This window comes from Pelobates fuscus, chromosome 5 (assembly GCF_036172605.1).
Source record: "Pelobates fuscus isolate aPelFus1 chromosome 5, aPelFus1.pri, whole genome shotgun sequence".
NCBI lineage: Eukaryota > Metazoa > Chordata > Amphibia > Anura > Pelobatidae > Pelobates > Pelobates fuscus.
The window spans coordinates 171,694,947-171,839,125 of NC_086321.1; the positions used below are offsets into that span (position 1 = coordinate 171,694,947).

A 144,179-nucleotide genomic window follows, 5' to 3' on the forward strand; every position below is an offset into this window, starting at 1 on the left:
AAAGTTGTTAGAATAAATAAGAAGGACTCTTGCTCAAACAAGCTTGCAATCTATGAAAATGTGTAGATAACTAAAACATAACATACAGGGATATAATTTTTTTTTTTGTAAATATATTTTTATTATCATTTTATGTTCACAGTGAGACTCGCAGGTCTCTCCAAGCGTATCGTAACTGAAACATATTTTACATTCACAGTGAGACTCACAGGTCTCTTTGAGAGCATTGTAAGTGAAGCACAACGTGTGCTAGAACATGTACGTAAAAACAAGTAGGTATTCGGGCACGCAGGCCCACATCAGTGATGGACTCGCAGGTCCCTGTCCAGTAATACAGTGGTTAGGCTTCCATTGTTGTTTTTGCGTGTCCCCCCCGGTTTGACTGTACCATATAGTTCCCATATAGTGTCCCATATAGTTCCTGTCAGGGCGTCTAGGGCTAGTGTGTGCGTGGCCTTGTTTTGTTGAGTGAGGGGGGTGACCGATCAGTATTGCGTCAGTGACTCCCAAGTCACCGCTGGCTTCGTGTGATGTATGCCTATTGGACTCATGATTCCACTGTCAAGTGGTCAGATGTGTCCCAGTGTCTTTGGAGTATAGGTCTGCTGCCCAAATGAGGTTAGCAGGAGAAAATAGGGGGGTGGGGGAAGGGGGAGAGAGAAGATCGGGGAGGGGGGGATACGGGCTGTGTGGGAAAATAGGTGGGTAGGATGGCGGGGTCAGTTGTGGGCGTCTAGGCGGGCGGTGAAGTCTGCCTGTGTGGTGGATACGATCCAGTGTGTCCAGATCTCCATGTATTTTGCGGTGGTGTTAGTCGCCCCCGAGTGTAGTTCTTCTATCGCCCTGAGTTCTTCCATTTGGTTGAACCATGTCCTAAGAGGAGGGGACCTATCTTGTCTTCAGTATTGTGGTATTACCTGTTTGGCCACATTAAGGATCCTAATAGTCATGGACTTCTTGTATCGGGATCTGGGTATGGTTGTGTGGTGTAGTAGCATCGCCGCTGGCTCCAGTGGCGGAGGTGCGTCTGAGAATTTCTCCAGGATGGTGTGTATGCCCTTCCAGAATGGTTTAATTATGTGGCATTCCCACCATAGGTGCAGTGTAGTGCCCTTTGCCTCTCCACACCGCCAACATAGGTTGGAGTGTGAGGGGTCTATTGCATGGAGTTTATACGGGGTACGGTACCAGTAGCTCAGCAGTTTAAATGTCGTCTCTTGTGTCTTGGTGAAAGTAGAACAGTGGTGTGTGAGCATATTTTTTTCCCACTCTGTCTCGGTAAATTTCTTCCCCAGTGTAGTTTCCCATTTGCCCTTGAAGGCAGGTATAATTTCTAATTAGTGGGGCAATAGCTGCTTGATCCAAGGAGACATCTAACTGCTATTTTGGGGTCAAGAAGGATTTTTTCCCTAGTTTGTTGCAAAATTGGAAACGCTTCAGACTGGGTTTTTTGCCTTCTTTTGGATCAACAGGAAAAACATATGTGAGGAAGGTTGAACTTGATGGACGCAAGTCTCTTTTCAGCTATGTAACTATATGTAACGTAAAAATAAAGTGTTAGGACCCTTATTGAAAAAAAGACAAACAATAGCTCCCACTCTGGAAGTCACAAAAATGTTTTTGATCACACGTGCCATTACAGAGTAAAAAATCAGTATACCAGGTACCACCAAATGACATTCAAGTTTTCTTTGCACTAGAGATTCAGCAAACCTAGACCAGAGAAAGACAACATTTTGGTAACTCTGTGCCAAGATAATACAGAAAAGTCCATTTGAGTGTATAGTCACCAGAACAACAACGGATTAATGTAGTTGTTCTGGTAGACTATTGCCTGTCCCTGCAGTCTTTTTAATGTAAACGCTGTCTTTTTAGAGAAACATTACATTACTACCTAGTGACACCTCTAGTGACAGTCACTCAGATGGCCTCTAGAGGTGCTGCAAAATGTGCAGCACTGACGTTCAGCATCTCCACGCTCTCCATGGAAGCACTGAAGTTTTCTTAGAGATGCATTGATTCAATGCATCTCTATGAGAAGATGCTGATTGGCGCAGCGTTTTACCGCACATGCACAATAGCCTCCCAATGCTTTCCTATATTCAATTTTGATGATCTCAGTTAGGAGGTGGAGCGAGGGTGGGGCCTGCCATAACATACCCGCATGTTTTTCGAAGAAAGGTAAACTCACCTTTTACTTTCCTGGCGGGGGCCTAAATAAAGCTTACTCACCTCCTTTCCAGCGCTGGGTCTCCCTCCTCTGGCAATGTCAGCTTCCAAGCTAACATTACTTGCAATCTCTTCCAATCCAATGATTTTCATAGAGAAGCATCGAATTGCAACTAGGCATGCACGGCCAAACGCCACGCTCCTCCAATCAAATGCTGATATCTGCAGACTTTGTTTCCAAGAACAATTTTCACACAGTCTGGAGGAGGATGTGTTTTTACTGCTTCTAGACATTGCGGTTTCTAAAGAAAAACTGTAAAGAATGCAGGTTCTAAAAACTGCGGTATTTGACATTGCAGGGGTAAAGGGACACATATAGGCACCCAGACCACTTCAGCTCATTGAAGTGGTCTGGATGCAGTGTCCCAGCCCCATTAACCCTGAAAAGGTAATTATTGCAGTTTTAACAAGCTATTTGCAATAACTACCTTTGAGGGTTAACTCCACCTCTAATGGCTGTCTACCAGACTCTGCTTAAGCAAGCAATAAAACTTTTATTAGACACGGAGCTCCTATTATGCATATCTCTTTCTTTATTACTCTCAGCAGCAAAGATAGAGAAATATAAATATATCAAAATGAAAGAAAAAACTGTATAGGCACACAGGCAACCAATCACACAACAGAGGAAGTGACTATAAAAGGCCTGTGTCTCCCACAATCCCCCTCTTTCTTTGCTGCTCTCAGACCAGATAAGTACTCACTTGCTCTGCTATGCTGGCTATTGTATATTTATTATATATTTTATTGCATATATTTTACTGTGCTGTTTGGGGCTTTTACTTAACTTATTGCCCTATCCTATACCTGTGTGGTGTGCCCCGCTGGGATTCTCCCCTTCCGACCGGTCAAGCCTTTTCCCTGCCATTTTTCCCCTCCCCTGCCCCTCTCCTCGGGTCGTGGGTGGCATCCTGTGGGTGGCCATGTGGGTTTGCGGTCGGGCAGGCACTTGCGAGCCTCCGCTCATTTCAGCGGTGGCTCCCTGATGCAGATGGGTCGGCCGCATGGAAAGTGTGCACGCGACCTTCCCTGCTGTTTGCTCTCCATGAGGTGCTCCTCCATACCTCGTGCGGTGGCCATCTTGGACCGGAGTTTTTTGCCGCGATTTTACCGCGAGCTTGCAGGGTTGCCTCTCCCCTTACCCGGCCCTCCTCCTCCTCACCCTGCCAGCCTCTGAGTCTTTTCCTGGGCACACCACCGTTCAGGTATTCTGTGTTGCTATTATTTGTATGCCTATTAACCTTTTTCTCTCCTGTGGGTTACTCAACCCTGTCCTGCTTGGTACGTACTTATTTATTTTTTCTTATTTATTTTTTCTTGTTGTGCATAGAATGCATTTCATATTTTTTCTCATGCTCCTATCACCCTCTTTGTGAGTTTATGCTTTGCCATCTATAAGTAATATATAGTAAAATGTATATGTGTGTCTAGATCACATGGGGTTTTATTTTGCAAAGTTAACTTTACTTGCAAGAGAGATCTGATCTTACAATGTATTTCTGACTGTTTATTTTATTTGTTTCAAATTTCTTAAAATATTCTCCTTTAGACCTATATGGGTTATTACAGGCTTACAAGTCTGCTTTGTCAAATAGACATTACTTTTTATCTTTTATATGTTAACCCATCTTGCTCTGCAGGCTGAGGGTGATGGGCCTGAGGGCCATTCTGATGATTTTCGTCTGGTGCAACCGGGGAGACTGTGACCTCAGGCCTTACTAGTCTCCAATATAGCATATTCCATGCCAAGGAGCTTTTTTACCTCAGCCCTGGGAACGGAGTCGTCTTCGCTTTCCCAGTTTTTTTGACGCAAGCTCCCTTAGTGCCTCCTGTGGCTAGCCCTGCTCTCCTGGGTATGGGCACCTCCCCCCCCCCTTCTGCCCTGCCTCGCCCAGGGCTCGTAAGGCTATGGCGGAGGCTTATCTCCTCGTCTCCCACTCCTTGATGCAGGTCCTGCCTGTTATGACGGACTCGCAAATGAGCCCCTGGTCGGGCATAAAAGACCAGACTATGATAACGGGCTAGTCCCCGTGATAAGAGGTCGGTCGCCGACCGTAGTGAGGAGAAGGATTCTGAGGTTATGGTAGGATGGTTCCCCCACCATGGCGACCCTTACTGGTGCTACTGCCTCCGTTCGGGTACTCCCGCTCGGGCGGGTGTTAGGGGTCCGACCCCTTTTGGGTCCTTGGGGTAATCCCCAGTTCTTAAATGAATCAGGTTGGTAACCGCAATAGATCTGACTTCTCCCCGGAGAATTTCAGTTTTACTTATGGACACGCTGGGGCCCCCACCCCTTTTCTTGTACAAGGTGTATGTACTACTTGATTCTGCTACGGCGGGGACTCTGAACGGCCAGGTGCATCAACTATTGGCACTAGTGCCATTATTTCTATGGACGTAATGGGCGAACGCCAGAAGGCGATTCTTTTGAAGGTTGGCCCCAATTGGTGAATATGGCCATCTCCGAACCGGTCCCTCAGCTGAAGGGCTGCTGTTCGGGAGCAGAATTTTGTTAAGGAACTGGGGTCCTACTGGGAGACATTCACAGCTATTGATAAACCCCAGGAAAATTGGATTGGATTTTTTATCCAAAGTTTGGTGAGGCCGGGCGTGACAGGAGCCGCACGTCTGGCTGTGATTTCAGGGACTCGTTCCGAACATGTCAAGGCTCCTTCTCCTCCCTTTACGGGATTTCCATGAACCCTAGCCCCACACTCCTCCACATCAAGGGGGAAAACATTAAATCCCTACCACCCTCGTGGAAACACGTCGGGCGGATGCCCTTCTGGTGGATACCCATTGTTCCCCTCATCCTCGAGGATGGGTGGTGGGCAGGTTTGGCCCAGATTTTTATTACGGATGGGCTGCCTTGACTATAGGCTCATGGTCTCTCAGAGCGGTGCGGGGCTACCATCTAGAGTTTTTTCTATCCTAACCTGTTCAGCATTTTTGTCCCCATAGCACTTGCCTGTCAGGGGGATAGGAATTGTTGCTCTCCACGGAGACCTGCGATCTGCTCGCGTTAGGGGTGATCCAAGAGTTGCCGTGCGATTACCGAGCTTCAGGTCAGCATAATCTTGGTACCTTAGCAGGGAGAAGGGTTTCACCCCGCGCTTCTTCCCTTGGTACCAACGCGCTTTTCCCTTGGTACCAACACTTCCATATGATGGGTATCCACTGCCTCCGGGATCATCTCCGGGCGTCATATTGGTTGGCCAATCTGGAACTGAAGGACCATCGCGTCACGGTTCCTATAAACAAGGAATCCAAGGATTTTTTCTCTGTGCTTTGCCTGGAGAAGGAAACGTTCAAAGTTTTCAATGGCTACTGTTCAGTCTCTCATCGGTTTCTGGGGGTCCCACCAAGGGATACTAGGGGTATCCGTCTGAATATCTACCTAGACTACATCCTGGTCATGTCCCTGTCAGGGTACCACTTACGGTTGCATGTCAACTAGCCGATTACGGTGCTTCAGATTTGGGGGTTTTGTTTTTTCTAAGCACTTGGGAAGTCAGTTTCTGTATCCCTCACAGGCGGTGAAGTTTCTTGGGTTTCACAGTGTAATTATATCAGGCAGTGCCTGTTCCTCCCTAGCTCCAGGATGAAAGCCATGACGAAAGTAGTGATATGGACTCTTAGAGCAGTGGACCTGCCGATCAGGCGTTTAGTGAGGGTACCCGACCTGCCTACGACTTCCATACAGGCTACATCTCTAGGACTGCCTTACTTTCGACCCCTTCAAGTCAGAAGGATTCCTCTCTCTGTCCAGGTCACTCTTATGTGGCAAGGCGGAAGTTGGACGATGGCTCCAGAAAGAGATTGATCCGATGTCTTGGCTCATAGGGAGGCCTGGATCAGCAAGACCATCTGCGAGCCGTGAACCTTTTCTTCCAGAGACAAGTGGTCCGAGTTTGAGAAGATGTTGCACATCGACTGCATGTAACTCTTGGCGGGAGCCTTTTGCTTTTCGCCATGTTGCCCCGGTCACGCGAACAGCTGCGTTATCCTCTGGGTGGACTATATGTCAGCGATGAGTTCCATCAACCATCTAGGGGGCATGAAGCCGCGCACGTGGCAAATCGTGGCATAGGACCTCTGGCAATTTTGTCTTCACAACGTCTCGGTGACAGCAGAACACATTCCAGGCCTGGACACTTCTAGGGCCAATTGGAATTCACGATTATTCAAGAGATTCTGGAGACTGACACTTACATGCTTCAGCGTTTTTCCAGGTTTGGAACGGTTGTGGAAGCTGTTCGAGGTGGATCTGTTGGCATCTTGCCTTAACACCTAGTTGCCGAAGTTTTACGGCTGGAGGATGGTACCTATCGACTGTGGCGATTGACTCATTCATTCAGGATTGACCGGATACTTGTATGCCTTCCCTCCGTTCGATTTGGTTGCTCGCAGGCTCTTGCAATTGGCCCAGCACTAGGTTGCGTTGGTGTTGATTGCTACTCTGCGGAGGTTGCGCCCATGGTTCCCTCGATTACTGAGAATGGCGATAGTTTGCCCAGGTTTGATCACAAGCGTTCAGAGCCCTTCTACACTGAATGGGAACACTCTTAGTGGACCAAGGCCTTCTACACCGGATGACGTGACTCCTTTCGGGGTGCTTGGATTATCTTGGATGTTCCGCGATCAACTCCCCATCTCCTCTGTATCACATGGACGCCGGGTAATCGATCGGCCTTCGGTCATCATGACAAGTGTGGTCCAGTGGATGCGTGAGACTAACACTGGTTTCCGTATCTAACCCTCGACATTGGATTTTGGGAATTTTGGTCGACATCCTTCGTAGGTCATCTATGTAGAGGATTCACCTTGCTAGGCCACCTGGAGCTGGAATTTTTACACTACGTTCAGGACGTTTTTGACACTATGGCCGGTGGAGTGTCTGAAGACTTACCTGGAGGTTATGCAGCCACTACGTGCTCCGGACCGTGCACTCCTACATTGGCGCGATGGGTTTTATGACTGCCTTGTTGGCCGGTATCGACATGTTGTTTGTTACATCCCACTTGGTACATGGAGGTATGATGTCCAAGGCCTCAGAGGGCAGTTGTCGTTTGGAGGATACCTTATGGGCTGTTGTCCGGTGGCAAGAATCCAGTTTAGTGATTTTCTACTTCAGGCCGATTGATCACATTGCATCTCATATGGTGGCTCGGCTTTGAACTTGCATAATAGGAGCCTCCGTGTCTTTAATAAAATTCCCAGATTTTACTATTAACATGACGTAGAGTCATGATTTTATTAAAGACACGGAGGCGAGTATTATTCTCACCCACCCTCCCGGTGTTGGGTTTTGGGATGAGATGCTGTTGGACTTTCAGGTATGCTGCAATCCAGTCTGTTTATTATATATATTTATTGTGTATATTTACTGATGAGGTTTCAAGTTTCTATGGTTTGCTACTAATGGTAATTTTCTATATTCTAGGTTTGAGTTCCTAGACTGCTCCTGACAAATTTTATTTGGTGAGTTTCAGTTTGGAGTTTGGATTTTACCATATTTCTCTCTCTTTTGTAGCTTGAAGTTCAGTTTGTTGCTGTTTCCTGTTCTTACCGGTGTGTGATGACGTTCATGTTTCCTGGTCAGAGGGGGATTGTGGGAGACACAGGCCTTTTATAGTCACTTCCTCTGTTATGTGATTGGTTGCCTGTGTGCCTATACAGTTTTTTCTTTCATTTTGATATATTTATATTTCTCTATCTTTGCTGCTGAGAGTAATAAAGAAAGAGATATGCATAATACTCGCCTCCGTGTCTTTAACCCCTTAAGGACCAAACTTCTGGAATAAAAGGGAATCATGACATGTCACACATGGCATGTGTCCTTAAGGGGTTAATAAAATCATGACTTTACGTCATGTTAATAGTAAAATCTGGGAATTATTATTATAAACCTCTAGTCAGCCTCCTTACAGCTGATTCCCATTACTCCCAGGTTGTCCATATTTAGGAGGGACAATCCCTATTTTGAGCCTAAATCTCTCTGTCCCCCTTTCCATCCGAATGTTCCTCTTTACTAGGAGTTCCATATTATTGGCGTGTCTGAGTGTATAACAGAGCTCCACAGCATTTCTCACTGTAATAAGTCTTTAAACTATAATAAAAATGTATTTAGAAATCTGTGTGTAAATAATATACATTGTTCGTGTTCTAAATTACATTTTGGTTGCATTAAATATTATTACAAAGTCACCTAAAATGTCTGAAAACAGTCCTGCCTATGGTCACAACTCCAACTAACACCCTTCAAATTTAAAATGTTTGAGAGGTAAGGATTCGCCTTTAAGCAAAGTGTGAAATAGGTCCTTGGCCATCTTTTCAAATATGTAAACAAACAAAAAACAAAGTACCAAGAACAGACAAAAAGCTTAATGGCTTGGCCTATATAGGTTCAAAGTTAGGAGAGGAGGTGCAATTACAAAGCAATAACAATCAAAGTACAAGAGCAATCCGCATATAATTTAAAACCATAAAATAGAAATTTTCAGAGAACTTAAATATAGAGTATAAGAGACAACAATTAAGAACTTAAAAGTATAAAATACACTAACAGAGTACCTACAAAGTATAAAGATAATCCGAGAGAACCTAAGACATTTTCAAAATCTCTTTCAGTTTCAGTGAGTGTTACCTATTGTTGGTTTATTGATTATTTTCACAGTGTGACTTTCCTTCTATGTTTAAAGATTAGCACTGTTTTCCTTGCAATTTATCACACCCACCTCACAAAATGAAGCTAATTTTAGACTGAAATGTTCTAGAATCTAGACTGTAGACCAATAATGGGCACAGTGTTAAACACTAATATTTTGCATTGACTTCGAAATAGCACACAGGGTTCTTTCTTGGATTAGTGACGTATTTGCTACAAGACAAACAAGGCATTTGCCTTGGGCGACACTTTCCAGGGGGCGGCAAAAAACGCCACACCCCAAATGCCCAGGCAAATACCTTGTTAGCCTGGTGACAGGTGGCTAGCTGAGTTCCAAGGCGGGTGGCGAGGGAGCGCTGATTGTGAGCTCTCTCTGCTCAGCTCCCTGCTTGCCGCAGAGTGATGCCGAGAGCCAGAATATGACTTCATATTCCGTCTCCCGGCATCACTCTACGGCGGGCAAGGGAGTTGAGCAGAGAGAGACCACAAATCAGCGCTCCCTTGTCGCCCGCCTTGGAATTCAGCTAGCCGCCCAACTGCCTGCACGTCTGCCTCCCTCCCTGCCCAAGTAGCCCGGCCAGCAGCCCCAATGGACCCCAGGTAAAAAAATTCACCGAGCTCTCCCAAAGGTAGGGAGGCTGGGTGGATTTAAATTAAAATGAAAAAATAATCTAAGTGTTGGGGGGGCTGGCTGGCAGTGTGTGTCTGTGTCTGGCTGGCTGTGTGTGTGTGTGTGTCTGTGTCTGGCTGCCTGGCAGTGTGGGTATGTGTGTCTGTGTCTGACTGGATGACAGTGTGTGTGTGTGTATGTCTGTCAGTGTGTCTGTATGTCTGTCAGTGTGTGTCTGTGAGTGAGTGTGTGTTTGTGTCTGTGAGTGAGATTGAGTATGTCTGTCAGTGTGTGTCTGTGAGGAAGCCTGTGTGTCTGAGTGATTGTGTGGGTTTGTTTGTGTGTGTGTCTGTGTGTGTGTGTGTGTCTGTCTGTCTGTCTGTAAGTGTGTCTGTGAGGGAGCCTGTGTGTCTGAGTGATTTTGTGTGTGTGTCTGTCAGGGAATGTGTGTGTGTCTGAGTGATGGTGTGTGTGTCAGTGAGTGAGTGTGTGTGTGTCTGTCAGTGTCTGTGAGTGAGTCAGTGATTGTGTGTGTCTGTCAGATTGTGTCAAATCAGTGTGTGTGTATGTCAGTCAAAGTGTGTGTTAGTCTTTAACAGGAAGAGGTGGGGCATTTACAGGAAGGGGTGGGGCAAATTAAAATTATGGGGTGCCCGAGGTCCGTCATGCCTAGGGCACAGGTCCAAAATATACCACTGCATTGCCCTCAAAAAGTATTAGAAGCCATATAATGATTTAATCTTCTTTAAATAACCAGTACTGCTCATAATGCACGTTGTGAGAAGAAGGGGAAGTTGTATGGCCAAACTAAGCATTGGACAGGTTCTGAACTCAGCTCAGCTTTTTCATCAGCAATATGGTTCCATAAGAACCAAAACTTGTTTAAGACTTTGTGATTAGACAATACCCTTAAGGAAAGAAATAAAAAAATAAAAAAGACAATAACTAGTTTAAAGGGACACTATAGGCACCCAGACCACTTTATCTCATTGAAGTAGTCACAACACCCTTAACCATACAGAGGTAATTATTGCAGTTTTCTATAAACTGCAATCATTACCTTTATGGGTTAACCCCGCCTCTAGCGGCTGTCTACCAGACAGCCACATGAGGGACTTCCAGATCATTAGGTGACTTTTGGTTGTCTAACATATGCTGGACGTCCTAACGCTATGCATGAGGACTCCCAGCATCCCTGGAATCCCCATAGGAAAGTATTGTATAATGATGTGTATAATGCTTTCCTACAGGGAAATTTGAGTGCAAGTGCGACCATTGCCCCGCATGCGCATTAGGTCTCACCCACCAGCTGACGTAAGCGGGGGAGGAGTGAAGGCGAACTCGAGCCAGTGACATTGGCACTGGACCTAGGTTTGTGACAGAGAGGGTGTTTAACCCCTTCTGAACTGCGTTTGTTTGCCTGGCAATATAGTTTCCCTTTAATCAATTTTTTTTTTTTTTTTATTAAATACAATAATTTTATCTAGTTTCCCAACTTATAAGAGTGGTTGTGAAGTAGCTATAGGGTTGTTTCATCATATCAATTGGTTAGAGAGCCAATTGGTAAATTCAAAAGTCTTTTTCGTCTTCTTCCTTATAGCAAGAACAATTGTATTGATATAAGATTGCTGTCTTTGAAAACAAAATGTTTAGTTGCTCAGTGTTGGATGTGGCTTCCAACCAATCCATATGGAATATAAAATATAATTTGGTGTTGAAAAAGAAAATAGGCTGGAGATCCAGATGGCTCAATTGGTGGATAATAGATTAGAATACATTTGCAGGCAATTGCTGTTAACTTAGCAGATCTAGGTGCATTTGAACCAAATTTGCCTTTGATAAATACAAGAATGTAATCAATTTTCCAAAAATAGGAATTGATTTACTTTTCATCTATTTTTTTTTTTTAAATTCTTTATTTTTGCGGGCACATGTTCAAGCAGTTGCTTTAGTGGCAGTATACAGTCGTACAATTCAAAATGCGTAAAGGAAATACAAATATTTTGCCCATTTTTTTTTTTTTTGCGGTATACAAGAATATACAATAATTTTAACTAGTATATATAACATTGACATTTTAACTCTGTAAGGGTAAGTCGAGTGTATGAGGTGTTAGAGGTGTCTAGAGGACTTGTCTATCCAAGCATGCTGAGTGAGGTGCTCTATATCCCCGAGCTGGGGGGGGGGGGGGGGAAGAAGAAGAAGAGGGGGAAGTGGTAGATGTCACCCTGTGATTTGGTCCGCTAGTGAGTGGTGTGGTTAGTGTCATGTCCCCTTACTGACATCCCCTCTCCTGGGGTAGTGAGATGTGCGGGCCATAGGGGTAATATTAGCGGAAACTAACGTAATAGAAAAATAGTTAAATGAGAAAATAAAAATTAAGCTAGTTATATTCAGTGGAATAAAACAATTAAACTAAATCAATGAAACTATACACAGTCCCGGTCCATGTTGTTACATGGAGTCTTGAGGTGTGAGTCCCGATACATGGGCAAAGGCCTCAGGTTGCGCCAGCTGCTTGCGTGCCTATTATGGTCTTCCAAGGGACGAAAGAGGTGGCCGTTGCAGGGTTCCACGCGTGTGTGGCAGATTTAGCTGGGTAAGGTGTTTGTGACTGCAGGGTGGTCTGTTGGAGGCCCAGGGTCCCCAGTAGTGCAGCGGCCTGCTGTAGAGTGTGGACGTAGTGCGGGTTGTCCCCGTGGAGGATCAGCAGGGTCTGCGAAGGGCGCCACCGGTAGCGGATATTATGGTCCCGTAGGAGGGTGGTAAAAGGCTGCAGGGATTTTCGACATTTTAGTGTGTTGCCAGAGACATCGGCAAAGAAAGATATGTCCAGGTTCTCGAATTTGTAAATGGGAGTCCCGCGTACAGCGGCCTGGACCGTTGTTTTCTGTTTAATGGTTTGAAATTGGACCACCAGGTCCCTGGGTGCTGCGGTCGGTGCCTTCCGTGGCTTGGGTATGCGGAACACTCCGGTGAAGGCTATGTTTTTGGCCTGTCGTGGCGTGAGTAGGGATGCCGTTAGTCTCCGCAGGAAATGCGGGATTTCGGCCTCTGGTATGTCCTCGGGTATACCTCGTATCTTGAGGTTTTTGCTCCTTCTCCTGTCTTCAAGATCTGTGAAGCGCAGGTCTGTGATGGCCTGATGCTGTTTGAGGGCCTGGACCTCTTGTTTTAGGGCCGCGATCTTCTGGGAGTGCGTATCAGACGAGGCTTCCACAGCCCCAGCCTGCCCACGAGGCCTGTGAGGTCCGCCCGGAGCAAGGCCACGTCCGCCTGGATCGTTTTCGTCAGGTCAGTGAGCATCACCCGCAGGGCTGCCTCTGTCACCGGGGCCGAATCAGCGCTCCGTGGGACTGGTTGTGGGTTCACCAGGGCTGGCGGTGTAGTGTTGTTCAGATTCAGTGAGAAGTCATCTGAGTAGTCTGAGCAATCTGTAATGTCGGCCGCCATATTGGGCCTTAGCGCTCCATGCGCTTGGCGAAGCATGTCCCCGGTATTCATTCCCGGCCTGGGTTTGTCGGGCTTCTGCTTTTTAAGTTTTCTCCCCATGATGGTCAGGGCTATGTTTTGCTTCTTTTGGGGGTTAAATTCCGCTGGGTGATCTGGCTTTGGAGCGTTGTGGCCCGGAGCGATGTGCATACACGTCCGTTCTCTTTCCTTCATCTATTTTTTTTTAACCATAATTTTGCAAATCTGGTGCAGAAACTATTTACAGAAAGTATGAGAAAATAGTCAGTTTAGACTCCTGCTTTATTGAATAACCTAAGGATCCATGTCACTGCTGTGTGAACATGTATGAGAATACAAAATGGGGTAGATCTGTCACAGAATCAGTGAGCCATATAGTAATCTGGTTTGAAAAAAAAAAGCCACAAACGCATCAACTTTCACCGTTAAATACATATTTGATACTGTTTATCCATTCCTAAGCATAGTCGTTCTGTCCTTGCACATTCTATTTTTAAATATAAAATCATCCAGATGTCAGTTTGCACTGGCTTTGTATATATCTGTATTGTGCCATCATATGCCTTGGGAGACACATACAAAAAAAAAACAAAAAACGTTTTTTACAGCCTTATTCATAACTAATGGTCTCATCCCCTTTATTCATTTTTTTTTTTTTTACATTCTGTATTTTGGGTGTGCTGTCACCAAGGCCGACATGCTTGACCTAGACATGTCTGCAATAACATTCAGTAACAAAAACAGTAATAGGTATATAATATATGACATTAGGCCTAGCACATTTTACAATATTTTAGTTTGATAATGCAGAACAGGCTGTAATGCAATTAACTTTGACATCATGTGTACTCCTAGTTTATTTACGCCTAGCATAAATTACCTGGGATACAGGTAATGCTAAGGTTGGTATGGGAAATAAGCTAGCGGTCTGCTGTAATACCCTCTGCTATAAGTAGGGTAAGTATGTTAGCCGAAGTCTAGATGCTGGTCATACCTATCGTGGGGAATGTTAACTGTTGGTAGGCAAAGGTGTAGGGGGAATTACGCTGGGTCTAACGGAAATGGTGAAAAACAGGGGGTAGGTGCAGCGCTTCAGTAATCCATGACAAGGTATATGTGGAGAGAACCAGAGAAGAAATAATAGTGTAGTATTTTAAAACTAGTTGTGATGGGTAAGATAAAAGATGTGCAATCACACTTTTCTGGAGCTTCAATACAGCTCCAGTGTATGCGCCTGGGAGGAATAATTCCCGCCTATGGATCAAGTGCAGAGGTAATTCTTCGAATTATAAGTGAAGTGGGGGGTATCCTCATAAAAAATAAACAAATAAAAATCGTATGTGGTGAAGTATGTAGAGCTATGGAGCATGGGTAGGTAAAAACTATAAAATGTACACTCACGTGTAATGGAGCCATAAAACCTTGCTTCTCTGATAGTGCTTGAAGTGGTATGATCTCCACTCAAGGTATAAATATAAATAGTTCCGTCCGTGTATATGTGGAGATAAACAAACAGAACCACAATAGTGTACACCGTAAAAAGGAGTGTAAAAATAAATAAGTTAAACCTGCTAAAGAGCAAATTCCGGTTTGCTCAATCCAAAGTGCTTGGTGGGATGATCCCCACCTGGCATATAGCTCCAAACAATCCAACAGCAGCAGGTTAGGTCCAATAAAAAAAAGTACTTTAATATAAAAAAAATACAAGTAAGACAGTATATAATAAGATAAAATAGTGAAAAAAGTTATAAACTACCCTTTTTTAAATTAGAAAAAAAATTTTTTTTAGTTTTAAATTCTTTCTTTTTCAAGCGCAGAACTGTACATATAGGAATACAGTTACTTTCTCAGATAATATAAATATCAGCCAAATGTATATTCACAGTATGAGATGTTATTAACATAGCACTTATTTTTATGATAAGTAATTGAAACTGACTGTATAACGGTTGCCAAATGAAAGTATGTGTATGCCACCCGTGGGTCGTTTGTCTATGTATGTCAGTTGGTCTCTTCACTTTGGCGAGGTATGAGAGTTGGTAGTCAGTCGCCAGGGTAAGTACTGATAACCTGCCTTAATACTTTATATTATAGTAGTATGCCCAGTTTCACTGGGCTCAGGTGTATTGCGGCATCTTGTGAATGCAACTGAGTTGTATTAGGTTCGTTTATGTGGTCTGGGCCATTTGGTGTTGAGTGTAGGGTGTGCAAGAGATAAGGCTCTGTTTCAACAGGGGACTAATATAAAGAAGTCTATGTAAAGGTGCGCCGCATGAGTTAGTACGTCGCCCTCGTCAATAAGGTGTGAAGGTGCTGTCAGGTGGCGTCTGTTTAGTCTAATGGAGCCAATACTAGGGGTTACCGTGATGTGTAACAAGAGCCCAGTGAGGGTACCAGGAGACAGTGTGCTGAGTCGTATGGAAGTCCCCTAACCTTGGGGGACACGGGGGGGTGGGGGGGTGGGGGATGTCGCCGTGGTTATTGGTGGCTGCCTCGTGTATGAGGGGAGCCCATCTAGGGAACACTAGATGTGCAGAAGCCCATCTAGGGAACAGTAGATGTACCAGTTGGGTACCTAGTGCCAGGTGATAACTGGGGAAATTAGCAGTAGCTATCCCGTGCCAGGTGTGTGCATAACATTTAAAAAACTTTAGGACTTGAGAGAATAAACATAAGCAAGATTACGAAAACGTAAAAACAGAACTTGACAGTTTGGTAGATTATACTGTGGGCTTTCACAGGCACTTCAGGTCGGAGCAGCTGGATGTTTGCCCCCTCCAGGAGTGAAGGGCACGGTTCTCTCTGGGTCCAAGGTATGTGAGGTGGAGGGGGTTGCAGTCGTCGCCGCTCTTGTGGGGATCCCCAGGGCTCAAAGGATCTGCTTCCGCTAGTGTGGACAGTCTCTTTGTGATGCCCTTTCTGGTTGCTATTGGGGTTTGTGGCAATCTTCATCTTCATCTACTATATGCCTGATTTGCGCAGCTGGCTGGTTACAGGCCCCATTGAACGGCGCCACAGTAATGTGTTGCGTGTTAGGTCTTGAAAGAAGGTGAATTGAGAAGATTCAAAAGTGAGTGGAGTCTTACCCCGGACCACAGCCATTAGTCAAGTCTTGTCAGTGGATGAGTGGCATCTGATTATGACATCATGTGAGGCTGTTGGTGGTGCTTGCCTTGGTTTTGGAATGCAAAAGAAGCCCTCAAAGGTGAGTTTCTTTGCCTGGGCGTGCGGCATGAGTGAGGTGGTGAGTCATCTGAGGTAGTGAGGTAGTTCTGTTATGTCGACGGAATCGGGTATACCTCAGATCTTAAGGTTCACAGGTCTGTGGCTGTCTTCTGCTAGGTCTACCCTGGTTGTTAGAGTAGCTTGGGAGGACTGCAGTTGGTAAATAGATTATTTTAGACCTTGTACCTCCTGTCGTAAATCCAAGATGTCCTCCTCAGAGGCCTGTGTGTGTGCCGTTACTGCCATGATTTCTGTATTGAGCAGTTCTAAGTCCGCCGCTAAGTCCTCATTGCATGCAGTAGATCTGAGATGTCTAGCTGGGGTCAAGTTATTTCTCCCTTACTGATTCTGTTTGGTGCGGTCGGGTGTATGAGGGTTCCAGATGCACCCATGTGGGTCCCTCAGAGCCGTTTGAGCTTTCAATGTGGTTTGGCTCAGCCGCCATCTTTGTGGTGGATGGGCGCTGTAATATGGCGCCTACGTCCTGGGTGTTATTGCTTGCACCTGGTTGTGGTTTTTGGGATCTTCTGCCCATGGTGTCCGTGTCTCGCAGGGATTGCGTGGACTGGAACGGAAGGGAGTATGTGAGTGCTTCCGTCTGTTCAGGTGTTTCCAGTGTGGCCCGTGGGGTGCAGCCGTCGGGATAGGCCCCAAATCTCTGTCGGGTTTTCCGGCTTGTATGCAGCTCACCCCTGAAGGTGTCGAGGTAGGTAGTTTTACACCTTCCATGGTACAGTTTGGAGTCGGATATATGTCTGCTTATACTCCCGTTTCAGGAGCTTTGAGGTGTTGCAGCCATTCCGTTCAGGCACTAGGCTCTGCCCCCAACAATACACTTTTTTTTTTTTTTGTAAATCTTTCTTTTATTATGGCACGTGAGGTATGGGGTACAGAATAAAAAGGGGAGGCATTGTGGGGTAACACAGATTAATAATAACAAGATGGTAAATAGTACACTCCCAAGAAAGACTGCCATTTTTTTTTTTTGTTTTTGAAAACGTCATGTGAACAACAGATTGGTACAAGTTCAGTAAACTGAAGTGAGTTAAAATAAAATAAAGAAAGTGAAATATTTGATGCTTAACCGTGCTTGTCAGATGCATGTTTAAAGTAATGAGATCGATATTTCGACAGCTTATGTTCTCGTTTAGTCTAGATGCTTTAACAAGACGTACATATCAGGTAGGAGTATTCAGAAGAGTGACAAAGAAGGAAACCCTGAGATGTACATTTCTAATATAAACAAGGCTATGCAGTGCATGGTATATTATATGTGTGTCCAAAGTGTGACAGGAGAACAGTGCACGTGTTATACTGTGAAATAGCGCATAATACAGCAAATCACAAAACCCCTGGTAACGGTTATAAACAAAAAGGTAAACGTTACGTAGTAAATAAGTGTGTTTGAGAGAGTCCAGGTATGTATTGAGCATTACAGTTCCACTGTGTATAAGGCCAATTCAGCTGCATCTCTCCTGCAGGTCGATCATCCGATCCCTATGCGCAGCTGGGTGTAGGAGCAGCTGAAGAGGCTTAGCTGGTCGGCCATGCAGCCCTTCGTAGGCCTGGCGCTTCCTCGGCCCTGGATCAGTGTGAGGGCTGGTACCTTCAGGCCACGAGCCTGGGGTCCACTTGGGTCCAGGGTCTTTCCCGGCGAGTAGGTGCGGCGGGCCTTGCGTGTATGTGGCGCGGGCCGTCGTGTGGATTCTGTAGCCCTCCGTTTGTGTGGCCGGTACCTGCGGGTCGGTCCCCCCCTTGCCCTCTGTCCAGGCAGGCGCTTCATTTGGGTTACGGTGGATTGGCGTTTTTTTGCGCCCATCAGAGGTTTCCCAGTCCTCCCGGGGCTGCAGGCTTGCCTAGTAGGTGGGTCAGGGAGTGGTATGACTGTAGCTGGTCGTATATGGGCCATTAGCTGGGCCCAAAACTTCTCAAAGATTATATCCAGGGAGTCTCTCGCTTTAGGAGTGGGGTAATGTGATGCATGCTGCTGCTGCATGTTACGAGTGCAGTCGTCGCTTTTGGCCGTCATTTTCAAGGCCTTCCCCTCTGGTCCGTCTGCTTGAACCGTCGGTTGTAATAGCAGGTCAGTGACCGGTTGGGTCTGTGTGGCGGGGACCAGGATGTCCCCCACCGGTCCAAAGGGGGTGGGGGGATGTTTCGTGCGTGCTTGTGGCTCGGAGTGTTGAGTGGGAAGCGGCCGCCTTCCCAACTCCCCTTCTCTCACCAGCCTCGTTCCGCCGTTTCGGATCCCGGGCACTCCGGGAGGTGAGACCGGTATCTGCGGGTGCTTACTGGGTTCCTCCATCTATTGAGCCCCTGTTCGTGGATTTTCCCGGTATGTGCGCCCTGATTTCCAGCGTTTGGTCTTCCGTTCGGCGGGAGCTCAAGCTGAGCACGTCTTGCTCGCTCGCTAGTCAGGCTCCCCAATACACTTTTTTTTTTTTTTTTTTAAATTCTTTATTTTTGTAGTGCACGTATCTATTACAGGCAGGCTCGAGGTACCCCAAAGGCAATCCTCAGGCTTTTTCCACGCGAGCATGCGGGGTATATGCTTAGAAAAGAAAATGTTACTTGCGCTTTTTCCTTAATCCCTATGTATATTTAGACAAATGGAGGTCATTTAGTTGCTCCAATGGCCATTGGAGGGATGCCCGCCTGCCAACGTCAAGGCAGACCCCCCCTAAGCGGGTCCTAACACTGACCCTTCAGCCTGCTTCCTTGAGCTTCTGGCAAAGATATCTCTAATGAGACAGAAAGGGGTATTTTTTATATACACCCCTTTACTTATTAACCCTTAATAGGGAACACATGGGATGGGTAGCAGCATTGTAACCAGGCTGTGTGATACAAAGTAAATACAAATACAAAAAGAGAAGTCCTGCGCTAAAGCAGCAAGGACTACAACACACATCAGCCCCAATATATAGTAAAAACCAAAGAAAAGAAAATGTTACTTGCGCTTTTTCCTTAATCCCTATGTATATTTAGACAAATGGAGGTCATTTAGTTGCTCCAATGGCCATTGGAGGGATGCCCGCCTGCCAACGTCAAGGCAGACCCCCCCTAAGCGGGTCCTAACACTGACCCTTCAGCCTGCTTCCTTGAGCTTCTGGCAAAGATATCTCTAATGAGACAGAAAGGGGTATTTTTTATATACACCCCTTTACTTATTAACCCTTAATAGGGAACACATGGGATGGGTAGCAGCATTGTAACCAGGCTGTGTGATACAAAGTAAATACAAATACAAAAAGAGAAGTCCTGCGCTAAAGCAGCAAGGACTACAACACACATCAGCCCCAATATATAGTAAAAACCAAAGAAAAGAAAATGTTACTTGCGCTTTTTCCTTAATCCCTATGTATATTTAGACATATTTAGGGGGGGTCTGCCTTGACGTTGGCAGGCGGGCATCCCTCCAATGGCCATTGGAGCAACTAAATGACCTCCATTTGTCTAAATATACATAGGGATTAAGGAAAAAGCGCAAGTAACATTTTCTTTTCTTTGGTTTTTACTATATATTGGGGCTGATGTGTGTTGTAGTCCTTGCTGCTTTAGCGCAGGACTTCTCTTTTTGTAGGGGTATATGCTTAGCTGGCACAATTTTTAGTTATCAGGCTTAATAAACATATGAGTTGGTTATCGCTTTATATGAGTATAAGTAACATGCTAGAACTTTTGCGCATCGTTTTAAGGTAAGGGAAAAAACATGTCAGTCAAGTGAAAAAGCAAACATGAGTCTGAATAATCATACTAACAACATGCCAACACCATTGATAGAAAGTAAACTATGCTAGGCATATTGATTAGTGCGCTGGTGACATTAAGTTGGAGAATAGGTATGCCTGTATACACAAGCCTTGTCCACCTAGTTAGTCGCTTAGAGCTACCCCTTTCATGAAAACACAGTTTGTCAGACGATTATACTATTAGTGATGGCAGGATAAGGATACAACTTCAGGGACAGACTTATGATGTTGAATATGAAGAAGGTTAAAACACATATTGAACAAAAACAAAGAGTAAACCTTCAGTTGCTTGGTAGCTGTGCTCACTGAGTGTGAAGCCAATACAAATTGCACGCTAAGCCATGATGCTAGCCTGGGCAAGTGTAATTAGATAGCAGGTTATTTAAACGATACCCGTTAAATAATCAAAGTAACTTTTTAATGAGTCACATCGTTCCCCGGATCTTGCTCCATCGGGCTACTGGATCAGACGTGATTAATCTCCCGGGCCTAAGGTTGCACTACCTCCGACCTGGTTAGAGGAGTAGCTGAGTCCTGTTATGAGGATGGGTCCGGCGTTTACCTCACAGCCAGCCCCGGGCTCTGCATGAGCCAACCATCTGTGCCCTTGGTTCCGGGTCCTTGAATGGCCGGTAACGGTATGTCTGGGAAGGGTTATCAGTCCAGGTATCGGGCTATGGTGTGAGAGGTGTCCTCAAGGGTTCAAGGTCCAGGAAGGCTGTCGCGGAGACCGGGCCCAAGCAGAGGGTACGGAGGTATGACAGGCCTTGGTTGCTGCAGGGGGTGATCAGTTTAATCAGTTTACGATGTTCCGTTGCCATCTGCAGAACTGTCCGTAGGTGATGAGTGTGGTTGTGCCCAGTGTGGGCTTAAGGTCTGCCGCATTACAGGCCCGTGGGTAGGAGTGGCGTTTGGCAGGCCGTTGTGTAGCGCAGGCCGCCATTTTAGCACCAGGCGCGTGGTGTTTTATGCCAGGTAGGCATGATGGTGGGCCTCTGCATGGCTTCGGGTCCCTCTGGTGGGGACCGGGATAACCCCCCCGGTCCGTGGGGGGGGCAGCGGGGCCCGCGAGGCGCGTCTCCAGGCTTCTGCTAGGCAGCCAGGCTCCCGAACAGGACGGCGGCCGTCCATCCCGCTCTCCGCCCTTGTAGGCCGCAGACCCCGAAGCCTCATTTTGCCCGTGGGGGGGCTCCGAGACTCCCGATCTCGGGGACCGCGGTGGCTTCCGCATCTGCCAGGGTACGTGAGACAGTTCTTGGACCCCCAGATTGCTGTGGTGCTTAAATTCTGTGCCATGGGGGACCAGTTTTGTCCGGAGCCTCTACAGCCCGCGACCGGTCAGCATGGCGGTCGGGCCCCGCCCCCCCAATACACTTTTTTATCCCTTATTATATACTGTATTGCTTTCATTATGTTTTAATATTCAAGTACTTTTTGAATTGGACCTAACTTTGCTGCTGTTGGATTGTTTGCATGTAACAATTTATATTTATACCTGTATCCTTGAGTGGGGATCATACCACTTCAAGCGCTATCGGAGGAGCCAGGTTTTACGGCTCCATTACACGTGAGTGTACATCTTATAGTTTTTACCTACCCTTGCTCCATAGTTCTAAATACTTCACCATATATGATTTTTATTTGTTTATTTTTTATGAGGATACCCCGTACTACACCTACAATCGAAGAATTACCTCTGCACTTAATCCATAGGCAGGTATTATTCCGCCCAGGAGCATACACTGGAGCTGTATTGAAGCTCCAGAAAAGTGTGAGTGCACATCTTTTATCTTACCTATCACAACTACAGTTTTGAAATACTACACTATTATTTCTTCTCTGGTTCTCTCCACATATACCTTGTCAAGGATTACTGAAGCGCTGCATCTACCCCCGTTTTTATCCTGGTTTTCTGATCGGAAAAGAGAGACTCCGTATTGGTGTTTGAGCTACTTGTAGACTATTATCATCTTGCTCCTGCGCTGAATTTTATTTTTGTGTTATTGTGACCAACGTAAATGGTGTCTGCTGACGGAGTTATGTGTGTGAAATAGTTAACTAGTACAAGATAAAAAAAGCTATGAACCAAAGAAAAATATGAAGCATATATGCTGCAGGCCTGCTTTGGACAGAGCACGTTGCAAGAGTCCTCTTCAACGTGGTAAGTGTCTGGGATACTCTGCAGCTGCTCTAGGCACAAACATGGTTATTTGGTCTAGAGATCACAACTGACTGGGAGCTGCTGGGAATGTTCCGGACGGTATACCCAGCTCCTGCAGTAGGGGGGTTGCTTCAAAAGAGGTGTGCAAGGGAGCAGGTTTTTCCATCTTTTTCTGCTATGAGCCGGTTCGTGCCCCACCTATATGGCACCTCATGGTCTCGTAGATGCTGGGTAAGATGTCAAAGGGATTGCCTCCACAGGACAGTGTGTCTGGACAAATCTTGGTAGAGGTTTAGTGTATTACCCTCAAAAATCGTGGAATAGGTATTTCACGTCGTTCCCATGACCAGTCCTCTGTCAGAGTCCTGAACGAACTTAATGAGGACTTCCTGAGAGTTTCCCGAGGGGGGGAGGGGCCTGGCTGGTGTGAGCAAATGGAAGCAGTCATCCACCACTACATGCTTAGCTTGTTTCGGTGGGAGCAGTGTGGCGACAAGCCGCCGTACAAAGTGGGGTAACTCACTTGGTGGAATGGTCTCAGGAACCACCTGGTGCAGGGGGGTCCAGATATATCAGGAACCGAGGTTCGTTATGGCCCTCAATTTTTTATTTTTCTTACCCATCTGCTTTGTGGGTGGATTCTCTGTTTTCGGGTTGTGGGGTGTGAGTTAAGATTGCAAGTTACCGCGGAGTTTGTGGAAACCAAGCAGAGCTCCCTCTGCATGCTTCCGACTCGCCAGTTTGCTGGCTCTGCCCCCCTTTATTGATTTTGTAGCTCGTCTCTGCACTTTTTCTAGTTATATGATATTTATCTGTATTGAATCTCATCTGTGCCCTGCCTATCTAGTCCCCCAATTTATCCAAATCCCTCTGTAGAAAAGTATTTTTAGACTAAATTACCTTTCTTAGATTTGTCATCTGCAAACACTGATACACGACTTTTAGTGCCAACTTTAAACCTTCTGTGTGGAACTGTATCAATATCCACATAGATCACATCCACTTGTAATAACCCTATCTATATTTCTCCTCACTTCTTTATAGAATATAATTTAGTTCGATATGACCTGTTCTTCATAAAATCACGTTGATTCCTGTAAATTATATTGATGCTCAAAAAGAATTCACGAATATCACCCCTTAAACGGTTTGCCAACCGTTGATATTAAGCTCATGGGTCTGTAGTGTCTTTGTTGAGCTATTAAATCCTTTTTAATTACAGGTACCACCTATGCTTTTCTCCAATCCTTTGGTACGATTTCTGAAAGAAAAGGTCCCTTAACCCCTTAAGGACACATGACATGTGTGACATGTCATGATTCCCTTTTATTCCAGAAGTTTGGTCCTTAAGGGATTAAAGATCAAAACCAGTGTTTTGGGTATTTATGCTCTAAGTACTAGACGGATGTCGATGCTCCTTCTCCTACAGAGCGCCGCAATTGTGGAACGACCTCCCGCACATTTTAAAATCTTCCCTAAGCCTAAAGTCCTTTAAGAGATCCCTCTACATACCTCAAAACAGAATGCACCTGTCATGGTTGATTATATATTTCCTACCTGTTCTTTGTTAAATTTTGTATATATTGTATATTAATATTGTTTTTGTATTTTATTGTACCATAATGTAACAATGCAATGACTTGTGGACCCAGGACATACTTGAAAACGAGAGAAATCTCATTGTATCTTTCCTGGTAAAATATTTTATAAATAAATAAATAAATAAATAAATATCCTCTATATATGATCTTGTATATGCGCAACTAGATGCTGTTGGAATATACTGCCCATAAGAAGGCGCCTCTTTCCAAGATAACTTGTAGGATAGGGAGAGATGAGACATCAAAGAGTGTTATGCTCCATCCATTACATTATCCACAAATTGTCTTGTCTTTATTATTATTTATAAAGCGCCAACAAATTCTGCAGCGCTGTACAATATAAGACGAAGTTCCTGCATTATCTCTTTTGATTGCATTGGAATTTTCATCAAAATTTTAGCAAAGTCTTTATAGTTTGTTTTAAAACTGTAATTATATCTTTATGAAAAACATAAAAAGTGACAATGTCTCTTTAAATCTGATGAATGGTTGGCTTTAATCAATGCTAAATGAGGTAGCATACAATATATATTTATTTATTCCAAAGATTGCTGCCTTGGCCTACATTTTGCATGCATATTCTCACAAATCACTGTTTAATTAACAAGTCAAACCATTTGGTCTTATGACACACGACTGACTCCTATACTAGGCACTACATTACGTTACCTCCCTAGTGGACCTGTCACCCCGCGGAAGGTTTCTGTAATGTAGGTCCGGCTATGGGCGCCGCCTGTGTCTGCCCTTCCTGTTCTGTTATTGGCTGGCAGATCCGTCACTCACATGCGACGTGTTCCATTCTGCGCTTCCGGCTGCGAGGCGGGGCCGTGCTCAGTGAGCGAGGAGGAGTCTGAGCTGAGATCCGGATCAAGATCCCGGGGGCAGCCGCAGCAGCAGACAGCGATCCCCTCATTCCGGACAGACAGACACAGCCCTCCCTCCTGCACTAACCGAGGAGCACCTCACAGGAGGGCAGCCAGGAGGAACCATTGAGCCAGGTGTGTGCGGGGAGCATGCTGGGAGATGGAGAGAGGGTGCATGGCTGGCATGGCATGGGAGGGCAGGGACTGCTCAGTGCATTGTGAGGAGAACACGCTGCTTGGGAAATCCCTGCTGGATAAATGGCATGCAGAGCATTATATATCACCATTATCAGTACAGGGACTAGCATTCACAGTATCCATATCATCATTATCAGCACTGGGACTAGCATTCACAGTATCCATATCATCATTATCAGCACTGGGACTAGCATTCACAGTATCCATATCATCATTGTCAGCACTGACTAGCATTCACAGTATCCATATCATCATTGTCAGCACTGACTAGCATTCACAGTATCCATATCATCATTGTCAGCACTGACTAGCATTCACAGTATCCATATCATCATTGTCAGCACTGTGACTAACATTCACAGTATCCATATCATCATTATCAGCACTGTGACTAACATTCACAGTATCCATATCATCATTATCAGCACTGTGACTAACATTCACAGTATCCATATCATCATTATCAGCACTGTGACTAACATTCACAGTATCCATATCATCATTATCAGCACTGTGACTAACATTCACAGTATCCATATCATCATTATCAGCACTGTGACTAACATTCACAGTATCCATATCATCATTATCAGCACTGTGACTAACATTCACAGTATCCATATCATCATTATCAGCACTGTGACTAACATTCACAGTATCCATATCATCATTATCAGCACTGTGACTAACATTCACAGTATCCATATCATCATTATCAGCACTGTGACTAACATTCACAGTATCCATATCATCATTATCAGCACTGTGACTAACATTCACAGTATCCATATCATCATTATCAGCACTGTGACTAACATTCACAGTATCCATATCATCATTATCAGCACTGTGACTAACATTCACAGTATCCATATCATCATTATCAGCACTGTGACTAACATTCACACTATCCATATCAATATTATCAGCACTGTGACTAGCATTCACACTATCCATATCAATATTATCAGCACTGTGACTAGCATTCACACTATCCATATCAATATTATCAGCACTGTGACTAGCATTCACACTATCCATATCAATATTATCAGCACTGTGACTAGCATTCACACTATCCATATCAATATTATCAGCACTGGGACTAGCATTCACACTATCCATATCAATATTATCAGCACTGGGACTAGCATTCACACTATCCATATCAATATCATCAGCACTGGGACTAGCATTCACACTATCCATATCAATATCATCAGCACTGGGACTAGCATTCACAGTATCCATATCAATATTATCAGCACTGGGACTAGCATTCACAGTATCCATATCAATATCATCAGCACTGGGACTAGCATTCACAGTATCCATATCATTATCATCAGCACTGGGACTAGCATTCACAGTATCCATATCATTATCAGCAGCACTGGGACTAGCATTCACAGTATCCATATCATTATCAGCAGCACTGGCACTAGCATTCACAGTATCCATATCATTATCAGCAGCACTGGGACTAGCATTCACAGTATCCATATCATCATTGACAGCACTGGGACTAGCATTCACAGTATCCATATCATTATCATCAGCACTGGGACTAGCATTCACAGTATCCATATCATTATCAGCAGCACTGGGACTAGCATTCACAGTATCCATATCATTATCAGCAGCACTGGCACTAGCATTCACAGTATCCATATCATTATCAGCAGCACTGGGACTAGCATTCACAGTATCCATATCATCATTGACAGCACTGGGACTAGCATTCACAGTATCCATATCATTATCATCAGCACTGGGACTAGCATTCACAGTATCCATATCATTATCAGCAGCACTGGGACTAGCATTCACAGTATCCATATCATTATCAGCAGCACTGGCACTAGCATTCACAGTATCCATATCATTATCAGCAGCACTGGGACTAGCATTCACAGTATCCATATCATTATCAGCAGCACTGGCACTAGCATTCACAGTATCCATATCATTATCAGCAGCACTGGGACTAGCATTCACAGTATCCATATCATCATTGACAGCACTGGGACTAGCATTCACAGTATCCATATCATTATCATCAGCACTGGGACTAGCATTCACAGTATCCATATCATTATCAGCAGCACTGGCACTAGCATTCACAGTATCCATATCATTATCAGCAGCACTGGGACTAGCATTCACAGTATCCATATCATCATTGACAGCACTGGGACTAGCATTCACAGTATCCATATCATTATCATCAGCACTGGGACTAGCATTCACAGTATCCATATCATTATCAGCAGCACTGGGACTAGCATTCACAGTATCCATATCATTATCAGCAGCACTGGCACTAGCATTCACAGTATCCATATCATTATCAGCAGCACTGGGACTAGCATTCACAGTATCCATATCATCATTGACAGCACTGGGACTAGCATTCACAGTATCCATATCATTATCATCAGCACTGGGACTAGCATTCACAGTATCCATATCATTATCAGCAGCACTGGGACTAGCATTCACAGTATCCATATCATTATCAGCAGCACTGGCACTAGCATTCACAGTATCCATATCATTATCAGCAGCACTGGCACTAGCATTCACAGTATCCATATCATTATCAGCAGCACTGGGACTAGCATTCACAGTATCCATATCATTATCAGCAGCACTGGGACTAGCATTCACAGTATCCATATCATTATCAGCAGCACTGGGACTAGCATTCACAGTATCCATATCATTATCAGCAGCACTGGGACTAGCATTCACAGTATCCATATCATTATCAGCAGCACTGGGACTAGCATTCACAGTATCCATATCATTATCAGCAGCACTGGGACTAGCATTCACAGTATCCATATCATTATCAGCAGCACTGGGACTAGCATTCACAGTATCCATATCATTATCAGCAGCACTGGCACTAGCATTCACAGTATCCATATCATTATCAGCAGCACTGGCACTAGCATTCACAGTATCCATATCATTATCAGCAGCACTGGGACTAGCATTCACAGTATCCATATCATTATCAGCAGCACTGGCACTAGCATTCACAGTATCCATATCATTATCAGCAGCACTGGGACTAGCATTCACAGTATCCATATCATCATTGACAGCACTGGGACTAGCATTCACAGTATCCATATCATTATCATCAGCACTGGGACTAGCATTCACAGTATCCATATCATTATCAGCAGCACTGGCACTAGCATTCACAGTATCCATATCATTATCAGCAGCACTGGGACTAGCATTCACAGTATCCATATCATCATTGACAGCACTGGGACTAGCATTCACAGTATCCATATCATTATCATCAGCACTGGGACTAGCATTCACAGTATCCATATCATTATCAGCAGCACTGGGACTAGCATTCACAGTATCCATATCATTATCAGCAGCACTGGCACTAGCATTCACAGTATCCATATCATTATCAGCAGCACTGGGACTAGCATTCACAGTATCCATATCATCATTGACAGCACTGGGACTAGCATTCACAGTATCCATATCATTATCATCAGCACTGGGACTAGCATTCACAGTATCCATATCATTATCAGCAGCACTGGGACTAGCATTCACAGTATCCATATCATTATCAGCAGCACTGGCACTAGCATTCACAGTATCCATATCATTATCAGCAGCACTGGGACTAGCATTCACAGTATCCATATCATTATCAGCAGCACTGGGACTAGCATTCACAGTATCCATATCATTATCAGCAGCACTGGGACTAGCATTCACAGTATCCATATCATTATCAGCAGCACTGGGACTAGCATTCACAGTATCCATATCATTATCAGCAGCACTGGGACTAGCATTCACAGTATCCATATCATTATCAGCAGCACTGGGACTAGCATTCACAGTATCCATATCATTATCAGCAGCACTGGGACTAGCATTCACAGTATCCATATCATTATCAGCAGCACTGGGACTAGCATTCACAGTATCCATATCATTATCAGCAGCACTGGCACTAGCATTCACAGTATCCATATCATTATCAGCAGCACTGGGACTAGCATTCACAGTATCCATATCATCATTGACAGCACTGGGACTAGCATTCACAGTATCCATATCAATATTATCAGCATTGACTAGTACTCCGAGCATCCACATCATTATAAACATTGGCTAGTAATGGATGGGAACCATCTGTGCACAGACTGCACATCATATTTCAGATCTGTTTGTAGTGAACCATTCTTGTTATACTAGTGATTGCTTCTGCCAGCTGATGATATAAATGGGATATGTCATGCTAGGGATTCAGTTGTTTGCTGATTTTAGCCGATGCATGGGAGTGAAAGAAGCACTATTGCTTTATTAATTTGTGCTACATGCATTATATACATTATGCGTTGTTACAGTGTACATAGGCTTGAATGAAGGAAGGGCGTGTTATGTAGATTATGTAGAATGTTGAGTTAATCTGCAAATGTAAATTATGATCTTTTAGACAATGAGTGGAGATGTTAATTTTTTTTTTTATAGTGTGTGTGTATATGTATGTATATATAATGCCCTTTTTATAGGTAGATGGATGTACCCAGAGTGGTTGTGTTGTTTTCTTATATCCTAGCATTGTCAATCTTAAGGACTACTACTTATTCATGGTGCTATATTTGTATATGATGTGTTTGTGTTTGGAGATAGGTTGTAGCTTTTTAAAGTACACTAGAAGGCATTAACCCCTTAAAATATTTGTCATGTGTCCTTAAGGGGTTAAGGATGGGGTGTAAAAGTGAACTGTGTGTGTCAGCTGTATGATCTCTGCTATTAACCCTTTCTAGGTTATGTCCTGTGAGTCATGCATATGCAAGATTTGTTTGTTACAGGATGTGATGCTTATATTCGCTCTTTCACTAAAAATTAACTTGCCCTCATTTTATTACTTTGTAGGTGGTTTATCTGCTCATTATGTCAACCAAAAATGCATAAATATTTTACAAGTTGCCTTTCTCTAGATCCGAGAATCGGTTTAACTTGCACATTATTATTAACATTGTGTGTGGAATGCTTAGTGGTGACTAATATATGGCACTCCTGCTGTTGTGTTCCTGTGGTGTTCAGTTAGCCAAAAAAGAACTAAACCCATTTGCAGGATACGGATTTTGCAAGCCATAGTCCCCAACAGCTGGAGTGCCAAAGGTTATCTTTTACTGGTATAGGCACAGCATTGTGCTGGGCGCTTTCCTGTTCTGCGGCCTCCTACTGAGCCTTTGATCTTTTCTGAATTGGCCTGCAAGGTGTGTGCAGGAATTTTAGAGTAATAACCTTTTTAATATTAACACATTTATTTTACCCCATATTGTACATAGTGCATTGGTGCCATGTTCCTAAGATTATCAGGTTACATGCTTTCATCTATACCCTGACTTCTGTCCTAATGTCTCTGCCTTCATAGTTCAATTCCATAAAAAAAAAGCTTCCCGAGGTCTGCAGAGTGTAAAGTAAACACACGCCACATACTAGCGTTCTTGCTAATACCTATTTCTATTGCTTACCCTATCTCTGTGGTTGCAGATCACATGATATTCTTACCTGTCCACACATAGACTTCTAACCTTGGATGTTTGGCATTGGGTGGTGTATGTCTGAAAGCTTGTGAATTTTTGGTTATTAAGATTGCTACACATTTGTGCAAAGGTGAAAGCAGGAGGTATGCGGTTTACACGTTGTAGACATGAGTGACATTTTTTATTTAAAGGGAGACTAAAAGCACCCAGACCACTTCATTGCAAATAAGTGTTCTGGTTTCAGTACCATTGCGGGGTTAAACACACCTCTAGCGGCTATCTTCCTGCCAGCATCTAGAGGTGCTTCCGCTGTGAGAACAGTCAGGCTTGGTTCTCAATCGAATCCTGCTCATAGAGAGCATTTGAATGGGGCAGTGTGGCAATTTCATCCAGGAAGGTTGGGCAGCTGTGGCAAGGACTTGCCCTTTAAAATAGGCTAAAATTTTAGCATTATAAATACATATTTGTAACATTAAATCCACATTTAGGGCAGAGTAAGTGGCCTCCCCAATCTGTTTCTTTTTAAACCGCATTTTCTGACCCGCTCCCCCTTCACTTCAGTTTTTTTAAATAATGTAAGATGCAGTTATTCACCACACAGTTAATTGTTAAGCGTTGAAAACAGAATGGAAAACATTTGAAATATAATGCAACTAAAGACAAATACACTTGGTGTAAATCTCCGGTGCACCCTCCAAAATACCTAGTGTATAAAAATCATCAAGCCAAAGTATATTGTGCAATCTCCTTCCCGCTATTCCAAAGTAATAACATGACCTTTTTATAGTAAAAAAATACATAGATGTGGGACATATAAAGCAAAGTACTACTATGAAGTAATAGACTGATGAAACTATAATAGAACCACTCACGTTACTAAGAGCCATCATCAGGCTCTGTAAACACCAACTTCTGGGTGGTAATCTTTGTAACTGAATATCTATTAAGAATCATAAAACTGGGACCATAGTGCAATTCGCCATTTTTTTCTTAAAAACCATATGCTCTCTGAAAACGCAAGATAAAATTGTGAGATTCCCAAGGGCCATCTGGATACTTCAATCTTGTTACCAAGTGGTGGGACTGTCTGGTGCTCTCACCAGCTTGTCTTTGTATTCCCCTTCACTCATTAGCAATAACCATGCAGGTTTGGAGTTCTGGCAATGTCCTCGTTTAGGTCTGCATCTCTGGCCCCTTTCCCTTGTCTTGGCTAACAAGCGCTACGTATATACTATAAGCTTCTTCAAGAAGCATAGCAGTATTGCACAAATGCCTGCATATAATATAAGTAAAAGAGTCTTATTGGCTAGTTCAATACTTACAAAATGAACCCTGTCCTATCTCATTATCTTGTATATACAAAGTACCTGCTTTACCTATCAACTATTCTGTACACAAAGCAATGCATATCATTGCTTTCTATTCCATACCCATCACTGATAAATATGGTGAATTAGTAAATCACCGTGTCGGGGCAAATGTACATGCAACAAATTCTTAAAGCACTGCTTTAATCAAAAATGTATGTGTATGTAAATATAAATAAAAACTATTTTAGGTTTAAAGCGGCCCTGTCTTGCCAAACTACTCTTCCTCTCTCAGAATTTGCTCTTCTCTTATTTCTGATCTACTTTTCTTTAAAAAAACAAGATAAATTAGGGACTACTTTCTTATGTATTTTTCCTGCACTTGACTTTATTTGACTAAAGGAGGAGCTTAAGTCTGCTCCATTTCCTGTGTCAAGGAGAAGGGTGAGTACTTTCTCTGATACAGGAAATGCAGCTGGCTTAAAGTGGCACTGTCATGGCCGAATCCCCCTTTTTTATGTTTTTTTGTTTGTTTTTTAAAGGATCACTATAGTGTCAGGAAAACAAATCGGTTCTCCTGACACTTTAGTACTGTGAGGGTGCCCTCACCCTCAAGGTCCCCCTCCCGTGGTGCTGAAGGGGTTAAAACCTCTTCAGTTACTCACCACCTTCCACTGTAGGGCTCCCTTTTCTCTCATCCCCAGTCTGATGTCAGCGGAGCGGAATACGCGGCGGTGCCGCACGCGCATTCAAAGTGTCCATAGGAAAGCATTTTTCAATAGTAAAACACTTGGGCATGCGAACGGGAATTTCATCCATTCATTCGTCAAAAAGACGAATGAATAGAAATTTCAAATGAATGAACGAAGACCTCTTCATTCGTTTGTTTGGTTTATTACAAGGAGCTAGCTACAGGCCCGCAGCTCCCTCCTTGTAATATGTAAAAATAGAAGCGTCAGGGAGCTGTGCTCCCTGACACTTCCTAACCCCCCCATGTCCTCCCTCACTCTATGGGGGTCAATATTAGCGATCGACCAATATAGTGTTGTTTTTTTTTAAAGAGCTGATCTGATAATCTGTGAACTTTCAGGCTCATAACTTAACGATATTCTGTACATTTACCATTTAGAAAAAATTAACTATTTCTAAAGGTAAATGCACAAATATACGTGTGTGTGTGTGTGTGTGTGTGTGTGTATATATATATATATATATATATATATATATATGTATGTGTGTGTGTGTGTGTGTGTGTGTGTGTGTGTGTGTATATATATAAATTGCCGAATACGTATGTGCAGTGGGGGCCCGCAGCAAGCTCTTACCTTCTCTTCAGCGCCCCTGTCTAAATCTCGTGGAGCGTTGCCATGGTAACCCATGGCAACGCTCTGACTGCCGCGTGACTCGCGAGAGTTAGACAGGGGAGCTAGAGGAGCTGCTGGGAAGGTAAGTAAGAGCTTACTGTGGGTCTTCTAGGACTGGCGGGCTTGTCATGGGCCCGGCGGTCCTAGTATGTATTATCGGCAATATCTGTATCTTTATAGGCTGATACCGGCCAAACCGATAATCTGTTGATTCCTAGTCAATATGATCTCCATAATAGCATAAGGGAGATTTAAAATCTCCTGCATGCCCCTACTCGCTATGCCGTAGGGGCATGTCTACTAAACAGTGAGCAGCCTGTGGCTGCTCACTAATGTAAAAAAGAAAAAAGTCCCCCTAACAAATGCCCCCATGGTGGGGCATCTATTAACTAGTGGGGGGACATGGTCCCCCCCCCCCTAACCCGTGCCCCTGCGAGTGGGGGCTATAAAAGTAAATGGGGGACATAGGGTACCCCTTGGCAGCAGGTGGGGGCCCTAAATGAAAATGGGGAGGGGGGAACCTGTTGTCCTCCCTTGCTCCCACCCATGGGTGACAGGTTGGGGCTAAGTGTAAAAACCCACTGGTGACTAGGGGGCCCCTAGTCACCCCCTCCCAAAAACACATAAATATTTTTTTAATAAAGACCTACCTATCCCCCTCACCCTAAAAATAGTGAGGGGAGGACAATAAAACTAAATCCCTGTAAATTTAAAAAAAAAACTTACCATTTTTTTTTTCTTTCTAAAATCTTTCAGCCCCAAAAAAGGCCAAATAAAAATACATAATACCCGCCGAATTAGGGAGTTATCTGCTAAACGGCTGCAAGATGCAGCCGCGGCACGAATCTGATCGGAGTTTCATTAATTTGAATAAAATTCAGATCAGAACAAAGTCCCGAATTGCGTCCTAACATGACTGAACAAACTGTTTTCATTCTGCTAGGACGCAATTCGGTAGTTTCGCCGGCGTTCTGTCTAAAATGACAGGACGTTTGGGAATACTGACGGGAAACATGGCGAGATCACGGAGGAAAGATGACAATTGTGGGGAAAATTGCATTGACCTTTGGAAACGGAGCACACTTTGTTCCTCCGCTGGTCAGAGATGGTCAAACGTAGGAAACCTCCATAAGACAAGGCAGTCCCTACTTTGTCTTATGTTTTTAAGCTCCTCCTGTGGAGTGCGGCAAAATTAATACAAACAGGGACACTATAGTGCTAGGATTACAAAGCTGTATTCCTAACTCTCTAGAGTTTTCCTTGTAACAGACCGGGACATGGCACACAGACCACTTTGTTTCAATTAAATGGTTTTAGGCCTATAGAGTCCTTTTTAAAAATGGCCAAACTGGAAACATTCTGTAAAATGTTTTCAGTTTTGCTGCACTTGCCTTAAATTTGACTTTTAAAAAAAAAAAAATATATATTTTTATATTAAGGTATTTTTGTTGGTTGTGAAGAGTGGGGTTGTACAGTATAATTTGCTGGTTTGTGATTTGCAAATCAGTGATTTTGGGAGAAAATTTATACATTTGGCTGTAGTCCTAGCTTGCATATTTTAGCCTTTTTGCATTGGGGGGAAAGCGGCCTCTTTAAGATTTAAGCATTGTCCTTTTTACTGGATGTAATGGTTAGCGATGATCACATTAATGCAACCATGCAGGATATATTGGCAAGAGAGAATTGCTCACACATGGATGTCTGTATGCTAACCATACAATCGTCCACGCTTTGTGTCACATTACCCTAAATTTTGTGACACAGCACAAGGCTGTGGTTAAAGTAGATTGTTTTCAAATATATTTATTTTATTAGAGAGATTTTTATAATAACTTTTACCCTGTAAGAAAATACTATAAGTTATACATAAAGAGTAAATATCAGTGTATCCAGTCCATATGTAAATCAATGATGAAAGTATTGAACGTTTAATTTAAAGTACATTTTCATTGTTAAAGTAGATTCTGTTTTGATCCTTTACATTTAATAAAATATTAAGGAATCCACATCTTGTTTACATCATGTGTACAAACAAATCTAATATTTGTAATTGTATGTTTCTCTTTATGGGATTTAGCACTATAAATACAATAGGCTTTATTCAATAAACCAAATAGCTAAACTCTGACTACAAAAGGATTAGTTCCAAATCAGTTATTTTGGCCCAATTTATGCAGTCCTGTTAGATACCCTAATGACTGTTATTCACTGAATGGAGTTGTAAGAGATTCTTCAGTACAAAATGCAAACTTCGGGCAGAAATAGCTGTGCTTAAAATATTCATGCAAGTTGGCTATTTTCTATTTTTAGCTATCTTAGCCTTAAATATACAATCTCTGCAAGTCACAGTTTAGTGACTAAATCTCAGTGTATTTAATATTGTGCCATTGTCTTTCATTGCCTGTGAAATTAGGTTTTATTAATTGTCTTGCTTCTCTCTGTGTTATCCAAGTGGACTGTAAATTTCATACATTCACATTAACACACAGATGCATATAAATACACTGACACATACACAATGACGCATGCGCAGATTGATACACTTTGATTGTGTGTGTGTGTATCTGTGTCACATATACATATTATAAATATTATATTGACAGCCACCCTCCTGTTGGTTAACTTTTGTGTCCAGGAGGGTGGCTTGCGTGGGGTCCTGGTTGAGGCTGATGGGAGTGAGCATACAGCAGCTCACTCCAACCTCACCGCTGCCTTATGCGCTGCGCTCTGTTAGGTGGGAGGAAGTTACAGGCTGACACGGCCGGAAGCCATCTGGGGGGAGTGGACAACTAAGGGGTTAGACCATTCGAGAATGGCTTTACCTTGAGGTAAGAGTGCCTCCAGGAGCCACCTGGCACCATAACTTCATTTAGATGAAGTTGTTTTGCTGCCTGGAGTGTCCCTTTAACCCCTTAAGGACCAAACTTCTGGAATAAAAGGGAATCATGACATGTCACACATGTCCTGTGTCCTTAAGGGGTTAAGTAATATTTTTGTATGTTGCATAAAATGAAGTACTTGTCAATCTCAGCCAATCTATTGCTTTGTCTATGGGAAAGCATTGGATTGGCTAAAATCATCCATTCTGATGTCAACCAAGTAGGTGGATCGGGGACGGGGCCATGACCAGCGTACTTGCGCAGCGTTGGGAAAAGGTACGTTCTCTTACCCGTTATTGGGGAGTGCAGGCAAAGTGGGGCAAGCCACCTAAATGGTAAGACAATAGTGTTCCTTTAACAAAATTATAATTTTGTAATTTTCACAAAATATTTTTTTTATATTTTTGTTCCACAATTATCCCTACATGCTGTTCCTCACGTCCCTATTGAGTACTTGATGAAGTTTCTAGGTATTTTGTTGAAATTGTGTATATAGCCAAGCACCATTATCTGTGTGGCATTGTCTCATAGGATTTCTTGTAGTCAATCCAGGCTGTGTAGAGTGGTCTATAAAGTCAAGCGGAAGCACCCTTTTCTGTAAGTTTTGTGAGACTCCTTCCTCATTAGTAATCAACATTATGTTGGCTTATCAATCAGTTGATATAGATTCCCTCTGTATAATTGTACAGTGATGCAGAAAACGATGGCCTGCTGTAAATAACCTTCTTGTGTTACTGTATGTATTGTTACAAGTGTGTGGTTTTTTGTGTTTTTTTTTTTTTTTTTTTGGGTGCATGGGTTATTAGTTATATTTCAGGTTGGAATTAACCCCCATTATTTAAAAAAAAAAAGAGAAGTTTTTTTTTATCAGTTATATGTACTGCAGTAGTTTGGGATATGCTACATGATAAGCTCACAGAAGCCTCAGGGCTACATGCTGACAGTCTGAAGGCATGTAGAAGATGGTCATGTTGCTCGCATGCTTTTTGCGCAAAATCTGTGACCTGTTTCAGTGGCTGAAACTTTAATATCCACGCAGTTTTAAAGGGGGAACTGTAATCTTTCATTTGATGGTTGCTCTTCTTTCGGTCTCGCTAAATTCTATTTATGCACTTACAGGTGCATTTTAGTTAAAAAGACACTAGGCACCCACACCACTTCAGCTCATTGAAGTGGTATGGATACAGTGTCCCTATTGCACTTCAATGTTTACATTGCAGCACCAGGTCTGTCTTCTAGACAGCCACTAGAGGTGCTTTCTGGATGGTAATGGACTTTGGGTCTGCTAACTGACGCCAGACATACTCGCTCTGCATGAGGGCATCCTACGTCAGCTTTTTTTTCCGCTAGAAAAGCATTGATTCAACTTTCCTATGGGGAGGCCTAATATGTGCGCGGCACTTGCTGCGCATGTACGTTAGCGCCCACCAACGGGGGGGGGGAGGGGGGGCAGAGGGAGCTTAAGTGCCATGAATTTAGCTTTTTATTCCTGGCACTATAATATCCCTTTAACTTTTGGATTGCAAAATGAGATTACCCTTCCTAAGCATCAGTGCAGGTAGATGGGAGGTGGGTGTGCTTGCTGTATTATTTAAAGTACCACGATTGTCACCCTGGCCACTTCATCTCAATGAAGTGGCCTGGGTACAGTGGTCCTGTCAATTTTAACAAAGGTTGGGGGGGGGGGGGGGGGGGAGAAAGCCAATTACCTTGAGGTGTTAAACACACCTCCAGCATCTGCTGCAACGACTGAATAAAACCTTCATTTTATTTTTAAAGCACACAGAGAGGGGGCTCTATATAACCAAGTACTGGGACGCTAAAGCGTGGGGAATATAGGTTTGTGTTCCTAATGCTTTAGTGTTTCTTTAACCACTGTTTATGTTGGCCAGTCTGCTAAAATAAAATTTTTATATAGCTCGAACATATTTTGCAGCACTGTACAGTTGGAAGACAGACATTTAATAACAAAACATGTTTGACATACAGAAACAAAGGTGAAGAGGCCAAACTGTATAGGTTACCTGCTAAATTGTAGTAGGGCCAAAGGGAGAATTCCGCTCATAAAGGTATGTTGTATTATTCTTGCAAGCAATGCTGTAGAGCAGTTTGTAAAATTAGGTTTGTGTTCATACAGTGAATTTTATTGAAGTATCACTTTATAGCTTATACTGATTAGAAACATTAGAAAAGCTGGTAAATTATTGATTTTTTTTTTTTTTTTTTTTTAAATTTTGTATTTTTGCAGTGCGTATATTGGTCACATGCGTACATCGGTACCCCAACGACATTCCATATGCAGGTTTCAAGACATTAGTTACAGTGGGGGGTAGATGTACAATGCACTTTTTTTTTTTTTTAAATATCACGTTAAGATAGCAAGCTAATAGGTGTCGCTTTGTGGAATTTAGAATTGCGAGTAGATATATACTAAACAGGCTTAACAGTATAAGTCTAGAGTATCTGTTAGAACTAATGGCAAAGCTAGTGTGGAAACAAACGGCAGGCGTTCTAAATGTGATTTCGCATATAAGCAACCAGTGCACAATTTAGCTTATAACAATAAAGGAAATAGTGAGAAGAAAAGGCACGTTAGTAGAGACATGTTCAGCTTACGGTCTAAAATGCCGATATAAGTCAATGTCCCGTTTTCATGATGCACGCTGTAGGAATAAATGCCTAACTGAGAGAATCAAAAACTTAAACTTAGCATATAGGGCGTATAGGGCATGTAAGCCATTGGGTTTCCGCTTGTCCATGTGTTAGTAATGTTACTGTTCAATGTGGGTCTCGTACCGCTGGTATCCGTAAGTCAGTGGCTTGGTGTGGTAGGTAGTCAGTGACGGTCACCAGGGTCACAGCCTAGTGCTGCTGGAGACCAGACCTGCAGTGTGAGTCCATTATCAGCCGATGCCGGCGCTTGGGGGCTCTTTGTGGCTGTTGTGAGGTGGTGAAAAGGCGATCTGGCAGCGGATCTCACATGGGCTGCTTCCTCGCTCTGGACCTTGTGCCCTACTGGCCGTTCTTGCTGTAGGGGTGGGTACATAGGTGGCTGTTTGATGGGGGCGAGGTGCGTCCTCTCTCCAGCCCCGGGCCGGGATGAAGGCCAACATCCTTACTCCATGGACCCAGGCTCTTCTTTGGGCTGGGTCCATCCCATGGTGGGAGTAACGGGGGGAGCTGATGGTCTGCCGCCTTCTGTGGTGGCCGTCCATGTGGGTGATGCCTCTGGGTCGTGCCCTTGGTGGCCCTCGGCCCAGGTGGGCCAGCAATGTGAGGTGCAGGCTTGTCTGGATGCATTAGGCCCGAGGGAGTCCTCCTCACCCTCCGGTTCTTGCCACCCCGTCCTCCATCTTGAGGATCAGGCGCCATAGAGAATATGTGGGTCTCTAGTTTGACCCATAGCTGGTGGAAGTGCTCGCTTAGTGTCTGCATCAGGCGGTCCACGGAGCACAGTGCAGGTTCACGCTGTTCAGTTGCCGACTCTGCTGGCCAATGTGGTACTCGCCATTTTGGGTCGGGTCTCTCACGTGGTGTCCACCATGTTTTTCTCAGGGTGATTCCCTGGTGCTGGGTCGTTGATTGTTTTTGCCGGGATATCCCCCGCTGGCATGGGGGGGGGGAGGTAGAGTCCTCCGGGGAGACCTTTGTCCAAGAAGGCTGCTGCGGAGGGATCGGCCGCCTCCCTTGCGTCGCTTGCTTTTGCCTTCCGTAGGCCTTGGGTCGATCTCCGGTAAGATACTGTCGCTGGAAGTTGGGACTTTTGGCTGGTAATGTTGCTTCGGTGGGCCCCTTAGGCTGGGGCTGATGTGCAAGCAAATTTGAGGGCTTTGTCTCGCTTATTTCGGCTTCTTTTAGGTTTTTGCCTTGGAGCCCATGTTGTATGCGACTGCTCGGCATGGCTGCCAGCGGTAAATTATTGTTGACATGATAAAATATATACCTGATTTTTCATATAGAACAATTATTTTTCAATTTACTGTCACTGACATAATGTGGTTTTTACACATCATTTTTTTCCACTGGATGCTTTCATTCCATTTCTAATATTGAATTTTCACATTTATCCTCCAATTTGGTTTTTAATAAATACTGTATTCAAAGCATTCACACTTCCTTTTTACTGTTGGGTAATATCCAAGTAAGACCACATTGACCTTTCCCATGGAAAAGCATTGGATTGGCTAAAAAGCGTCAATTCTGATTGTCACCAAGGGGGCAGGGCCAGTGCCTGCAGACCTGCACAGCACGGGAAATAAAGAGTTTTTCATGATTTAAAGAGGGTTAAGGAGGTGGCAAGCCACCTTAATGGTGGGTTTTGCTCTATAGGGTCAAGACTACATGTGTGTTCCTGGCCCTATAGTGCTCCTTTTAACTAGCATGCTGTGGGCTGAGAAAATAAGGAACGAAGACATTAGAGAATAATGAATAAGGGAAGTGACAATTTCTTCTTTAATTTCCCATAATTAGCTATACATTTTTATTTAAATAAAATACTTATCCAATGAACAACATTTACAGTTCATATGAATTTAACGGATATTTGTAATTTATGACCATGCATGTTAATATTGTAGAGCAGTGTTTTTATTTATTTTGGGAAATCATTTTTTTTTAAAAACATTTTTGTGTGTGTAAACCTTGCAGTACAAGTCAGGTAAGATTAAAAACATTTCCTTCATAATTTATTTTCAATTTATAGGTATTATTCGGTCTACTTAGCTATAGCAAATGTCTCCATATTCTAAATATTCTTTTTAAATGTAAAGTTGCCTTTTGGCAGCTGCAATTCAGACATTGGAGGCGTTGAACGTGATGTTAAAGGACCACTATAGGCACCCATAGGAAAGCATTGAGAATGCTGCGCATGCGCATTCAGCCGAGGAGGAGGAGAGTCCCCAGCCCGGCGCTGGAGAAAGAGGTAAGTTTAACCCCTTCCACCCGCTAGAGCCTGGCGGGAGGGGGACCCTGAGGGTGGGGGCACACTCAGGGTATTATAGTGCCAGGAAAACGAGTGTTTTCCTGGCACTATAGTGGTCCTTTAAGATCAGTTTCTCTTTTTAGCTCCTAACTCGTGTTAGGTATTCCTTTGAGAAAATATTGCTGCCTGTCTGGTCCACATCCACATGTTTTTTTGTAGACCACAAGTCTACTTTAAAGGGGCATAAGCACATAAACTACATATTTGTGGTTGGCAGAGGCTAAATGGAAGTATTTCTATTCTACGACTTGGAGGGGGGGGGCGTTGTATATAGATAGATGGCTGCACTTACGGTCTTTCGATTAAAAATGAGCTTTTATTCCAAAATAGTTTAAAACGGGATCACACATTTTCTGTGCGTAAAGCAAGTCTTATGGCTTAACTGGTGTGCAGATTTTTGTGTAACATTGTATTAAAGGGACATTATAGTCACCAGAACAACTACAGCTTATTGAATTTGTTTTGGTGAGTAGAATCATTACCTTCAGGCCTTTTTCTGTAAACATTATCTTTTCAGAGAAAATGCAGTGTTTTACATTACAGCCCATTGATAACTTCACTGGCCATTCCTTAGATGGCTGTTAGAGATCCTTCATGGGTCATGGCTGCCTAAAATGCATCCAAACATTCAGTATCTCCTCCCTCTGCATGCAGACACTGAACTTTCCTCATAGAGATTCATTGATCCAATTCATCTCTATGAGGAGATGCTGATTGTCCAGGGCTGTTGTCAGTGAAAACTTCTGATGATGTCAGTGGGCAGGTCTAAAGGAAATATGGACAAACTATGCAGCTGCAGGCTTGCATTCAAGTAAGATTTTACTTTATTTTTAGAGGCATGAGGGGCCCAGGGGGGCTAGATGGGGGTTTTAACCCTATAAGGTCAGGAATAAATGTTTGTGTTCCTGACCCTATAGTGCTACTTTAACTATCCAGACTTCAGGTGGAAAGGGTTTTCAATCGCACATTTTTTTTTTTTCCCTCACCATAACTGAATTGGTTGTTGCTTCGCATTTACATTAGGGTTAATTCAGCCTCTAGTAGCTGTCTTGATTTTTCACAGTGAGAACATGCTGCCGTCCATAGGAAAGCATTGAGAAATGCTTTCCTATGGACTGATTGAATGCATGCGCGGCTCTAGCCGCGCATGCGCATTCGGCGGATAGGAAGGAGAGCCCCTGACGCCGAGGGAGCCCGGCGCTGGAGAAAGGTAAGTGTTTAACCTCTTAACCACTCTTGAGCCCAGCGGGAGGGGGACCCGGGGGCTGGGAGGGACCTAGTAACACTATAGTGCTAGGAAAATGAGTTTGTTTTTAAATGTATATTAATTAACGGAGTGGGGCATGTGACTCATGGCTACTATACATTGTCTTGCCTTTTTAGCATTTGGTTATAACCTCCTCTGCCCCAAACCAAATAATTTTAATGTTGTCGGAAGCCCTCCTACACTCTTTGCGTATCAAATGTCAGCAGGACGTGCTATAAGTATCCTTCTCAGGTTTACCATGGATGTGTTCTGACTTGCAGAAATATGCAGCCACCAAGCATTCACCCCACAACTTGTTTTTACTGTTGCTAAAATAGTTTCAGGAAATAGTCTTGAAGCATGGGCAGTAAAGGTATTTAGGAATGTTCCCTGGGGCTAATGTGAATGTGACAGGTAAATTACTGGCTAGGCAAGACTTTAAATAGGTAACAAATGGGCAGTGTGGGTGGGTCTGTAGCTGCATGCCCTGCCTACCTGCAAAGGGCGTTAGCCACCTTTGCTTTATTTCCTCAAAGCTTGCAAGCTGGTCTTTAAATTTTCTAGTTGATCAAGCAGAGGTGTCCTCTATTTGAAAGAACAGAAATCAGCGAGTAATCCTTTTTCTAAAACTGCCTGCATCCATACTGAGGTCTTGCTGCACCTTATTCCAATGACAGACTCGCCAAGCAATTCTCCTGGGGGCACTGGAGGGCCTGTGCCGGGTAAATGGATCTGTCACTCACTCTGTCTTTTTGTATAGTGTTCTATGTGTAGTAGAGAATGTATTTGCTCCTTTTAATTCAACACCTGCTATGTAATGGGAACTTTATTCTTTTTCAAATGTCTACTACATTGTGAGCAGTATTTATGATCTTAAGCACGGGGGTTGTTACCTCAACATTCAAAATGTTATTAACTAGCTAAATTATTGTCCTGGTTGTATTTTATTGTAAAATCACTTTTTTTTTTTTTGGAACGTATCCCTTATATGGCTATCTTAGGCCTAACAAAGGCTACATGTTGTGAAACGATAAAATATACATATTTGTATATATATTTTTTACAGCATTTAATGGTTGTCTTGTCTTCAAATGAAGTGTGAATTTCATACAGCATCTACCATTGACTCAAGTGGAATTAGTGTGTGGCTCTTGCCTGTAAATCTTGAGGTTTTTCTTGGCCCTGCAACGTAAATGGAAACTTGTGCTTGTCAGTTGTTGTAATGCATGTATTGATTCCACTCTGATTTTATTTTTTATTACTTCACTCTGCCTATCTAAATGTTTTCAAAATATGCCTTTTTAGCATTGTAGTAAACTCCTGCCTCATCAGCGGGTGTGGGGATTTTGTTGGTGGCAACTGCAGCACAAGCAGTTGCATTTGATGTCAAGTGAATGCACATTGTTAAATGTGTTGGTGTACTCCCAGAATGCACTGCTAATACAGCATGCACTTGAGCACAGTGCCTCTTCATTTATAGGCTTGACCTCTAAGGTTTCGGTGCAGTGCCAATTAATTAATGCAGTCAATTCACAAAAAAACAGTTCTCTCTGGTTGCATGATCTGTATTGATTCATGTAAATGTTCAGACTACTTCTAGTATAAACAACCTATGTAGATTTAAGCACTCCTTTTTTTTTTAATCACCTTAGCATGTTTCCATGTTTGCATTGTAAGCTGTTTGTGCGAGTTGAGGCCTATCAAATAGAGCATGGTCATTGCTTGATATTCCTACCATTACCAGTTCATAATGGAACATGTTTTTATTATTTTATTTATATAGCGCCAGCAAAATTCCGTAGCATTGTAAAATGGGGTAATAAAGCACCAGTGTAAAAAAATTATATAGGCACGGACTAAAGATGTGCTTCACTGAACTTTTTGGTGTTATGACCTTTTCAATAAGGGACACTTTTGTCACCAAACACCAAAACAAGTTAGCTTAATGAAGCAGTTTTGGTGTATAGATCATACACATGCGGTGTGACTGCTCAATTCACTGTTTAGGAGTTAAATCACTGTTTATGCAGCACTAGTAACACCGCCCTGCATGTGACTTGCATAGCCTTCCTGAAGACTTCCTGGAAAGAGTCATCTAATGTTTACACTTCCTTTTTTGCAAACTTGTTTAATTTGGAATTTCTTATCTCCTGCTTTAATAGTCTTTTAGACACTGCAGGAACTTCCTATATGTATATAAAGTTTAATTTACAGAGCAGGTGATATAAACTGAATGAAACTATTTTGTCAGTCACGACCAGGGGAGGAGTGGCTATGTCTGCATAAACAGAAACAAAGGTGATTTAACTCCTAAATGGCAGAATTAAGCACGGAGTCTTTAGAAGCATGATATATACAACAAAACTGCTTCAATAAACTAAAGGCGACCATAGTAAATAAATATATTTGTGGTCGGAAACATTTTTATTTTTTGGGCCCCAAAAATGATCAGTGGTTCCCTGCTTCTCCTTTTTTTTTCTTTGGTCCCAGGCAAATGTATATACAGTGCAGATACTGACATAGATAACACACACTACGTACATACATATACAGGTCAAAATTTTAGCCACCCACCCGTTTCGTACCTTTTGAGTACTGAAGGGGGTGGCTTCTGCTGGCTGGGGTTGTTGGGAGTAAGGTATAGGTATTGCACTGCTGGTCCACCCCCTCCTCTCTGCTTCTTTCTCTTGCTCCTGCATGGGAGGAAATAACAAGGTCTCATTGCCTTTTTTTTTTTTCATTTTTTTAAAATTTTTTGTGCGTTTCCACAGGGTTACTGTTTTGTACCGCCAGAGGTACGTGTATTACAGGTAGGAAACCGCTAGTCTAGATGATTGTTTCTAAACATTTTGTTATGTAGTACCAATAACTTATAATTTTTAGTAGCAAGACTTCCTCTAATAATTTCTACTTCTACAAACACAATTTGAAAAACGTGTTGCCTACATGTAGTTGTTCTAGCCAAGATTCCATGTAGGTACAATGCCACAATTTTGGTAGGATAGTTTCATAGACATGCCAGACTCTGATGCAGCAGATATTTTATAGAGCATGTGCATTGCTAATTTAACATGCAACTTATCTGGAGCAGAGAGACTTTTTTTTTTTTTTTTTTTTTTGCGGTGGGGGGAGGATCTGTATGATCTGACTCCTGTAAACCCCCATTATTCACTTCCCATTATAGCGTCCCTTCCTCTGTGCGGTTCCAGGAGGAAACTGTTCACTACAGATAAACAGTATAGTTTAACATGTATCTTTAACCCCAGTTTTTTTTTTTTTTTGTTTGTTATACCATTCTACACTATATTTACAGTTTCCATGACATTTAATGGTTGTACATAGATTGTGTAAGGTGAAATATGCAAAAAATTCTGCAAGCCAATTGATTTAATTTGAACTATTCCATATGTAATGCTGATCTTTTCTACAGCCAATGTATTTAATTAAAAGCATACAACAGTTGCACAATTCCTACCCAGCAGAGGTCACATGATGAGTAATTCCCATGATCTTCTACCAAAGAATGGATTGGTAGGTCCTCAATAAATCTCCTCATTTAGCCATAGCAGTATGGAGCACTCACGTTTTTCTCAGATGATGCCAATGACAATCATGGGCAAACAGAAGTGGGAACATTTCTGTTCTAGTAACGAACGCCCAGAATAAAGGATATCAGAACTTAAAACGTATTCCAGACTACATTTGATCCCATTCCTTAAAATGGAATGCTGTTTCAGCAAGTATCAGAAAGTGTCTGAAAACAGGCAGTTAAGAGTGGCTGCATAATGTTCTATTTTGCTAAATAAGTAAATTGCAATCTCGCCTACGTTGAAATTTCTTATATAATTTTACATTTATTTATTTTAAAAATCGCGGTAGGATTTAAAGCTTTGTCGCCAAGGAAGTGTCACTTTTATAGGGGAAATACACTTTTTTTTAATTAGAAGAATATTTGTGAAACAAGGGCATTGCATTGGTAGGTTTTTTTTTTTTTTTTTTAAGAATTATTAAATTTCTTGTGACCTAAATGTATTTCAGACTTTATTTTAAATCTAATAAAGGCGGTACTGTAACTTCCCTGGTATTTACACCATTGAAAATCGCCTATTGTCTCCATAGACTTTATAGTCCAATTGACCTATAAAGTCTATGGAGCGAATAACCAAACAGTTTGTTTTACAGATATTAGTCTCCCCACCCCCTCCAAACACTGGAAAATAAGTTTTTCACCTGAAATCCATTGCCAGGTGAAGCTCCTGGTGCTGCTCAGCCGCAGCAATGTCCATTGAAAAGATTCTTATTGAGAAGAAGACTTTGATGAGACCATTTTAGACGACTCAATATGCATGCACAAGCTCTCAGCCAGCACATGGAAGGATGGTTGGATCTTTAAAATAAATGTTAATTTTGAAAAAAAATTCTCAGTGTGATGGGAGGCGGGGAGCACTGCAATAAAACAGTGTGAAGGTAGACACGTCTGTTGCAAGCGCTCAGTGCGTGCTGACGACAGATGGTTTTTTTTTTGGACCGAATTTACATTTGACAGCCCAGAACAAAGTTGGCACGCAAGTTTAAAATAACTCTGGATTTGTAGTGTTTCAAGCTGAAGCACATGCAGATTCCTTCCTCCATGGCCAAGTAGAAGTGGTAAAATCACTTAGAATCACTAAATGTATTCATTTTTTTTTAATTTTGTTATTCAACTTGTTTATCGATGTAGGAACAATTTTTTTTTTTTTTTTTGAGAAATGTGATTCTTCACCTTGCTAGTCTGCCAAAACATGACTTTGTACATGATGTCAGATGCAGTGGTCTTTGGAGATCTCCCTACTGGTAATAAGGTGAAGTTAAGCCTCACAGCCATGCTTTTGGACACATGCCAGCTCATATTGGCTGCAGCCCAATAGCTGACGCTTCCTTAATTTTTGTTTTATTTTTTATTGTTTTTAGATTTACTTTGAATGTCTTTGAAGAAGTGATGTCATCTCTGCTGTATGTAGCTGAAGGAATTTAGAAGCTGCTTTAATGCTGCAGTTGTCCCTTTATTCATTCTGTGGCCTCTCTCCATTTTTAACTGAAGGAATACTGAATACACTTTTTGTGTGTAAAATAGTAAATGGATTTGGGGTTTTCATGAACTGTAAGCCAAAATCATTGCACTTATGACAAATCATGGTTTGAACTATCTTGATTTGCATGTAATGCGTCTATCTCATATGTTAGTTCCCCCTTTTACATTGATTTACTGAAATAAATTAACTTTTTCACGATATTCTAATTTTTCGAGTATTGTGTGTATGTGTAATACCTTGAATAGTGGATGAAACTGTCTGCCCTGCTTCAAATCATTATGTATGCAATTTGGCAACAATTATAGCAAAAGAGAAAATGTCGGTGATGTCACTGTGCTCAGCTTTATACATACTTAAGCACAGCGGCTCCATCTTTGAGTTTGCCTGTCTTCTGTCAAGTGATGCTTGGTCTCTTCCGTTTTGAAATAACTTTATTGAATAAGCAACATGGGCAAAATGATGTAAGCCCAATTTCTGTGGTATGTACCGTATATACTCGAGTATAAGCCGAGTTTTTCAGCCCATTTTTTGGGCTGAAAAACCCCAACTCGGCTTATACTCGAGTCAGAGTCTGTATTATGGCAATTTGCATTGCCATAATACAGACTGGGGGGAGAGGGGGGCTGTCAGAGCTGTACTTACCTTTCCTGCAGCTCCTGTCAGCTCTCTCCTCCTCCGCGCCGTCCGTGCAGCTCCCTCGGTCAGCTCCCAGTGTAAGTAGACTTACACTGTGAGCTGACAGAAGAGCAGAACGGACGGCGCAGAGGAGGAGAGAGCTGACAGGAGCTGCAGGAAAGGTAAGTACAGCTCTGCCAGCCCCCCTCTCCCCCCCACTGAACTGCCACTGGACCACCAGGAAAGGAGAGCCCCCCTCCCTGCCATATATCAAGCAGGGAGGGGGGATGAAAAAAAAAAAAAAAAATAAGAAATAAAATAATAATAAAAAAAAAGGGGTATAAGGACCACTATGGGAAGGGGGGGGGGTATAAGGACCACTATGGGAGGGAGGGGGTGGGTTAAGGACCACTATGGGAGGGAGGTATAAGGACCGCTATGGGAGGGAGGGGGGGTATAAGGACCACTATGAGAGGGAGGGGGGGGGGGTAAGGACCACTATGGGAGGGAGGGGGGGGGGTAAGGACCACTATGGGAGGGAGGGGGGGATAAGGACCACTATGGGAGGGAGGGGGGGTATAAGGACCACTATGGGAGGGAGGGGGGTATAAGGACCACTATGGGAGGGGGGTATAAGGACCACTATGGGAGGGAGGGGGGTATAAGGACCACTATGGGAGGGAGGGGGGGGATAAGGACCACTATGGGAGGGAGGGGGGGGATAAGGACCACTATGGGAGGGAGGGGGGGATAAGGACCACTATGGGAGGGAGGGGGGGGATAAGGACCACTATTGGAGGGAGGGGGGTATAAGGACCACTATGGGAGGGAGGGGGGGTATAAGGACCACTATGGGAGGGGGTGGGATAAGGACCACTATGGGAGGGAGGGGGGGTATAAGGACCATTATGGGAGGGGGGGGGGTATATGGACCACTATGGGAGGGATGGGGGGGATAAGGAACACTATGGGAGGGAGAAGGGGGATAAGGACCACTATGAGAGGGAGGGGGTGGGATAAGGACCACTATGGGAGGGAGGGGGGGTATAAGGACCATTATGGGAGGGGGGGGGTATATGGACCACTATGGGAGGGATGGGGGGGATAAGGAACACTATGGGAGGGAGAAGGGGGATAAGGACCACTATGAGAGGGAGGGGGTGGGATAAGGACCACTATGGGAGCGGAGGGGGAAGTAAGGACCATTAGGGGAGGGGAGGGTAAGGACCACTAGGGGAGGGGTGAGTCAGGACCACTAGGGGGGGGAGTGAAGGAACACGGGGGTGGGGAGGTAAGGACCACTGAGGGAGGAGGAAGGGAAGTCAGGACATATGGGGGGGGAGGGGGCGGCAAAAAATGTTTTGCCTACGGCGGCAAATATCCTTGCACCGGCCCTGCACACACTGCATTCACACACTGCATTCATGCACACACACACTGCATTCATGCACACACACACTGCATTCATGCACACACTGCATTCATACACACACGCTGCACTCATACACACACACATACGCACACACTGCATTCATTATACACACACTGTAAATAAATATTCAATTAATATATTTTTTTTAGGATCTAATTTTATTTAGAAATTTACCAGTAGCTGCTGCATTTCCCACCCTAGTCTTATACTCGAGTCAATAAGTTTTCCCAGTTTTTTGGGATAAAATTAGGGGCCTCGGCTTATATTCGGGTCGGCTTATACTCGAGTATATACGGTATTTGGATACCAATATAACAGGAGGAGAGAATAAGTGAAAAGGGACTTTAACAACATTGTATGCATGATAACCCTGGTGCCATACCGTTGGTTATTAGTCAGTTTTCTGACAAAATATAATTTTTTGGACAAATTTAATTGACAGTCAGCTGGCACTCCACTAATGAACACAGATGGAATTGACATCAATAAGTAGGAACCCTTTGCATTAGTGCCATCCCAAAAGGAGACTGGACTGTGGAGGATCCTGTGAAGCGTAAAAAAAAAAAAGGGACTACTTATTGTGGAATAGTACCTGAGAACTCCTGGCAACATAACAACTAAGATGCGTTATGGCGCCTTAAATGTTCCTTTCATGCAGTGTCTAACTACCATAGTTGTAATTTTTCTTCTTTTCTGTGATCATGGATGCATTTTAAATTGTCTGCAGCAGTTTTGTTAAATCCTGCATATTTGTTTTTCTTATTTCTCTGTAGAAACTATGAGGCGTGTTGTGCGACAGAGCAAATTCCGGCATGTCTTCGGACAAGCGCTGAAGAACGATCAATGCTATGATGACATTCGGGTTTCCCGTGTCACCTGGGACAGCTCATTCTGTGCTGTGAATACCAAGTTTGTTGCCATAATCATTGAGGCAAGCGGTGGGGGTGCCTTCCTTGTTCTTCCCCTGCAGAAGGTAATTTATTTTATGTTTCTGGAAAAAAAAAACTACTGAGAAGGGATTTTTTTTTTAATATAAAGGTTGTTAATGGAGCTAGTGAAGAAAATGTGCCTGTGAATAAATATTTTCCACGTTGATCTAGATGATGTTTATATTTTGTATGTATACCTTTATGAAGAGGAATCTTTTAAAGTCAGTCTTATGCATATCAATTTTATTCCACAGTGTAACCTCATTTACATGTTAGGGGAAGTTAAAGGAACATTCCACACACCTAATGCACGTCTGTTTTCTGAAGTGTTTTATGTGTCTGGAGTTTGCTATATTTTTTTTGAAAGTTTAGAAAATGGCAGATTTCAATAGAAATCAGCCATAACACTTCTAATTCACTCAGACAGCTAGGGAGGTTTTATTCCCCTTCTTTTTGCTCCAAGAAGCCAATGGAAGTGACAAGCATGCTGGGCTGTTCTACAACTCATTGAAAAGCTGTGTGTGCAGAATGGGAAACCTCTGGGGTATAGGAAGTCTGTGCATGGAAAAGAGTAAGGACTTGCAAAGGCTGCAGATAGGTTGTATTTAAAAAAAAAAAAATTCATATACTCACACAGAAAACATGCAGAAAAAAATATATACTTGCATGTTTTCTTTGGAGCTATAATCTACTAAGTGGTTTAACCCCTTAAGGACCAAACTTCTGGAATAAAAGGGAATCATGACGTGTGTGACACACGTCATGTGTCCTTAAGGGGTTAAATAAATAAATAAATCCATGAATTGTTGGTTTAAAGGGACCGTATAGTCACCACAACCACTGCAGTTTAATGTAGTGGTTCTGGTATCTGGTAGTACAGTGGTTTCCAACCCAGTCCTCAAGTACGCCCTACCAGTCCAGGATTTAGGGATTACCCAGTTGTGTTTAAAGTGTTTTATTATGTATATTTAAAAAAAATTAAAAAAAATAATTCTGTCTAAAACACCTTAGCCACAACTAGGTAAATCCCTAAATCCTGCACTGTTGGGTGATACTTGAGGACTGGGTTGGGAACCGCTGCTATACCATGTCCCTGGAGCTTTAGCTCTGTGAACACTGCCTTTTCAGAGAAAATGCATTGTTTGCATTGCTGGCTAGTTACACCTCTAGCTGCAGTCACTAATACGGTCACTAGCGGTGCTTCCTGTGACGTGCAGCACAGGCCTTCAGCATCTCCACGCTCCCCATAGAGATGCATTAATTCAATGCATCTCTGAGGAGATGCTGACTGGCGCAGCATTTTGCTGCACATGCGCCAACGCCTTCAAAATTAATAATCTCAACCATGTAGGAGGGGCCAACAGCGACGAGACCAGCGTGATATGGGAGAAAAAGTGAGTAAAATCACCTTTAATCTCCGGAAAGAGAAGGGCAAGGGACCTAAAGCTGCATTCCAGCACTGTAGTATAAGGAATACATGTTTGTATTCTTGACACTATAGTGTTTCTTTAATGCTAAAAGAGCTTACCCATTTATTTTTTTTGTGATCTATGTATTTTCTAAGATTTTGTTTCCTGTTATTAAAATTAAATTTTTTTTTTTATGCCAATTCTCTGAAAATAAATGTTTTTGCAATTAATGTACACATGCAAATGCTTCATTATTGGAGACACTAAATGTTTGTCTTCTTAAATTAGACTGGATATTGATTCAGCGGTTTCCAGCACAGTTCTGTTTATAAATGGCTATACATATACATTAGTTTTGCATGCGTAAACAAATCTTACTGGAGATCCTTTTGTTACAGGTTATGTAAAAACCTTTTTAAAATGAAATGGAAAATCTTTTGAATTTAACAGTGTGATTGACAATATTGATATTTATATTAGGGATCAGTGTTATGCATATAAATTATATCTGCATCCATCATAAATTTCTGATGTATTCAAAAAACCTTTAGCAAGAAAGCTATTCCAGTTACTATCATTTTTCTAAACCACTTCTACTGCACACTACTCCTCCCACTCTTTACATATTGTTCCAATAGCATCTTTATTTCTCTTTGATACACTTTTTTTTCTATTTTTTTTTTTTTTTACTTTTACATGCATTCCTTTTATGTTGCATATGTGACTTTTCCAACAAGATCTGCTCAGCTGCCAAACACATAGGCACTCTTTCCCTTCCAGCTTGCCACTCCTCCCACATCCTACACTTATAAGCAAATGGACCATATGTGGTAATGTGTTTGCCTTCAAAGTTCGTTTCTAGAATCCATTTCGTAAAAGTGTGAAGCTCAAATGGCTTATGAGTTTTACACTTCAGGAAGTGTAATCGTTATAATCTAACAATGAGTTGTCAGTGGAGAGTGTGCAATTTAGTGTAATACATTCATACCGTAAAAATATACAGATATGTATAGGTAGCTCATGGGCTGTCTAAGCACTTTGTATCAAAGAGCATCAATGGCTAGATCTCGCAGGCGCAGGGCCTTCTTTACCTTTTGTATTGTATGCTCAATTAGCTGCGGAATATGTTGGAGCTTTATAAATACCAGTAATAAATGGGTAATGACCCCTGCTTTGTGTGTTATTCCCTACTCGCATTGTAAATCGGTTATTGCCTAAATCAGATTTGTATATACACTAAACTATTTAACCTTTTAATTTTTTATTTTTTTTTACTGTGCTTATATTTTTAAATACTTGCAGTTTTATTTTTTCATTTCATCTCCATGCTGTTCTTTGAAGCATGCAGGAGATGTGCAAACAGTGTGTGCTTGGCTCATGGTTCCAGCATGATGGTATGATAGATCGCAAACTGTGAAGGACTGCATGTACATTCAAAGATCCATGTCCCCTTTTTTTTTCCCCTCTCCCCCCTCATTTTAAACCACAATGAACTGTATAAAATAGTTGAAATGCATGTTTGTCACAGGGCACAAAACATTCAACTCCGAATCCTCAATTAAGGGTACCCATGACTCCCACAGCACTGTAATTATACGTAATTAAGGAACTTAAAGTCAAAGGTTTTGTGTACGGACTCCATAGCCCTGGTTTGACACTTTAACAGGTACTAACAAATTATGACCTTTTTAGAATGGGGAAAAAAAATAAATGCAAAACATCTATTCAGCAGGAATATATTTGTGCTTATCCATTTATACCATGTCAAATCTTCTACTCTGTGCTGTGTGTTTGGAGTGAAGGCCATTAATCTAATATTTGTCCCTCCCTATGGGTAGGTGACTGAAATGGGAATAGTGAAATCACTGTGTGGCGATGAACTTAGAGGATTTCCCCCAAGGACTATAAAGTCATTAACCCAGGATATGGGGAAAAACAGCATATGGTTGTTTTTAGAGCGCTCTTATCTCTAATCAATAATGTGCATACTGAGCTTTTATCTCTATGCTTGCTTCTTAAAGTCCCAGAAGTATAGATGGGCTCACAAAGTGCGGCTTTGGAGTAATGTGAAAATACATGCTGCTGGTAAATAATTATTTGTATTTCCACTGTATAGAGAACAGATTTATTGTACATCTAGTTTATAATGCTAAATATCCAAAAACCTCTGCACATTAATCCTTTCACGTCACTACATACGAACACAAATGTATTTAGGAGCTCTATTAAAGTGGCACTGTCACGCCGAACTTGCCTTTCCCTAATCGCTTCCTCTTCTCCCCCTCTCTGGATCTGTTCTCCGTTTCTTCCTATCAAAGTAGGGACTCACTACTTTAATGAACTACTTTAGCCCTGACGGGTATTATGGATTTTTATTTGGTCTTTTTTGGTGCTGTAAAAAAAAAAAAAAAAGTTTATTTTTATTTTTTACACAGAAAACATCAGATAAGTATAATTTATTTACAGATATATAGTTTTATTGTCTCCCCCCCCCCCTCACTATTTTTAGGGTGGTGGGGGGTAAGTAGGGCCTTTTTTTTTATTATTTTGGGGTGGGGGGTTGTCTAAGGGCTTGGGGACCCCTAGTCACCTGGAGGGGGTATTTTTACATTAAGCCCCCACAGTATGTTGTCAGGGGAGGTAGACCTTGCCTCTACTTGCGGTATGGTGAGTAGGGACATTTGGGAGATTTCAATCTCCCTTATGCTAATATGACTCCCATAGGGGGCTTAGAAGTGGCGGGGAGTGTGTAGGGGATGTGTTGTGTTATTGTAGAGCAAGCATGTCAAACTCTCGGCCCACAGGCCGCATGCAGCCCACAATGACTATTTTTGCGGGCAGGTGAGCCGCGAGTTTGAAATGCGTACTGCTGAGGTAGAATAGGCACCTGCTCTCCCCACATTGCAGGTGCCCACTCTGCTCAAATTTACCCAGTCGGGGGAGAGGCCGCTCCCACCTTGTAATAAACTGAAGAAACGAACACCGATATTCGGTGTTTGTTCGTCTGAAATTTCTATTCATTCCTTCGTCTTTCTGTCGACTGAATAAACGAAATTCCCATCTGAATTTTGGACAATAGTGAATGTCCAAGTGATTTACTGAGCATGCGTGAGAATTTCACAGCGCTATCTAGTTTGGGCAGATGCCGTGTTTCACAGGGACTTCATCTGCCTACACAAAGATGGCGGTGCCCAGGACCTAAGCCAGGGCATTAAGATGTTTTTAAAAATAGGTAATATGGGGGCTTAGGGACATTTGGACAGAGGGTGACTAGAGGGACAATTAAATGTAATGGAGTTGGTAGAGGGGTTAAAAAACAAACTGGATGCAGCCATGACCATGCCGCTTTAAGTATGTACTACACATACAAGTAGAAGATGAGTTTCTATGGAAGGGGTTTTTAATAAATCGATGTTCTTTTAGAATGTATCACTTTTATTTAAATTTTTTTGTGCATTAGATTACAACAGTGCTTGTATAGCCACGATAGCTCCCACAAGCGCGAATGTCATAGGTTGGTGAACATAAACATGGCATATAGAGAACTTGCATATTTTAACAGTTTGTAGATCGCTTTTAACTAGCTAAACTGTGAGTGGGATATATACCTAAAGGTCCTATAGTTTGACTGTGTTGGCACTTATATATGCAAACCAATAGTTTGAGTAGTGCATGCTACAGGTCTATCACTGACTGTGTAAACATTTGCCTACTAAGTGCTGCATAAACATAAGCAATAAAATTTAACGTAGGTACAATCCAAGTTATAACGTTAGTAGCTTGCGGTATGGCATATCATCTTAACAAGCAGGGCATACAGTGAGTTCAGTGATGGGTGTAGGAGAGGAGTAATAATGGGGTTAAATGGCTCATGCATGCCGGACACGAGACTTAGATGGGGGCTATGGGCATGCTTAGTAATCAGAAGTGACCCTTAAACTAGATCTAGTCGAGTTAAGACATTCTAGTTAAGCATTAGCAGACAGTCCACAATTGACCCATCATAAAATTATCTTTGACTAATTTGTAGTACCGGTGTGCTGGGTTGCAGCAGCAAGTCCTTAGGGGGACATGGGTACCTTACTCGAGGGCATGTGGCACTGTCAGCCAATGCCTCGGCTTGGCAGAGCTATACCGTCCCTGGAAGTTCTTGGGTTCGCCCGGATGCGCCTCTGTGGTCGGTCAAGGTGGGGATTATGTCTGGCGTGTCTCTCTCATTTTGTTTGGTCTGTGAGCATGCCGCTTGCGCTTCCCAGGTGGTCCGGCAGCGAGCCTCCCATGGGGTGCGCTCCTGTCTCGTGTCTTGTGTTTGGTCAGTTGCGTGTGGTGGCAGAGGAGGTTACTAAGGCAGCTGTTCGGCGGGGGCGAGGTAAGTCCTCACTCCAACCCAGAGGGAATCCTCTGCTCCCTCCGTCTCCCGCCGCCTCGTTCAGACTCAGGGCTGGACTGGTTTAGATAGCAGGTGGTTCTCCAGATTGGTCCATAGCTTTTGGAAGTGCTTATTGAGCCGCTGTAACATGCGGTCTGCAGAGCAGAGAGCTGGTGCACGCTGCTTGTGTGCCGTCTCAGCAGACCATGTGACAGTCACCATTTTGGTTTGTCTATCCTCGCTTGGTAATACCCTGTGCTGGGTCTATGTCGGTGCCGTGCCGCTTGATTTATGCAGTAGATTAGGGACCAGGATAACCCCTCAATCTCTTCGGTCTCCCGTGCTTAGTTTGTTTGGTAGGGTCTTGGGGTTAGTCGCTTAGTCCCCTCTGGGCTCTTTGCTGCCCGTCGGTGGGGTGTAGTCACGGTTTAGCCAGGGTTATAATCGCTTTTTTCCGCTTTTCTAGCAGGAGCTCCAGACACACACGTCTGCTCCTCTTGCCTGTCAGGCTCCACCCCGAATGTATCACTTTTATAACTTTCATATAAGATGCTGCATTACAGTGCTGGCTAATCTCCTTCTCTTTTTAATCGCACAATGGCACTGCAGCTGACATTTTGTATTCCCAGGAACATTTATTTTTAAAGTGTTGCTTCAAGCTTCGCGACCACTTCAGTGATTTAAATGGTAATGGTGCCTGAAATATATATGGGCAGTGTTTTGCTTTGAAATGCTGCACATACACACTTTAACTCCTTTGGTGCTGGAGATGGTAGGATATCTGTGCAACAAGTGTTCTGGATTGGCTAAAGTCAGTTATGTGCATATTCTACCATCATCAAAGGCACTACAGCTGATGGATTGAGTAGTGTGGAATAGGAAGACTATGGAAACTCGCGTACTGAGGTGACTGACTGGTAAAGATTGGAGGACAACTATGTCTCATAAGGTTGATGAGATATGTTAATATGTTTTGAGAGTGTATATGTATATGTGTATATATATATATATATATATATATATATATATATATATATATATATATATAATGAATGTGTGTGTGTGTGTGTGTGTGTATATATATACTTTCTGAGTATTATTCTGGAGAACAAACCTGATTTTAACCCCTTAAGGACCAAACTTCTGGAATAAAAGGGAATCATGACATGTCATGTGTCCTTAAGGGGTTAAAGATGGTAAAAAAATATTTTTCAAAGAATGTGAACACTCATTCTTGCATTGCTATTTCAAGTACCATGACAAATTCATTGATTTGAAGTGGTCATGGTGCCTGGAGTCTGAATGCTGCACATATGGAGTTTAGTCCCTTTGCTGCCTCGGAAGTGAGGCTTAGCAATTTGACATGTGAAGATTAAAGTGACAATGTAATTTTTATTTATACACTTTTTTTTTTTATTTTTTATTTTTTTCTTACTGAAGAGAGTAATGGACCAGAGTCACACAGTGAAAATCAAAAGGGGGAAAGAGCACACATCTTAGTCGGTTTTATGTAGCTATGTAGTTATTTAAAAAAACAACAACACTGTAATTGATCTGTAATATGTTGGCCATATGAGATTATCTGCAAATTGGAGCCTTTTACCCACATGACAAAATATATATATATACCGATATATATATATATATATATATATATATATATATATATATATATATATATATACATTTTTTTTTTCTCTCCTTTTTGTGTTAGTTGTGTGTGTGAGGAAATGACTTCCTGTATCCTCTATATATAGAGAGCAGAGGAAATTCATAAGTGGGGGTCAGATATATATGTGGATCTGCCTGTGCTGCAAACCTCAGCAGTTTGGCTCAAGGCTTTTAGCGGAGGACAAATAGGTGATTTAAAAAGACTTTATAGTATCCATGCTTTCTCTTACAGTAAGGCGTCTTGCCTGAGATGCATGTCTTATTCACTTCTTTTTCTTAAACATGTATACTCATACTGGCTTTGGAAGCAATTAACAATATAAAATTGAAGGAACAAAATAAGTGCAATTTAGATTCTACTTGCGTTTGCTTCTGATCATTTAAATAAAACCCCACACGATGGTTTCTATTTTAAAATCGTATCTGTGTTAGTGGAGAGAAGAATGTCATTTGGAAAAAAAGGGGAGGTGTATACATTGCACTTTTCTGGTCTGCTGTTTCTGAAGCAGTTGTCAGTTATCATATATTAATGACAAGTTGTACATACATTAGTTTTCATGATTGTAAATGTCTGCCAATTCTAAATGAACAATATTTTTGGTTTTGTAATATTTTTACTTTTTCAATTGAGGGGTGGTCGTCGTCTTTTCTCTTCTTTTCTTTTTTTTTCTTTAATGTTTAGTGTAGCCATACTTCCTTACAAAAATCATTCATAAGGTTTTAAGACCCTGGCCCCAAATGATTTTTAACATGCATACTGGGCTTTAATATTAGATTAGGTTGATCCAGCTGGTATTATTTTATCTTTGCTACCTATATAACACACGGGTGGTTGTTGGTGGTGGTTTTGTTATTTTATTTATTTTTTAATGCTTATTCTCTGTATATAATGCTTCAGAGAAGACAGCTCTGGGGAGGGGAGGGGGGTTGGTGTATTCCACATCAATAACATGATTTCCTGTTTTAAGACAATCATTTCAAAACCCGACACACTGAGGTTTTAAATTGCAAAACATGTCTAGGAGTGCCAATCCTGGAAGGGTTAAGTTGCATGAAGTGTTGGATTTTGCAAGTGCTCGCAGAACAAATGTTTCCCCTAATCTTCATTTCCTCTCTGTTTTACTGCAATGTTAGTGGAATTACTGACATTCTTGAAGTATCAGGCGCTAGATCCAGTATTGTCAGTCTTATTGTTAAGTAGAGTTTCTGTTACAGATTTTCACAAATTTGTGTAAGATCACTGACGTCTGTGGCTTTATCTCCTAAAAGGTGGTTACTAACCGTTCAATATATATACTCTAATTTCAAATGTGGAATGTTTTGTATAATGATTGCCTAATTTTAGCTGCTGAGATTGGGCTATGGAAACAAATGAGCTGTTCGGTATTGGCCTTACATGGTTTCCATCCATATTCTTGCTATATGTGGCTGACTGTAGAACGTCTGGAAGCCTCTTTCTTGGGAGTTGTTGGGTTAAAATGATTAAGCCGCTGTGTCTGTGCCTGCACAGCACACACCCTATTGTCATTACAGCATGGAGACAATGCAGCCAATGAGAAAGCAGAGCAGGGAACAGGAATTGTGTGCCTGTCAGGGCTCAAATCATCCATGTCCTTATATGGTAAAATTTACTGTCTAATCTCAGGGAAGGCTCGCTTGCCGACAGGCGGGGCGGGGGAAGCTATATGCATATTGTGCTTTAGGCTCCTTCTCCATGTGCCTATGAACACAGAATATATAGCAATAATATGTACACACAGAGCCGGAATAAAACGAAAATAACAAACTGTGGACGTAGAATCCTCGCTCTAAGAAAACTGATTTAGCATTACACGTATTTGGCAAAGCGTCCTCTCCTAATCGTTTTCCATGATGTAAACGAGAATATGGGGTTCTCATATAGATATGTATATTTGATGAAAAATAAATTGATTGCAGCATGTTGCCAGAATTTGAAAATGATCTTTATCCAGCAATATATGCAGATGCATTTTACAGCCATTTCTGATTTAGACCAGGATAACCTTAAACAATATTGCAGGCGTAGCACAATGTGATTTTGATATCCTATGGTACCAGAGAGATCTGCAGCTGTGTCTAAGGCTAATTCATGAATTCCATTTGAGGTGACAATGAAGGCTCCTGAACTGAATGTCTCCTGTATATAGATTTCATTGTGTATGTGTTTTCTAGGAATCCTGTGCTACTCCAAATGGAGAAGACATGGAATACCAATTAGTGGCTGTTTTTGTGTACAGTTCTATGTGGTGCACGTACAAATGTAGGGTTAATTTTAGTAAAATGGCTGCAGACATCTGTGCAGACTTCGCTGCAATGTCAGTCAGTACCTTTTATTTCACATTTGTGTCAAGTGTTTAACCAAATAAGATTTGCTTTTTTTTGTTTTTTTGTTCTTCTTCTTCTCCTTTACCTGCTGACAAACCTCAAACGTGCCTGGATTCTAAATAAAAGATCATTGCCAAGGATCAGAGTGTAAGGCTTTTACAGCATGTAGTGCAAACAAGGTGTGGTTAAGATGTTATCTGCATTCAAACTATTTCACATCCAGGCTAAATTACCTCTTAAGATATGGGAACCTTCCAAGGAATGTAGACTATTTCACAGTCCACTTTGTAACCGCCACAAAATGGCACATATACAAGCAAAGTCCCTCATGGAAGAAATGTCAAGACCGAATGGTGCACAAGCAGCCATTATGTGGCAAAGGATTTGTATTTATTCTCTTTTTGATGATCTGTTAAAATAACTGAAGCTTTTGCCAGTTCTCATATTCTCTGTTTTTACTGAAGTGAATTCAGTTGGGGTCTTTTTAAATCAAAAGGATAATCTAGAGGAGGACCTCATGCTCACCATGCCTTGTGGGGTTTCAGCTATGCCTCACTGACAAGGCCTAATGAAGGCTTTAATAATATTTTTGGTCTTGCTATATCTTTTGTGCAGTGAGAACCTCCTGGCAGTTCAGATGATCTCCACGGAGTGTGGGTATATGCTTTGTTTTATAGCGTCCGCTTTTTTTTTTTATTATTATAACTTGTGATTTGGCCCAAGATTGACTTAATGATAAACTTAATAATCATTGTAATAGTGCTCTTTTACCTTTCTAAATAACTGTTTGCCTTATCTTGATGGAAAAGCTCACCGGAAGAGAATCCATTCTCTTACTGTCCTTGCACTACAAGGTTTTATATGAGCACTAAAAACTGGGCTGGCAGGAGATTTTACAGTCTAGGGAGCACATTGCCCTGGAGTTGCTAATGGCAATTGCATTGGGCTGTACCCAGAGCCACATTGACTTAACTTCTTAAAGTAGCTCTGGGGAAGGGGGTTTAGTTAAGTTACATGTACCCTGATAACCCCACATAGACAAATCTATTCTATTTACACTGTTGCCCTCCATAAGGTTTTAAAAGGTTATGGACAATAGGGCTGTACTAAAATATATTGAATCCATGGGTGTCCAATGTTTTTCTGCAGTGGGCCACTTCTTCAAAAATATGTGTGGGTTGCACTCCTTTTTCATTGAGCGAAAATATGGTCTTTTGCTGTGTAATGCATGTTAACACTGGATTAACAATTTGACAATAACGCAAAAGCAGTTGACAAACCGTTTTTCAGCATAGCAAAATTTCAGACACTTCCTGAGGTTTGCATTCCGAAGGGAGGTAAAGAAAGTGAAAGCATGAGTTAAACTGGAGCACACTGTGGGTATTTGCCTGGAGCACATGGAGATTGAGTGGGCTGTAAACTTGCCCAACCACCCTGGTTTATTTTTTTATTTTTTACTGGGCTGTGGGCTCATTTGACTGCTCCTTCACATAGCTTTCTTCAGCGTGATGGTCACATTGTCCTGGTGCATGTCTGTCTTCCTTCCCTCTGACCCTTGCGTTTGACCTCATCCGCAGGATAGAGGAGGGAATATGTGCACTACACTATGTGCGGTACTCTGTGCCGAAACTTAGTTCCCCAATGCTGCTTCAAGATCACGTTTGGTCAGCAGTAGGAGGTGCGGTTATTGCTACAGATATCACGCATGCCACATGTTGGACCCCCCTGTTCTAGTAAATGTTACTCAACCACTGCATTCCCTATCTGCACCTCAGAACCTACTAAGTGAACATGAAGAAATTATCCTAGTACAAACATAGCATCAACAACACTACAGTTGTTATGCATGGGGTAAACCAAGAGACTTATCTAGGCTTAAATTTAAAGAATGAAATATCCAAAGATTTATTTTCTCAACATAGTTCCAGAGCAATATGCAACCTCATTTAAAGTGAATTTGCTGGATGAACAAAGTTTAAACTATCCTGGCGTGGATATATGAAAATATATATTTCGCACAAATCACAGGTCGAAAACTCATGAAGGCTGTGAGGCACCTTTCTATAGAAACTATATCCATGGGGAGAAGATTAGTCTGTTTATTCAATTTTTTCCAACTTGAGATTCTTATATACCACTGGTCGTAAGCACCCTTTTAATTAAGTTTACGTGGGTGCTGTTTTTTTTAATCTACTTGGCATACATGTGCTGTGCAGTCTTGCTTTAAGCAAAGTCAGCTTCCAGAATGAGAAACAGACACTGATGTTGGGATAAACTGCATCGCTGCCAGGAAAGTGCTGTATGGGCCTACATCACATCAACAAGCAGAAAATCGTTTTTTCTTTGTTTTAAACGTTGCATCTATAATTCATGATGAATAGTAAGTACAGTAACAGCTGACCTATTTGTTCCCTGCAAAAATACGTAACTACAATTTGTTTTTATAGTTTATCTAGTTCTTGTTGGGTTTTTTTCTCCCTGCTTTAGTAGTCACATAGTAACAGTGTTTGTTTTAGAGTACAAAATGGGATTTAAAAAATAAAAATTTGTGCGGGGGGGAGGGGTAAAAAAACCCACTGGATTGAACATTGTAAGAATTGCATCAAAATACTTCTGACTCTTACCTAAAAAAATAAGATTTCCCTGTGCTGTGAGTCCATTATGAATGACTTTGAATCTTGGCTTAAGTGAACTGGTCAGATTTGCTCTGGAAAATGTTGTTTGACCTCTGTGCAGCACAACAATGGGGTGATGTGATTTTACTGTCACTATAGTCAACATGGGGCTTTAGGCTTTCATGGCAGTTGCTTCCCGACAGTAGCCACAAATCTCAGATGACTTACGATGGCTTTGTCGTGGCTATGACTATTCAGTGCATTCTCATTAGTTCATCATTATTTGGTGGGCAGTGAGCATGACTGGTGTCAGTGGTGATTGAGTGAGATGACCTTCCAACTTGATCTCTCCCTCTCCCCCCCTCCACCAGCAGATCATGGCTAATTTGTCACTAGATTGACTCTTCTGTATAATATGTATCAATGTATTTATTTCTCTATTGTAAAAAGAAATGTGATAGTTTCCTGTGGGCACTATTGCTACGCCGAGAGGGCCTGCGTGTCTCATTGCTTTGCAATGTAGTCTTGGGCCCACCTATGTTGAAATCTTAAGACAGAAGGATTTGGGTGCGAGAGAGAGTGTCGTTCTGCTTACTGGTTTGTTTCCTATTCTGCAGTACATATTTAGTTGGCAATATTCTGGAAGCTTGCAAGACCGATAGCGATTAGGTGCCAGCTGAAATACCTTCCAATGTCTGATTTTTTACTTTGTTGGAGTGTTTGCTAAATTATCTCCTTGCAAATGAATAGAATAGCCTTAGGACAGCCCTTGCTCGATTTCTTTGGACATTGCTGTGACTATTGGATCTGTGGCAGCAGCTAATATGCTATGATCTACACAGACTGCTCTGCTTTGTGAACCTTTCTCTTGCTTCTGGAATGTTGTCTCTGTTCACAAGCCAAGGACACCCTGCATCTTCCAGGAAGCTCAAGCCTAATAATCCTGTATGGCGTCTCTCATAATGCACGTTCACATTATGAATCAACCCTTCAAGTAATGCTGTCCAGTAATCTAGAACCTGTGCTGTAGTCAATGGGCGGATGTGTTTGCAGTCCAATATCCACTGATTGCCCAGGTTTTATGCAATTGGCATTCATTCATTTTCTGTCTTATCTGGACAAAATTAATCTATGCATTTATTTTCTGTCTGTATTTGCAAAGTGACAATTAAAAAGGGATTTTTGAACAAAGCGTGTTTCTGATTTGCAGTGTACAGACATGCAATTGATTATTGCTTTTACCTTTTGATTGAAATGTTAAAACTGATAAACGTGTCTGTTGTACTTGTCTCTTAGCTCTTCCATATGTGTATATTCCCTCAAAAGGACACTATAGTCTCCAAAATAACTTCAGCCTAATGAAGCAGTTTTGGTGTATAGAACATGCCCCTGCAGCCTCACTGCTCAATCCTCTGCCATTTAGGAGTTAAATCAATTTGTTTATGAACCCTAGTCACACCTCCCTGCATGTGACTTGCACAGCCCTCCTAAACACTTCCTGTAAAGAGTCATCTAAAATCTATCCTTTCTTTATTGCATGTTCTGTTTAATTTAGATTTTCTTATTCCCTGCTATGTTAATAGCTTGCCACAAGAGCCTCCTGTATGTGACTTAAAGTTCATTTTACATAGCAAGAGATAAAATTGTTTAAGGTAAATTACTTCCCTCATGCAGGCTGTCAATTATAGGAGGGGGGTGCAAGGGCTGCAGAAACAGTGATTTAACTCCTAAATGGCAGTGAATTGAGCAGTGAAACATGAGCGGCATGATCTATACCATGGGTCGTCAACCTGGTCCCTACCGCCCACTAGTGGGCGTTTAAGGATTCCAGGTGGGCGGTAGGGATTTCCAGGTTTTGACGACCGGGCAGGCGGGTGCGAGCCGGCGGTACCCCTGCGACTGGGTACCGCCGTGACCATTTGCGTCCCCGGCCCGCGCGGCAAACCGCCGGGGCTGCATATGGAGGGGTCCATCGGGTGGCCCATGCTGTCAGGGCCACCCGATGGATGTGGATTGTGAGGGGGCCCGGTCAGCGCTGGGCGCTCTAACAGCGCAACCGGGCCCCCTGTGATGACATCACAGAGCTGGGAGGAAGTGATTCCCCGGTCACTCCTCCCAGCTAAAACTGAGAGCCGCGCGGGAGGAAGACCAGGGAGTCAGAGTAGGAACTCTGACTCCCATCCACCTGAGCCACCACTGGACCCCAGGGAAAGTCACCCTCCTGCATCTAAAAGGTAGGAAACAGGAGGGTGACTTAAATATAATGTGTGAGTGTCTTTGTATGTATGTCTTGTGTGTCTTTGTATGTATGTCTTGTGTGTGTGTCTGTATATATGTGTCTATGTATGTGTGATTGTCTGTTGGTATGTGTGTGTGTGTGTGTGTCTGTATGTATTTGTCTTGTGTCTGTGTCTGTCTGTGTTCCTGTATGTGTCTTTGTGTGTGTGTGTGTATATGTGTGTCGTGTGTGTGTATGTATGTGTCGTGTGTGTGTGTGTATGTATGTGTCGTGTGTGTGTGTATGTATGTGTCGTGTGTGTGTGTATGTGGTGTGTGTCGTGTGTGTGTGTATGTGTCGTGTGTGTATGTGTCGTGTGTGTATGTGTCGTGTGTGTGTGTGTGTGTATGTATGTGTGTATGTATGTATGTATGTGTGTATGTATGTGTCGTGTGTGTGTGTCGTGTGTGTGTATGTATGTGTCGTGTGTGTGTGTCGTGTGTGTGTATGTATGTGTCGTGTGTGTGTGTATGTGTCGTGTGTGTGTGTGTGTGTATGTATGTCGTGTGTGTGTGTGTGTATGTATGTCGTGTGTGTGTGTGTATGTATGTCGTGTGTGTGTGTATGTATGTCGTGTGTGTGTGTGTGTGTGTATGTATGTCGTGTGTGTCGTGTGTGTGTGTGTATGTATGTGTCGTGTGTCATGTGTCGTGTGTGTCTGTATGTGTCGTGTGTGTGTGTCTGTGTGTGCCTGTCTGTTATAGTGGACTATAGTAAGTGGGCTACCTAGCTCAGCCTTCCTCCTGGGCATTGCTACAAGGAAGGTTAAAAAATAGAAAAAAGGGAAAAAAAAGGTGGGGAGGGGAATTGAGGAGGGAGAGGAGATGAGCTGACGCACAAATGAGAAATCATATTATGCGCAAACAGAGAAGTCGTCTGAATATCACTGAAAGAGACCTTCGTTTGTTCCTTACGAAAATCGAACCAGATATCAAATATTTAGTCTTGCAGCATCCACCTCAAGGATCTCATTAATCACTAGTAAAGGTAATTTCAATTTACCGTATATACTCGAGTATAAGCCGACCCGAATATAAGCCGAGGCCCCTAATTTTATCCCAAAAAACTGGGAAAACTTATTGACTCGAGTATAAGACTAGGGTGGGAAATGCAGCAGCTACTGGTAAATTTCTAAATAAAATTAGATCCTAAAAAAAATATATTAATTGAATATTTATTTACAGTGTGTGTATAATGAATGCAGTGTGTGCGTATGTGTGTGTGTGTATGAGTGCAGCGTGTGTGTATGAGTGCAGTGTGTGTGTGCATGAATGCAGTGTGTGTGTGCATGAATGCAGTGTGTGAATGCAGTGTGTGCAGGGCCGGTGCAAGGATATTTGCCGCCGTAGGCAAAACATTTTTTGCCGCCCCCTCCCCCCCCCATATGTCCTGACTTCCCCTCCTCCTCCCTCAGTGGTCCTTACCTCCCCACCCCCGTGTTCCTTCACTCCCCCCCCAGTGGTCCTGACTCACCCCTCCCCTAGTGGTCCTTACCCTCCCCTCCCCTAGTGGTCCTTACTTCCCCCTCCCCTCCCATAGTGGTCCTTATCCCACCCCCTCCCTCTCATAGTGGTCCTTATCCCCCTTCTCCCTCCCATAGTGTTCCTTATCCCCCCCCATCCCTCCCATAGTGGTCCATATACCCCCCCCCCCCTCCCTCCCATAATGGTCCTTATACCCCCCCTCCCTCCCATAGTGGTCCTTATCCCACCCCCTCCCATAGTGGTCCTTATCCCACCCCCTCCCATAGTGGTCCTTATACCCCCCCTCCTTCCCATAGTGGTCCTTATACCCCCCTCCCTCCAATAGTGGTCCTTATCCCCCTCCCTCCCATAGTGGTCCTTATCCCCCCCTCCCTCCCATAGTGGTCCTTATACCCCCCTCCCTCCCATAGTGGTCCTTATCCCCCCCCTCCCTCCCATAGTGGTCCTTATCCCCCCCCCTCCCTCCCATAGTGGTCCTTACCCCCCCCCCCCTCCCATAGTGGTCCTTACCCCCCCCCCTCCCTCCCATAGTGATCCTTATACCCCCCCTCCCTCCCATAGCGGTCCTTATACCCCCCTCCCTCCCATAGTGGTCCTTAACCCACCCCCTCCCTCCCATAGTGGTCCTTATACCCCCCCCCCTCCCATAGTGGTCCTTATACCCCCTTTTTTTTTATTATTAATTTTTTTTTATTATTTTATTTATATATTTTTTTTTTCGTCCCCCCTCCCTGCTTGATATATGGCAGGGAGGGGGGCTCTCCTTCCCTGGTGGTCCAGCATTGGTAGTTCAGTGGGGGGGAGAGGGGGGCTGGCAGAGCTGTACTTACCTTTCCTGCAGCTCCTGTCAGCTCTCTCCTCCTCCGCGCGGTCTGTGCAGCTCCCTCTGTCAGCTCCCAGTGTAAGTCTCGCGAGAGCCGCGGCTCTCGCGAGACTTACACTGGGAGCTGACCGAGGTGCTGAACGGACGGCGCGGAGGAGGAGAGAGCTGACAGGAGCTGCAGGAAAGGTAAGTACAGCTCTGCCAGCCCCCCTCTCCCCCCAGTCTGTATTATGGCAATGCAAATTGCCATAATACAGACTCTGACTCGAGTATAAGCCGAGTTGGGGTTTTTCAGCCCAAAAAATGGGCTGAAAAACTCGGCTTATACTCGAGTATATACGGTACTTTGTTTTCTCATTAAACTTTATAAAGTTAAAAACCTTATAAACCTGCATTAAGTAGAAATAAAAAGATAAATGTACGTACATTTATTTTTTTTTAAAAAACACCCTCCTTTCTAAAAAATATTCTGCATTTGTGCGAAAACTGGTGGGCGGTAAGGAATTTTTTTCAACCAAAAAGATGCATTAGTGGGCGGTAGGTAGAAAAAGGTTGACTACCACTGATCTATACAATAAAACTGCTTCATAAAAGGAAAACTCCAGTGCCAGGAAAATCCGTTTTCCTGGCACTGCAGGTACCCTCTCCCTCCCACCACCCATCCCAGGTAGCTGAAGGGGTGAAAACCCCTTCAGGTCACTTACCTGAGACCCTGCCGATGTCCCTCGGCGGTGGTTTCGGGTCGGCGTCGCTCCTCCCAGTAATCACGTCAACCGGTGGGCGAGACTGATCCCGCCCGCCGGCTGAGGAAACCTAATGCGCATGCGCGGCAATGCAGCGCACACGCATTAGGTCTCCCCATAGGAAAGCATTGATAAAGATTTTCAATGCTTTCCTATGGGGAATTGAGCGACGCTGGAGGTCCTCACACAGCATGAGGACATCCAGCGATGCTCTAGCAAAGTCTTTGGTATGAATCAGGAAGTGCCCTCTAGCTAAAGTTGTTTAGGTGACTATAGTGTTCATTTAACATAAGAGCTGTCTCTCCATTACAACAGATCACCTCTCTCCCCCTTTTTTATTTTTTTTTATTTTTTTAACATTGAGCATCTGGGGTGGTCACAGCGTTTGTCCATAAATATGGGAGCAGAAATTATAGCATTACCATTCCTGCTTTATAGTGAAAAAAACACGTGGAAGAGACATCTGTTTTTATTAGATACATGCTTTAGCCTTTCAAGCATATGTGGCAGTAAAATTGCTTCTACAGAACACTGAATCTAAAATTGTGTGCATGTTAATTTCTTAATTTCTGGCAGTTTAATATACCTAAGATAATAACCAGCCGATCATTATTTTTCCAAGCCTAATATATTTATCTGAAAACCACATAATATACAAGGTGTAAGGGATACTCTAAGCACCATAACAACCTGTTCATTGCATTTGTCACAGTGCTGGAATGTCTATCCATGTCTCAGCACACAGTTTGTTATAATTGCAGCAAATGCCCTATATTTTTGCCTTTACCTGTATGAAATTTTGCACACAGCATGTACCATCTGTATAAATCTCCATTCTTTCTGCTGACCACGCTTACAAACAGCCCACGACTTTGGTGTTAACAGTTAGTGAGGGGAGGTGAACACTTCTCGCAAGACTGTGAACAGGTTTCTCAATAAACTGATAGCACTCACTGTATGGCTTTTGGCTTTTCCAGTAGCTCCACTTATCTTATGTGACAAATGGAAAGTACAGCTCAGGACAACGGTTCAACTGGGTATGATTTAGGCTCTAGAGACAAAATAAGCTTGATTGGTAGATCCCATTCGTGGCAGAGCTTGCCGCTGTATTCTCTACAGATACATTTCCATCCTGGAGTGTCCATTTTTCCTACCATTCTGTTTCCCTCTCAGGTCTCATACACCACTTTAACTCACTTGTGGACAGAGGGGACTTATGCATTTTGCAAATCACACTGGTCTCAACCATAAGGGAAATACATTGACAAAATGGCATTCTGGTCTCATCTGCACAGTAACCATTGACAATTGTTTCAGCCTTCTTGCAAGCAAATTTTTATTTTTGCTTTACTAGATCATGCTTAGAGGGACTTTGTAAGTATCACACATGCAGCCACTTATAATGGGTTGTTAGGTTCAAGGAGACATTAGCTGTCTAACCTTGTAAGACAATGAATGCAAGAACTGGATTAAGCCACTCTGCACACATTCACTGTATTCACCTTCCAAGATTGACTTGTGTGTCATTATATTGGCATCTGAGGGACTGAGCAGGTCCTGATTTTTATTAGAGGGTTACACACATTTCCAGATTCTTAATCTGTAGTGGTTATAGTCCATAGTGTCCTTTACTCAAAGGGTAAGAGAAGCCTATTTTACTTGGAATCTGTAAGAAATTATTTCAAGCTGATTTTCAAGAAGGCCTGTGTTCCATACAGTCAGACAAGACTACCTTCTGTAATGTAACGGTTTTGCCCAGGTTTACAATGATGCCTGAACTTCCGGTATCTGTAAGAAAACTGCCTCTGGTGATGAAAATCTGCATCACAGAATTATGCCATCGTGGCATGTTGATTCCAGAGCAAGTTCAATGGGCAGGTTTAGAATGGTTAAGCACTAAATGTGTAAGTGGAACAGATTCACATCCAAAAACTGGGAACATCTGTGCTGTGTGTAGTTTTTTTTATGTAGTGGACAACGTTTGAGCAAGATGCTATCTAGAAACAAGTCCTTCCATAGTAGTAATGCTAATGTAGACCTGATTTAACATTGTTTAGTCTAGGTAAAATCTTATTTTAGAGGCTATTGGTGAAGTTCTTGTTCATAGCAAGAAAAGAATGAACAAACAAAGGCTTGCTGTGAATATCAGCAAAACTTTTTCCTATTTTTGGAATGACTTTGGGTTTCTTGTCACATTGTATTTACATGTGAACGGTTTATGCTCAAGATGCTGCTATAATTGAGAAATTCTGTACAACCATGTTTAGTATTAACCCTTTCACACAGGTGCAAACACAAAAATCTGGCCCTAAATGTTGAACGATTGCCGGGAGTTTCATCACTAATGATCGCAGCCAGTTTATATTGTGCAAATTACTAGTTGATAGCCAATACTGACTGCTGTAAGACAGGAGCTTTACTTATCGACTATTTACCTGAATTTTCAACCATCTTGAGTGCTTCACATGTCTGGAACTTACCAACATGTTTTTGCACTGGTTTACATTGCACCACCAATACCCATTGTTACATTTCTCTACCAATATGGAAAAAAATAATCCCTTGGTTACTACTATGTTACACAGTGATCGAACAGGCAAGTCTCCCTCGCATTCATCAAAATGTTATGAAGACTTGTAGTTAAAGGATCACTACACTGAATGTTTGTTTTTCTTTTGACTGTTTAGTAGGTATGCGCCCAAAGAAAACAGGCAGGTCTATTTTTTGTTATTTTTTTTATTTCTGCATGTGTTCCTCAGGGGTTTATGGGGGAAAAAAAGTATTTTACAAAAAGCTATCTACTGTATGTGCTGTTTGGAGTCTGCAAGCTCTCCTTTCTTTCACAGACAGTATTCCAATCATGGGCTTCTAATTAAGATATGCTCTGTGCTGAAGCTGCACACACGTTGAACAACCAGCGCACCTGCCATTTCCATTAACTCCATAGAGCTAACAAAAGCAGAAACAAAATTCCCTGTCTGTCACATAGGTATGTCACGCTAGACACCATAACAAAAAGTATTCCCATCAAGCTGAAGTTCTTTGTGTTTGGAGTGTTCCTTTTACTGTAGACCCACTCCTTAACCTTAATAATTGGTATGGGGAACTCAATAGACCTTCCCTGACTGCAACCCCTGGTTTGCTAAGTAGCAGGTTGTCTTGGCATGATGCATTGGCAGACACAGCTGTTCCAGTTTCACTAAAACATGTGTGGCATCCTTACTCACGGGAAGTGATGTCACTTTGTCTTAATTTTCGGGCCGAATGCTGGGTGGGAGGAAGTTGGGAGATATGTTGTGTCTGCTAGTAGAGTTTGCTGAGGTAGCATTGTCTAGGGATACTGTGAAAGACAAACAGGTTTCATATATCCAACTTACTGCTAATGGGTGAGCAAGATGAGGAACCGAGAAAAATGGATCTCCACGTATGCATTTGCATGAATGTAGCGCTGCTGTGCCTGAATGGGTGAGTGTACTGATGTGTACATATGAGAGAGGGTGTGACCCTGGTTCATAAATCCTAGGGAATTTGCCAAAGCATGCTCTACTTATGTTATTTGTGGTTCAGTTGGTCCATTTTTTATTTTGAGGTCTTTATCAGAATTCCTGTATGGACTTTCTTCCTTGATTCCTAAAAAAGAATAAAAATACATGCCCATATATTTTCTTGTATTTCTAAATGTATCTAATATATCCTGGACACTCATGTGCATTGTTGGTATAGATTGCCATCTAGTGGATGAAATTGTTTTTATTTCTAATAAAATGACAGGTTAACCTTTCCTTCAAATTACCAAGGCTGATTTTAACCTATTCCATGGGTGTGGATTTATTAATTTTTTTTTTTTATTTAGTCCCTTGGACAAGATTTAAAATAAAGTGCTTGTCCTAACTCAAAATAATATCAAAGATTGTAGTCCCTTGCTTGGGGACAGGGATATTTGCTAAACTAATTATCACAAATGAAATCGGAATTAAAATGTTGAGGCAAAAAAAGCTGATCTCAAAATATTCTCGAACTTTGCTATACTGTAGTTAGAATATAAGTATTTTTGATTCAATTTTGCCATTTGGATTTATTTAGCAAAAATTAAGTTTTGTGAATTACCCTTAATATAGTCTCTCCCTTTGTCATAGTGTGTGCTGGCTGAATGTAATCTGTGTTTGCATATTAATGTGATCGAGATTTGTTTCTGTACAACTTGAGTGTTTTTATGTATATATATATATATATATATATATATATATATATATATATATATATATATATATATATATATATATATATTGATTATAATATATACAAATGTAAATATGAATAGAATACACATTATACAAGTGTATATGCAGAATACTAAAATTGGTGAATTTGTTTAATAATACATTTTTTGACACCTAATACACATCAGACTCCTACGCTGTCATTCTGACACATGCACACTGACACACACTCAATACTCAAACACAGACAAGCTGACACAGACCCCTTTACACACAAACTACATTTGACCAAAACAGATATACACATACACACACTGACCCATATACACACAAACTACATCAGACTTACATACAGTACAATTCCTATACATATTACACAAGACCAGCAGGTTTAATATTTGTCTGTCTACTGCTTGTCCCCTTCACTTTTCTTTCCCCCCCAGGATATGACTTCAAGATGTATCCTGGCAGCCATAAGCTGTGTGCATTACAAGGAGTGGCTGCTTCTCCTAGCACCTCCCCATGCCTGGCAGTCCACTGTGGCCCCTGGTTGCCTCTTCCAGCAAAGAGGACAGTCTGTCCACCACACCAATACCCAAACTTAGCTTGTCATCTAGCCCACTTTTCCCCAACCCAATCCTAATGGCCCACCAACAATCCAGTATTTATGTATTTCCCTGTTTTATTCCAATAGAGAGCCTGACAAAACCTGGACTGTTGGCTAGACCAGTGTTCCCCAAACCAGTCCTCATGGCCCTCCATCATATTGACTGGTTACGTGTTGTTGGAATATTACCAGTAATCTCTATGAGGAAAATAATTGAGGTTGATAAGTCCGATGTCATACTGAAACAGCTGACATGCAGATACAGAACATTCTATATTGCTTAGTCTGTGTTAATGCTCTTGAATTTTTTAATAACTATTATTTATTTATTTTTTCAAGCTTGTATTGACTTTTCTAATGGCCACTTTCCTCCTTTCCTCTGTAGACTGGGAGAATTGACAAGTCTTATCCAACAGTGTGTGGCCATACAGGACCAGTGCTGGACATTGACTGGTGTCCACATAATGACAATGTTATAGCCAGCGGCTCTGAAGACTGCACGGTCATGGTAATCCTCTCCTTTTATTTTGTTTTTTGTGCTTTCAGAGTATTTGGTTTTGTGACTTTCTGCAACTTATTCTGCTTCATGAATACAGACCAATGTACAGGTATCTTCTGTTCTGCACTATCGTGCTTTTATGGTCCAGGATCCTTTATGTATGACGATAGACTCTGTAGCAAATATAAATGTCTAAACAAAACAACCAGGCACTTGCAATAGAATAAACAAAATGTGGTGTGAAAATTCAACTGCTCTATCTCTAGTGGAAGGGAAACAAAGTTGTAGCTCCTGAACTGTTGCACTTAGTAACCAGGCTCTCCTGAGGCGTTTTTGTGTTCACACAGTTCCCCTAGGGCAGGTCTGATCAGATTTAAAGGGACACTATAGGCACCCAGACCACTTCAACTCATTGAAGTGGTCTGGGTGCATAGTCCCAGGCTTCTAAACCCTGCAAAGAGAACTATTGCAGTTTTTCATAAACTGTAGTAATTACCTTTTTGAGGGTTAACTCCACCTCTAGTGGCTGTCTAGGCACTGAGCTTCCTCAAACTATGCGTGAGGACATCCTGTGTCACCCTTATGTGAGCGTGGCCAAGCATGAAGCAGAGGCAGAGCCCATGGGACATTGGCCCTGGTATCAGGTAAGTGGGAGGTGGGAGTTACTATAGGGAGCTATAATGCTAGGAACTTTGTTTTCCTGGCACTAAAGTTTCCTTTTAAGCAACCTGGTATTTACTTTTATAGTAGTTGCATTAACATGAGCTACTACAGTATCAGCATTGCATTAAACACCCCATACCTGAGCATTCTTCAAGAAATTATCACCTTATTTATGGTGGGGTAGGAGCGGTTTATATTATCTGTAGTAGTCTCTTGGTATAAATGACACACTCATAGAGTTCATGTCTACATGGGTCCCTTAATATAAACTGCACAAGGTTAAACATATTATTCCATGCATATAATAGGGCACTCTTAAAGGAACACTATAGTGTCAGGAATAAAAAAACAAACCTATATTCCTGACACTATTGTCCTTGTATGCCTGTTAAGGTCCTCGGCCCAGTGCCGATTGCGCTGAAAAAGGTGTTTTTGTCCCACATAGTGCTGCGAGGCTGGCTCCACTTCCATGGCTCAGATCATTAAACTTTATGGTCTCAGGCAATCTAATGCTTTCTCATAAGAAAGCATTGGGAGGCTATTGCACATGCAGGGCAAAACGCTGCGCCAATCAGCATCTCCTAATAAAGATGCATTAAATCCATGCATCTCTATGGGGAACATTCAGCGCCTTCATGCAGAGCGTGGTGACGCTCCACACCAGTCCTGTACACTGCAACACTTGACTAGGAAGTACCTCCAGTGGCCACTTGAGTGAATGACATGTAAACACTGCTTTTTCTCTGAAAAGGCAGTATTTACATTAAATGACCTGCAGGTACAGGCAATAGACACCAGAAGCACTACATTAGGTTGTGTTTTTTTTTTTTTTTTTTTTCTGGTGTAGTTGTTCTGTAGTCTCCCTTTAAGGAACTGCACTCACTCCTTCTTTGGTGCCTTGCAGACTAGAGTGGCATGAATTCCATTAGAAGTACGTAACCAGAAGAAGAGAAAAAAATCCAGATGCTCAAGGATAATCTAAAGCAGACTTTATTTGAAACCTAGAGTTGGCAGTGTTTTTGTTCTGTTATAGAGCATTTATCAAGCCAGCCTTTTGCTTCTGTTCTCCTATACATGCAGTCATACCCACACTCCCCTTGCAAAGACAGCCTGTCATTTGTGCATGATTTCTTTAAGAGCATATGTTTCTATGTTGGTAATGTCATTGTGATTGGATGTTCCTTTTGTGCAAGTTCTCACGTTGGGTGCTGTGTGAACCATAAAGAAGCTGGGCATGATATATTACACAACACTGCAGCTTCAGACTGGAACTTTATATAACAAACTGGGCAGAGAGAATTGCTCTCTGAAGCGATCTCCCATCTAGTTTGCAGCCAGGGGTGGTGTGCCCACTCAGATCGCAAAGGAGACTTCACAATTCTGTATGCAGGTACCCGAGATTCCCGAAGTCTCAGGAAAGCCCCAGGACATTCTGTTTACATAGCGGCCGCAAATAATTTCTGACAGATACTGTCAGTCAGCTCGCCACGCTACACTGATGGATCACAATTGACTTTGTGGCCAATAGAGTCCTAAAGGGATTAATATGGTGCTATACATGCAGACTGAATTTTGTTTTACATTTGCTTAAGCGCCACACATAAAGTTCCCTGTGATGCTAGAGAGCATAAATAACCCTTATTATGTCTTAATTTAGGTATGGCAGATTCCAGATGGTGGGCTGACTCTGCCACTCACAGAGCCTGTGGTGGTGTTGGAAGGGCATTCCAAGAGGGTTGGCATAGTAACGTGGCATCCCACTGCTCGTAATGTTCTACTCAGTGCAGGTATGACATTTCTAATGCTTTTCTGAAATGTGGTTAGATCCTTTTATATACATTGATGGTTGAACAATCTTTTGTGAGTGAGACCAAATGTGCTTGAACACAACTTGTATCTTGTATAGATCGAATATTTAGTTTTCAGATTAAAAATAATAAATAAATAAAAATTTCTCTTGCATACAGGTTGTGATAATGTCGTCATTATTTGGAATGTGGGCACCGGGGAGGCATTGATTACTCTGGACGAAATGCATTATGACATGATCTTCAGTGTGTGCTGGAATCGTAATGGGAGCCTAATCTGTACAGCCTCAAAAGACAAGAAGTTGCGTGTGATCGACCCACGCAAGATGGAAATAGTAGCAGTAAGCACTAAAAAAGGGAACCTTGGGAAAATCATTCTACAACCTAACTTGGTGTACTCCGTTTATATTAAAAAGCAGCATCTAATAACATGAAGAAAATAAAATCGCTGTTAAACGTAAAATATCACTCTCCCAACTATACACTATAAATTCTTCTTTCCTTGTCAAGGATAAAAAGGACTTGAAAGAATAGAATAAATATGATTGCAGCTTCTTGTTTTTGTCTTAGAGCTTACTAATCCCATTAATAAGGGCCACTTTTATTTCTTTACAATTGATACATTTATATGGTGTACGTGAAAACCTACAGTTAAATGTAACCACTTAAATGTCCAGAAGAAACTGTGAGATTTGGGATTAGCTGATTCTCTTTATTGCTGCTATGCAGCCCAGATTGCAGAGGTGCACTGATTGCATGCAGACCCTGTGAAAAATCTGTGGGTAGACTTAGAGCATACACTGTTTGGGTGAGACTTTCTATCCTTGCACATTTGGGTATTCAAACACCATTGTTACCTAACCAAGTTTGCCCTTCATTTCACTGCATTATGGGATGAAATGACATGTAAATGTAACTTTGTGCATTACCCTGTACTTCTTATCACTTTTCTTCCTGGCCTTTTTACAACCTTCAGTACATCTGTCCACCTTCAATGACTTCTGCTATATACAAACACACCATTTGGCATAAAAAAGTGGAAATCATGACAATACTTCTCTTAATTTGGATGTCTTTTATAGATGCTATTCTTTTCCTGCAAACAAACTGTCTTAAATTGATTTTTTTTTTTTTAAATGCATTTATTTTTTATGTTTCAGGAAAAGGATAAAGCTCACGAAGGGGCCAGGCCTATGAGAGCAATCTTTTTATCAGATGGGAATGTGTTTACTACAGGGTTCAGTCGTATGAGTGAGCGTCAACTAGCGCTATGGAATCCGGTATGTAGGGTGATTTGAAAGATGGGGCATTTTCACATAAAGTGGATAGAACTTTGCAAGTTTGTAAACCTGAAACATAACACATTGGTACACTTTGGTTAATGAAGCTAATATTAACCTTTTGGGCAAATTGCTGACACTCTTAAGAGTCCATATCACATTTTTTCTCAGTGCTGTTTATCTTAGTCCAAATATTTATTTCATTTTGATACTGCTGCAAGTACTTTTTAATTGGCTTACTTTTTCTACTTCAAGTATACCCAAAATGTGGAACTGTCTGATTTTCATCTCCAAATTTAGAATTTTATCGTGCAGACTCCATGAAAAAAGTAAATTTGAATTGTATGGTAATGTAGCAAGCACTGATCTTTTGCCTAACTGTAGACATGTGCAATGTATCTACCAAAATTAGCATGTTATCAGTTTTAATTCTATAATTGATTTCTGCTATATTCTGCACAGGGCCAGACTGGCCCACTGGGATACCGGGAAGTTTCCCGATGGGTCGCGGCACATGGGGGTTACACAGCTCTGATTCTTCAGTAATTGCGGCCTAAAGTTACCTTGCGGCCGCAACTCCTGTAATGCATGGTGGTGCCGCCGGGCCAGGTGGCTGCTTTGCCGGTTCGGTGGCACATTCAATACTGACAGCCGTGCAGTTGTCAGATAGGGAACCGCGAGGGAGCATGATGTGTGTTGTGATTGATTATGGTATAGTGCGTGCCAGGGGGACACGAAACACATAAGTGGTGATTATCACTCCTCCCCCTCCTTTTAGTTGGAAGTTGCATCAGAAGCAAATTCTAATTCAAAAGGATACTAAGGATATACAATATTTAGCTTATCATGTGTATTCAAAATGTTTCAATATCAGTGTTTATAATATAACAACATCAAAGATACCCTTTCCTAGTCTTTATTTAGCATTGCTTCTATATGGAAATAAATCTCATAAAATAAAATTTCGGTTGCTAGGGATCCTGATGATTATACTTTACACATAAGTTCAACAAATAATTACTGCAAACTAGATCTTGTTCAACAAAGATCTGTGCCTGTAGCACAATATGCCATTTAAAGGCTAGAACACTATTAAGTGAATGTTTAAAATCCTGTGTGTAATCCGCTCGCTAAACTGATAAGTGAGTTTCTGTCCTGTGTATATTGCTGACACCTAACCACTTGCAGTATGTGAAAGCAAAAAGAGAAAATACTAGGTCGGTGAATATTGAGGGATATAAAATACAAAAAGAGAGAGAGCTGGTTTTAGAATGTATAGAATCTATCTCTAATACTCTAGTCTGTACTGGATTTGCTCCCAAAGTATGATCTGCTGGTCTTCTCCCCCTCTTCATTGATTTATTTTTATATATTCTGCCACTAGGTTTGGTACATATATGAACGCTCTGCTTGCAACAATAGACACACTAAGAAAACAAACTAAAGTGCTAACATGCGAATTGCTCCTGATGTGAGTTCCAGTGCTTTTAATGGAACCTTCGTCAGTCTCATTTTTTGCCTCTTGACAGTTTAAAGAAAATCGCATCCAACGATGTCCATTCCAAGAATGCTTGGCTAACAGTAATTGGTGTGGAGTTTCCTGGCTTTCTTTTTAAAATACTTCCTCACATCATACAATGAGTAATCTATTTTCTTAGTGTCCCTGCAACGTAATAAACATATGATGCTAAAGCTTCATTGTCAAAACTACCATTACTTGTAATGAAAAACCGATTACATGGTTATACAGTTCTGTAATATTGCAAGGTGATTCTGTTATGATCCAAATTTAACTGGTGTAACACTGATTTAAAATAATATTGTTTTATTACCCCCTTTACTTGAATACTGTTGCTCTGACCACTTGTATGATTGTTCCACCCCATTGATGGAAGGCAGATGTAGAATTGCTTTTACAGGTTGCCAGCATCTTGAAAATACTCTGTGAATGAACTTTTGATTGGTGAAATGTTTTGTTTTCTAATTATGTGCTGAATGCTAGCAGAACGTTTATTTGATATAGTACAGCATGGTTTTCTTGATCATTTTGGTTTTTTTTTCAGAAAAATATGGAAGAGCCAATTGCACTACATGAAATGGACACTAGCAATGGAGTCTTGCTACCATTCTATGATCCAGACACCAATATAATTTACTTATGTGGGAAGGTGAGCTACCATTTCTTCATTTGTGTGAATTTGCAACTTGCCCTGCTTGTTTTTGAGTTCACTATATTTTCATCTATATGAAATTGAAGAGATGTTGGTTTGGTTATTAAATTGTCAGGTAGTACCATATATGTGCTTTATTGTACAGGTGATGATGCATAGAGCAACCCTGCAAGCACATATGAGCCTACTTAGCAGAGTTAGAAATGCTGTAATTAGTAAAAATTGCTGCACTCTCAGACTACCCCTTATAGCTTCCAGTTTTGCAGCCAGACCGCTTGTTTCGGCCACACAATGTTAGATATTTTCCAACTCTTACATACATTTGGTGTTGTGCCCTCTCTCCTGGAGGGAGAACAAGCCATGGACCATGCATGCAGGTAGCCTCCACATAGTTTGAGAAATGTACGTATTTTTCTCAAGCTGTTTTTATGAACAGGGAGCCAATGATTGTCTTGGAGCATCAGCCGAAGCTCTCAACCAATTAGTGGCACCCTCTCCACAGCAGTCAAAGGCTTAGATTGGGGAGAGGGGTGTATTAGATTGGGGGAAGAGGACAGTGTATAACAGTGGAGGGAGGGGGGGGCAATGTATTGAATTTGTGAGCAGTGTATTCGAATGGGAAGAGGGGCAGTGTGTTAGATTGGGTCTGCATGGAGGCGCTGAACGCTCCTCATGGAGATGCTGTTTGGTCGCACAGCTTTTTGCCACACATGCACAATAGCCTCCCAATGCTTTGCTATTGGAAAGCATTGGATTGGCTGTCAAGGTAGTTGGACTGAAACGTTGGTTATATGCAAATGCACGTCTCCTTAAAATAAATTCGCTCTTTTGTTTATTTTGAAGCCCTACAAGCGTGAGGACGTCCAGTGTCAGGCAACTTTAAAAAAAAAAATAAAAAAAAAATGTATACTGTACTTTTCAAAATAAACCTACGTTTCTATGAAAACTGATGTTTGGTTTTTTTGCGGCGCACATAAACGGAAACCTTGTTTATTTGGCCTGTGTTAGCCTTTGAGTTTGACGTGCTTGTTGTAGAGCAAACACCTCTAACGGCTGTAATGAAGACAGTCATTAGGTGTGTGCTTACCCCTGTAATGGGAAGATAAGTTTCTACAAAAACTGTAATGTCTTACATTGCATTGTTCAGACTACAGGGCCGCCGCATCAAACCACTTAATTGAGATTTATTGGTCTGGGTGCCTTTATTGGTTCTTTAGTTGAATTCTCATGACATCAGAGGGTAATTGTATAGCAAAAGCATAATATGAGCCAGGAGAACACCTTGAGGTCACAACTGGGTGTAAGAACATTGCTGAGAAAGTAACTTAAAAATAGAAATTGTGCCTCCACAGGATGACTTGTTACAGTGTCAATTGTTATGTTTGATTGAAGTCAATAGGTGTCAGTATCCTCTTCAAAATACATCAGTTGATAGCCATAGTCTTGAAACATCTGTTACGACCTCCATATTCCAAGTTGGTGTGCTTACTCTCCTGCAAGATTAACGTTAAAATAGGTTAGCACAAAACCCATGTTATGAAACATGCATGTTCATCTCAAAGTTCTTTTAAGCACAGGTAGTCTGATTTGCATACTATGCAGCACTGTGAGAACTGTACTAGCCATTCAGTGTGGACAGATCTCTCATCGACCTACCTAATATATTTAACAAGAAAGTCTCATGTCTGCTATATCCTATGATTGAATCATCAGTCTTGTTTTCCATGCAGACTTGTACGTCCCAGCATTCATTACACTGCAATAGTGTATAGCTAAGCAACCTTAACTCATCCACATGCTACACTGCAAGGCAGTAAATATTCATCAGTGTTAAGCCTGTTATATTGTTTGTATTAAAAAAAATAAAAATAAAAAAAAATGTGCACGCACTCATGCCACTGCTCCTCCATCTATGTGAATAGTTTAGCACATTATGTCTAAAACATGGACATGGAGCAGAAGATGCACCCACAGTTGGTGGTGTGTGAATTATTAAATATAAATGCAGGGTTTTTGTTAAAATTATGTCCGATCTTGACTTTGCATTTTTTAAAAATAATTGTGGGGTTGTTGTTTTTTGTGGTTATCTCAAATTAAATGTTAATGTTTTTTTTATTTATTTTTTTATCAAATTTTGTTGATGTTTTCTTCCCTATCAGCTATATTGCCTTCTTATTAGTGTTGTTTGCATTAAGAAGTGTAATAGTTGTTCTGCTGAATGTATACAGTTATTTACGATAGTGTGTGTATATGTATATTTATTTCAAATTGAGATTGTAGCTGTATTAGTCTAGTGATGTAGATGTAAAATGTGTCGTCTTGCTCAAAAATGCTTCAGACTTAAGAAAGGGAGGTTCTCCTGAAAGCTTGTCATTAAAGAAATTCTGTTAGTCCAATAAAAAAGGTATTACAAGATAATAATTGTTATATATATATATATATATATATATATATATATATATAATGTAATTTCACATTAAACTTCTGATTAACTTTAGTAAGCCTATTTTCTTTACATTGAATGTGGGAAGAACATGGTGATTTAATGTAGATTGCCTAACTAGGAAATGTGGAGAGTTGGTTTTAAACAGACTTAACTGGGAGGCAAGAAAGTGTTAATTCACTCCTGTGTCTCCCCATTCTGCCCAAGAACAAGCTTTCACAGTACTGCATACATGTGTATGCAACCCTTTTCTATCTTCTATTGTATGTTTTTATTTTAGTGTCATTTTTTTCTTTGTAGTTTTATTTAATGCTTTTTTTTCTCTCATTGCTTGCTAAAACAGGGTGACAGCAGTATTCGGTATTTTGAAATCACTGATGAGTCCCCTTATGTTCACTACCTCAGCACATTCGTCAGCAAGGAACCACAAAGAGGGATGGGTTACATGCCAAAGCGAGGGCTAGATGTCAACAAGTGCGAGATTGCCAGGTATGGCTTTACAAATTAAGTGGGTTACAGCTTGTGTTGGCTGGCCAATTATGTCTGTCCATCTGAATAAAATAAAGTGATTCCCATAGGTCAAATTGTGTTCATGCTTTTGTTCGGTTCATCCATGCTACCCTAGAATCTGCATACAACCAATAAAATAAAGGTACATTAGTCATCCTATGATATATAAAATACGGCAATATATGTATGGCACATGCTGTAGAGTAGAGATTAAAGGGACACTCCAGACCCCTAAGGCACTTTAGCTTGCTGGGAAGATGTAATACTGTAATAATCTTTAATGTGAAGAGCCTGCCATTTTTATTTTTCCAAAAGTGCTGATTTCAATAGACATTTACACTTTTACGAACTAACCTGGTTTCACCCCTTTGACTTTCAACCAGACATCTGCATCTGTTATTTCTTGGTTGTTTTGCTCAGTAGAGCTAAACTCAAGAGCCAGCAATTGCTCAGAGCACGTGCCTTGCGAAGACTTTTCATTGAGCTGCATTGGGAAGTCTGTGATTGGACAGCCACAGAAGGTCTAGGTGGGGTTAGAAGAGGAGGGCTTGCAAAGACATCAGGCAAAGAACTGCAGATTTTGCAAGCTGACTTTAGATCTATATTCCCATTGAATCAAAAAACATAATTGCATGCAGGTTTACATTTTGGATATATCTACTAAACAGTGATTTTGATTTATTTTGTATTTGGGCAGTGAAGTCTCTCTTTAAATAAACATGCTTTCTTTTGTCTGCTCAAAATTACCAGCTCTATTACGATAGTTAAAAGATAAACACGTTTTAAAATGAAAAGGGAAATAACACTATTGTCGCACTGTAAAACAGACCTGCACAACTTGGCAGTTGGCAGGCGCCAAACTTAAAAAAAAAAAAAAAAAAAAGTAAGAAACCCCATTTGGGCCACACACAGGCTTTTAGAGCCTCACTTTCAAAGTAAAGGTCTAATTAATGTTTAAACTATTTTGCTAAGAAACCGTTATAAAATTTACTTTGCTGTGCAGAACATGTGTTTCTCCCCCCCCCCCCCCCCCCCCCCTCAGGGTTTCTTAATTGGACATATTACAGCAATCAGTTTATTGTATTTATCGATCTTTCTAAATATATTCCTCTCTTTGTCTCACCTCCCAACCTATGTTTGTCTCTTTTGCCCCGTCCCCAGCCCCTCTGTGCTTGTTGGGCCCACCCCCCCCCCCCCAGCCCCTCTGTGCTTGTTGGGCCCACCCCCCCCCCCAGCCCCTCTGTGCTCGTTGGCCTCCCCCCCCAGCCCCTCTGTGCTCGTTGGCCTCCCCCCCCAGCCCCTCTGTGCTCGTTGGCCTCCCCCCCCAGCCCCTCTGTGCTCGTTGGCCTCCCCCCCCAGCCCCTCTGTGCTCGTTGGCCTCCCCCCCAGCCCCTCTGTGCTCGTTGGCCTCCCCCCCAGCCCCTCTGTGCTCGTTGGCCTCCCCCCCCCCCCAGCCCCTCTGTGCTCGTTGGCCTCCCCCCCCAGCCCCTCTGTGCTTGTTGGCCTCCCCCCCCCAGCCCCTCTGTGCTTGTTGGCCTCCCCCCCCCAGCCCCTCTGTGCTTGTTGGCCTCCCCCCCCCAGCCCCTCTGTGCTTGTTGGCCTCCCCCCCCCAGCCCCTCTGTGCTTGTTGGCCTCCCCCCCCCCAGCCCCTCTGTGCTCGTTGGCCTCCCCCCCCAGCCCCTCTGTGCTCGTTGGCCTCCCAGCCCCTCTGTGCTCGTTGGCCTCCCCCCCCAGCCCCTCTGTGCTCGTTGGCCTCCCCCCCCCCCCAGCCCCTCTGTGCTCGTTGGCCTCCCCCCCCCCCCAGCCCCTCTGTGCTCGTTGGCCTCCCCCCCCCAGCCCCTCTGTGCTCGTTGGCCTCCCCCCCCAGCCCCTCTGTGCTCGTTGGCCTCCCCCCCCAGCCCCTCTGTGCTCGTTGGCCTCCCCCCCCCAGCCCCTCTGTGCTCGTTGGCCTCCCCCCCCAGCCCCTCTGTGCTCGTTGGCCTCCCCCCCCCAGCCCCTCTGTGCTCGTTGGCCTCCCCCCCCCCAGCCCCTCTGTGCTCGTTGGCCTCCCCCCCCCCAGCCCCTCTGTGCTCGTTGGCCTCCCCCCCCAGCCCCTCTGTGCTCGTTGGCCTCCCCCCCCAGCCCCTCTGTGCTCGTTGGCCTCCCCCCCCAGCCCCTCTGTGCTCATTGGCCTCCCCCCCAGCCCCTCTGTGCTCGTTGGCCTCCCCCCCCAGCCCCTCTGTGCTCGTTGGCCTCCCCCCCCAGCCCCTCTGTGCTCGTTGGCCTCCCCCCCCAGCCCCTCTGTGCTCGTTGGCCTCCCCCCCCAGCCCCTCTGTGCTCGTTGGCCTCCCCCCCCAGCCCCTCTGTGCTCGTTGGCCTCCCCCCCCAGCCCCTCTGTGCTCGTTGGCCTCCCCCCCCAGCCCCTCTGTGCTCGTTGGCCTCCCCCCCCAGCCCCTCTGTGCTCGTTGGCCTCCCCCCCCAGCCCCTCTGTGCTCGTTGGCCTCCCCCCCCAGCCCCTCTGTGCTCGTTGGCCTCCCCCCCCAGCACCTCTGTGCTCGTTGGCCTCCCCCCCCAGCCCCTCTGTGCTCGTTGGCCTCCCCCCCCAGCCCCTCTGTGCTCGTTGGCCTCCCCCCCCAGCCCCTCTGTGCTCGTTGGCCTCCCCCCCCAGCCCCTCTGTGCTCGTTGGCCTCCCCCCCCCAGCCCCTCTGTGCTCGTTGGCCTCCCCCCCCAGCCCCTCTGTGCTCGTTGGCCTCCCCCCCCAGCCCCTCTGTGCTCGTTGGCCTCCCCCCCCAGCCCCTCTGTGCTCGTTGGCCTCCCCCCCCAGCCCCTCTGTGCTCGTTGGCCTCCCCCCCCAGCCCCTCTGTGCTCGTTGGCCTCCCCCCCCAGCCCCTCTGTGCTCGTTGGCCTCCCCCCCCAGCCCCTCTGTGCTCGTTGGCCTCCCCCCCCAGCCCCTCTGTGCTCGTTGGCCTCCCCCCCCAGCCCCTCTGTGCTCGTTGGCCTCCCCCCCCAGCCCCTCTGTGCTCGTTGGCCTCCCCCCCCAGCCCCTCTGTGCTCGTTGGCCTCCCCCCCCAGCCCCTCTGTGCTCGTTGGCCTCCCCCCCCAGCCCCTCTGTGCTCGTTGGCCTCCCCCCCCAGCCCCTCTGTGCTCGTTGGCCTCCCCCCCCAGCCCCTCTGTGCTCGTTGGCCTCCCCCCCCAGCCCCTCTGTGCTCGTTGGCCTCCCCCCCCAGCCCCTCTGTGCTCGTTGGCCTCCCCCCCCAGCCCCTCTGTGCTCGTTGGCCTCCCCCCCCAGCCCCTCTGTGCTCGTTGGCCTCCCCCCCCAGCCCCTCTGTGCTCGTTGGCCTCCCCCCCCAGCCCCTCTGTGCTCGTTGGCCTCCCCCCCCAGCCCCTCTGTGCTCGTTGGCCTCCCCCCCCAGCCCCTCTGTGCTCGTTGGCCTCCCCCCCCAGCCCCTCTGTGCTCGTTGGCCTCCCAGCCCCTCTGTGCTCTCCACTCTTGTAGCATGGCTGTGCCGTGGACTGGGTGAGGGGAGCTCCTGTAACCTCTCCCCGGTCTCACAGGAAGCAGTTCTGTGCTCTCAGTGAGCACTTCCTGTCAGACCTGGGTAGAGGTTACTGAAGCTCCACCTTATGGTATGCTGGCCCTGGGATCTTGCGAGCCGCACAAAATCTTTTCACGGCCGTATGTTGTACTTAATTAATGCTATTTTTATAAGGTGTATAAAATAGATTATATACCCCACATGTTGCCTATATTTTATATGTATGTATGTATATGCAAGGTTTCTAAAAATTAATGTTGCTGTAGGGAAGCTTGCATTGGGTGCACTATGGTGCGAATTTTTACTTTGTGAGGGATTTTAAAGAAAGTAATTCAACAGACCAATGTTAGATCTTTTTATTCATTTCTATATTAAAGGTTCTACAAACTACACGAGAGGAAATGTGAGCCAATCATCATGACTGTGCCCAGAAAGGTGAGTGATTGCAGTAATAAGACAAAATATCTATATGTAAGTGGAACTTCTGCTTTGTTATATAGGCCATGTTCTTGCGCTGCAAATAAACTCTTGATTACTCATTTCCTCTCTATACTGTTTCCCTTCTCTCCACAGTTACTTCTTTCTTCCTCTTTTGTTTTTTCCCCCTGCCAATTCCTCTTTTAAGTCCTGTGCTGGACCTTTCCCTTCCTATTTTTAATATTAAAGTGTACCTGTCCCTATCAGATATATTCCATATTGTGCGGACATACTCACTGGTAAATATCGATTTGGGGAGTTTGTTGAAGAAATGCTCCACCTAGGATTTCACTGCCTTGTGCAATGCGTCATGTTCCCACTTGTTTGTTTTCACATCTCCTGAAAGATATATAGGCTTCTCTGTCTCAATTATTATAGAAAAGAAAGAGAAGCCTCATTTGCATTATTGGTACCATGGTCTAAAGTAACATTGGGGGTCCCTAATGTGGAACATTATTACAAAGCTACTTCATTACCTCTCCTCTTCCTTTTCTGTCAAATATTTGCTTTTGGGTTGCAGTTGAAAATAACTATTTCCATTATTTGGTTAAACAATTACTTTGAACTAGAAAAGCTACAATTTCTGGGGAAATTGTGTGAAGTGTTCTTGCCTCCACCAGTAGTCTACAAGTGGAGTGGGCGGAGTAACTGGGTGGAGTGGCTTGAGTAACTGTTGTGTGGTTGGAGTGGCTGGAGTAACTGTGTGGAGTGTTTGGAGTGAGTAAAGATAGTAAACATTACACTAGCCAATTGATTGAAATTTAAAAAGTGCACATGGCAAGCTTGATAGTGAGAAATGCATTTAAACTTTTATTTATTTATATAGCACATTTAATTGCAATGTTGTTGCCCAAAGTGCTTCACAGTTACATTAAAACATACATTTATAAAAACATTAGCAGGTGTACAAAAGGCCCTGTCTATGACATCACTTGCTGCTCCAGCCTGGCACAGGTCAGAGTATTTTGGCAGTTGCCATCTTCAAATGGTCGTATTTTAAAAACTAAATCCTACAGCGAAGAGCGTTATATTGTGAGAATCACAAGACCCAGACCTACATTTTGATGCATAGTATGTCTCTGAAGTATTACAAATGAAGGCGTCTGTGCCAGTTTAGAAATTGCCCTTCAAGTTTGAGCTGGCTAGAGTGGAGTTTCAATGAATGTCAGTGGACGGCGTGAGTGGCAAACAAATGGTCATATTGTCAAAACTATCAGGACTATGGCTTAGCCGTGGACATGTTTAGTGGCAGCAGGAATAGCTGAACATTTTGATATAAGATTTGTGTAGGTGGGCTTGAAAATGAGGGAGTGGTGGCAGTTTAGAAATCATGTCCTGATTTTTCTGCTTTTGACAGCTCCCACTCTAGTTTTGACCATTTTGCCATTCATTCCTATGGGACCAATTTTGCCACAAGAACGACGATATTCTGTGAACCATTCAGCGAAACGTTCCACAAAGTAATAGCAATCCAATCAGGAACAATCAGCATGTTTCGGTATATTACTGTCTATGTAGTGTAAAAACTGTGGGAGGAGTTAGGGTGGTAAATTTGGCTATTATAATAATAATAATAATATATATGTGAGATAACAGTAAGTGGTCGTGCTATGCAAGAACACGTAATAACCCACTCGAGAGGTCGAATACTACCCCAATGTACCATCCACCTTATGCTATAGTCTAAATGCTATTTGTTTAAATTCCTGAAATTATACGTTCCCAAAGATGTCTGGTCTCCCATTACTCCTATTGATCGCCTATAAGCCCTAATTATATTTCCATTTGGTGTGAAACCTTAATGTTCAGCAAAACACCTGCTATTCAACCATACATGGATAATGGAAACAAATGCCATCATACTTAATAATATAAAAATCTATGTGAAATATGGCCTCCAACCTTCTTAAGAGGCTTTCTAAATGAACTATCTTAAGACCTTTAACGATCACCACTGTTTCAGTTTAGATACCTTCATATCCTAATGTACAGTCTATTTTTTTTCTATGTTTTCCTTTTTTGTTTTGTTGTTCATGCTCCTTTTTGGTCCTGACGTTACCTAATGGTTTTGGCTTCCCCTAGAAGATTTCCTGTTGCTTCAGATTTATATTTGTTACATTTGTATGCCTTCACATTTCTGCTATGCCGAATCTTGTGTGATTATCCTATTTTTGTATTTTTTTTTTTTTTGCTGTTGATTTTTACTTTCTAATAAACTCTAAATTTATTGTAAAAAAATAAAAAACCTTGCTAGTTTCAACTGAAGTCATTCTGTACCATAAAAAAAACCTCAACACCTCAATAAATAGATCAATAATTTGCTGCTTACCAGCACATTAATAACTGGTATATATTTATCCTGAGTTCTAATTTCTCCCTTATGTCATCTTCCTACATATAGGGGAAGTGCAAGTAGAATATGCATTTTTAGTGCTAAACGGTTTATTTTTTTTATTTTTCCAAGATCCTTCTACAAAAAGATTAATAAAATAAAGTAGTGAAAATAGGTTCCTACCACACGTGCCTAACATGTAGTTGCATGAACTGTCTGACCTCCTCTGCATGTGATTACTTAATACCAAAGCCACAGGCTGACAATTTTCAGTTTTAATGTAAATGTTATTCTTTGAAATTTAGTCTGACCTCTTCCAAGATGATCTGTACCCAGACACCGCTGGACCCGATGCTCCCATTGAGGCCGAGGACTGGTTTGATGGAAAGAATGCCGACCCCATCCTTATATCCTTGAAGCACGGATACATGCCCACCAAGAACCGAGACCTCAATGTTGTCAAGAAGAACATTCTGGGTAGCAAACCAGCAGCCCAGAAGAAGAGTGACTCAGCCAGCACCCCTAAGAAGGCTGCTGAAGTTTCCCATCCTGTAAGTAAACAAAAGCCCAAAGCAGATGGCTTAATGCATATGCGTCCACATACACTACTACATGACAGCTGACAATTAGCATAGGCTTCGTGCTTGTCCATTTTCTCCCAATAACATGTAGAACATGAGATATTATAGACTGTGTTTATTAAAATCTTATCACTGCACCCATTTGCATTGAAAACTGCCTGTATTGACTGTTTATTTACAGAGTACTTTATTTTAACAGGAACAATTTACTTATCATAATAAAAATTTGCAGTAATAAAGCATGGCCAAATGTATTTCTGAAATGGTTTGTTTGCCTGCCGGATACTTGATTTGTGTTCAACGTAACATACTAAGGACTTGGAACAAAAACTGAAAATCAAACCATTGCCATCGGAAAAAAACAACAAAAATGTGTTTTTTGTTTAACAGGTCATATTAGGTGTATTGGTGTTTTTTTTTGTTTTTTTTTTGTTTGTTTTTTACACATTTATTTATTTTTATAGAGCTAATGGTAGGTCCAGAACGTTGGAAGGATGAGATAGTTGTACGTAATGAAGTATGGGTTACAAAATGTTATGCATATATTCAAAATGGAATGACATATTAATACTGAAGAGTTCTGAGAAAAATTTCAAAACAGTCTGTTCACAAATCCTGAGTTTTATCTGTTGGGCAACTCTGAAGCAGGGCTGAACATGAATCTGCTCACTAGTCTCAGTGATTTTTAAAAGCTCCTACATAGAGACAACTTGATTGAGTTGCCAAGCCAATATTTAGAAGTGCGATATGTCCTCAAAATAACTATGGACCAGCAATACTGTGTTTGGGTAGTTTTCCTGTTGTGATTGTTTGTATAATATACAATCTCTATTTCTCTTTGCTTTATAGGCCAGTGACGGCAAGATGGATGAGGTGATGAAGGAGCTGCGATCAATGAAAGACACCATCAGGTCCCAAGAAGCGAGGATCTTCAAATTAGAGGAACTAATCGCCAGTCTCACCAACAACGATGAGTCAGAAGAATGAATTACCCACGCTCCTGGTTGAGCTGGAGGTGCCCACTGCCAGACCACATTCCACTCAATACTTCTCTTCGGGCCCAAGCGATCAGCATACCAACACAGACTAAACGTCACTCCCAGTTCAAAACAGAGACTTTACTCCTACCCCTTCAACCAGGTGCCTCCTCTTAAGATACCGTTGTGTCATTTCAGGAGTTTTGTATGCTGCCAGTAACCTAACTCCTGAACTGTCACAATCTCCTGATTTTCCCAATTCCTTAAGTGAGCCTCTTATTCCAAAGGGGAGAGAATAAAAAGCCTCTGGTTAATATCAACAAACTTTAATTAAAAGCCAAGATTTTTACCCTCGTTATTCAAGTGTTACATGAAATATGCCTGTTTCCAAGATCAGTACAATATCTTTCTTTCTTTTTTTTTTTTTTTTTAAATTTTAAAGTTTTTGTGTTTTACTTTTTTTTTTTTTTTTTCTCAGAGTAGGGAAGGGGGGTGGGGGGATGTAAAGGATGGACCAATGCCACAATCTATTATTTTTTGCCAAAAAGACCTTGTGAGGTTGCAATATTGGGACCATGCATCATATAGTATTTTTATTTTTAATGTAAAAGAGCAAGCACTGTGTTACATTGTCTGGAATCGCAAGAAAATAATTACCCATAAAAGCTTCATGAGTTTTATATAAATCTTTTTGCTATTATTGTGCACAAGCGTTTCTTTTGGCCTGAGCGCTCTAGTGGGAAGCAAAGGTGGGAGAGACAAGTTCCTGGTGAAATGCACCTTTTTATATCCAAACCAGGCTGATCTGTTTTCCGGTTTGCAGCAAAAACAAAGATGTTTTGTCCATGTCAAAACTATGGGAAGAATCAAAGGCATCAGAAAGAAGTTCCATTTTGTATTCCAGCCTGGAAGACCTATTAATCATAAACAAGGGCTCATGGCCTTAAATATATACAGGAAAGGGGCTATTCTTTTCTGTATGATTTTGGCAGCAACCATTTTAATCTCAAAATCACTGTTGTAGCCGATAATATAGTACATGGTCATTGTGTTTTTAATAAATCCAGAAAGCCCTGTTGCAAAAGTGTGCAATATCACTTAAGCCAGCACAGAATAGTTGTGAAAGCAACTTGTGTAGTACGTGGTATAGACTCAATAAAGCATAGTGCATGTGAGAAACACACCTCTGTTTCCTTCATATGAAAACCAACCCTCCTCTGACCTAGAATAAATTGTGAGCTGGTAAAAATGAAACCTGTGAGAGATCCCTGTTATAAGGTTCCCTGTGTATATGTGCATGTAACCTTCTGTTACAATTCAACCAGATGTCTCCAGATCCAATTTCAAAACGAAGTGAGAGCTATGGTAAACGTTCTTGCATACAAGGGGTGGATAAAATAATGAACACAGCACATAAAAATGAAATTATTTTGCACCTGGAAACGTGACTCGTTACCTTTTATTACCAATTAAGTTTGTGCCTGCTATTAAAGGGATACTGTGGCCAGGGGTGCCCAAAATGTAGATCCCAAGATGTTATAGAACTACAACTCCGTTCATGCTTTGCATGCATTTTTAGAAAGACAAAGCCCAACTCCGTTCATGCTTTGCATGCATTTTTAGAAAGACAAAGCCCAACTCCGTTCATGCTTTGCATGCATTTTTAGAAAGACAAAGCCCAACTCCGTTCATGCTTTGCATGCATTTTTAGAAAGACAAAGCCTCATGGAGGCTGTAGTTTTAAAATATCTGGCGATCTACCTTTTGGGCATCTAATTTAGGTTGTTCCTGCAGTCCTGCCCCTCTTACTTCCCAGCTCCCATACTGTGACATCACGCACACGTGTCACAGTCAGCCATAGAGAATCATTGTAGGTGCTCTATGAGGAGCATTGGATTGGCCCATATGCAACCCAAGGAGGAGGTCACAGCTGCACCATGGGAGACTTGACACTGGGGAAAGGGGAGTAATTTAAAAATTTTTAACAGACCGGGTGGGGGCAGAATAAGGAGCATCAGGAATTTATAACCTTCTTTAATGAGTTTAATAATTTGTTTTTAAATGTGAGTTTAAAAATACAACACAAGTCAATAAGATTGTAAAATGCATGTCATGGGGAACATTTCTAAAACGTACATATGTTACACATGCCAAAACTCATCCTTATGAATAGGCATGCATTCAAAGGATGTGATAAACCTGTAATATTAAACGCTTTGAGGCTTGACAATTACCGCAATCCAGTTCAGGTAGAGCCACACTGCAAACGGAAAGGAGAAATAGAAACATTGCAGGATAAAAAGGAGTTGACTTCTATGTTTTATTTTCCACATCTCGCAATTTATTTTTTAATACAGGTGATAAATAAAATATTACAAATATTGAGGAGTGACCGTTCCCCATGAAAACATGATTGAATTGGCACATCTTCTACAAAGCCCTCTTGTGTAAGGTTTAATGATTATGTATAATTGTGCAAGAACAGCCTTATTTTGCAAGATGATGTGCTCATATGCACTGATATAAATAAATCTAAGAGTGGTTTTATACACACAAGGATACAGGCTGTTACCCATAGAAATCCTCCGTCCTTTAATTCAGGCATGATTGACCCTTAAAAAAAAGTTAGAGTAGTTTCATTGAGTTGAGGTATGTTGGCTATTTTGCCTATCCTATTGCTATGTGTGGTATGTTGTGTTCGAATTATAACTGCACGCAATGCAAAATACCTTGTTTACAGCATACCTTTTTAAGCAAAAGAAAAAATGGAATGCCGCTCGTGTAAAAGAAAGTGGTAGTATGTATAGTTTAAAAACTGCACTGGAGAGGAGACTTTGGAGTTAACAGTTTGTGAATGAAGTTTGAAATATCCAGCAGTTTCCCTTGAATCTTTGCATGTGAGGATTTCTCAAACACAGATTAAACCGTTTCTGTTTATGTGCTGCAATGTGTCTGCAGGTATTGCTCTCTGTCTGGAGCATGTTTTAATGTTTCTTTTATTTTTTGCCTCCAGCAAACAAAGAGCAGTAAGGGAAAGTACACAGCAACACCTTACATGTCAGTTTATACACGAATGCTTTGTATAGGCTTCACTAAGTGAATTTGTATGTACAAAATGTTGATTTGTGCACCAATATGTGTAAACAATCAAAACGGTGGCCACAAAGCATGTAGCCCTTGCTACTGAACAAATAGAGAGGTTTTATTTTATTTTATCTGCAGTAGTCCTAGTTTTTAACTGATTTCATTTTTCTTTTTATCATTGACCTTTTCTACTTGTGGGTCTACAGTTCACCCTGTTTCTTGCATAAAACGGTTATCCTTATTTAAACAACAAAAAAAAAAAATATATATATATATATCATTGAAGATTTCTCACATTATGCAATATGATGTGTTCAATGCCTCTTGTGACAGCACTTAAAATCATTTATTATTGATACAGGCTGACTTTTATTTTTGGTAAGATATAGATATATATTTCACAGCAGCAGAACTTATACATATGACCTGTCTAACTTTCATTAAGTGGTGATCGATTAATATACAGGTTCAGTGCCATTTGAAAGATGAAGTTAAGATTTGTCACCACAACTCAATTAGTACTTACTTTTACACAATCACAATTAAAAACACTGTATACTTAGAAACCTCTTTTTCCATTGATAATCTGATCCTGTATTATATCGTTAAAGGAACACTATAGGGTCAGGAACACAACCATATATTCCTAACCCAATAGTGCAAAAACCCCTTAGCCCCCTTAAAAGGAATGAAAACTCACCTTATTTCCAGCGCTGGGTGGGTCTGCTTGTGCTGGCTCTGCCCCCTCGGTGGCATCAGAATTTCCTGATTTTTATAGCCAATCCAATGCTTTCCCATGGGGAAATAATGGTTTAAAATTGGCAAGGGGACGGGACAAAACACTGTTTTGGCCAATCAGCAGCACCTCATAGAGATGCATTGAATCAATGCATCTCTGAGGAAAATTCAGCGTCCCCATGCAGAGCGTGGAGACGCTGAATGGCAGTGCTGCCTACTGTGCAGCACGGAGCCAGGAACCACTTCCAGTGGCCACTTGAAGGTGTCCCTAGGGGCAATGTAAACACTGCCTTTTCCTTGAAAAGCAGTGTTTGCATGAAAATGCCTGCATATAATGATTATACTCACCAGAACTACATTAAGCTGTAGTTCTGGTGACTATAGTGTCCATTTAAATACATTTTACACCCTGTGTCTTTTTGTAAAAGAAAAATAGATATTGAACAATGTAACAGGCTGCAGGCCATGTCGTTTTTCAAGGTTGTGTGAGATGCCACTTGTACTCCATATCAAAGAAGACATGTTTGCTTTGTTTTGCATATTTATCTACAAATTGCACAGCAGATATCCTTGAAATTAAAGGCAGTGCAGTTTCAGAATGCTGCCTAAATAAAATACTACATATCACACATTTGCTGAATTCTGAATCTGTGTAAATATTATACGTCATTTTGAAGCAACACTTTAACCCCTTAAGGACACATGACATGTGTGACGTCATGATTCCCTTTTATTCCAGAAGTTTGGTCCTTAAGGGGTTAAGCACCATAATGTGCTCGTTTGCATAAGTCACTGTATTATGATGGACAGCCTTTGTCCAATTGCCCATAATTGCTTATAACCCCATAATGAGGCTCCACAGGAGGAAGCTATTACTTTGTCCAATCCAATACTTCTAAGAAGCTATCTATTTTTGCAGTGCGTATAGTGGTTACAGGCATACATATGGTACCCCAACGGCATTCCATATGCTGATTTCAAGACATTAGTTACAGTAGGGGGTAGATAGACAATGCACTTTTTTTTATATATATATATATATTACGTAAAGATAACAAGCTAAAAGGTGTCGCTTTATGGTATAACATGCTAGGTTAAAATTGCGTTTAACTCAGTTGCACATCAGATAGTAGTTATATTGCCATGACAGTAATCTAAGACATAGAGGTTGCTTATACATATAGAGATTGTGCTTCAACGCTGAAGATGACCACCCCCTGTTGGCCCTGTGTCATCCAGGCGAGAGTCTGTGTCAGCATGCAAGGTGACCCAACCCATCAATGTGCAGTGCGGGGTACTGTAATAAGGCAGAGTGCTTGGTGGCTGCAGCTATTCTTATAGTCCCGTATGGTGGCAGTGTATGAGTATCACCCAGCCGAGTCTTGAGCATGTGAAAAGTCCCAGGGGAGCTCAATGCTTCAATGCTTTATAGGGTTTCCCTTCTTCGGGGTCAGTACCCACCGGTATGTCGGACTTTGATGCTGCGCCTCCCTAGCTTGTGAGAGCTTGGCGTTTACTCGCCGGTTCCCTCTCTTATATGGTCGGTAATCCGCCTGTGTGAGAGCAGGAGAGGAGGGTATGTCCGGGGCTCACTCGTCCGAGTCGCCATGTGGTCTCCGCCATCTTGGGAGCGGACTCTCGCTGGTGTGTGGCGCTTTGATGGTTCACAGGGGGGGGGGGGGGAGGAACAGGGCCAGACCCGCCTAGCGTCGCATTTCTGCCTTACCGCTGGTGGGCAGGATAGCCGTCCACCCAGCTCACCGCCCGAGCGGTCTCCATCTCGTGAGCCTGGGATCGCCCCACCGAGGGACTGGAACCTCGCAGCAAGCCTCTCCTCGGGACCAGGGTTGCTTCTTGCACTGGGGTACAGCTTTTAGTTTCTCAGTAAATATATTTTGCTGGTTTTTAGGGCCAAAAACTTGGGGAGTCTTCAGAAGCAACTCCACTGTGCGTCCGCTCAGCATGGCGGTCCGGCCCCCGAATGCTCGGACTTTTACAGCCTTAAAGGGGACCTGTCATGATTCAAACTATTTATGCTCATTAGCTTAACCATAAGATTTTATCTATGCATTGTGTTTGCAGTTTTGTTACATTAGGAAAGAGAAATCTATATAAAAATGAATTTTTCCCCATGCTGAGGCATTGACTGACCAGGTGGAGTAGAAATGACCTCCCATGGAAGGTCCCTCTGCTCTCCTTCCATAGCAACCACAGCATGTGGGTGCCAGTTACTATGGAAACACCCCTAGCCAGCACTAGATGTGCTGGCCAGGGATAGTAGGAATGGAGAAATATACTGTCACTCTGTCTGATGCTGGAAACAAAACCAGTATCATGACGTCACTGACTAGATTTGCCTGGCATGGGGATGCATCCTACGAATTGCAAATCAACGAAGAACAAAGGTGGAGCAGAGGACAGTCCGGAGATGGGTGTTACATTGAGTACCACCCACAAAACACAAACTGAGTAAATCTTTCTATTTTACATTGAATACACCATGTGTCTTTGATATGGGGGCAATGTAAGGTAAATTAAAACATTCCTAATATCAAAGCATAGTTATCACCCAATGTAAATGGTAGTTATAGTCATCCTGTCTGATGACGGGATTGCTCTGTCAGGGAGGGGATTGTAATATGTTCAGCTCCCACTGAAAATAATGGTAGCGTAAGGATTGGCTGAGAGAAATACTGGTTTTGTAAGAGCTCAATGCAGAAAATAAAACTCCAGGGAATTCCAGCCAATGAGGAATATAACAAGCAGGGGTCTTTCTAATTTGTAATTGAATAATTTGCTTCTTTTTATATATCATCTATATAATGTGTTAAAAATGGAGAATGACTTGAGGCTGTAGGATCTCTTTAAATAGATGGGAGGATGTTATTTGGTGGCAGTACCCGGTCTGAGATTGGCAAACAGTGAGTGTTGTAAGTGATAGTGACGGAGCATTGTTCATCTGAATAAATCTGTTTCCTCGTCGGATCTGTGTTGTAATCGTAGCTGTAAACAGCTGTGTGTCCCTGCTTCACATGGGAAAGTATTGGTTTATGCCTTTCTATTACTGAACTTCTGCTGACATTGCTATGTGCAGATATCATGCTAAACTCAACAAGTTACATCAAGCAGCTTTAATCAATGATAAAGAGAAATAATGACCTTCCATGACATGATCTGTAACGGATGTGCCCAGTGTTTTACAGTGTCTGTTAAACTTCGGGCTCACATTTTTCCAGTATCTATTTGTATAAATGTATTCATTTATATACATATATGCACGCACGCAATCGAGAGGGGTGCATTCACCTGAACATGCATACATTATAAGGATGCTGCTTGGGCCAATTAATACCACCCACAAGATCCACTGTGCTTACTCACTAAACACTAACATAAAAATATCACAAAATGTAATGGTTATTTTTGTTTGGGGGGTGAGGGGGAAGGACTTGAACAGCTGTTTTGGGCAAAAATAATGGGGTTTAGTTACAGTATACGATCATACGTTGCATAAGCCTGCCACAACGTCAATGTACCCCATTATAGGCAGGTCCTCTAGCAGCCTAATGACGGCTCTTATGAGATTAATCCACTTACTTGGGAAATCCTTCCTCTTGCATTATGATATAAATGGATATACTGTAACCAAATTCCTATTATTTTGCCTAAGTAAGATGTAAAAAAAATATATATATATTTGAAATTATGAGGTCGGTGTTTAGTGGATCTTGGCCCCAGCAGCACTTTTATAATGTATTCATGTTCAGGTAAGTGCAGCCCTCTTGGTTATATATATATATATATATATATTTATATTTACTTGGATGTCCAGGCCAACTCCCTGATTTTGCACTCCTCCCTGTCACAGATGCCTCATTCCAGGGCCCTATTTAATCTTGCACCGCACTTCCATGAGGAAGGAATTCCCAAGTAAGTGATTCATCTCATACGAGCAGGCATTGGCCTGCCAGAGCAGGACCTGGGTAGGATACATTGATGTTGTGGCAGGCTTATACAATGTATACTCATATCCTGTAAAATAAATAAATCCACATTATTTTTGCCTAGCTCAGGTGTAATAAAAAAACAAAAAAAAACAAGTTACATTTTGTGAGTGTGCTTTAGCTAGTATTGCAAAAACAACTAGTAGGATTTCTCCTGTTAACTGCCCTCCACTCTACCCTCACAGCGAAAGCCATGTCTGAAAAGGCTGCTCTGCAAGGTAAGTAAAGTTACTGTCACACTCAACTTACAGTTAGGAGCTTCAGAGCAGCACTGCTCTCAATTGTGTTAAAATTAACTAACTAACTAGGCACTAATTTGTCTCACTCAATTCCAACCCTAACCCTAGAAGGAAGGTTAAAATAAAACCTGGACATAACTATGTATTCATTTTTTCGCAGTTGTTAGTAATCTGTAAATAAAAAGTGACTCCCTAAATCTAACACTAATTTGGGGTAAATATAGACTTTTAATATATAGAGATGTGGTGTAAAATACACCACCTAGTAGAGCGCTAATATAACAAGTGATAGATGGGTTCACTTAGCCCAACAATTTTAGTGTGTTCTTAAATTCAGGAATATGCTTTTAAACATACAATATAAGGAACAAAGAGATAAAAAACATATAGTGTAGATGGTTTTGGTGAAAATTAGTGATGAAAGTAAAAAAAACCAAAAACCACTCACATGGTCTGGAGTCTATATAATATTGGCTCCGTACGTAAGCCTTTGTGCTCTTTGGGCAGCAACACACCCCTTCCTCTGAGATGTACCTCCACAACGATAAGGGAACAAAAAGTAGAAAGGGACCAAATGGGTGGTATATGTGCAGACAGGCAGATAATATATAGGTGGTTAATTTTATGCTCACCTGGTTGAGAGCCTTAAAGGGTGGTCAGCGATGTGCCAGTATGAAGGGATGGCACTTCCCTGTAGAGATTCCCAGAGGCTTCAAGGACTTCAATGGATAAAGAAAATGTATTAATTCCAAATAAAAATTACATTTAAAAACAGAAATGTAGCGTATAAAATTATAAATAAGAGTCCAAATCAGCCGAAACGCGTTTCACTCGTCTGTGAGCTTCCTCAGTCAGCTGTCAGCTGTCAACTTGGAACAAATTTTTCTCACTCAATTCCAACCCTAACCCTAGAAGGAAGGTTAAAATGAAACCTGGACATAATTGTGTAATAATTTTTTCACAGGTGTTAGTAATCTGTAAATAAAAAGTGACTCCCTAAATCTAACACTATTTTTGGGGGGTAAATATCAATTTTTATTGTCATCTTTTCATTTATTTGTTTTTTTTGGTTATAATAGTGGAACAGAGAAAGTAAGTAAAGAGCCTCACAGGGCTTTGCCATAAAATGCCAAAATCAGTGACACAGTATAGAGCATGTATGCATACACAGTTAACATCAACATTCTTAAAGGACCACTCTAGTGCCAGGAAAACATACTCGGTTTCCTGGCACTAGAGTACCCTGAGGGTGCCCCCACCCTCAGGGACCCCCTCCCGCCGGGCTCTTTAGAGAGGAAGGGGTTAAACTTACCTCTTTTTCCAGCGCCGGGCGGGGAGCTTTCCTCCTCCTCTCCATCTTGATCGCGACGTCATCGGCTGAATGCGCATGCGCGGCAGGAGCCGCGCTCGCATTCAGCCGGTCGCATAGGAAAGCATTTACAATGCTTTCCTATGGACGCTTGCGTGCTCTCACTGTGATTTTCACAGTGAGAAGCATGCAAGCGCCTCTAGCGGCTGTCAATGAGACAGCCACTAGAGGATTTGGAGGCTGGATTAACCCTCATTATAAACATAGCAGTTTCTCTGAAACTGCTATGTTTATAAAAAAAAAGGGTTAATCCTAGAGGTACCTGGCACCCAGACCACTTCATTAAGCTGAAGTCGTCTGGGTGCCTAGAGTGGTCCTTTAATCCGTGTGTCCCATCATATCTATAGGTCCCCTATGACGGGTGAGTGTGGGCTTTGTTAGTTAAAGATAGGTTCTGAGTAATAGCGATTTCCCCCTGTGTCTTGTTTTGTAGACTACAACAATTGTGGGAAATATAAGCACACATTGAACATTAGTTGCCGTATTCAGGGTTTTCCTTGCAATAATGTGTGGGTTGGGTGTGAGAAAATTGCTCTACAGATGGCATATGGTACCCACTAGATTAAGACATATTGACCCAACACAAAAAGGAGAATGCTGGCGATGTGGACATAGCATAGGTGACGTCATACACATTTGGTGGACATGTCCTGTTGTAGCAAAATTATGGAGAGACGTTCAAGTCCTTGTGCAGAGAATAGGGAAGATAGATGTGGAATTTAAACCAGAGGTATATCTTTTACAACATCTGCCGCAGGACCTCTTAAAATCCTATAAATATTTATTTTTCCACATAACCATGGCAGTAATAGCAGCGATAGCCAGAGCGTGGCTTAAAATAGACCTTCCAACATTAGACATGAAAATCTCTCATATAGACGATATTAGATTATACGAATACAATGTCCGAGCGCGCAGGACACCACGAAAATTTTGGATAGACGCATGGGATATGTGGGATGATACTAGACTCTCAAAGACATGAGACGAACGTGGGTTAAAATATGCTGACAATGAGTAAATAGATCAAAGAACCCATACCGGGAAGTGTGCTTTTTCGTTTGTACTGTTTTACTCCTTCTTGATTGTATGCCATTATACGGCATAACTTCTATCCCCCCATGTTTAAATAGATGAGGTGGTAGTTTGGTGGATGGAATGCTAGCAATCGGTGGTGAGGTGTATGCCTATTTAGGGCATGAAAGGATTTCATATATTCGTAGTAGTTCCCATATGTCTACCATGGAGTATCCTACCCTGGGCAATATTGCTTCTTTAAGGGAATCCCCTGTCCTGATCTCTTCTTCCTCCCTCGCTACTGAGGGGTCAGTGTTAGTGTGTAGTGAATGTCTCCTTCCCTCCCCTCTCTATCCCTTGTTTTGTATTATCTCCCATTTTATCTGCATTCCAGTACTAGCCCGTGTTCTGGATCAGAGCCTTCATGTCTGATGAGTTTTTCCCCCTCCCATCTGCTGTATCCCAGTTCCATGTTCCCCATGTCAGCGAATATCTCCCCTGTCACCAGCGTCCCTTGTCGCCTCACTGATGAGCCATATTGAGGAGTTGATGTGTCATGTACGTTGAAGAAATACAGGAATAAGAAGAGATGGGAGCAATGTTAAGTAGAGTCATGAGGAATGGGGAAATGGGTTGCCAGGGTGAGTCCCCATCGCGTCCCCCGCATTTCTTTTTGCCATGTATACTATCCAGGGTTTCCACCTCTCCACATGTTTTGTGATATTACCCATCAACGTAGCATATACCTCCTCCGCGGACCTAATATCTTATGTCATCAAGCCATTGTTCCACCCCAACACTACTTTTAACCCTCACTTTAACCCTAAGTACCCCATGTCCCAGCGCTGCAGTGAAATTTCTAACTATAAGCTGAGTGTGACAGTACATGGTTACTTACCTTGCAGCGCTTCCAGACACAGAGAAGAGCAGTGAGGGGAAGAGTGGAGGGCAGATAAAAGGAAAGATCCATATAGGGCAGTGTTGCAAGAACAACATATTGTTGGAACATTTCCCTTTTAGGTTTCTAAAAGTATCTATATGTATTGTGCACATGGCACTACTACCTACAGAGCTACGCCTGAGGTTTCAATATTTGAAAGCTGAATGAAAACAGATGTGGCTTTCTTGCCCTTGTGCATGTTGTTTTAATTAACATCTGCAGCACACACTGCTGTACACCTGCATGAACACTTGTCTCTCAGTGGTTTATAGAAAACATTCAGCTCTATTATAGAAAGATATAGGACAAAGATATGTTTCTCCTCAAATTTACCAGTTTTACAGCAAATCTCCAGATTGTTGTCAAATGTATATACACCTGCCACATGCAAGCATATTACTAGCACACCGAGATGACAACTGACCACCATTGTGGAGTAGTCGATAGCTGCTGCCTTTTTTTTTTTTTTCTTCATGCTTTTACATTTTATATCTGTAAATAAATATACGAATAATAAGAAAATTAGAGAATAGATACCCATAAATATATTAAAATCTACCAAAGAGATAACATACAGTTATCATTATAGATCAGCAGATTTTATACAAAGAAACATGCATGAATTAGTCCAAATTTCCCAGAATGTAACATCTAAAGCGGCTTATTAAAGTGGCTCTGTTACCCCCCAAACATTTTTTATGACTCGCATTTCATGCAGATAAAATGCTCATAAAGACTGTGATGTGGGATTATTTAAAAAACCTTATTGTATTTGTATTCAATTATTGCACTAACTCCATTTTAACTTTATACTGTGACAATCCTCCATTTTGTCCCCCTAACCTGACTTCTTCAATCCTCCATTTTGTCCTCATAACCTAACTTGTTCATTTTAAAATCACCTTACATGACAGAATTTCCCAGCACATCTAATACAATAGAACAAAGACTGTATTTTCTATAAAGATATGATTAACACAGGAATTGCTGACTTTTCCTTAGATTTGCAACAAAGTATAATTTGAAGGCCATGCGAACACAGTAGTAATGAAATGTTCTATTCATAAGAGACCTTGCACCTGGCCACGAGGCCTGAGATCACCGACCGTGTAAAATGACGCTCAAGACCCCTTGTCCCCCACCCGTGTCCAGAACAATCCCACCTCTTGGTGGGTGGACACGGGATTAACCACTTAGTCTTTTGAGCCAATTAATAATATTGATAGGTGGACACTAATCCCGACACTTGACAATTAATCCAATTAATGATGTTTATTTACTGATATTCTAATAAGCAATGATGACGTAAAATGTCTCTTAAAAGGACCTGCGTGTCCGTTTTTTAATCCCTTGCCAATAAATTTTCTCGAAGTTATTTTAACCTGAACCTTGTGTGTCAGACTTAATTACTTCAGCGTATATACGCAATTTATTTTATTGATTTGGACAGGAACAGATAGACATTTAAACATTTTGGTTTACTGCAAAAAGTACCATAACAACTTGGCGCCCAACGTGGGGCACCGGGCTATGTCTGGCCGGTGAGCCGTCCTAAGGAAGACGCTGTTGGACGGAGGAATCCAGGGGGAAGGAAGGGAGATTGATCACCTCCAGATACACGGTAGAGACTTCTGCAGAGCCACCGGTACGTTCCGGCCCCTTTGATTGACCCGTCCACGTGTCTGTGACTGCTTCCCGGGAGGACATCAAAGACAGGTAATATCTTGCCCCGTGTCTCGTTACTCATTTGTTTACCTGCATTTTAGTCTATCTGTTGCCTGGGTGTGTTTGAATTGTGTTTGAATTGTTTGCCTGTTTCCCCATTTTGAGATAAAGGGGGGGTGGACCTGCAGGGGATTTGCCTGGGGTTCTGTCTTGCTTGTTTTCCCCTTTTTGGGATAAAGGGGGGTGGACCTGAGGGGATTTGCCTGGGTCTTCTGTTTTGTCTGTTTATCTGTTTGTATTTTGCCCCTTTTGGGATAAAGGGGGGGTGGACCCGAGGGGATTTGCCTGGGTCTTCTGTTGCCTGTTTTACTCCTTTTAGGAACCACGGTGCCGTGGTTGTAGGGAAAAAGGGGGGTTGACCTGTGGATGCGTTCCTGGGGGTCTTCTTTGCCTGTTTACCTCTTTTAGGAGCCTCGTGGCTGTGGCTGTAAGGAAAAAGGGGATTGTTGGAACTGTGGATTTTGTGTAGACTCATAATTTCCTGTGATCCTTCTCGTGACACTCTGAGAGCTTAGCTAGCCTCATTGTGCACGTGGTAACCCACAGTTTCGAGTACTGGGGCTAGTGGAATTCCAATTTTGGTAACCACTGTCCCGAGTACCGAGGCTGGGGGGATTCCAGTTTTGGTAAACCTCAACTTCGGCTGGGGGGATTCCAGTTTTCTTTTGGTAACCACAACCCTGAGCGCTGGGGCTGGTGGAATTCCAGTTTTTTTGTTTTTTTTCCTGTTTATTTGTGGTAGTGAGACTTATAAGTGGGTTTTTATAGGGGCACTACAAGGGTGAGGGTAGCGCAGACACCATTAGTGGGCTGCTGTGACGAGGGAGGCATATGGATTTCGGACCGGTGTTAGCTGTTATCCTTGGCCGTTGGTAGTAAGATACTACGGGATTGAGGGAGGTGACTTTGGAGTAAGCACACGAGTAAAGGAAAGGAATTACTGTTGATTTTATTTGAATTGTGATGCATGCACTGTATTTCAACTGTATTGTTGTCTTGGTTGTTTAATGAGGAGTCTCATGTACTCCTGTGTCTGTCTCTAAGGATTTTCCTTGCCTTTCATCTTTTTCTACACTTTCTATATTATTATACTATCCACTCCCATTCCTCTTAAAAGGGAAGTGATTGGTCACACACTTCTCACCTCGCTCCAATCCGTGTCTACCACCCCGGGTAGGCGGATTCAGTGACTAGTCTACGTTTTGGGAAGACGCACCTGAGAAAGTCCCAAGATTCTCGGGTGGCAGTCGAGCATTGTAGACGTTCTTGTTCAAATTTCCCTCTCTCTCTCTCTATATCTAGGACGCTGGTATAGGGGTAAAGGGACTATGGGACAGGATTTAGATAAGCCCAGCAAGGGCTGGTTAGCATGTGATTTGGTAGAGAACAGAGAGGGTGAAGAGATGGTTAAAGGTGTTGAAAAGATTGCAAAAGTATGTAAAATTGCTGTACCGACATGTGGGAGATTGCAACCAGAAAGTTGGCGCAAGTTACTAGCAGAAATGAAAGGCAAGCTTACAGATAATGGTTTATTAAAGACTGCTGAAGCATGGTACAGAGTAGCGAAGGCTATTCAGTTAGAAGGTTGGGTTGAGGAAGAAGTAAATCACAAAGGTGTAAAATTGTTTGTGTATCATAAAAATTGTGTTGCTGGGGTTTACCCTCAGCCAGCGCCCCAAAATGGCGCCCAGGGGATGTCCGTCCCCAAGGTTCAGTCAGCCATAGGTGATAGCCAGCTGACTATGTTCCCCACTCCCGATCCTCCCGAATCCCATCCCATCACCTCCCCTGTCTGCCCGGTCCTGAATTCTGATGGATCTTTCTTTACCCCTTCCCTTTCTCTAACGGTCCCATCATCCTCAGCCATCCCCACGCTTCCTTCCATGCCTAATCCTAACATCTCATCTGCCGCCTCCTCCCTGCAATCCCTCTCTATGGTTAATCCCCTTCCATCAGCACCCATCCAGCTAACTACCCCTCCCTCCCGTGCTACGACTCCTCTTTCTGCATCCATCCCTACTAATCCTGTCCTGTCTCCTCCGATAACCAGCTCCGCCCCAGTCCAATATCCTACCTCCTTAACCGTACCTACCCACCCTACTCTTTTGCCCTCCCCTGCCTGGCCCTACCCCTTCCCATATCCCATGGCCCTGCCCTACCCCGGTTACCCTCCCTTTCCCCAAGCCACTCCCCAGGTTCCGGTCATGCCCAGTCCGGCCCAATCTACCCCGGAAGTGCCCATATCAAATATGGCCGCCACTCCTTCCCTTAATCCTGAAGCAACTCCTTTCCCCGCCTCCAATATGGCGGCTCCCAGTTCAGCCCTGATGCCAGTAATTCCCGGCGACTACCTGTCCCCAGGTTACGACTCGCTAGCCACCCCTGCATCTGGGGCTCATTCCCAGCCACCGACCCTTTCACCTCACGCGGGACCTGCACCGCGTAGAAGAGTCAATATCATAGAATTCGATGATGACGAGATGGACAGGGTGTCCCATGTCTCATCGGAACTTGCTGCGGGAGCCCCATCTCATCGTTCTATCGATGATCCCTTCGGCCACAAGGGTCGGGGAGAACAGGCCCCTCCTAAATATGTAGCTTTTAACCCCACTCAAGCTAGTGCTCTGATGAAATCACTCCCGGACCCAGAAAAGCAGCCCATGCCCTTCTACCGAGGGATAGTTCAAATTCAAAAGACTTATTCAGCCGCATGGCGTGATCTATTGAGCATTTGTGCTATTAAAGCAGGGGATGCATATTGGCCAAGTATGGCCCGACACCTCAGTACAGATCAGCTCAACAGTGATGTTGATTACCCCTCTGGAGTAACTTTTTGCACCCAATTAAAAGAATGGGCTAAGGACAAACTTGCAGATCAGGCTGCTGGCCTTACTGATGTTATTCAAGATAAAGGAGAATCAGTGGAAAGGTTTCATGCAAGACTGTATCAAATGTTTACAGATTTGGGGTTTGATCTTACTGACAAAATTCATTCACAAATGCTGTCAGGTGCGTTTGTCCAAGGTGTTAAGGACTCTATACGCAAGGGAATCATTGCTGCACGCCCTGAATATAAGGTTGTTCCCCTGGACACCCTACTTTTAGTTGCTAGAGGTTTGGAATCCGCTCAGACCCCAAGAAGATCCACTTCAGCGCCTCTCATGGTATCCCGCTCCACCCCAGTCCCAAAAGGTACTAGACCGGAGGAGGGGGGACATTGTTTTAATTGTGGAGCCAAGGGGCACTTTAGAAGTGACTGCCCAGAACCTAAAAAGGAGCCAAGGGAGCCCAGAAAGCCCTCCAAACCTGCCCCAGCTCCCAAAGCCACCAAACAGGTTCCGATAATTGAGGAACCAGATGATTAGGAAATTGGCAAGCCTGTGTCTGCAACCCCTGTCATGGCAGTGTCTACAGGGGATAAAGGGGGGCCACTTGCCACAGTGACTTTGCCCATTGAAGGCCACCCTACCACATTTCTAGTTGACACAGGTGCAGCCCGTAGTGTTCTGCGAGAACAAGACCTGCCAGACCCATCCTTTCTGTCAAATATTGACGTCTCTTGTGTTGGAGTGGATGGCCAGCCAAGACATAGCCCTTTAACAACTCCATTACGAGTTGGCTCTAGCCTGCTTGCTCGCTTTGTGGTATCCTCCACATGCCCAATTAACCTATTAGGTGCTGATGTTCTTTCACGCCTGCAAGCATCCATCACCTTTACCCCGGATGGGCAGGTAGAAATGTCCACACCTCTATCTGAATCAGACACCTCAGCCTTGTGCTCCTTGCCTCTAATGCTGCATTTAGAAAAGCCCCGTGAGAAAGCAGCAGAATTAAGGTCCAATTTCCCAGAGGCATTAAAAACACAGGTGCCCGCCAAGTTATGGTCCTCAGGCCCAGAGGACATAGGTCACCTAAATGTTCCCCCAGTGGTGGTAAAGCTTATTCCAGGGGCTAAATTACCAAGAAAACCACAATATCCATTAAAACCAGCACAGGCTGCTGCCATTTCTACCCACATCAAGGCACTCTTGGAGAAGGGTGCCCTAGTGAAATGCAAATCTGAATGCAACACCCCATTATTCCCTGTGAAAAAGAAAACTCCAAAAGGTGAGCCAGAGAAGTACAGGATGGTTCAGGATCTCCGTGCTGTTAATGAAGCTACCGTCCTGGACACCCCTCTTGTACCAAATCCCCATACTCTGCTCTCTGGAGTCCCACCATCTGCAAAATTTTTCACAGTCATTGACCTAGCAAATGCCTTTTTCAGTGTTCCACTGGACCCATCCTGCCAATACCTGTTTGCTTTCACCCATGAGATGCAACAGTATACCTGGACTGTCATGCCCCAAGGGGCACAAAATTCACCAAGTCAGTTTGCAAAGGCCATGGCCACCATCCTTGACCCATGGCAAGCCGAGCACCCAGAAGTTGTTCTGCTTCAGTATGTGGATGATTTGCTGCTCTGTGGAGATGATATACCCACTACTGAAAAGTGCTCAATTAGCCTGCTTTGTTATTTGGCAGAACAAGGATGCAAGGCTTCCCTCATCAAACTACAGTTCTGCCAACCCTCAGTAATTTTCCTTGGACATTGCCTATCTCAAGGTACCAGACATCTTACCCGGGACCGGGTAAGAGCCGTACTGGATATTCCAACTCCAAGAACTTCAAAATCTCTCCATGCCTTCCTAGGCCTTATTTCCTACTGCAGAGCATGGATCCCAGAGGCCTCCCTGCTCATGCAACCTCTCTATGACGCACTTAAGTCTGACCCTTTCTGTTTAACTAATGAAGCAATAGACAATTTCAATGCTCTAAAACGTGCCATTGCTTCTGCTCCTGCCTTGGGCCTGCCTGATTACTCCAAACCTTTCAAATTATTTGTCTCTGAAAGACAAGGCCATGCAACAGGAGTTCTCACCCAAACTAATGACTTAAGAGGCCGCCAAAGGCCTATTGGATATTTCTCATGTCAACTGGACATTGTGGCCAGAGGGACCCCTTCCTGTCTCAGGGCTGTTTTTGCTGCAAGAGAGCTCATAGAAAGAACCTCAGACCTGGTCCTTGGCCACCCTCTGGTTGTTTTGGCCCCTCATGACATCTCTGCCATCATCAACCAAGTCCAGCTCAAGCACGTGTCTCCTGCCAGACACCTACGCCTACAGTGTCATCTTCTTCTACCTGACAACATTTCCATCCAAAGATGTCAAGTTCTTAACCCATCCACTCTTCTTCCACTCCCTGAGGGGGGTATCTATTATGGATTTGTCACAGATGAAACCTACATTTACCTGCTTTGTGGATGTATCAAGAAAGTCATGCATCCACATTTGACATTTTATGAAGATGAGAAGCCTCTCTGTGAAGGCCCAGATTACGCCTTCTGTACCATGTGGTACAAACCAAACATTACTCCCGAACCTTGCTATGAAGATGAGCTTTACCACTGGACTGATGTGAAGCTCACTGCTCAAGATTTCTATTGTGACTCTGAAGGCAATAGCATGGTCTTGGTCCAACTACCTCAACAACTTATCTACCTCTACCGCCATTGGGATACTGCTATCCCACATATTCCTGTTACCAAATTGAAGACAAGGTCATGGAATGACCTTGGGCCCATGGCAAAGCTATGGGCCACCATGGATGAAGAACAGCTACAGGAAAATGGTATTGTCAAATACCCAACAACTGACCTTCTGGAAGCATGGCCGCGCCACTTCCTAGAAAAGGAATTCCAAGATCTGGTCATAGTGAATGATTATGACCCCGAAACACCTCATGACTGTTTTGAACAGATGAAAATGGAGACAGTACACCTACCAACTGTGCATGAGAATCCATTACAAGATCCAGATTTTACCCTGTTTGTGGACGGCTCAAGATATGCTGATGAAGAAGGAAGATATCATACAGGATATGCCGTAACCACAACAGACGAAGTTATCAAATCATCATCTTTACCGCCAGCAATGTCTGCGCAAGAAGCCGAATTACAGGCTCTGACTTCAGCATGCAAAATTTCCGAAGGAAAACGTGCCAACATCTATACAGATTCAAGATATGCTCTGGGTGTGGCACATGACTTCGGCCTAATTTGGAAGACAAGAGGATTTCTTACCACCGCCGGTACACCAGTCAAACATAGTACTGCAATTAAGGAGCTAATGGATGCCCTCCTACTCCCTGAAGAAGTGGCCGTTTTGAAGGTAAAGGCCCATGGGAAACTGGATACAAATGAAGCAAAGGGCAACCATTTGGCTGATCAGGCTGCTAAGCTAGCAGCCAGGGATCTGCAGGAAGTGGATGAAGAAGTGTCCGGACAAGAAGAAGAAGAAGAAGAAGTCCCTATTTTTGCTCTGCAAACTCTTCCTACTGATTTGCGAATTTTGCGGGAACAGCAAGCTGCAGTCACTCCTGAAGAAACCCAAAAATGGAAAAATAAAGGAGCTGTCCAAAAGGACGGAGTATATTACAACAACTTCAAATTTTGCCTTCCAAAAAATTTATATCCAGCAGTTGTCCAATGGGCACATGGGCCTGCACACCTGTCAAAGGAATTGATGGCCGCCCTCATACAGAAGTATTATGAAGCACCCGGAATCACAACATTGATCAGCAGCTTCTGTAAGGCCTGTGTTATTTGTGCAAAATGCAATCCAGGAAGACCAATCAAGGTGCCTGCAAAACACCTGGCAAAGCCCATGTACCCCTTCCAGCGAATTCAAATTGACCACATCCAAATGCCCAAGAGTGGGCCCCATGAATATGCACTAGTCATAGTGGACATGTTCTCAGGGTGGCCAGAGGCCTACCCAGTGGCCAATATCACTGCAAAGACAACCGCAAGACGCCTACTTACAGAGATAGTATGTAGATTTGGACTCCCAGAAGTCATTGAAAGTGATCAAGGCCCAGCCTTCACAGCAACAGTGACTAAAGAAATTTGGACTGCTCTAGGGGTGACCCTAGCCTTCCACACCCCTTACCACCCACAAAGTAGTGGTAAAGTAGAGCGCATGAATGGCACTCTAAAAGCCAGAATGTTAAAAATGTCGCAAGAAACAAAGATGCCCTGGCCAGAAAGCCTGTCAATAGCTTTATTCAGTGTTAGGCACACACCTAGAGGGAAGCATTCACTGTCCCCATATGAGATTCTATTTGGGACAGCACCCAGACTAGGTTGTTATTATCCGCAGCAGTTACAGCTCCAATCAGATGTTTTAGTAGATTATGTAACTGAACTTGCAAGTGCCTTAAACAAAATACATGCCCAAGTTTTCTCTTCAATTCCAGATCCCGAATTGGATACAGGTGCCCATAACCTGCTCCCCGGAGATTGGGTTCTGGTCAAGAAGTTTGTGCGGAAAAATACCCTGGAACCAAGATTTGACGGTCCATTCCAAGTTCTCCTGATTACCGCAACTTCCGTCAAACTGGCCGGTAGGCCAAATTGGATCCACGCTTCCCACTGCAAGAAATCTCCTGCCCCAGAGGAAGCAGATACCGCACAAGCATGTACCTCTGGCACATCTTCTCCTTAATCAGCCTCATAAAGGCCCAACAAGTAGCCATCACCAAAGATATTAGTGGGTATACCTTCTGGTACAATTCATCATGCACCCATGTGGCTACTTACACCTTTGACTATTGTGATATTGTAGAATGCCCGTTCCCCACATCACAAATCCAGAGTATTTACAGAGATATCCCTCATTCAAAAGACCCATATGTTTGTGTAGTTGACAAACAATGGGGGCACAATTGTAATCATTGGGGGGCAGCGGGATGGAATGCCGGGCCTGCCTGGGGTTACAAACCAAAAAGTGCCTTATCTAAAGTAGATGAACAAGGTAGATCCCTTCTCCAGAGAATGACTTTGAGAAAGCCTGGGGGAGGTACACCAATGAAATTAATCCTTAACATTGAGCATCCAAGCCCAACGGATGCCGACCAGTATGTGATGGGAATGTATTGGAAAAAGGGTTCCTACCGTAAATTAGGGCATTTCTTCCTAAAAGATATGTGCAACTCTTCCGAGTGGCAAGGGGCCACCCATATGGTCCCTAACCCTTTAAAACCTCATATCCAGACCTTTCAAGACATGATGGCCATTGCTAACCCCACCTTTGAAGATACCATGGCCGCTGAAACAGGTTTTAATGATGTAAATTTATGGTTAGAATGGATGAAATATAATGCTAATAAGCATAATAAGACTGCATGTTATGTGTGTGGTGGTGCCCGGCCTCACCTGGGTACCGTACCTCTAATCCTGCCAGTAGATATAGAGGAATGTGTTTTAAGCCTTTTTGCCTATCACTATGATTTTAACAGGTCCATATGTAGTGCATGGACAAAGGAGTATCCTCTCCTAACCAAGGATGTCAAACCCCCAGATGGTATTACCGTGTATAAAGGTAATTACACTTGTTATGCTAATTATGATGGAATTGGTAAATTCTTGGGTAACTTCTCTAAGGGGTATTGTGCTACCTACAGGAGTGTCTCTATGAACTTGTTGCAGTTTCACACCAGGTCATTAGGGGATATCTACTGGTTGTGTGGGGATTTACAGTTAAGATCCAGAATGGACAAGGAGTGGTGGGGGGAGTGTACTTTGGCTAAAGCTATTATGCCTATACATATCATCTCTGACACACACCTCAACACCCATGAGTCCAGACACACTAAGGTTAAGCGTGACGCCCCAGTAAAAGGAAGTTTTGATCCTCATGTCTATATTGATGCCATTGGGGTGCCTAGGGGGGTGCCCAATGAATTTAAAGCAAGAGATGAAGTTGCTGCAGGATTTGAATCACTTTTTGCCATAGTTACCACAAACAAGAATTTAAATTGGATAAATTACATTTATTATAATCAACAGCGCTTTGTTAATTATACCAGAGACGCCCTCCAGGGATTGGCCGAACAATTGCAGGCCACATCCCAAATGGCTTTCCAGAATAGAATGGCCCTAGATATGATCTTAGCCGAAAAAGGAGGAGTTTGTAAAATTTTGCCCGACACCTTGACATGTTGTACCTATATCCCAGAAAACACAGGCCCTAATGGTAAAGTTACATTAGCCATAGAGAAATTAAATGACCTGTCTATAGAGTTGAAAAGGAATTCTGGGATACAAGATCCCTGGGAAAGATGGTTTGGCTGGATGACGGGATGGCAAAAGGCTTTAATGCATATTGGTATGGCTATACTAATTTTTCTTTTTCTCTTTGCTCTTCTCTTTTGTTGTATTCTCCCATGTCTGAGAAAATCCCTCCTGAAGACTGTTGACCAAGCGGCACCCACTTTCACCCATCTCGAAGTTGATGACCAAGAGCTCCAAGACATCAACTCACCCTGTCTGCCGCTGCAAACAATCCCTTTTGTTGATAAAGTGCAGGAATTCTAGGAAGGGACTAGCTCAGGGACAGCATCTGTCAGTGAATGGTAAAGGCCCCATGTGGAGAAGTGGTGGGTTAGCTGCCATGGGATACCCTTGGGTGTGAAGTGTTCGAGAGCCATACTGACGGATGAGTTAGCCTATTAGGGTCAGATCTAGGGACAGCCTTGCACTTTGCATTAACACCTAGCTAGCGGCCACGGGGTTTCTGTGCCTTTGGGTTAACACGTCTTCCTGGTACTAACTTAATAAAGTTTTATCTCTTAGAATCTAACATTTCATAGGGGGGACTGATGTGGGATTATTTAAAAAACCTTATTGTATTTGTATTCAATTATTGCACTAACTCCATTTTAACTTTATACTGTGACAATCCTCCATTTTGTCCCCCTAACCTGACTTCTTCAATCCTCCATTTTGTCCTCATAACCTAACTTGTTCATTTTAAAATCACCTTACATGACAGAATTTCCCAGCACATCTAATACAATAGAACAAAGACTGTATTTTCTATAAAGATATGATTAACACAGGAATTGCTGACTTTTCCTTAGATTTGCAACAAAGTATAATTTGAAGGCCATGCGAACACAGTAGTAATGAAATGTTCTATTCATAAGAGACCTTGCACCTGGCCACGAGGCCTGAGATCACCGACCGTGTAAAATGACGCTCAAGACCCCTTGTCCCCCACCCGTGTCCAGAACAATCCCACCTCTTGGTGGGTGGACACGGGATTAACCACTTAGTCTTTTGAGCCAATTAATAATATTGATAGGTGGACACTAATCCCGACACTTGACAATTAATCCAATTAATGATGTTTATTTACTGATATTCTAATAAGCAATGATGACGTAAAATGTCTCTTAAAAGGACCTGCGTGTCCGTTTTTTAATCACTTGCCAATAAATTTTCTCGAAGTTATTTTAACCTGAACCTTGTGTGTCAGACTTAATTACTTCAGCGTATATACGCAATTTATTTTATTGATTTGGACAGGAACAGATAGACATTTAAACATTTTGGTTTACTGCAAAAAGTACCATAACAACTGTTTGGGAATTTCATTGAAATTCCAATTCAGTCATGAGATATCATGTGACTACTTTGTCTTATGGTAAATCCCTAGCTTGACAAAGGGTGGAGCTACAGCTGCCAAGTTTCAACACTTCCCACAGCCGCTGCTAGCAACATCAGTGAGAATCGGCATTGTTTTGTCACGGGACAATATCTATGGCGGCTCCAACGGTCTTGCAGAATTCTCTGTGGACATCAGTAGTGCATGTGAGCAAGAGCTGAAGTTTGAAGATTGCGGCATTCATTGCGGACAGCGTCAGAAAAGTATAACTTACCTCCATGGCCATATTAAGGGCTTCATGGCCCTAATGCTGAGGATTTTGGTGACATTGTTGTTGACTATGTGTGTAGAGAGGCTGTATGCGGATTGCATATGTGATAATGGGTCTTTTGATGTGTGTAGCGAGGCTGCATGCGGTATTGCATGTTTAGGAATGCTGCTTGTGGGGTTGTGTGTAAATCGGTCTGTTTGCAGTATAGTATGTAAGCATGGGCGTTCGCAGGAATTTTTCCAGGGGGGGGGCATAATTGTAATGACATCCATGCTTGGCCCCTTTTTGACAGTGTCATGAAAGGGAAGGAGCGTAGTCATTTTCACATAAAGCCAGGGTAAATAGCTATTTTACAACTATGGTGTCAGGAATATATGTTTGTATTCCTGACACTATAGTGTTGCTTTAATCAAATTAAAGGAACATTCTGGTCACCATAACAACTTCAACTAAATGAAAATGCTCTGATGCAAGGAGGCCCCTGGGCGCTCTCTTTCCTTTAAGGGGTGAAACCACTCTCAAATGGTTTACCCCCAAAGGCTTCCTACAGCTCCAGATCGCTCAGTGGTATTCAGCTTCTTAAACGGAGTGTCAGGAAGTGCAGACTGACGTCAGGCATGGGTGCCGCTGATTGGCTAGAGTGGTCAGCTGACACTCTAAGCCAATCGCTAGTTCCCGATTCATAAAAATGTTTTACATTTTCATGAATGGGGAGCTACTGATTGGCTTAGAGTGGCAGCTGACCCTCTAGCCAATCAGCGGCACCCCTACCCAGCGGCCCTCTGTGTTTCCTGACACTCAGTAAATTAAAGTAAACACATTAACACTGATATTTTTTTTTTACCTGTGGAGATGAGAAGATCCAAAGTTTCCCTGCCAGGCCCAGGTACCAAAGCCTTATGATGTGGTGTCCAGAATGAAGTGCTCCAATCTCATTTTCTTCTCCTTCATTTGACACAGTCAGTTCTTCTGAGGCTCCTTCTGCAGAGGCGGCTCTAGGCTTTATGAGGCCTTAGGCGAAACTCAAACATGAGGCCCCACACTGTCAAATATACACATTGATGCACAGTTTACCTGTGTATGTGCCTGAGAGTGTGTCTGACAGAGAGCATCCTTGTGTGTGTGTGTGTGTGTGTGTGTGTGTGAATGTATGTCTCTGTGAGCATGTTTGCGTTTTTGTCTGGTACCCTATGTGTATGGGGTAGCTGCTTGAAGAGGGTGGTGATGGTGAGAGGGACAGGCGGGTGATGGGGAGTGGGACAGGCGTGATGCTGAGGGGGGGAGTGATGGTGAGGGGGCGTAATGCTGAGGGAGGGGGTGATGGTGACGGAGGGGGTGATGCTGAGGGTGTGATAGTGAGGGGGTGATGCTGAGGGTGGTGATAGTGTGGGGGGTTGATGCTAAGGGTGTGATGCTGAGGGTGGTGAGGGGGTGATAGTGAGGGGGGGTAATGCTGAGGGTGGTCAGAGGGGGTGATAGTGAGGGGTGATGCTGAGGAAGGTGGTGATGGTGAGGGGGTAATGCTGAAGGGGGGTGATGCTGAGGGTGGTGAGGGGGTGATGCTGAGGGGGTGATAGTGAAGGGGGGTAATGCTGAGGTTGATGAGGGGGGTGATGCTGAGGGGGGGTGATAGTGAAGGGGGGTGATGCTGAGGTGGGTAATGCTGAGGGGGGTGAGGGAGTGATGGTGAGGGCGGGTGATGCTGAGGGTGGAAATAGTGAGGGGGTGATGCTGAGGGTGGTGAAGGGGGGGTGATGCTGAGGGTGGTGAGGGGGTGATGCTGAGGGTGGAAATAGTGAGGGGGTGATGCTGAGGGTGGTGAGGGGGGGGGTGATGCTGAGGGTGGTGAGGGGGTGATGCTGAGGGTGTGATAGTAAGGGGAAGATGCTGAGGGTGGTGATAGTGTGTGTGGGGGGGGTGATGCTGAGGGTGTCATGCTGAGGGTGGTCAGGGGGGGTGATAGTGAGGGGGTGATGCTGAGGAAGGTGGTGATGGTGAGGGGGGTAATGCTGAGGGTGGTGGGGGGGTAATGCTGAGGGTGGTGGGGGGGTGAGGGGGGTTGTTTTTGAGGGGGGTGATGCTGAGGGGGGGTGATAGTGAAGGGGTGATGCTGAGGGAGGGGTAATGCTGAGGGTGGTGAGGGGGGTGATGCTGAGGGTGGTGAGGGGGGTGATGCTGAGGGTGGTGATGCGGAGGGTGGTGAGGGGGGAAATATTGAGGGGGATGATGCTAAGGGTGATCGGGGGGTGATAGTGAGGGGGTGATGCTGAGGGTGGTGAGGGGGTGATGGGGTGATGGTGAGGGGGGGTGATGCTGAGGGTGGTGTGGGGGGTAATAGTGAGGGGGTGATGCTGAGGGTGGTGGGGGGGGTGATGCTGAAGGTGTGATAGTGAGGGGGGTGATGCTGAGGGTGTGATGCTGAGGGTGGTGAGGGGGTGATAGTGAGGGGGGGTAATGCTGAGGGTGGTCAGGGGGGGGTGATAGTGAGGGGGTGATGCTGAAGAAGGTGGTGATGGTGAGCGGGGTAATGCTGAGGGTGATGTGGAGTGATGCTGAGGGTGGTGAGGGGGTGATGGTGAGGGGGGGTGATGCTGAGGGAGGGGGTAATGCTGAGGGTGGTGAGGGGGTGATAATGAGGGTGTGATAGTGAGGGGGTGATAGTGAGGGGGTGATAGTGAGGGTGGTAGGGGGGTGATAGTGAGGGGGGTGATAGTGAGGGGGTAATGCTGAGGGTGGTGAGGGGGTGATAGTGAGGGGGGTGATAGTGAGGGGGGGTGATGCTGAGGGTGGTGAGGGGGTGATAGTGAGGGGGGTGATTCTGAGGGTGGTGAGGGGAGTGATGCTGAGGAGGGGTGATAGTGAAGAGGGGTGATGCTGAGGGTGGTGGTGAGGGGGGTAATAATGAGGGTGGTGATGCTGAGGGGGGTAATAGTGCCCCCCATCCCTCACTTACCTGTGCTGTAGTCTACCTCGATTTGCCCTTGAGGTAATCTATTTACTTAGGGCCGCCCAATGGGTATGGCTGAACAGGGGCCCTGTACTATGGGATGCGGGGAGGAAGTGACAGCCAAAATTTTATACAAACAATCAAACACCAATATTACATACAAGTGTACATCTGCATTTAAAATCCAACACTACATCCAAACACACCACTGCACGCAAATGCAAACATTACATATAAACATACCCTTGTATTAAAATGCTAAAATTATATACAAACACCAACTCTACACACAGACGCACACCCGCTTCTAAGTACTACAATCTGTTTACTGTTCACTAGAAATTTGTGTACATATAATAATAACAACGTATTTAACCAGGAAAGGTACATTCAGATTACTCTGGTTTCCAAGTACTGGGGATGTTACCTTTGCCCAACATCCAGAGGATGTCAGTATATAACAAAAATATTCACACATATAGCCAGGGGCGTACCTGGAGTATTTGGCATCCGGGGCGGATCCTATATTTGACACCCCTCCCACCCTCTAACTGATTTTCTCCACTATAAATGTATGCTGCACTCATACAGCTTGGCTCTTTCCTCTGCAAAAGCAAATTACTTCACTACCCTCATAACCACACTCTCCCGCAAACCCAAACGACTATTTCACACATTTAACTCTCTTCTACGCCCTGTTCCTACTCCACCTACTAACTTGACCGCCTCAGACTCTGTAACTCACTTCACTGACAAGATCTCTACAATCAGGGAAGAGATCTCTAATCTTTATTCTTCTCCTTACAATACTTCCCCTAACCTCACTCCCTCTGCTGTTCTATGTTCATTCGCACCCGCTACAGCGGAAGAGGTTTCTGCTCTGCTCCAGTACTCCCGCCCCACCACCTGCTCCCAAATCCAATTCCCTCGTACTCTGTCTTCTTCTCTATCTCTACCTCTCACTAAAATGCTCAATCTCTCTCCTCTGGCATATTTCCATTGCCCTTCAAACATGCAACTATAACCCCAATTCTAAAGAAGCCCAACCTTGACCCTAACTCCTCATCCAAATACCGTCCTATCTCGCTACTGCATTTTGCATCCAAGATCCTTGAAAGAGTTGTGTATGAGAGATTGACAGACTTCCTTGAGTCCAACTCTCTGCTAGACCCGCTTCAGTCTGGTTTCCGAGCTAAGCACTCTGTGGAAACGGCACTGACCAAAGTATCCAATTATCTACTCACTGCAAAATCTCGAGGTCACTACTCTATCCTAATTCTCCTTGACCTTTCTGCAGCTTTTGACACTGTTGATCATCTTCAACAGCTTCTTGTCATCCTCTGCAATATCGGTCTACAAGATATTGCTTTCTCCTGGTGCTCCTCCAACCTATCCCAGCGCTCTTTCAATGTTTATTTCTCTGGCTCTGCTTCTTCTACCCAACTCCTCTCTGTTGGTGTCCCCCAAGGTTCAGTCCTTGGTCCCCTACTGTTCTCCATCTATACTGCCTCCCTTGGTAAACTCATTAGCTCCTTTGGCTTCCAATATCATTTCTATGCGGATGACACGCAAATCTATCTGATCTCTCCCCATCCCTCTTGACTAGTGTCTCTAACTGCCTCTCTGCTATTTCTAACTGGATGGCTGCCCACTTCCTTAAACTCAACTTGACCAAAGCTGAAGTGTTGCTACCCCTGTGTCTGTCTCCCTCCAAGTCAATGGTGCCAACATCAGCTCCAACACGCAGGCTCGCAGCTTAGGTGTACTCTTTGACCCCCGACCTCTCTTTCACGCCTCATGTTCAGTCTATCACCAAATCCTGCCGCTTCCACCTCAAAAACATTGTGCGCATCCGACCCTACTTAACGCCAGATGCAACTAAGGTGCTGGTCCATTTCACTGTCATTTGTCACCTTGACTAATGTAATCCGCTTCTCAGTGGTCTTACGTGCTCCCAACTTGCACCATTACAGTCCATAATGAATGCAGCAGCGAGGCTCATCTTCCTATCCACCCGCACCGCCCACGCCTCACCCTTTCTGTCAGTCCCTACATTGGCTTCCTGTAAGATATAGAGCTCAGTTTAAAATTCTGGTTCTTGCTTTCAAATCGCTACATAATGCTGCTCCCACCCTTATACACAAGTATGTCCCGTCTAGGCCCTTATGCTCTCCTGATGACTTACGTCTATCTTCTGTCTGTACTCGCCTTCAAGACTTCTCCAGGGCTGCACCGTTCCTGTGGAACTCGCTTCCCTCCTCCGTTAGATGCTCACCCAGTCTCCACTCCTTCAAAAAAATCATTAAAAACCCACTTCTTCATAAAAGCGTATCAATTAAACTGTTAATAGCTCCCGACTGACTCTTCTTCTGTTCTTCTGTAACTGTCACTAGTCTAACACTATCCTTACCTTTTTGTGTCACTTTACCCCACTCCACTAGCATGTAATCTCATTGAGCAGGGCCCTCAACCCCTCTGTTCCTGTGTGTCCAACTTGTCTGGTTACAACTACTTGTTTGTTCGTCCACCCACTGTTAAGCGCTGCGGAATTTGTTGGTGCTATATAAATAATAACATAATAATAATAATAAGTGTGTGTTTGTATAGTGTATGTAGTGTGTTTGTGTATTGGATGCAGTGTGTTTGTGTATTGGATGCAGTGTGTGTGCTTGTATAGCGGATAATGGTGTGAGGGAGGGGGTGATGGTGTGAGGGTGATGGTCTAAGGGAGGGGGTGATGGTGAGAGGGAGGGGGATAATACTGTGAGGGAGGGGGAATGGTGTGAGGGAGGAGGTGATGGTTTGAGGGAGGGGAGAAGGTGAGTGGGGGGTCATGGTGTGAGGGAGGGGGGGAGTAATACTTTGATGGAGGGGGTGATGATGTGAGGGAGGGGGGTGATGGTGTGAGAGAGGGGGATGATGGTGTGAGGGAGGGGGGTGATGGTGTGAGGAGATGGGGATGATGGTGTGAGGGTGATGGTGTAAGGGAGGGGGTAATGGTGAGAGGGAGGGGGATAATACTGTGAGGGAGGGGGAATGGTGTGAGGGAGGGGTGATGGTGTGAGGGAGGGGGTGATGGTTTGAGGAAGGGGGTGATGGTTTGAGGGAGGGGGTGATGGTTTGAAGAAGGGGGTGATGGTTTGAGGGAGGGGGTGATGGTTTGAGGGAGGGGATGATGGTTTGAGGGAGGGGGTGATGGTGTGAGGAGAGGGGGGTGATGGTGTGAGGAGAGGGGGGTGATGGTTTGAGGGAGGGGGTGATGGTGTGAGGAGAGGGAGGGGGTGATGGTGTGAGGTGAGGAGGTGATGGTGTGACGTGGGGAGGTGATGGTGTGAGGAGGGGGTGATGGTGTGAGGGGGGTGATAATGATAGAGTGGGGTGATTGTGTGAGGGAGGGGGGTGATAGTAGTGGGGGGGTGATGGTGTGAGGGAGGGGAGTGAGGGTGTGAGGGGAGGGGGGTGATGGTGTGGGGGGAAGGGTGATGGTAAGAGGGGGTGATGGTGAGAGGGAGGGGGGTGATGGTGTGGGGGTGTGATGGTGAGAGGGAGGGGTGGTGATGATGAGAGGGGGGTGATGGTGAGAGGGAGGGGTGGTGATGATGAGAGGGAGGGGGGTGATGGTGTGAAGGAAGGGGGTGATGGAGGGAGGTGGGACTAAATACCTTATTTAATTCCCAGTGAGGGTTCCCTGGTGGTCCTGTGGTGATATCCGGTCTGCAGCTCCGCAATGTTCAGAGCTGCAGACCATGAATCTCGCGAGACCCAGTCAGAGCTTTGCCGTGGTAACCCGCGGCAACGCTCTGATTGATCCGATCTCGCGAGACACATGGTCTGCAGCTCTGCACATTGCAGAGCTGCAGACCAGTGTCTGCTAAGGGCGCAGAAGGGGCATATCGAGCAAGCCACCGGGCCCCCTCCTGGTGTCGGGTCCTCGGTCAGTGACCCAGGACCCGACACTGTCTGCCCCAGGCACCCCCCTAGAGAGTGGCACCCCGTCTGCCACCGCCTTAGTACGCCACTGCATATAGCAATTCAGTAAGCTGAAGTGATTTAGGGGTCTGGAGAGTCCTTTTGAATGATGGGCACAGAATTCCTACCATGTGGTGCATGCTAGTAGTTTTCAGATGATCCCACGTCACATTGGGCTTGTATGTTTGCTCATGCTGTCTCCCACACAAGATGGTTAAGAATAAAAAAACAATCCATATGTGATCTACATGTATAAGCAATTTGGCTAGAGGAAATGATATTCTGTACAAAGTGACAATGTGTCATACCGTGTACACAACTGTAAACTAATTATACATAACAGATTTGGTGGCTCATTTTCGCAATGTCTATTGAATCTGAGTTGTGAAAATCAGGTTAAAAAACAGCCAAGACTGAAAGATTATCAGCTGAGCTGAGCATTTTTATTTCCAACTCTGCTATTTTGGCCACAATTTTGCAACTTGATGGTTACTTTACCAAAAGCCACAATTCATTTAAAATCACGCATTTTAAATTGTGAACTATTATATATATATACAGATACACATACACATACACACACACACATGTATATATATATAAAACAATCAAGGGAGCACACTAGGTCTTAGTAAAGGTGCAAAATTATTTACTGCATTCCAAAGAATACATCGCTGTGGTATACAAATAAATCAACGTTTCGACCCTGCTGGGTCTTTATCAAGATCACAGTGACAAATGAAAATTATTTACAATTTATACATAACTGTGTACTAAGCTTACCAGTAAGATGATCGGACAGCCGACAGACTGAAAACCCGGAAGTGAAGACCACCACGTGACATCGTGCGTGTGACGTATTACGTATTACGTATCACGAAGATAGCGTAGTTACTAGGAAACTACGTTCCAAGAGTAAAAACAAAACGCCCGGTAAAAGCAAACCGGAGGAAAAAAGGCTACGCCAGTCTACAGACATGTGCATGAAACAAGAGCTAAGCCCATCTCCCCAGAGTCTGCATCTATAAATCTTATCCGTGCAAAAACAAAGTGAAGTGAATCAGAAAAATGTGTAAAAACATCAAAGTGAGAACTTGCAGTGTGTAAACAATGTGCATAGACTATCTGCGCAGACTGGGATCGGGCTAAAGCACATATAGATATTTAATTAAATAAAAGGTCGCGTTGTTTTATATACCAACGTCTAATCTATGGGGCTAATGTTTATTATTGTAACATGTAGTGGGCATTAAGCTGGAGGCATGAAATTGTATTATATCTAAATCTATTGTGTTCATAGGGAAATGTACAACTATCTCCCACATTAACATTTATACTATATGGATCTGGGCCTATTTTCACTATATCTTATCTCTTTTTTACATACTATATATTAGGAATTGCTTACTGACTCAAGTTGGCATTGAGTTGGCATAAAACCAACATTGAATTCTTAGATGTTTCTATTTTCAAGGAAGAAAACCGGTTGGATTTTACTCTATACAGGAAGGTGACTGACCGTAATACACTACTATCGGCTACCAGCTTCCATCCTCAGCATATCAAAGACTCTCTACCCATATCACAGTTCCTACGAGTGCTAAGATTTAACAGCAACCCAATTAAATGCGAAGAGCAATTACAAGAAGTCCGTGACCGCTTCTTAGCAAGGGGATTTCACCCCAGGACACTGGATACTGCACAGGATAAAGCTTGGAGTAAATTTAAACAGACTAAGACAACAAAGTCCAATACAAAAGAGAAGCTTTTTCTTCCTCTGACATACAACACGGTAACCCCGTCGCTTAAAAAATCCATATATAAAAACTGGAACATATTCCAATCGGACCAAAGTCTTCCAAAAAAATTTAAACAGAGTCCAATGATCAGCTACAGACGGGGCCGTAACCTAAGGGACCTGCTGGTTCGGAATGACCCTCGGCACTGCTATGCCAAACCACCCCTTATCCACAAAAAAGGTTGTTTTAAATGCAGTGGATGCGTCACCTGCAGCCACATGCTATCCGGATCAACATTTGCCCATCCACATAGTGGTAAAAGAATGGCAATCAAACACTATATTACATGCATGACTACACATGTCATCTATATGATTACATGTCCCTGTGGACTTTCGTACGTCGGTAAAACCGATATGACCTTGCGAGACCGCATCAGAGGACACCGATCGGGAATAATGACGGCGTTTAGAGACCAACGGACCGATAAACCAGCCGCTAAACATTTTCTGGCCAGCCACCATCATCTACCTTCATTACGATTTATTGCAATCGACCACGTCCCTGCACAACCGAGAGGAGGCGATAGATCCAAGTTGCTCCTACAACGTGAAGCCCATTGGATCCATCATCTAAACACCGTGACCCCAAATGGACTCAATGAACATCTTGTATTGTCCATGTTCCTATAAACTAGTATTCCTGTAGCCGTAAATTTTGGCATGTCCTAAAGGATACAATTCAGTACTTAGAATATAACATCTGCAGTCCCATAGTATACTTCTTATTAGATTTGTTCAATCAATTTGTAATCCCCTGTCTCTACAGTATAGAATAGGATACAACTGTATGTTGTTCCTTTCAAAGTGTACAACACACATAGTTTATTCTGGAATAGGCAAATTAGCCACTATACCTTGGTTCCCAATGTGATACACACATGGGAGATATCTAAACTTGAGTCAGTAAGCAATTCCTAATATATAGTATGTAAAAAAGAGATAAGATATAGTGAAAATAGGCCCAGATCCATATAGTATAAATGTTAATGTGGGAGATAGTTGTACATTTCCCTATGAACACAATAGATTTAGATATAATACAATTTCATGCCTCCAGCTTAATGCCCACTACATGTTACAATAATAAACATTAGCCCCATAGATTAGACGTTGGTATATAAAACAACGCGACCTTTTATTTAATTAAATATCTATATGTGCTTTAGCCCGATCCCAGTCTGCGCAGATAGTCTATGCACATTGTTTACACACTGCAAGTTCTCACTTTGATGTTTTTACACATTTTTCTGATTCACTTCACTTTGTTTTTGCACGGATAAGATTTATAGATGCAGACTCTGGGGAGATGGGCTTAGCTCTTGTTTCATGCACATGTCTGTAGACTGGTGTAGCCTTTTTTCCTCCGGTTTGCTTTTACCGGGCGTTTTGTTTTTACTCTTGGAACGTAGTTTCCTAGTAACTACGCTATCTTCGTGATACGTAATACGTAATACGTCACACGCACGATGTCACGTGGTGGTCTTCACTTCCGGGTTTTCAGTCTGTCGAATTGTGTATGTGTGTAGTGTAAAAGAGAGGGTTTGTGGGGTAGGAAAGGGACTGAGAGGGGAGAAGCTCTTCATTTAAAAAAAAAAAAAATCATAGTGCTCTCCCCTCCTGTCAATTAGTGATTTCCCCTTCTCTCCTGTCCCTTTAGTGTTCTCCCTTGGCCTCCTGTCCCTCTGCAGTCCCCCCTTAGTGGTCCTCCCTCCCTCCCTCAGTGGTCCTCCCTCCCCCCCCCTTTGGTGGTCCTTCCCCTCTTCCCCCCTTAGTGGTCCTCCCTCTGGCAAACCCCTAGTGGACCTTCCCCCCTCCTCCCTCAGTGGTCCTTACTCCCCCCTCCTTCCCCAGTGGTCCTTAGTGTCCCCCCCTTACCCTCCTCTTCCTCTTCCCTCCTGCCAATGTAGCGTGGCCGGGCGGCGCGGAACGCGGGACAGGAACCTCTGTTTCCTGTACCTGGCCGCCGGCGGACTGAAAGGAAGTGAGCACTTCCTGTCAGTCCGCCGGCGGCCGGGTACAGGAAACATAGGTACCTGTCCCGCGTTCCGCACCGCCCGGCTGCGCTACAATGAGAGACCGGCAGGAGGGAGCGCTCTGCGCTTCCCTCCTGCTGGTCACTCAAATCCGGCCGCCCCCACACAGCAGTGCTGCGCCGCCTGGGGCTTGCTAAAGCGCTCAGGCGGCGCAGCATGAGGAGATGCACCGGTGATTCGGGGTGCAGGGATCCGGCGCTCCCTGCTAAGTTGCGCCCTAGGCGGCTGCCTACGTCGCCTTACAGGTGGCGCCGGCCCTGAGCCTAGCATGCTCAAATATAACACACTTCTGTCTAAAAAAAAAATACAAAAAAAGAAAAAAGAAGAAAAAAAAAAGAATGCAGCTTCAGAATTAATCTAAAATGGATGCTGTCCAGGAGGTGGGAGGGTCTGGGAAGGAGGGTCTGCTGCTGATTGGCTGGAATGTGTCTGCTGACTGTGAGGTACAGGGTCAAAGTTTACTCAATGATGACGAATGGGGGGGGGACCGAACATCGAATATGTTCGCCATCTGTGGCGAACGCGAACATAGAAGAACGTTAAGTTGGATACCCAGAAGGGAAACAACAAGCTTTGTTCGCCGGGAACTATTCGCCAGCGAACTATTCGAGACATCTCTAGTCAGGATAGATGCCTCTGGAATGGGAGGTACGGGTTGAGATGGTAGGCATACCAGTGTCTCAGGGGCCAAATAAGCATTTCTGGACAAAAGTGTCTGATGGGCCTGGGCAATCTGGTCTATACGGTGATCCTGTTCTTAAAATCTTGCCTCATAGGAGGCCATTTTCTGTCCTAAACCTGCAGAGCCCATGGTCCTATCATAATGTCATGATGTAATACCCCAACACGCAGAGTTTAGGATAGCAAGGGACAAGACTAGGATATAACTTATTACCTGGACTTAGAATGGCCAGACTAAACGTCAAACAAAGATAAAGCGTAATCAGAAACGAGACGAGGCCATGGTAACAGAGAGACTACGAAAACGAGAACAAGCCAGAGTCAGGTAGATGGTAATCAGTCACACGGGCAAACAAGACAGGAAAGGGTTAAAGATAAATTCAGAGTCAAGAACAAAGCCATGGTCAATACCAAAATAAACAAAATAGATCAAGCAACGCACTAAAGGGTACTGACACAGAAACCACTATAGGACAAAGTGGATAGGGCTAGGGAAGTTTAAATATCCTTTAACATTTGATTGGCCCACGTCATGCCTACGCCCCCAAAACGTTCGTGTGTAGGGGTGCTGGAATGACGTGGGCCAATGGGAGCCTGAATCAACTTTTAGCTCCCACTGCCCCTTTAAGAGCGAGCTCGTGACTCGAGCCGTGCTCCTAGTGCGACCGAACACTGCGGTCAGTGCACGCGGCTAAGTCAGAAGAGGAGATCAAGCCGCATGCGGCTCGTGTGGAGGCAGGAGTGATCCAGCCACGCGCGGCTCAAGCTTAGGAGCCTGGTCGGTCCCAGGATAAGGTAAATACAGCCACAACCACTTATCCCAATCACACACCTTTCCTAACGTCCTATCCCATTAAAAGCATATTACCGCGTATTTAATTAAACAGATAGACCCCTTACTTAATCCAGGTTACTGAGCCCTCTCTGATTTACTGTACACGACTATTCGATATTCCCACAAATTCTATATAGCATTTTATTTTTGTTTGAGACCACCTTAAAAATATTGGATATCGCTAAAAATCATGATCACGATATACTTTCTCTACAAACCTCTAAAACGAACCAAACTACTCATTCATCCGCTATACCACTTTATCCCACCTAGAACTAGTGCCCAGTTAAAATACTTGACTCTTACTTACCCACACTCAGTCATGCCACACACATTTCACCACTACTCTCACTGAATCCCTCTGACTACGGCTAAATTCATCTTCTACATCAGAACACTACTCCTAAGATTGGGTTGTATCCATGTCTCGGGTCTTTCATTTAGAATAGGGGCAGCTTCGGTCTCCTTCAACACTGACACTCCAGTGCATATTATTAAAAGATTGGGCAGATGGAAATCCTCAGTCTACAACCGATATATTCCTCATCCCGAGAAAGAAATGAGGAAAGCTTTTAAAAGTTTGGCTTTGTAAATTTGATGCAATAAGTGTGTTTTTCTTTAATACCTTTTCACCCTCTTTGCATGAACCCGATTTACATATATTACTAATATGTTTCTGAACATATATATTACATTATTCACTCACTCACTCTCTGGGCCGGCCTAAGACATCATGCTGCCTAGGTCCAACGATAAATGACTATGAGGGATAATGTATAATAAACACAGGTTACTGGCTATGGGAGGGATAATGTATAATAAGCACAGGTTACTGGCTATGGGGGGATAATGTATAATAAATACAGGTTACTGGCTATGGGAGGATAATGTATAATAAACACAGGTTACTGGCTATGGGAGGGATAATGTATAATAAACACAGGTTACTGGCTATGGGAGGGATAATGTATAATAAACGCAGGTTACTGGCTATGGGGGGATAATGTATAATAAACACAGGTTACTGGCTATGGGGGGATAATGTATAATAAGCACAGGTTACTGGCTATGGGAGGATAATGTATAATAAACACAGGTTACTGGCTATGGGAGGGATAATGTATAATAAACACAGGTTACTGGCTTTGGGGGGGGGATAATGTATATTAAACACAGGTTACTGGCTATGGGGGGATAATGTATAATAAACACAGGTTACTGGCTATGGGGGATAATGTATAATAAACACAGGTTACTGGTTGTGGGGGGATAATGTATAATAAACACAGGTTACTGGTTATGGGAGGGATAATGTATAATAAACGCAGGTTACTGGCTATGGGAGGATAATGTATAATAAACACATGTTACTGGCTATGGGGAGGATAATGTATAATAAACACAGGTTACTGGCTATGGGAGGATAATGTATAATAAACACATGTTACTGGCTATGGGGAGGATAATGTATAATAAACATAGGTTACTGGCTATGGGAGGATACTGTATAATAAACACATGTTACTGGCTATGGGGAGGATAATGTATATTAAACACAGTTTACTGGCTATGGGGGATAATGTATAATAAGCACAGGTTACTGGCTATGGGGAGATAATGTATAATAAACACAGGTTACTGGCTATAGGGGAGATAATGTATAATAAGCACAGGTTACTGGCTATGGGGAGGATAATGTATAATAAACACAGGTTACTGGCTATAGGGGAGATAATGTATAATAAGCACAGGTTACTGGCTATGGGGAGGATAATGTATAATAAACACAGGTTACTGGCTATGGGAGGATAATGTATAATAAACACAGGTTACTGGCTATGGAGAGGATAATGTATAATAAACACAGGTTACTTGCTATGGGGAGGATAATGTATAATAAACACAGGTTACTGGCTATGGGGGGGGGGGTACTGTATAATAAACACAGGTTACTGGCTATGGGGGATAATGTATAATAAACACAGGTTACTGGCTATGGGGAGGATAATGTATAATAAACACAGGTTACTGGCTATGGGAGGATAATGTATAATAAACACAGGTTACTGGCTATGGGAGGATAATGTATAATAAACACAGGTTACTGGCTATGGGGGATAATGTATAATAAACACAGGTTACTGGCTATGGGGAGGATAATGTATAATAAACACAGGTTACTGGCTATGGGGAGGATAATGTATAATAAACACAGGTTACTGGCTATGGTGGGGGGGATACTGTATAATAAACACAGGTTACTGGCTATGGGGGATAATGTATAATAAACACAGGTTACTGGCTATGGGGAGGATAATGTATAATAAACACAGGTTACTGGCTATGGGGGAGATAATGTATAATAAACACAGGTTACTGGCTATGGAGGATAATGTATAATAAACACAGGTTACTGGCTATGGGGGTATAATGTATAATAAACACAGGTTAATGGCTATGGGGGATAATGTATAATAAACACAGGTTACTGGCTATGGAGGATAATGTATAATAAACACAAACACACAAAAAAAATTATAATACAAAAAAAAAAATGCAGCTTCAGAATTAATCAAAATTGTATGCTGTCTAGGAGGTGGGATGGTCTGGGAGGGAGGGTCTGCTGCTGATTGGCTGGAATGTGTCTGCTGACTGTGAGGTACAGGGTCAAAGTTTACTCAATGATGACGAATAGGGGGCGGACCGAACATCGCATATGTTCGCCGTCCGTGGCGAACAAGCTATGTTCGCCAGGAACTATTCGCCAGCGAACCGTTCGGGACATCACTAGTGCCATTTCATTGCTTGCTGCTCCTGTGGAGGGGGGAGCCCTCCAACAGCTTGTTGCCTAGAGATAGTCAATGGCTTGGTCCAGGAACGCAACTGCAGTATTTGCTCATCCAGCACATACTTAGCCCTATTCCCTTTCTCCTTAGTGGAGGCTGCTGGAAAGGAAGCTATAAAGAGGGAACTTGATGAGTATCTCTTTGTTGTAATTCCTTAATTCCAAAAGGTAAGTAAAGTCCCTTGTTTACTCCCTACACAGGGGAGGGGCATGGGGGAAAGGGTCAGGAACCTAAACAAACATTAGGGCACTATAGCGTTAGAAATACACATCTTTTTTCCCAAACGCTATAGTGTTACTTTAAGTCCTATAAAAGATGAAAATAGTGCAGAATGAATGAAGAGTAAGGAACTGCAGTAACCTCAGTCTATACTGATCAACAATTATTAACATATAGAGGTCTGGAAATATGTGGTTAGTGACACAATTTCCATAATTTTGGCCACCACAATGTCGGGCACATGGACTGAATAAGGAGCAGCCTCATGAGGTTTGATGGAGCGGAGTTCGTTGGTAAGTATAGCTTGCGGTAAGTGCAACGTGCTAGCAGGGTTTAGGCGCAGGGCAGCTCGCACTACCAGTAAAGGGTAAGGTTCGCGGTCAGGGCAATAGCCCTGATTGGTAGTAGTTTGCAGCGTGAGGTTCGCAGTGGAGGGGATTTTGGGAGTTTAAATTTAAAGGTGCCAAAATGATTTACCTCAGCTTGTGCCAGACAAAGGTTGGCTGTTTTAAATAATTAAGATGCTGCTCCCACCCACCCTCCCTCCCTTCAATGTCGTGACCTTATTATGGGATATAAATTGCCCTCCTGGTCATCAGAGGAGGGTGGATTTGGTGGATTTGATTTAAGATATATTTATGACTCCTGGCTTTGTAGGGGTGGAGCCTTGCAAAGTGGTTATGGTTAATATGTTGGTTTGGTTTAACCCTTTAAGGACAGCGGGCGTGCTAGGGCGTCCTTGGGGACCCAGCTCTAAACGCCAGGGGGTAGCATAGCACGTCCCCGCCATCCTATGTATTTACTCAGTCGCCGACGATCCCACGCCAGCGATCGCAGTGGGGGGACTCACCTGGCATCCCAGGGAGTCCCCTGCTGCCGGTCTGGCCCCCCTGGGCCATGTGATCGTGAGGTCCTTGCAAGGACCTCACGATCACATGGACGGCATAGCTGTCCACAGCAGTGCCAGCAGGTTGAGTGCCTGTAATTACAGGTACTCCCCCTGCTGCCTGTAAAATGTAAAAAAAAAAAAAAGTTAAAACTGTTTAAAATAAAATTATATATACTTAAATCATATATTTATTTATTATATATATGATCTAAGTATATATATATATATACACACATACATACACTAAGTGTATTTTAATATTTATATATATATATATATATATAAAATTATATACATATATACACATATATATTAATATATGTACATATATCTTAATTATATATTAATTAATATATATTAATATCAAAGTACACGTAGAATGATATTGATTAAATATATATAATTACATATATTTATATATAATATAAAATAAATAAATATGTAAATACGATAAAAAAAAATATATATATATATATGTGTAATTTCGTTTTAACGGTATTTTGATATTAATATATATATTGATATCAAAATACACGTAGAATGAGTTAATATATATTTATCTATATACATAAGTATATATGTCTAAATCACTATATATATATATATATATATATACATACACATATATAAATAAAAATAATTTGAAAAAAATATATATATATACACGTATATATATATAAAATTCAAAATATATAATACAGAGATCCTTGCACTCACGCTTTCTTTTTTTTATTATTCTTTATTTTTCACGTGCAAAGAGGTGACAAACAGGCTTGAAACGCCACGATAGCTGTATCAAGCATAACATAAACAGTTAACATATGACAGTTACATGGCTATAGTAAGTCAGCACATTTTTTATATTTAAGTGAGAATATAAACGTAGATATACACTAGTTGCGGTCGTGAATTAAAGCATAAGTTAGCGTAGGACTAGCATGTTTGCTTATCTTGCTATCTTGCTATTGTTTCTTGTCGAAGCTTAGTGTTACTGCGGGACATGGCCTCTCCTGTGCTAGATGTGGGTGGTTCACCTGTGGCTTGCATGCGCGGAGTGCATGTATAGTGATGTTATCATGTGTTTAGTGGCCAGTAGGGTAGTTTAGTATCCCCGGTTACAATGGGGGGGGGGGGGGGAGGAGAGAGTGAAAATCGGGTTCTCACAATGGCCCAGTGTCTGTCGGGCAGATATGAGGTTGTGGGTATGACTTCTGCAGTGGGACATCCTTCCCTCAGACTTTAAAAATGAAGTATAGCCTGTGTCAATATAATGTGTCTAAAATAAAAGTAATAACGATAATAAACAAAATTCAAGGAAACAAATAACTAATGCACTGTAAACCATCGTGTGTTTAGAGTTCCTCAGTGTATGCCCTCGGGGCATGTCTTTGGGCCTGGAGACCCGTGAAGAACGAGAGGCGGCCTTATTAGCCATCAAAGTCCCATCAGGTTGCAGCTGCTGTGCCTTTCCGTGATTCAAGCCATCGGGGGACAAATGGTAGAGTCGTCGCTGGGTCCCCGATCCCGGGTGTAGCGGGTATGGTGAGTTGTCCCGTCGCTGGTATGGAGTCCTGTCTGAGGCCCAGAGTGGGAAGTAGGTCTCTTGCGCCCTGTATATCTTGAATAGTGTACCGGGAGTCTCCGTGTGAGAGTTGTAATGCGCGCGGGCCCCTCCACTTGTACGAGATTTTCTGCGCGCGGAGGAGTGCCGTGAAGGGCTGGAGGGAACGGTGCCAGGCCATTGTGGACCGTGAGAGGTCTGAGTAAAATGAGAGCGACTGATTCTCGAACAGGTAGGGAGAGCGGTTCCGTGTTGCGTTCAGCACTGCTGTTTTATCACTACTGTTCGGAAGCCGTACCAGTAGGTCCCTGGGTTGTGTGGTAGGAGCTGTGGTAGGCCTTGGGAGTCGGAACATCCCTTCTGGGGTTATCCGCTTAGCCTGTTTGGTTGTAAGTAGGGTCGTGAGTAGCCGTCTTACGAAATGAGGTAATTCCTCTACCGGGAATCTCCTCCGCGATCCCTCGGATCTTAATGTTTTGGCTGCGCCTCTGGTCCTCCAGGACTGCGAATTGGTGCTCAAATTTAAGATTCTGGTGTTGCAGATCAGTAACCAGTTGCTGCAGTTGCTTGGTGTGCGTGCTGGTGTGCAGGGATCCCTGTTCCAGGGCGCTAATGCGGCCTGTCAGGCCTTGCAGGTCAGTGCGTATTTTCGCCATATCCGCCTGACTAGCGTGTTGAACCCCGGCCAGCAGGTCTTTCATGACCGCTATGGTGACCGGGGGTGAGTCGGGTCGCGGGGGAGTGGAGAGATGGGTCTTAGGTGCGGGTGGGGGTTCTACCTCCTTTCCGGTTGTAAAATCATCGGATATGTCGGAGCTGTCGTCGTTGAGGTCGGCATGGTTTGGGCTCTCCGCAATCCGGGCCTGTCTCCAGAGGTCTCTGATGCTAGGGTATTGCCGTGGCCTGTCCGGTTTGGTCTTTTTAGTTTTTCGCCCCATCTCTTCTGCCACATTCAGCACTGCTATTTGGTGGTTGTTGTGCAGAGTTTGGACGCTGGAAATAGGGTATAAATGGCTGTTTTGTCCGGAGCTCAGACAACATGCGGCCATTCAGCTCCGTGGCTTAGCTCCGCCCCCTGCATTCACGCTTTCATTCCTTTTGCTGTGCCTATAGGCTTGCCAGGTGCCAGTCCTTTAGGGATGTTGATGTAGATAAATAGAAAAATGCAGGCTGCACTCACAGACTTTAGAATTCAAATGGTATTTATTCCATCAAACAAGTAGAAAAAAAAATCAACGTTTCGGTCCGCACAGGGACGTTCCTCAGGATCAAGTGATACAACAATAACATCAAATTACCTCAAATATATAGCAAAATACATTATAATTAAGTGACTTACCCCAGGTGAAGTGTGCAATCTCCGGCGTTCACTGCTGAACACCGCGCATGCGCACCCTACTGAGTGCCCTCACGCTGACCCGCGGTCCATGCGTGATGATGTAACAAACACGTCGTTGCCGCGGCAATGTTTGTACACATCACCATGGAAACCGCTATGAATCTAAAGCGAGAATGAAACATAATAACTCAATAGTGTAAATGAAAAAGTGATTAAAGAGAAATGAATAAAATTATCTATTAAAAAATCTAGACTTTGATTAATTAAGCCAGAACAGGCTAATTAATAACAAAGATCGTCTAACTCCTATAGCTGTGTCATTTATTATAGAAAAGAGGGCTTGCTTCTATAGGGATAAAGCTAATGCATAATTTATGATGGACTCTAATAGTCCTATCTCACTGTGCTTGGAATTACTCCTTTGCACTTTACCTTTTAAACTCACATTTGAGTCTTCTACATACAATAGTAAATAACCCTAATTAACTAAGCTTGAAGAAATTTAAATAATCCTTTCAAATGCTTCCTCAATCGTAAGAAAGAAAATCTGATTACTATGCCCCTATGACACCTGCTACAAAATCTTCAACATAATCTTAGTATTGTCTAGAACTGTACTGACCTGCCAATCTTCCATATAAATATCCCAATGGGTATATGTTTGGTTAACTAAAACCTACAAATTATGTTTATCTTAGACTTCAACCATAACTGTTATATTAGGTCAATAGCTATCTCATTAGACCAATAACATACTTTTACACTATACTAACACCGAAGGGGCTAGTGTATCTAGATGTTCCCAGTACCCATTGAGTAATTATTCAAAAAAGATTATTAAAAAAAAAATATTCAAAAAAAAAAGAAGAAATTATTATATACAAAATTATTTACACAGTTATTGCAAGCAGCAAAATAAGCTAGAGGAACGAGTGATACGTGATCATTTCATTAAGTCCTCTGGACAGTGTCCAGTCTGAAAATCCAAAATGTTTCTCTATTAAGCAATAGCTTTTCTCTATCTCCACCTCTGCGAGGCTCTGGGATGTGATCAATCGCAGTGAATTTTAACGATGTAAGTGGATGCTGTAAGTCCAAAAAATGCCTTGCGACTGGTTTGTCGCTCTTTCCATCTCTATAGGCGGTTCAAATATTGGAGCTATGCCCACATATACGATCACACAATGGGGTTTCTGTTTTGCCTATGTATGATAGGCCACGAGGGCATGAGATTTTGTACACCACAAACAACGTTTTACAAGTAATCGTATAATTAATATGAAACCTTTCATTAGTATGTGGATGGTTAAAGGAGCGTGATGGCACCATATGGCTGCATGTCACGCAGCCAAGACATCTAACGCTTCCCCGTTTTTGAACATTCTCTGCCTGCATATAACTTTGTATGGGATCCGTTTTCACCAAAATGTCGCGCAAATTTCTATTGCGCTTGTAGCATATAAGTGTTTTTTGTCTGAAAATTGGAGGAACCGTAGTATCTTGTGCCAACATATTCCAGTTTCTTTTGATAGTATTAGATAACTTGATAGCTGTATCATTGTAGGTTGTTGGGCATACTATTCGACTCTGTGGTGTTGTGATGTTTCTTGGACTGTATTCTCTTGCTTGTTGTAAAGACAATTTTAATTCTGCCTTTTTGTATCCCCGAGATTAAAATCTATCTTTCATTTCCAATAATTGTTCTTCCCTCTTCTCATCACAAGAATTATTCTGTATAGTTCTTTGAACTTGTGCTTTAGGTAATGACGCTTTTAATCGTTCAGGATGTGTGCTCTGTGCATGAAGGAGTGTGTTACGGTCAGTGTAAAGGGAATATTGAAAGGTATTGTTTTCAATCCAAATTTGAAGATCCAAAAAATGTACTTTATCAGTACTTATTTCTGACGTAAATCTAATTGGACCGTCCAATTCATTCAGGTTGTCCACCATCTGTTGCGCCTCTTGTACTGTGCTTGTCCAGATTATTAGTAAATCATCGATAAATCTGAAAAAAATCATAATTTTGTCCCCATATATGGGAAGTATTTTGTTGATTCATATACATACATATATACATTAGCATACATGGGGGCCATTGCCGCCCCCATGGATGTTCCAGCTATTTGTAGAAACCAGTCTTCTTCAAAACTAAAATAATTATTAGATAATGCCAACTCCAACAATTGAAGAGTGTACTCTATACATGGCCCTTTATAGGACTTAGAATGTGTAAGGACCTGTCTCATTGCTTCAATCCCCTGTATATGGGGAATCACCGTTTATAGGCTTTTAACGTCCATAGTCATTAATACTACCTTCCTCCCGTTCATCTGTATTGATGTTAATTTTTTGATTAATGTAGGAGTGTCCTTAATGCACGTTTCTAAATCCAATACCGGTTGTTTAAAAAGTATGTCAAGCCATTTAGCTATAGGTTCCAACAGACCCCCCACTGCTGAATCTATCAGTCTTCCAGGGGGATGTGTTGGATCCTTATGCAATTTGGGGATAGTGTAAATGACAGGTATTTTAGGGTATTTATTGTACAAACACTCTGCTGTCTTGGGTTCAATGTACCCTGCCATCACTCCCATATTCAATAGATCTTCAATTCTTCTCTGTATGTCCTTCATGGGATCCTGTCTCAATTGCTTGTAAGTCAGTTGGCATTGTAATTGTGTCCTCAATTCTTTAGCATAATTTGTATATTGCATGACCACAATACCTCCTCCCTTATAAGCTGGACGTATTATAATATTTGAATCTTCTGCTAAATTCTGAACGTGTTTTCTTTGTTTATTCATCAAATTCTGAGGTTGCGTTTTATATTTAAGGATCTGTGATCTAGACTCATTCATCACTGTGGAGATGTATGTCTTTAAAGTTGGATTATTTGTAATTGGGTCAAACATTGATTTTGGCCTTATGATTCCCTGTTGCTGGCCCCCAGATGGATTAAATTGAACCGATTTCTTAGCATAATATTCTTTTAAACGTAAATTTCTTCCAAATCGAAACATCTGTGTTCCATTTGAATAAATGTGGTTTAGAGGTGGGAACAAAAGAAAGGCCTTTGCTTAAAATGTGTTCTTCATCTGATGTTAGCGTTCTCTCTGATAAATTGAAAATGGGCATTTTTCTATTTATATATATAATTCTACGTATGTATTTATTAAATAATTTTATATAATTAGGTCATTTTATTAATTACAATTTGCAGGACCTGCCTGACAATCCAGGCCGAAAGTCCAGGGAATTTAATTAGCTAGCACTATATTTATCAGTGTAACTTTCCAAGACACCATAATACCTGTACATGGGGGGGTACTGTTTTACTCGGAAGACTTTGCTGAACACAAATATTAGTGTTTCAAAACAGTAAAATGTATTACAATGATGGCATTTGGTATATAATATATTCCTTAAGTGGAGCGCTATAAATGTTGAGGATTTACCTCACAGGGTCTTGATTGGGTTGTCTAATTAAGAGTTTGGGTCAAAACGAAATGAAGTGGATCTTCAATTCAGGAACATTGTATCCCCAGGGTCTAAATGTGGACTTCGAGCTCTGCCATTTCATTTAACCTCTTAAAAAAACATTTGATAACAAAATAATTTTAAATCTCGATTTCTAACCTAAAAAACTGTTTATACATTTTTTTTATACTTTAGATCTTATAAAAAATTGTTTTTTTTATTAACAGCTGAAATCTAATGTAATAATTTCTAATTAGACTCTAATAAAATTAAAGAAAATAACAGTCAAAATAAGTAAGAACATAAATACAAGTTCAAACTAAGGAGAAATTTTCTCCAATCTTTTAATTAATTTTTTTAAATGTATTTTTTTTATTTATTTAAATTGTCTATCTCTAAAGGTGAAATATATTTCATACAACACAATCATGTACTAAAACGCTATATCTATGTGTTGTTTTGTCTATTAACCGGTATTTTTTCTATACACCTGTCTTTCCCTTACCTATTCCCATATCCAATATGGCTTTGCTAAATCCCGGGTCATGTCTGCGCATGCGCATAAGTTCCGGACGATGGAAGTGACGTGATGATTCACGCCCCCACGCCGGACCTTACCGCAGTGATCGTGGTCACAAAAGGGAGGAGGCATGCATAAGGTAAATGACGTAAAGCGAAAAAAAATAAAATAAAAAAAGGCACTTCCGCCAACCACTGATCATCCAGCGGACACTTCCGCCTACCACTAAACAACCAACAAAATTTTTGATTTAAAACATATCTCCTTCGCCCACCAATAAAAGGAAGGGAAACACAGATGAATACAAACATAGGAGGGACTCATAATTAAAGACAGACAATTGGAAAATTGAAAAATTGAACCACGAATAAGAACTCGAGGGAGGACCCAAGAGACATTTAAAAGGCAGAAGGTACAGAGGATCTAAACACAGCTGACTGAGGAAGCTCCAGGAGGAGTGAAACGCGTATCGGCAACCAGGACTTTTTATCTTAACCATTGTATTTAATTTTTATTAACTTTTTAGCATATTTGTATTAATAAATAGATTACATTTTCTACTAAGTCCATAGAAGCCTCAAGTACCTTCAGTTGGGGAAGTGCCAACCCCTTTAGAGTGGCACAAAGCCTACCACCCTCAGAGCCAGGATTTTAAGCCTCTATAACAGGTGAGCATAATACCTATTTACATTCTATCAGAAATATTCGTGAATTGACTATACTACACATTGGATGTTCCTATGGTTTTTATCTTCCCGGAGAAAAATTTCATCAGGAAATAGTGGTTGGATGCTGCCCTAAAAAACATACCGGTCCAATTTACAGAGCCAAAACGTAGGCTCTGGAAAATGTGAGTGATCCATTTATCTACCTTATTTGAAATTGCACAGGTGTTTTACAATCTGCACTATATTATATATTTTTATCTTCCATATCTGTATGTGACGTATACGAACCAATCGAGACCCTGTGAGGTAATTCCTCAACATTTATAGCGCTCCACTCAATGTATATATATATATATATATTATTGTAACGAACCGTTTCACTTACAGGAGGATAAAACCCAGTTTAGGCGATATCCCCCTTTCCAGATGCACAGGCAGCTACTGCAAGCACCACTCTCCCGACTGGAGACACACGAACACTGGATCCGATAAACCTTCTAAATTCTCCCAAGCATATGAATGCTGTAGACCATTGAATAGGAACCATACGAATAGGCTTGTACTCCTAGCAGTCAACTGGAACAGCATGCAATAAATCCTTCCCCCCAATAATGAGACGACACATCACTTTGAGGGTAAAACAGGAACTCAGGACTGGACACCCAGCCTGGCTTTTATTACAAACAGGTACATACATGACACTCCCAGGGGGAGGATGAAATTAACCAATCACATGAATGTACCTCCCACACATTTCCTCCCCTTAGATTAACACTTAACATAATTATACCGTACACCCTTTTCCCCAATTCCTGGATGTACCCCAAATACATATACTACACCTCCAAAACAGGTATCCCCTGATAGCCCTTATTCAGGGGGACAACATATTCACGAATCAGGTCATTCGGATGAACGGTTCGGGAGATATGGGGTTACAAAGATTTGACCGACCGCATGGGTAAAGTATCCGAAAACAGTTCCATGCATTTTGGCCCTGCGGTCGGTCACAGAAAAGGGAATAGAAACAGGCGAATTACTTGGGTTATAGAGACTAAGGGGAGTTCGCATGAATCCCCTAGTTCGTGCGTTTCTTTCTACCGAACGGCGGGCCGTTCGGTAGTTTCCCCACGAAATCCTGGGGCAGGAGGCTGGCAAGCAGTCTTCTCCAATGCCCAGTGACAAAGCTGGTTCTGCCACATTTACTCCTAATGTTTCTGCTATATCTCTGATGGATTTGTTTTTTTGCAGCCGAAGGATGGCCTGTTTCACTTGCACTGAGAGCACCTTTGACCGCATGTTGTGGATTCACAGCAACAGCCTCAAAATGCGAATGCCACACCTGGAATTAACTCCAGACCTTTTACCTGCTAACTGATGGATTGCCCAGAACTGTCCATGAAACAGCTTTTGAGTCAATTGTCCAGTCAGTTTTGGTACCATGGAAAAGAGGGGGGGGCTACATATTAAAGAGATGGAATTTCTAAACTATTTCTTCCATTTGAATGTGAAAACTTCCAGGTGTTGCAGATCAGTAACCAGTTGCTGCAGTTGCTTGGTGTGCGTGCTGGTGTGCAGGGATCCCTGTTCCAGGGCGCTAATGCGGCCTGTCAGGCCTTGCAGGTCAGTGCGTATTTTCGCCATATCCGCCTGACTAGCGTGTTGAACCCCGGCCAGCAGGTCTTTCATGACCGCTATGGTGACCGGGGGTGAGTCGGGTCGCGGGGGAGTGGAGAGATGGGTCTTAGGTGCGGGTGGGGGTTCTACCTCCTTTCCGGTTGTAAAATCATCGGATATGTCGGAGCTGTCGTCGTTGAGGTCGGCATGGTTTGGGCTCTCCGCAATCCGGGCCTGTCTCCAGAGGTCTCTGATGCTAGGGTATTGCCGTGGCCTGTCCGGTTTGGTCTTTTTAGTTTTTCGCCCCATCTCTTCTGCCACATTCAGCACTGCTATTTGGTGGTTGTTGTGCAGAGTTTGGACGCTGGAAATAGGGTATAAATGGCTGTTTTGTCCGGAGCTCAGACAACATGCGGCCATTCAGCTCCGTGGCTTAGCTCCGCCCCCTGCACTCACGCTTTCATTCCTTTTGCTGTGCCTATAGGCTTGCCAGGTGCCAGTCCTTTAGGGATGTTGATGTAGATAAATAGAAAAATGCAGGCTGCACTCACAGACTTTAGAATTCAAATGGTATTTATTCCATCAAACAAGTAGAAAAAAAAATCAACGTTTCGGTCCGCACAGGGACGTTCCTCAGGATCAAGTGATACAACAATAACATCAAATTACCTCAAATATATAGCAAAATACATTATAATTAAGTGACTTACCCCAGGTGAAGTGTGCAATCTCCGGCGTTCACTGCTGAACACCGCGCATGCGCACCCTACTGAGTGCCCTCACGCTGACCCGCGGTCCATGCGTGATGATGTAACAAACACGTCGTTGCCGCGGCAATGTTTGTACACATCACCATGGAAACCGCTATGAATCTAAAGCGAGAATGAAACATAATAACTCAATAGTGTAAATGAAAAAGTGATTAAAGAGAAATGAATAAAATTATCTATTAAAAAATCTAGACTTTGATTAATTAAGCCAGAACAGGCTAATTAATAACAAAGATCGTCTAACTCCTATAGCTGTGTCATTTATTATAGAAAAGAGGGCTTGCTTCTATAGGGATAAAGCTAATGCATAATTTATGATGGACTCTAATAGTCCTATCTCACTGTGCTTGGAATTACTCCTTTGCACTTTACCTTTTAAACTCACATTTGAGTCTTCTACATACAATAGTAAATAACCCTAATTAACTAAGCTTGAAGAAATTTAAATAATCCTTTCAAATGCTTCCTCAATCGTAAGAAAGAAAATCTGATTACTATGCCCCTATGACACCTGCTACAAAATCTTCAACATAATCTTAGTATTGTCTAGAACTGTACTGACCTGCCAATCTTCCATATAAATATCCCAATGGGTATATGTTTGGTTAACTAAAACCTACAAATTATGTTTATCTTAGACTTCAACCATAACTGTTATATTAGGTCAATAGCTATCTCATTAGACCAATAACATACTTTTACACTATACTAACACCGAAGGGGCTAGTGTATCTAGATGTTCCCAGTACCCATTGAGTAATTATTCAAAAAAGATTATTAAAAAAAAAATATTCAAAAAAAAAAGAAGAAATTATTATATACAAAATTATTTACACAGTTATTGCAAGCAGCAAAATAAGCTAGAGGAACGAGTGATACGTGATCATTTCATTAAGTCCTCTGGACAGTGTCCAGTCTGAAAATCCAAAATGTTTCTCTATTAAGCAATAGCTTTTCTCTATCTCCACCTCTGCGAGGCTCTGGGATGTGATCAATCGCAGTGAATTTTAACGATGTAAGTGGATGCTGTAAGTCAAAAAAATGCCTTGCGACTGGTTTGTCGCTCTTTCCATCTCTATAGGCGGTTCAAATATTGGAGCTATGCCCACATATACGATCACACAATGGGGTTTCTGTTTTGCCTATGTATGATAGGCCACGAGGGCATGAGATTTTGTACACCACAAACAACGTTTTACAAGTAATCGTATAATTAATATGAAACCTTTCATTAGTATGTGGATGGTTAAAGGAGCGTGATGGCACCATATGGCTGCATGTCACGCAGCCAAGACATCTAACGCTTCCCCGTTTTTGAACATTCTCTGCCTGCATATAACTTTGTATGGGATCCGTTTTCACCAAAATGTCGCGCAAATTTCTATTGCGCTTGTAGCATATAAGTGTTTTTTGTCTGAAAATTGGAGGAACCGTAGTATCTTGTGCCAACATATTCCAGTTTCTTTTGATAGTATTAGATAACTTGATAGCTGTATCATTGTAGGTTGTTGGGCATACTATTCGACTCTGTGGTGTTGTGATGTTTCTTGGACTGTATTCTCTTGCTTGTTGTAAAGACAATTTTAATTCTGCCTTTTTGTATCCCCGAGATTAAAATCTATCTTTCATTTCCAATAATTGTTCTTCCCTCTTCTCATCACAAGAATTATTCTGTATAGTTCTTTGAACTTGTGCTTTAGGTAATGACGCTTTTAATCGTTCAGGATGTGTGCTCTGTGCATGAAGGAGTGTGTTACGGTCAGTGTAAAGGGAATATTGAAAGGTATTGTTTTCAATCCAAATTTGAAGATCCAAAAAATGTACTTTATCAGTACTTATTTCTGACGTAAATCTAATTGGACCGTCCAATTCATTCAGGTTGTCCACCATCTGTTGCGCCTCTTGTACTGTGCTTGTCCAGATTATTAGTAAATCATCGATAAATCTGAAAAAAATCATAATTTTGTCCCCATATATGGGAAGTATTTTGTTGATTCATATACATACATATATACATTAGCATACATGGGGGCCATTGCCGCCCCCATGGATGTTCCAGCTATTTGTAGAAACCAGTCTTCTTCAAAACTAAAATAATTATTAGATAATGCCAACTCCAACAATTGAAGAGTGTACTCTATACATGGCCCTTTATAGGACTTAGAATGTGTAAGGACCTGTCTCATTGCTTCAATCCCCTGTATATGGGGAATCACCGTTTATAGGCTTTTAACGTCCATAGTCATTAATACTACCTTCCTCCCGTTCATCTGTATTGATGTTAATTTTTTGATTAATGTAGGAGTGTCCTTAATGCACGTTTCTAAATCCAATACCGGTTGTTTAAAAAGTATGTCAAGCCATTTAGCTATAGGTTCCAACAGACCCCCCACTGCTGAATCTATCAGTCTTCCAGGGGGATGTGTTGGATCCTTATGCAATTTGGGGATAGTGTAAATGACAGGTATTTTAGGGTATTTATTGTACAAACACTCTGCTGTCTTGGGTTCAATGTACCCTGCCATCACTCCCATATTCAATAGATCTTCAATTCTTCTCTGTATGTCCTTCATGGGATCCTGTCTCAATTGCTTGTAAGTCAGTTGGCATTGTAATTGTGTCCTCAATTCTTTAGCATAATTTGTATATTGCATGACCACAATACCTCCTCCCTTATAAGCTGGACGTATTATAATATTTGAATCTTCTGCTAAATTCTGAACGTGTTTTCTTTGTTTATTCATCAAATTCTGAGGTTGCGTTTTATATTTAAGGATCTGTGATCTAGACTCATTCATCACTGTGGAGATGTATGTCTTTAAAGTTGGATTATTTGTAATTGGGTCAAACATTGATTTTGGCCTTATGATTCCCTGTTGCTGGCCCCCAGATGGATTAAATTGAACCGATTTCTTAGCATAATATTCTTTTAAACGTAAATTTCTTCCAAATCGAAACATCTGTGTTCCATTTGAATAAATGTGGTTTAGAGGTGGGAACAAAAGAAAGGCCTTTGCTTAAAATGTGTTCTTCATCTGATGTTAGCGTTCTCTCTGATAAATTGAAAATGGGCATTTTTCTATTTATATATATAATTCTACGTATGTATTTATTAAATAATTTTATATAATTAGGTCATTTTATTAATTACAATTTGCAGGACCTGCCTGACAATCCAGGCCGAAAGTCCAGGGAATTTAATTAGCTAGCACTATATTTATCAGTGTAACTTTCCAAGACACCATAATACCTGTACATGGGGGGGTACTGTTTTACTCGGAAGACTTTGCTGAACACAAATATTAGTGTTTCAAAACAGTAAAATGTATTACAATGATGGCATTTGGTATATAATATATTCCTTAAGTGGAGCGCTATAAATGTTGAGGATTTACCTCACAGGGTCTTGATTGGGTTGTCTAATTAAGAGTTTGGGTCAAAACGAAATGAAGTGGATCTTCAATTCAGGAACATTGTATCCCCAGGGTCTAAATGTGGACTTCGAGCTCTGCCATTTCATTTAACCTCTTAAAAAAACATTTGATAACAAAATAATTTTAAATCTCGATTTCTAACCTAAAAAACTGTTTATACATTTTTTTTATACTTTAGATCTTATAAAAAATTGTTTTTTTTATTAACAGCTGAAATCTAATGTAATAATTTCTAATTAGACTCTAATAAAATTAAAGAAAATAACAGTCAAAATAAGTAAGAACATAAATACAAGTTCAAACTAAGGAGAAATTTTCTCCAATCTTTTAATTAATTTTTTTAAATGTATTTTTTTTATTTATTTAAATTGTCTATCTCTAAAGGTGAAATATATTTCATACAACACAATCATGTACTAAAACGCTATATCTATGTGTTGTTTTGTCTATTAACCGGTATTTTTTCTATACACCTGTCTTTCCCTTACCTATTCCCATATCCAATATGGCTTTGCTAAATCCCGGGTCATGTCTGCGCATGCGCATAAGTTCCGGACGATGGAAGTGACGTGATGATTCACGCCCCCACGCCGGACCTTACCGCAGTGATCGTGGTCACAAAAGGGAGGAGGCATGCATAAGGTAAATGACGTAAAGCGAAAAAAAATAAAATAAAAAAAGGCACTTCCGCCAACCACTGATCATCCAGCGGACACTTCCGCCTACC

At 42.8% G+C, this 144,179-nt stretch overlaps 1 protein-coding gene across 2 annotated transcripts; it reads left to right on the forward strand.

The window, feature by feature from the left end:
• Positions 1 to 24,535: 24,535 nt before the first annotated feature.
• Positions 24,536 to 91,226, forward strand: CORO1C (coronin 1C). 2 transcript variants are annotated; one of them, XM_063454690.1, is made up of 11 exons: positions 24,536 to 24,714; positions 49,996 to 50,195; positions 73,102 to 73,224; positions 75,536 to 75,665; positions 75,846 to 76,027; positions 76,847 to 76,966; positions 79,030 to 79,134; positions 81,924 to 82,069; positions 85,983 to 86,040; positions 88,720 to 88,965; positions 89,845 to 91,226. In XM_063454690.1, exons 2-11 carry the CDS (start codon positions 50,001 to 50,003, stop codon positions 89,980 to 89,982), a joined length of 1,443 nt encoding a protein of 480 aa, XP_063310760.1. In that variant the 5' UTR covers positions 24,536 to 24,714; positions 49,996 to 50,000; the 3' UTR covers positions 89,983 to 91,226. The 2 variants fall into 2 exon arrangements, with proteins under 2 accessions (XP_063310760.1, XP_063310759.1); XM_063454689.1 differs by lacking the exon at positions 24,536 to 24,714 and adding an exon at positions 42,649 to 42,825.
• The last annotated feature ends 52,953 nt before the right edge of the window (positions 91,227 to 144,179 follow it).

What these genes read in the sequence shown, in the direction of transcription:
- CORO1C (XM_063454689.1), top strand. Translation starts at nt 42,774, where the DNA reads ATGACAGACTCGCCAAGCAATTCTCCTGGGGGCACTGGAGGGCCTGTG. An exon ending in CACTGGAGGGCCTGTGCCGG is followed by an intron (nt 42,826 to 49,995) that starts GTAAATGGATCT and finishes ATTTCTCTGTAG; the next exon opens with AAACTATGAGGCGTGTTGTG. An exon ending in TAATGTTCTACTCAGTGCAG is followed by an intron (nt 75,666 to 75,845) that starts GTATGACATTTC and finishes TCTTGCATACAG; the next exon opens with GTTGTGATAATGTCGTCATT.